This window comes from Coturnix japonica, chromosome 5 (assembly GCF_054131305.1).
Source record: "Coturnix japonica strain WE chromosome 5, WE-NBRP24, whole genome shotgun sequence".
NCBI lineage: Eukaryota > Metazoa > Chordata > Aves > Galliformes > Phasianidae > Coturnix > Coturnix japonica.
The window spans coordinates 4,322,010-4,451,402 of record NC_140667.1 but is presented as its reverse complement, the minus strand read 5'-3'; the positions used below and the strand labels follow the sequence as shown (position 1 = coordinate 4,451,402).

Genomic DNA, 129,393 nt, shown 5'->3' with positions numbered 1-129,393 from the left:
ACATGGATATTTTATACCTGTACTCAGCTAAATGAAGGATTCAATTGCCTAGGGAGAGTTCCTAACTTCACAGTGGCAAGGAAAAGGGAAAAAGCCAGCACAGTGCTGGAATTACAGCTTAAAATTCAGAGTTCACTAGCAGCTGCTTCAGAAATCATTTTGGAGGTCATTTCAATTCGGTAAGAAATTCCCAGGGAAGCTCTTTCTTTATTTAAGAACCTGCCAGTTCAGGACTTCATTAAAATCATAAATTAAATTCCAATACATCCCAATATTCTTCACCAACCCTGCTTTGAGCAGGTTGGACTTCCAGCTCAAATTATACCACGATTCTTCAGCAAATACACACAGCACACAGAGGCTTGCTGTTCAAATACAAAGAAATGAATGATTTCACAAATGTGATTATTGAAATAATAGTTAAATGTCACTCTGTGAAACGTCTTTTCCCACCATCCAAAACAGCAACGATTACATGCTAAATACTTACCATACCCAATTTGCCTAGCCTAGTTTCACACTGCAGGGCTACATTTTAAGCAACACTGGAGCTGCACTAAGTCTGGAAGCAACAAACTTAAGCATTTTTGATGAATTCCCAAAAATTTAAGCACAATTTACCTGTTGGGAACTCACGATGCAAGATACGTGTTCTTTTGGTTTGGGATGAATCACACATAGAATGCTACCGTCAAGCTTCTCATATGCAATTCCATATTAGTATTTATAGCCCCATGTGACACATCACAAGTAGTCTCTGATAAAAAGTATAAATGTACATTCCAATAATGTGCAATATAATTACCAGCAGCGTGGAAAGCACATGCATAAACCATACATTTATTGCATCATCCTGGAACTGTTAACAGCTATTTATGATGGTCATAAATATGTTTTCCACTTAGCTCTATACTTGGTTTGTTTTACTGTGTTGTTTTGTGATATGTAAGTAGTTACGCTGTTTTTATGGTCAAATAGAGGATACTGCGACAGGCTGTGAGCAAAGGAGAATGTCTCATGGCATCCTTGCACAGAGCTACAATAGAGTACATTGCCTGATCTCACCTGCACCAGTGATAAAGCGCCTTGGCATCCCATCCCTCAAACAGGTCTACATAACTTCTCTTGATGCAGCAGGAATAAAGTAAGGCTCTGAGTGATAACTGGATTTTCTTGATGAAATAATGAGATTTTCTTAATATTTCAAACTGTGTTTTGTTATACCCTATTAAAAAAACTTATTTTTGAAAGCTCAGTGCAGATCTAATTCAATTTTTATTAGATATGACATGCATTAGAATTATACTATCAAGACTGTATGAAAATATCATTAATATAGAATTAAAGGGAACTCAGTGCAAAACTTTACATCAACAGTGAAATTGTCACACTAATAGTATATTATAATTGCATAGTTTGAAATTCTTGTAGATTCCATATTATAGTGGCATAATTGCACTTTCTTCTAAACAAAGTAAACGCAGCCTGCAGGGGTTGTGTCAGCCTGCCACAGCATTACATTTATTTCTTGTATTAGCTGCATAGATGGTTAATACTTGCATAATTAACCACCTAAAATTTTCACATTCTGTTTACATTTTAGTGTTATTTTTCATGTTGTAAAGTCTATTATTAAGATTCTGGTCAAATCTAGGTTATGGCATATTTCATTCAGGAAGCTTGTCCTCAGACCTTCATTCAATTGCTGTGTGTATGTGTATTCAGAGGAACTCTTGCTTTATTACTCCCATTCATAATTATGAGTTAGCACATATTATTTCACTGTATTTCAGTTTTTGGAAGAAATACCTGTACAAATGTTCACATGTAAATCTCTGCAAAGTAATAATACAACATTCATCTCCACAGATGCTTTGTTCTTTCCTACCTCTCTGCTCTAACCTAATTTTCTAGTAGAAGGAAAATGGATCAATATTATTCTGTGAAGCTAAATCAGAGAAAAAGAATGACAGAGGACTGTGTCAGGGTACAGAGCTAAAAGAGAAGCTTTAAACTTTTACATTATGGCTGGATGATTGCTGCTTCTCTTTCAAGAAACATGAGTTCTTGCAATGGCCAATATGTCTAACAGCTATTCAAACTTGATTACCATTTCCTAGAAGGTTGGAAAAAGGATATGATTCTTTCATTACATCCAGCCTGGGTCACTCATTAAAGCACACCACACAAGATGGCATCCACACATGCACCTTTCAAATCCCTTTATTTAACCACAGCATGTTCTATGGAAAAGCCATTTATTAGAACTCTGCATGAGATAGGCAGATGTTGCCCCAAGCACTCTTGTATTTCAATAATAACCTCTAGGAAAAGCACTTAGCAGTGTAATTCACTAGGAAAACCAAATCTTCATTCTGACTTAGGCTGAGAAAAAAGTAATGTCCACCAATGGTACCTACCACAATATAAAATACTACCCATGAATGGCAATGGAACTGAATGCATAAACTATCTGTCATGGAGATTGAACAAGTTCAGACAGAACTTTGAAGGTGATAGATAACATATTGCTCAGTTCACCAACTGCGAGCTTCCTAAAGCTCTGCTTAAAGACTTCTCAATTTCTGTACAAGTTAAAAATGATACACCGCTATGAAATCAGGTATTCAGAAACATCTGAATCCATTTTCAACAGCATTTGTGTTGATACTGACTTTTCAGCATTAACTTCCCCAGAAAAATGAACAGGAGACAAAAAAGCAAGCATTTCTCTGGCAGCACTGACTCTATCTTTACAGGGTTGTGTTCTGAGATTCTCAGAGAGCAAATACCTCTAGATTTAAGGCAGTACTGGGCTGCCCTCTGCCATATAATAAATAATCTTTACAGAGAATTTTGTAAATAAAATTCTCTATGCTTGACATAGTCCAGGGAAGGTCCCTTTATCAAAATCTACCAAATAGAACTATACTGACTTTCATACTCCTCGCTGACATCCTTCCAACTGTTCAGCCTGCTGCAGAATCTTTAACAGCACTGAGCACAAGAGCCTCAGACCCATAGTTTTGCTTCTACAGATTATCCTCACATTCAATATCACATCATTTCTTCCCAAACTTGTGCAAACATTTACACCTATAGTTTAAGTAGACTTAGTGAAGCCCGATTGCAGAAACTTTGATGCAAGCAAATATCACATATCTTAGGTAATAAGGGTAGCTTTCATATAACATGAGTCAACTATTGCATTTATTTTATCTGTGCTCATACTTAGGGTAATTATAACACCTTCTAAACAAAACAACTCAATCCTACTATTAACACACTTAAATCCAATTAAAATAAATATATATTTTCCCAAGAAGAAGCAGAAAGAAAAACATGCTTATCTAAAGAATGCAATAAACTGAGGTCCATTATGTAGCTCTTTGAGCTGTTAGACTAATCGAAACTCTGATCTATGGTGACGAATGATACACTACAGCTCTTGCTAGAAGCAGACAGGCCCAAGGAAGAGGTTCTGATGCTGTCCACTTGCATGTTAGACCAGTACTATACTATGTCCACTGAAACAGCAGCCCCAGTTCCAAACAAAGCAACTGGCACAATTGTGCCATATATTAGACAAATGAATAATCACAAGCATCTTGTGTCCTGTAATAAGAGTATCTTTAATTTCTTTTTGCAAAGAAGGTCAGAAATCTCTGGAGAGTGATCTGAAAGCACAAGCATTTTGAAATCATATATTAAAAACCTTGATGTTTTTTGCCTTAACTTAGTCAGCTCTGTATAGAAATTTTGACTGAAATATTTGATTTTAAACAAAGTGATATCACTTGTATTTTCCACATGCCCTTGCAATACGTCTTTTCAGTCCAACTGGTATGTTACTGATGACATAGTATATGACTCACGTTCTTTATATTCTTTATGTATTCCTCCCCTAATCACTCTCCTTTTAGGGCACTCATGCTCCTCAGCCATGTACCAGCTCTACATCTTGCTATTCACAAAGCAGCAGGTGGCAAGGAATTAAACACTGCTGTGCAACTTCCTCAGCACAGCCATAGATCTCTGGTTAGCTGCACAAAGATCTCATTGTAACAACCAGTACTTTATCATTTGTTTTCCATGGTGGAATTCAGTGACACCCCTCTGCCTCATACGCACTTCCTGTCAGACACCATTCTGTCAGACTGCCCTTCTGCTGCTATCTGTCACACAGCAACAACATGTAAGGGTATCATGGGGAAGGTTCAGTCTCTACTGCCATACCACAAACAGCCACCTCCGACACTGTGGACCAATGTCTTAAAATAAAAGGCATTACTTCTAGAGTGGCCCTCATATTAGATGAATTTTATTATTAGCATCACTTACAAAGAATGAAGATTCAAAGAATCCAAGAAAATAGGTTTCAGATATTTTAAAACAATAATTATTTTAAATGAAGCTAATGCCTCTTTTTTTCTCTCCTTATTACCAGTGCCACAAAGTAGCTGGCTTTGAGCTAGCCCTGAAAATCTATAGTCCTCATCCAGAGCAGACTTCCTGAGGGCTTCAAAGTCTTGTCATTCACATTGTATGTGGTTTTAGTCATTACTTCACTCATGCTGAAATCTACATTAAGGGAAATGGGTACCTTACAGCTTGTTTCAAAGTCTCAGCCTTTTTCTTCTTGAAACAATAAATTGGGAAAGAAGAAAACCCCTTGTAGTGGAAGGTAAGGAAAATGTAGCCAGATGGGCCTTAAAGCAAACCAGCAGCAATGAGCTTAGAGAGAAAACTAATTTACTGAATATGATACCTAAATGCAAGATAACAATACAATACAACAGGCATTTCAGACTAATGAAGATGAGCTTTCTCTCCAGTTCTATGTGGAAGTCAGGCAAACTACACAAAGTCAGATGGAAAGCAGTGGCTGACTTCCTTGCTAAGTATTAGTCTATTTCGTTCTATGTTATTTTCCCAAAGGATTTTGGATTCTGACAGTCAGTGTATTTTCTTTCCAGGCTACATGAACCACTGTAGGTTTACTGTCATGCTTCGCTTTCAGTATATTATCCTTTCTTTAATTTTAATTTCATCTTCATTAGTTTTTAAGTCCTCTGATATCTAAAGATTTCTTCTCCCTTTTATACTTCATCAGCCTCAAACACCCAGGGTAAAAAAGCTCATCATTTCCAAATTCTTTGGGTAAAGGAGCCTTCGGCCTGAAGTTAATTAATAAAATCATTAGCCAACATTTTAGGAAGTTACAACTGTAAAAGGGATAAGAAACAAAGTAAGCCAATGATTAGAGTACTTTCTGCTGCAACTATCCTTTAATTCCACAACTTACTGACCTATTATAAGTCTATGGAACCATATTAAAGTTTCCATTTTGCTTTGAAGCATCGCAGATATGCCTATTAACCCCAAGAAAGTAGAATGTTTGGGGTTTTTTTTGAAAGAATGTTTTGTGATATCTCCAAAATTCTTCTTAATATGCCTACCGATCCTTTGGTAGGTAGAATTTGGTAGGTAGAATTTCATTACTAAGAATGATACAAAAAAAGATGAGAGGAACAGCTGTTCCTCTTTCTTTGTCATTTGTTAAGAAAAAGGTAGTATTTAAAGGTGTCACAATTGTAATTAAGTCCATCAGGATCCTCACTATCTGATTAGGACAGAGGAGATTCACATCATGCTTTATCTTTCAGTAGTTTCTGCTGGAGCAATTCAACTCTCACCTTCAGGTGTCCCCACATTTAGTATTTCTTGCTGCAGTTCAAACCCACAAGTAATTATTCTAACAGGAGTCCTTTATCTCTATTTTTAAAAGTACATTGGGTTTTTTTTTTTTAACTATCACCTTCTCTTCCACCATCACTTCCCTTCCACTCTTGTTCCTCTTTCTCACTTCTTCAGGTGTGTGTGCTTTTCTACCATATCAGTTTTCACTTTTAAACCATACCAAATCTCATTTTTCATCTTGTGCCCGCACACACTGTCAGCATGAATAAAATTGGTACTCCTTCAGTCAGTGTGGAAAGACCCTTTGTTTCATTTTCATATATTTAACCAAATAAATTCATTGGTTGCCCATAATGACTCTGCTTTAAGAAAGTAAAAGGCATCACAAGATAAACTAAGCACATGCTGTTACCTGTCATATGGCTGACAGGACGTTCTAAAGGCACAACTGGATGATCTTCAGCTTCTTCTACACCCATGTGCTGAAATGAGGCTGAAGACACTTCATTTTGGTGAAGGCAATAAAACCAAATAAGACAAAGTCTTCCAACTACAAACTGTCCCATTATTTTAAATGATGTCATATTTGTGATACCTTCCAATACATCTATAAAGTATGATTATAAGTAAAAATTGTATTTCATGGCTTCTTTGTGCCATACTGGATATTATCTTGACTATACTTGTTCCCAGGACTTGAGATCAAAAGTATATTCCTTCCATCTTTCTTTTTTTTTCCCCCTAACATCTTGTTGAGTGCTACAGACACACCTCTAATTAAATACAGAACAGAGGCAACAACAACAAAATAAGTGACAAGGGGAAATTCTCATTCATTCTATTTAAGTCTTTCTATCATTGTTGCTCTTTGGAGTCTTGTGTTTATTTTTGTTTACTGGAAAGAGAGCTCAGTGTTCCAAGCTTTAACACTGTTTCACTCAGGAGAAGGCCAGAATGAAGTTACAGTATCACAAAACCACTCACTAAATATTTACCCTGAAGTCATAACTGCCCTTCTTTCCAGAGAATACAATACCTCAGTAACTCTTCAAGAAGAAAAAGAAGCAGAGAACACTGTGGACAGTGGAGTTAAGTCACCTGGAGGCAGCTGCTATCAGCTAACAAATTCAGTCACATCGCCTCTGCAATTACTGGAGCATTCACTGCCACAAATTTGTTATTGCTCTCCTCATAGAGACTGGACAAACTGCATCCTGTCTGCAGCTGAAGTAAAGCTTCTCAGTCGTATATTGTTGAGAAGATAGATGTGAACATTAAGTATTATATCACAGCAGAACTACTCTGCTCAAAACATTCTGTAATACTTGTGAGAAGTTTGCATTCTAGGCCTTAACACAAGCATACGGACTCATATGTTTCACAGTCTAAAGACGTAGAATAAGTTCCCCAAACTAAATATCACATCCATGCAAACATACCCACACAGCAGTCCATGCAAATGAGCCAGGGTTCTCAAACCGGTCTTGCTGCAGGAGCATCTATCACTCTTGGCAATAGGTCCCTCTATTCCAGACTCCTGATTTTACAACCAGCAGCCCAAAGCATTCATTCCTCTGCCATGCTGATACATAAGCCCTGACCTAGCCTGCCAAACCTCACATAGCAGGTGTGATTTCAGCAGAAATCAAGATCTTTACAAGGCTTGGAAAGCCAAGTGGCTTACAGGCCTGTTTATGAGATTGCTCAATCTGTGCAATACAGAAGTTCAACAGGTCAATTGCAAATCTCATCCATTCCAATGAGGCAAATGTTGTGTGTGTATGGGCTGATGGATTTTAAAAAAATAAAAATAAAAAATAAGTATACAAACATTTCTGTTCCACCTGAATAACCACGCTTCTGTTCAGAAAGAAATCCCGAGTTGTCACTTAAATACAGCTAGGATTTTCCTTGTGAAATAATACACTAATGGGTTCTACTTGGCTTTATTTAACAACATATTTCACTATTGATTAGTCTTACCACTGTGCTGTTGCACAGATGTGATAAGCAGCTTCAATTACTCTTCCTGGATGAAATACATGGTGCTGGCTCAATTACATATCCTAGCACATCACAGAGATGTCTCTTTGCCGTAGGCAAGCAATTCCTCTTTCTACATTCACACATCCGTCTTCAGTGGTAGACAATAAATACCAGTGGGTTTTGATCAGCCTACAGAAACCTCAAGAAGCTTAAAATATGCAAAGACTGATACTCAGAATACTCATATTCCAAAGGCTAAGGGATAATTTGAAGTGAATTTGAATGGCTTGAAATTTAGCACTGCTTATAGTAAAGAGGGCCAAACATAAACAAGGTAGAGAGCTGAATGGGGTTCTAAAATGCCTCCCACGCTCTGAGAGCACTCAGCTCAAGCTCATAATTCCTTGAGAGATTTTTATTTCAGTATTTAATTTCCAAGTTATCAGTCAGGATCAGATTGAAGTGGCACCTACAAGAATGCTTTGAAGATCTGCTCAAGCACTTCACAGACACAGAAGTTGTGCTGGATCAGATCACCCATGACCACAAACATTAACTCTATTTGATTCCAGGGAATCATGCAATCATAGAAATACCAAGGTTGAAAAAGACTACTGAGATATTCAGTAATTCAGTGTGGAGAGTGTTTATGCAGAATGGCTTCGTGAGAAAGGACATGATGAAACTCCATTAGTTAAAATGTAAGAGAAGGTACGTGACTGGAGGCAGCAGCTGAGGAGAAATCAGGATGTGAAAGACAGGATATGTAGCTAAAGACAGAATATGTATCTAGAGGCAAGGACGGCCTGAGGGAAAAACAAGATGTGTAGCAATGTGTAGACATAGCTGTGAAGAAAAAGTAACTATAAGGCCAACCACAAAGGTCAGATGAAGTAATATGAAACCCACCAATCCTGAGCTTTACTTTTGCAATATGCATGAGCTTATTACTGATTGTATAAATGAGATGCTGTTACACCTAATAAACGAGACCTGTTGATCATGATAGCATGAGACTCGTCTCCCGCGGTTTCTTCCAACAATTCAGTACTGAGATATTCAGTAGTAATTCAGACTATTCACCTACCACCAGTATTGCTCACTAAACCACATCCCTCAGTGCCATATCTCCACCAGTGAGTCCCCAAGCCCCCAGGCAGCCTGTGCCAGTGCCTCACCACTCTGAGAAGTAATCATTCCTGATATCCAACCTGACCAGAATCACAGAATCACAGAATTATCAAGGTTGGAAAAGACCTAGAAGATCATCTAGTCCAACCATTACCAATACTTCCCCGCTAAATCGTATTCCTCAACACAACATCCAAACACTCCCTGGTGCAACATAAGGCCATTCCTCTTTACAACAGCACAAACCATATGTGAACATGCTAACTTAGACTTCAGGCTGCACTGAGACAACTGCAATATCTTTTTGTGGTTGTGGTCTTCGTGCAGAATCAAATTCTTTACAGAGTTAGGCCGTTCTCCAGATACTCAGTGGATGTTATTTCTTAAGACTCAAAGCAGCTGACCATTTCCTTCATGTCTGTCCTGGAGCAAATCCTCCTCCTCTACTTCAATTTCTTTCTAAGCACACATTTCTCTTCAGACCACTGAGATCTATCTAAAAGGCTATAATTTTGCCACTTCAGTCAGCCTCTATTTTTATCATACTTAAAAGAGATATTCTTAGGAGGTACTTCAGTACAACTGGCTTGGAAATGAATTTCCCATAGCTAATTAGACACTGACAATTTATAAGTCCTCCCTTAACTATTTCAATCCATTACAAAGGTATTTACTACAGCAGAAACAAGATATATATTTTCATTTATACTTTTTTCAAATGTGCAAATAGTTTTATTTAGCACTTTTAAACCCCACCCAAATAAATTCGATCCATTTACGGAACAAAAACGTTCTTATATTTTATGGCATATTTCATTTCATCTTTCCTTCAGTGCTTGAAGGGAACTCGTAAGCAAAAGCCCACAGCACTGGGTTAGAGCCCAATGATCTCTAAGGTCCCTTCCTTCTAACTAAGACTAAGCCACTCTACAATTGTATACAAACATCCATTCTGTTTTTACACTCACCTGTTGCTCTATGATGAGCAACAATGTGTACATCTCAGATTTGGTTTGTGAGCAGATGTAACATTAATTCCTATTTCTCCCCAACTCACAATATTTGCTAGAGCTGCTGGATACCCCAGAGTACAATACAGCCAGGCACAAGATTTACACCACTTTCAGCTATAAACAAAACTCCTGCTTAGTGCCCCCTGGCATCACTTCAGCCCCTCAATTTCACTTCTATTGACAGAAGCCAGTTCTGCAGTGCAGCTTCTTTAATATAACACTACATTTCAGAATCAGCTTTATAGCATTGCATTGGATATTTCTTACTATTCCTTTCAACTGCTTTGCATTACCATGCCGGCAAGCAAACACTCAGTGCTGACAGAGCCACTCTTTGCTATTTCCTGCTTTAGTTGTCCCTCTCTCACTACACAGAAGAGTAATAAGAGGATGAGTTTTATTTCCATCACAGGTGCTTTGAGTATTTCAGTTAGGAAAAAAAGACTGCTGTTTTTAACTACATTCCAGTTTTAATACACACTGCCTATTATGTTCCAACATATTGGTTAGAAGAGCCTAACTTCAGGATTTTACAAATAGAATCAATAATAAATAGTACCGCATAGATGATAAGTAGTCTACAATACATGCAGCATATAAATAATAGTGGTGAAAGTTCCTATATAACGCTAGATTCCCAGCTTAACAGCTACACTGAAGCAGAAACTGATAGAGAAATAATGAAATCTAATATAAACAGTAAGTCAAGGCAAAAGGAAATTAGAGGGTATAATCCTGTAGCAAATGCTAGGAAAATACATGAAGACTGCATGATTTCCACAATGAAAAGTAAGCAAAAGACCAACTCACAAGGTATTCTGGAAATAGGAAGATCAACAGGGCACATTAAATAAGTATAATCACAAGGAATTTGTTTTGGCACCAACTTGTACAGGGTTCTCCAGTATATCACCCAAGTGCTCTGCTTTAGTTCACATTGCATCTTTTAAATTGGCAGTGGTAGTAATCTTAAATATTTCTGTGAATAAGATAAGGTTATTTTACATTAGGAACATGTTTATGAGAATTTATCATTGGATTTCCAAGTTAAGTGACATTCATGCAGAGCCTAGTTGATGAGGCTCATTTATTTATTTCACTTATTCAGACCTGGAGCTAGCTTATGGCGCTGACAACTTCTAAACCAAAAAGCTTTTCAGTAACATCCCTACAGAATGACTGAGTATGTGTCCATCTCCATATAGATTCCATTCTCAGACCTTCCCCCAACACATGCACAAAGCAAGTGAAGTGAATTCTTTTGTTCTAGAAGTAAGAGCCCTGCTAAACTTCTAATGCAACCTTCAGAATCCACGTGCTCTCGGTGACACAGTGCAAATGGCCATCTATTGCCCACGTATATATTGGGGTTTATTAAAGAGCTCTAGAAATCAGTTTTATTCCACTTGACTGTTTAATACTTACCCACTTGCTTGCAATTTTCTCCTCTGCAGCATTATATTCCCCATTTCATGGCTGCAGGATCAACATCAGGTTCACACCATGCAACTTTTCACAGTTACTGGGGTATTACCAGCAGAAATCCCTGAGCATACCACCAACCTTCCCATGTGTCTGAGATACTTCTTCCCCTATTACTTCATAAGAATACCATTTTTAAAGGAACAAATTGAAATTCAAGCTACAAAATCTAAGAGCAAAAGAGTAATTCAGTTCATTAATCATGTCATCTTCAAGCACACATAGAGAGCTGAAGCCAGAGCACACAGACTCCTTGACACTCAGCCTGGTCACCAAGGGCAGCCATCAGCATCATAAAAATCAGCATTATTATTGTGATAAGAATTCAGCATCTGAGGTAGCTGCAAAAGGATTCCAAGCTTAGGATTTTTATGTAACTACAACATAAAACAGCATCAACTAATTCTTTTTCATTAAGATAATCCAGAAAAACATAATAAGCAACTTCTGCCTGAGACCATCAGAACAGCATGCAACAGGACACTGCTGAATACTGGTGGTGATTATCCCTGCTTTATGCAATTCTTGTTGCTTTCCTATCTTTCCTATTGCCCACCTCCCCTTCCCCATCTCCCTGATAAAGATTTGCAATAAACTGGTTGGACCAACATTTCAACTGTTGTTTCTTAATCTCATAATCTCATATTCGGTACCATATATCAAAGAACCTCCTCTCCCTCCTATAAATTGGAGCAAGACAATTGCGAAGCAAACAACACACTGATGTAAATGCCTCCGAGAACTCAGCACTGACAGAAACCTCCAAGAATAAAAGCAGTATTTCCACTATATATATTATGCACCTCACTGCAGAACTAATTTAAGAAAAGCTGCAATGAGAGCAGCCCCTACTCTTCTTCTACCCACATTCAGTACAGCCAATAAATGTACTATTTTTGCAGCATTACTGGTATGGATGGTGGTGGATAACGCCTCAATAACTAGCAGCTTGCCTTTCTTCCAGCTCCAAATAGATATGAAACCACAGAGTTAAGTCATTAAAAGAAGATTAACTTCCTTAACTTCCTCAGCCTAAAGAAGAGCAAAGTAGCAAATGCTCTGCTCTCATTTCCAGTGATAACAATTTCCAAAGCCTTTGATTTCAGTGTAAGTGTTTGACTAAGGTTGTAAATCGCAAACTCATCAGAATCGTTACTCCAGTTTCTAGCATACATTCATGTGTCTGTGAAATAAAAATAGTTCAAATAAAGAGAAATGCGTTGATTAAAACATATACGTATGTATATATATATTTCAGCAACTAGCAATATACCAACTCTGTTTGAGACTTTCTATATCAAAACTGATACACGATGTAAAATAAAAAAACATGGCTGACAGAATACTGAGCAGTGCATGAGTGGCAGTGAACTAAAGGTTCTCCAATACAAAGACTTCTCACAACATGAAACAGTATAACAAGAAAAGTAATCAGTGAAGGTGAAGAGTTCTTCAAGTAGATAAAGACTTACGTCAAGATGCACACATCTTTGTTAATGCCTGGAAATCTTTACTTAAATGCATGGATATGTCAACAGAATTGTATAGGATGACTATAGAAATGCCAAGATCCTTCAAAAACTCTGCAGATTTTCACTTCTGCATTGTGCAAAGGAATTTAGTCCTGCCCTCAATATGAAAAGAAGAAAAGCAGTTTACATCAAGAAAATCTACTTTATCTAGTTCTATTTCAAAGACCTCGAGACTAGATTCAATAATCAAAGTAAATTAGCAAACATAATTAAATCTAGTACCAACGTAGCCCTGGTCCTTCTCATGAAGGTTGTTATCTGCTGGAATGATTTTGGTTTCTTTCGTCCCACTCAGAATATTGAAAAGCATGGTACTACTATGTACTCCTTGTCAAATTTACCTCTCTGTGCTTAGGTTACAATTAAGATTTGGACCAGCCATACATTTGGTTCCATCCTTGGGAAAGCCCCAGACATTTCTAGTGCACCCCATTTTCTTTTTCCACCAACTTTCCAGGACATGACTCTAATACATCAAATGCCTTTACCATGTTTAACAACTTTAATGTTTAAGTTATGCAAAACAGCAGAGCTATGTGGAACAAAGCATCCCAAAAGTATAACACACAGAACAGCCTGCCATCCTTTCACTAGTTATTTGAACATGATTAGCATCCTTTTCAACCTACTTTAGTTTTTAAGATATCACAATCTCTGTACTGACAGGAGGGCCTTTGCATTTAGTTAATTAAAACAGTCTCAAAGGCAAGAAAACTAATGAATAACTCAAAATAGGCATTCATTAATCAAATGGTATGTCCTAAGCATGCTGGTATTAGCAGTCATGAGGGATAAGCCTGCTGAGAAAATCTTGCAAGTCAAAAATGCTGGAAGGCAATGTACAACAACCCCTAGGTATCATTATTTGGTTATGTGGGATACATGCCATGTTATTTTCTTCTTGTATGACTTTTCATAGCATTACTGCCTTTAAAACAACAGGGGAATAGACTGAAGCGTGCTACATACAACTAGCAAGCCAGCGGACTATCAACCAGCTGCATACTCAGTCTCAGTATAGATAGCATGATCAGTACAAATCATAGTTGAAGAAAGCTCTCGGTTTCAACTGATGATCTCAGAGCTGCTTAAAAATAAATAAATAAATCAAGATAATATATTTCAAATAGAATTTGAATGACAGAATGACACTGAAATGTCCAACTTCTCCTCAATGCAGTGTCTGCCTAACTCTGCTCACAGTAAATTTATCATATCCAAGTAACACTGTTGGAACCTTTTTCCTTTTTCCAGACTAAGCCATGTCCTTCTAGACATGATCTGGCAGCATAAGAACTATTTTTAGACCTAATTCATCCAAAGCATCAAACAAAACATATTTTAAGCCCTTATAAAAGCATAAGCAGACAGTTTGGCTCTGCTCATTGGAATGTGACTTATTTAATGAATTAAATAAGTCGGAAAGGAGGAAAATCTATTGTAGGAAACAAAAATACCCACTTTTTATCACTGTAAGTTATTAGGGAGACTTTTGTTTTTCTTCCCCAAAGGACCATGAAGAAGCTGCTGGCAGCTTTGTCATACAGCTTCTGCAGAAGGTCTCCACTGTCCTCACTCAATGCTATCAGCTCACAACATGCCACTCAGAGAACTAAGGCCAGCAATGCTGAAGAAAAAGGGGACAGAGAGGAAGGACCTCCTATTAAATTAATAAAATAACCCCATGCATCAGTCAAAGCTGGCTCTTTAACCAGATTCAAAAGCAGCTGGCACACATATGAAATTCCAGCACCGTGCATTCCTGAGTAGAACCCTACCAAATCATTAATCAGCATCTTAATTTTCTTTTTGGGCATCATTAAACTAAAGTTGCTAAAACCAGATTAAAAAGACTTACTGGGTATGTTGTCCCAAGCTGAAATTTATCCTTAATGTTCCCTCTCTGCCCTTCTGCTTACTGTCATTAAAATGACAATTTCAGAGATAAATGGACCTGCTTTGAAGTCCCTTACTACACGAGTAGAGAAATATCATTACATAAGTAGAGATTTATCATTACTGAGGAATTCAAGTATAGGATTAACCTTAAAGAACATATCCATTATTATGCAGTAATATTTTTAACAGTTCTGTGATGCCTTTACTGAAAAAAACTTCTGAGTCTCCTTATTGAAGCTAAAGAAATTATCAACAAATATGCTCAGCATCTGAATCTGCCAAAATAATTATTGCAATGGATCAGGCCTTAAAGTAATTAAGTCCCACAAAAATGCTTTAAGGATTAAAAAGCAAGAGTAATTATTCTTTACTATTCATTACTGCATGTGGCAAGCTCTGAAAAGGCCTAGCAATGCATTAACAGCATCTTCTACTGAGACCATCTATCACAGCTTAAAATAAATATTAAGAACTTTCAGGTGGATATGAGAAGTTTATATCATAGTAAGGTGAATTTTGTCCAACGTTGATGACACTCCTTCCTTCTTGTAGGTCAACTCCCTCAAGTGTCTGTATTCTAATTGCAAACTGGGCACAACAGCATGTAACACTGCAAACTTCCAGCCAACCTCTCAGGGTTTTATTTCAGTTGACCTATATAGAGTACTTTTTTCAAGTGAGTTAACTAGCACCTAATACCTTCCATAGGGATGTGAGTAAGGCAATTGAAAAAAACCACTATATTCCTTCTCCAAGCATGATTTGCTCTTCAGCTGTGGTTTCTGCATTTAAAATTCTTGGCTGATGTTTCACTGTCAGCTTTCTTTCAACGGAGCCTCTGATGCTGCCAAATGGGAGCTTGTTCTCAAAGGAGATGATCACACGGGATGCAGCTGGATGTGCAAGAGCTGTACGTAGCATATGGCATGACAGCTCCTTGGAACGAGAACTCACGGTGCTCTGGTAACGCTGGCACACAGCAGAGCTCCAACTTTGTCAAGCCACAGAATAAACTGAGTGTTTGACAGACATTAGTATGTGGCAGGGGCAACAGCTTCCCAATCAGTGCTGTCAAAGCTAAACTGAAGCTGAGCTCAGCTGCCAGAATAGAAAAACGTATTAGAAACCAGAGATGGATTAAATCATTCCTTGCTGAAAATAATACCCAAAATAACATAAATCAAATATAAGAGCTTTTAAGTACCTGTGTTGAGAAAGTAGAAATATTAGATAGTATAGTCTTCCAGCTGTTCTTGGGGGAAGAAACACTGTACAATAACCACCCCACCCCCAGCACTCAGAAGGAAATCCAAGCAATTTGCTAGCTACACACAAAGCTGCATTTATTTCAGCAACTGAAATAGCATCCACAGGCTTCCCAGCAACTTCCTTCATGGCACACAGGCATGCTTGATTTTGCAGAGAAGTCTGCATTTTATTTATAAGTTCCCCACTGATTAAAAATAACTCTTCAGATGTTCTAGCAAGCAGAACAAATAAGGGGCAGGGGAAGAAAACAGACCGAAAAGAACAGGTATGAAAGAAAACTAAGAGATGTGAAAAATCCAACCCTTTCTCAACCCTTGACCAGGACTTGTCCTTCAGTGTTCCTCAGCAAGCTTTGAGACAATGGTGCAAAAGAATAACCTGTTACAAGTGCTGAATACTGTAAAAGTACACATGACCAAGGGATTGCTACAGGGTTATAAAAGGTTGTGAGCATCTACAATAAATGCCTTCATTCTGCACCAGCAGGAGTCTGTGCCTTGCTTGCCGCAAACGGCAGGGTCAGCCTCAGGAGATAATTAAGGGAAGCTGAACCCATGAACTTCTTAAAGGAAGCAGGAATCAGGTCTGCTGAAAAGAAGCAGAATCCGGAGTCACTAAAAAGAAGCTGAACCCAAAAAAGCTGCTGCAAGGAAGGAGCAGGCTGCACAGCCACAATCACTTCTGCAGGATGGAGGTGAGAAACAGGGCATAATGGGAACTAGTATAACAAAGGAACAGGTGGTGCTTTGCAAAATAATGGAAACGATTTTGCAGAAACACCACGCTGAAGTGGAAAGCTTCGGCACAAAGTGACTTTCGCTGTCTCTCATAACATAGGAGGAGCAGATGGGGCTATAACCTGTGACACAGAAACATGGGACAAAGCAGGAGTGAGGCTGTGGGATGCAGCTACGCACTCTGACCAGTTGGAGCCCTGAAAATCAGCTTACTTTTTATACCCCAGACTTGTGAGCTCGAGGAAGGAACCAGACTTGCAACCCTGAGATCTGTATGATGTTTGGCAAGCGATCTGCAAAGAAGTGAATCTGGAGGGGGACTTTAATATGGTTCAGAGATTGCATTCCGTTCTCATCTGCCCTGTGATTTCTGTTTTTGAATTCAGGCTCAGCTCCCCCTATACTAGTAATCTGTTGAGTTTTGTTTTGAACAGTTACACTCTTTGTCCTTGTGACTGCAAGACGTCTGCACAACTGACACGTACTTGATACATGATGCAGATGGGCTTTTGGAGAGAATCTGCAATACAAAAGGTGCTGGTGTGGAAGGCTCTTATTTTCTATAGTAGGTAGTACAGTTTTTCTTACAAGAAAAGGAATCTTTCATTTATATATATATATATATAAATATATATATATGGTATATATTCTTTATATTAATAAGGCAATCAACCAAATTCTTGTTGTTTAAAATTATGTGGAACAAAGACGGTATGAACAAAAGACCTCACAAATGAGTAAACAAGCTCAGCAGCTACTTGCGCCAGACCAAAACACACAACAGGTGCCTGCCTAGTACATGTGACCAAGGGGTTGTTACTAGGGTATAAAAGGCTGTTACCATCTACAACGAATGTCTTAGTTCTGCATCACCAAAGGAATCAGTGCTTTGCTTGCCACACACACATCATACTTTCTTTACACTATGTTTGAACTGACAGTCAATTTAAAGGTAGCCTACTTCATTAGCTCACCAGGTATCAAGAAAACTTTTGCTACTGAATTTCTGACTAAACTGTCAACATTAAGAAAAATCAAGCAATCAAGAGCTACCCTTTTCACCAGACTATCATGAAGTATTTTGTAAATCAAGTAAAGATTCCGAAGAGCATTTCAACACCCATCTCCATTTCCTTCTGCACCCACAATGCAAAAAGGTCAATGAATCCTTAAGATTAAAAAACTTTGTCTGCCATATCCTCCACATAAGGATGCTCTGCTCTGCATTATCCTGATGCACAGTTCTCTTAAGTTCACTCTTGCTTCTGAACTAGGTAGCAAAACCATTCTCACAGAGAAGGGTAGCCCTCTCCCACCTAACGCTCACTTTCAAGATTGATCAAAATATTTATCTGCTTGCAAGCAATGTTGGTTGTTTTCTGAAATGACTCTGAATGACTTCAGGCATTCTACGTTAAGTCTATTAATCTTTCTAAACCACAAAGCCATTCCATATAAATTATATTAGAAAATGAGTAAATCAGCCAAGCCATTTTGTACACTTGATAGAAAACACTCGGCACTACATCACAGGAGCTCCTCCTAAAGGCACATCATTTACATATGAAAAGTTAAGGCTCAATTGCATGATCAGGTAACATTTTCAAGTAGAGTTTTAACTATTTCCCCCATAAGATTCTTAAAGAATAACATAGCTAGAAACAAACCTATAGAGGCCATCTATTCCAACTCATTGGCTCTGTGTACGTCGCAAATGATGGAAATCTATTTGCCATGCATATATAATACAGCCTGTTCAAATCTAAAGGTGTCATTACCAGACTTAATTGAACAGTAATTAAAGTCTTCCTTCAGCATTCATTTTCTTAAAATCTTTTCAAAGCTATATTTTGGACAACGATCTCTGCTCTAAAAGCATCTAAGTATTAGTATGCTCTGTATTCTCATCAAGTACCCATAGCTGGTGTATTTGATTGGGTACTAATTGAGGTTTCTCACTGTACAATTCATTTACCAGTAGCACCTAGATGTACCCAAGAGCATAAAACTACAGGTATACTCACAGCTAGAAACAAAAAGTTTTTCACCTCCTTTTGTAGGAAGCAAGAATCACTCACTCTAATTATATGACTTCAAGACTGAGTGAGCTGTAAGGAAGGGAATGATGAAATAAAACCTTTTCCATTGTGTACCAGTGATACAATATTCTCTTAACTCAGTTGTGGAAGAACTGCTCTACCAAACATGTTCAGATTTGGGCATTATTAAGTGCAGTAAAACTATTGTCACATTAATAGTCACTAAAACTATTCAGCTTAATTGCTGGTGACAACAAAAATACTGTTTACAGCGATTTAGAGTCTACTTAGCAATTCATAGTCCACTTCCCCCCTCTTGACTGTCATAGCATACTGTAGTAATCATAAAACCTAAAGCCAGGAGTTGGCTAATAACTTCTCCCAGTTAATTAATTTGCTGAATGGTTTTTGCATTCCACTGATTTCCTTTGTTCATCTGATTTACAGTATGGTCACTTTCTTTTTCTAGGACAGTAGCACTAATTTTGCCCCTTTTTTTTCTGAGCAGTATCTGTAAACAGAAAATCTCATTCAATACATCTTATAGTCAGTTCTGTCATACAAGATAAAATCCAGGAGCCAATGCTTAAAAAGAACTATACTAAAAAAACCAACCAAACAAAGAAACGTGCAGTAAATATTAAATGAATAATAAAATGAATATTAAATCAGTCCCAGCACTGACCCCTATGGGACACCACTTGTCACTAGTTTCCATCCAGACATGGAGCCATTGACCACCACACTCTGGACTCAATCCTGTAGCCAATTCCTTGTCTTTTAACAGTGTGCCCATCAAATCTATCTCCATCCAATTTGGAGAGAAGAATGTTGTGGGGTACTGCGTCAGAGGCCATACTTAGGTCCAGACAGATAACATCAGTGGCTCTTTCCTTGTCCATTGATGCAGTGACACCATCACAAAAGGCCACTGGGTCGGTCAAGCAGGATTTGCACTTGGTGAAGTCATGCTGGTTCTCCCATATCACCTCCCTGTTTTCCATGTGCCCCAACATAGCTTCCAGGAAGATCTCTTTCATATTGTTTCAGTTTTTCTGCTTTTGCTTACAAATTATTCCTCTTCAGAAAATGCATGCAATGCACAGCTTTCCTTGCTGCACTGAAATTTTAAATGATGAAATCTGGTACAATATATCTACATCTTCACAGTAATCAAGAGAACACCATAGCATTTGCTTGAAAAACCGCAGTGCAAATAGACTCCAGAAGGTAATCTATTACTTGTCATCATTCCCTCTGCAAAGGTAGAACAGCTGTCCTTTTACATATGTAAGTGGTATTTACATTCATCTGGTTCCTAAACAAAAATACGTTTTTGCTAGAATTGCAAATTGTAACCACATCACAGAAGGGCACATCCATTCCCAACTCTCCACCCCACCCCTCCCCCCAAAAAAAAGAGAAGCCAGTAACATCTCTTGCCTCCATGTAATATCAATCAGGAAACAGCATCAGCTTCTAAAGCAAAAGAAAGCAGAGACTGATTCTGTAGGTCCATGATTCTGTTGTTAGTAGAGTGGAAGAGCAGCAAAAGGTTAACACCATTGCTGAAGCACAACAGTCTATGCTGGAAAGAATATTTTCATACCACCTGCAATTCTCTTGCTTATTCAGCTTAGCAGTGGTGTCACAGAAGCTGTACAACTGCACTAGTACAGGAAGGAGAAAGGTCATAAGAAGCGTTACCCCCACAACTGAAAGGTGGCGATCCAAATGGCAAACGTGTCTTTTGGGAATCAGGGAAGAAGAATAGAGAGATTCAACCAGAACTATAAGGGGGCGAAAGAGGAAGATATATTTTTCAAGTTACTTGTGAATTTAAATTATAGGTTCTGACAGATGAAGGGAAGGACTACAGGTTACAGCTCTAGCTGTTTTCCCATTCTGAACCAGAACACTTGGAGATTTACATTAACACAATGCAAAGGTCAGCAGCTCATTAGCTGCTCATTAGCAACTGAAAGCTTTGAATCATTTGGGAACAAAAAGATTCCTGACTGAATACAGCCCAAAAGGACCCTGAAGTTGTGAAACGAATCTCTTGACAGAAGCACAGTTTCCAGTTTTATCCCATTCATTTCAGAACTGGACACAGGTACAGATTTCCTCCCAAGCCCACGGGCACTGTGGAAATGTCATTTTGCTGAACGTGGCACAGCCCACAGACAGCTGCATCACCACAGCAGAGAGGGCAAATAATTCAAAGCAGCTCCATTGCTAAAGGCAAGATTTACAAGCCTATAAAAAGCGGGGTGCATTTATATTCTGTATGCTTTTAAAACTAGCTCAGTCATTTACTACTATACAATTACTACCTCGTAGCATTTATGATGTTAAGAGTTTGATGAGTCCAATTTTAACTAAAAGAAAAAAGGATCCAAGAGGAATAACAAACACTTTCTTAGTGCAACACTTGAACAGACAAAGCAGTCAGTCCAACCGTACAGCTTATAAACATGCTAAGACTCCCCAGTCTTACCTGACAGTGCACAATAAACAACATTAGACTGTAGCTACATTATTACATATGCTGATTTCTTTATTATTATTCATGAAGTTCTTGAGAATTCAGCAAATTAAATGCACCACAAGAACCATAAACATTTTATGATCCACAAAAGTACATACCATATAACCAAAAAGGAATCAATTTGACTTCCAGCAGCTTGAAAGAGACTCATTGAAAGCTCACAATAAAGATGTTTTAAAATGTAAGCCTATGTAAGTTCAGGTGAAAACTATTTGAATCAAAGGAGAACATATTTCATAGCCTGGAAAATTCTCCATGCATTTGAAGACAAGTATTTCTACTACAAAACAAAATGTTTTCTGTCTGCATAAAGGCCCTTAAAACAGAAAACAAACAACCCAGGCAAATAAGTGAATATACCAGCATGCTTTAGCCATATTAACAACAGCTAATGGGTAACGTGCAAACCAAGCAAAATTGACCATCTTGGCACAATATTGTTTTTGGAAAGACTCATTGCATAAAGGTTAAAGATGCTTTAAAAAGGACTATGAGAATTAAATATGCCACTTACATCAAAATTTGATATTTAAATACTCATAAACACATTAACACAGTATTTCGCATTCTGTAGTAGAATATTTGTGAACAATTCCAATATCTGATGGCATTTCAAAGATAAATCCTATCACTATATGCACAGTATGCCATATCTTTTCTTGAAATTATTTGTGATAGAGAGATTAATATTTGACTTTGGTTGAATGGCAAGTTTGAGATCATACTCCAACTGCATATTAACCTGTATGAATTCAAATTACAGTACAGAGTTAAACTTCCAAATTTCCATTTGCTCTGTTCAGAAATAGCCACCTTCAAAGGAATAATAGAATGGCTTGGGTTGGATGGGACCTCAAGAATCATCAAGTTACAACCCCCTTGCTGATGTAGGCTGGTTTACTGCCACTGACAGGACATACAAAGCATTGTGCTTGAAGTATTAAACATTCAGTTTTACTTTGGACAACAATATATTCCCAGGAGAAGTGGAAGATATTTAATGCAGCAAAATTACACTATACTGTTTTGCCTCTTACAATTAGATCTGTGCAGGCCTACCAGTATAAAGGTTTAACTTCCTCTAGCTAGCAAAGATTTTTCTAGCTCTAGCAGCACTCCAAAACACACTACAGGAGCTGAAATAATTATAGCCCCATTACTCTTACTACTGTTGATGTCGACATTGAAATATTTCTCAATCCTTGTACTGGGAGGCTTCTCTTCCTATTAAAATGCCTTTCTAGCTTAGTGAGCCACTTTCTCCATTATTCTCTGGTTATTTCAGACTCTATTAAACCAGCATGATTACTTAGTAATAAAACTCAAGTCACGTGCAAGAAATTCACTGTAGAAGTGGATCTGAGAGTGTTGTTGTACAGTGGAAATAATACAAGTGTGGTATTGTATGGTTGAAATAATACAAGTATAACATACATTTGGAATAGTACAAATATAGTCAGAATAAACAGCCAGAGAATAACTAAGGAAAAGGACTCACCAACTCTGAGGCATTCAAGATAGGTGCTTACCGATGTCAAGGCTCACCACAAGAACTCCACAAAGGAGCAATCCTCAGAAAGAAACTCTACCTTAGTGGTGCTCAGCCCTAAAATGGGATCTAGGAGAGGTAGAGTCAAACTCCACCCCTTCTGGCAGCACAACTGAATTACCTTCACCTGTGCTCCCACAGCTGACTTGTCACTTGCCTCAGCTGGTTAATTAGAGGTTCAGGCTGTGATCAACAGTTTCCCTTACACTTCTGAATAATGGAATGCTATTAATAAATAATAGAAGATGTCAGAGGATGGACAGCAGCATATAAAAGAATATTATTTGATCCAAACCCGAGGAGCTGCCTGCCGGAACACCATCCTTGTGCTCCTTTTCATTTGGAGAGCATCATCGTATGAACCAAACAGAACACAATCCAGACCTATTTTTTGTGATTAAATGCACATTAACATTTTTATGCTTTGCTCCAATTCACAATTATTATTCGTAAAGCAACGCTACAGGAAACATTTGGTTTGCTATAAAACAGTTTAAAAGAAATAGCATGGCTCTTAGTTGTTCCCTCAGCATTTAAGCAGTAGTCCCCAAATAAGATTCACACTAACATCTATCACTAATTTCATGATAATTTCTATCTCCTGGATATAGGCTCAGCTAAATCATCGGTTAAAGCAGCTACCTGCACAGATACAAAACTCTCCCGAACTACAGCACTTTGCACGTTGGATTTTGGTCTCTATAGACGGGAAATAAAGACTTGGAAAAGAAATAGAAAAACTGTATATTGTTTCAACTCCCATTATGTTTCTTACAGGCACACTAAGAGAAGCTGAAAATGATGCAGATGGAAGTGCATTCAGACCTGCGAATTTATATCTGCTTCATACAATTGGAAACACATTCAGCAACATCGACAGCGCTCAAAATTGCTACACAACTACATCAAAACATCCAGTATGTAATCAAAAACCACACAAAAGTAAATCAGAACCTATGGCCTCTTTCCTTCTTACCCTTTGTGAAAAAGTACACTTCACTGCAAAACTCAACAACCAAATATTATCCATTTTTTCCATCAGGCTTATCCCGCAGCCGCTTGATTAACAGAACAGCTGAAGTCAGCAAGTCCCTCAAGACGACGCTGTTCTACAAACAGAACACTGCAGTGCTCTGCATAAGACAGTTCTGTGGTGGTTTTTAATAAGGAAGGCATATTTTTTGGAATAATAAGATTAAATAAAATGTTGGATTCAGTGGATTCTTTTGCATCAGTTGCACACAGCCATGCAACTGAAGAATGAGGGAAAAGCACATTGGTTTACCTTTCTTCAGCAGTTGCACTAACACCACAAGCAGTTACTGTATGAGTTGGACAATAACGTAGTATTTACAGATGCTGATTATCACCAAAGATTAATTATAAAGTATTTTCTAATATTAGAATACAAAGTGTTATTTTTTCTTGTATCCAATGAATTATTTTTCTTGACTGATTTGACACATAACACAAAATCACCTGAAAATTTTATCATCAGTTATTTCCAACTTTATTTTGTTGCTGAATGGAAAGATTTGTCTCTTCTCTTGGAAGGAGAATTAACGCTTGCTTCCTAAATCACTGATTTGCCTTCAGTTACCATCTTGCACCTTCTCAAATGACCCACTCTCAAACTGCAGGAGTTTCCAGCTTGTCCCATTAGCATGTAATAGTTTGAATACAGCTTCCTGTTGTGCTCAAGACTAAGGAACCAAGACTAAGGATCCCTTTTCTTGTCAGTGAATTACAGGCTTTGATTCAGACAGTATACAACAGGAGTAGGGAAAACCTCTCTGTGAATAAGTATAATCATCTATTTCTCTGCTATCAGAGATAGTAGATGATTATGCAATCCTGTATTGAGGCATTACAAAGACTCCAGTGAAGGAATATCATCCAGAAAAATGCAGTTGCAATCTTCTGTCACATACTTCTTCAACATCCCCATTCCTAATGAAGAAAATAAGAGCATCTAAGAATCATTTATAAACACTAACAGGATAATAGCTCAAGTGATGCACTAAAGCACAGAAAAAATGGCATCATCTTTTATGATTCAGAGATGCAAACTCTGCAACTGCAGTGTATCCCCACCCCTTGGCACTTCTTCCTCCAGCTATTTCCACTTCGCTAAATACTGTAATTCTCTTTAGTTTCTATTGCTTCAAACTAGGAACAAGTCTGGTCACTTCCATCCATCTAATATGATTTCAGTGGTAACGTGAACTTTCTCATAAGCTTTGTGGATAACCCAAGGATATGGCCTTTTCTTGCTGTGTATTTTCATCTTGACTCAAGGTATGTCTTTCTTAGTCACCTCAAGATCTGTCTAAGTCACCTCCTGACCAAGAGGAGATAAAAATCATTTCAAGTGACTTAAGAGTTTGTAGCTTATTTCTGATTATTCCAAAGTTTTCTTTTTTTGCCACTATTTAAAAAAAAAAAAAAGATCCTCAAACGGAGCATTGAAATTTGAGGTGTCAAAAAATGTAAGCCAAGATTTCTACTCTGCTTTGAATAGTATCACAGAATATGACCTTTACTGCTCATTATATCACTTTCTTCTACAAACTGTAACAAAATGCCTACTCAAGCAACTCCAGGGCAGGGAGAAACTACAGATCAAACATCCAGCAAAGGTCTGCAAAATAAGAGGTGCCTAATAAGGGAATCATGTTCCTGGCAAACATCCACTGGTTTCATCCTTCCCTTCCTATGATCAAAACTAATTAGTTCAATAGGCAAAACCATAACACATGCAAAGTTTCATTCTGAGATGCATATAATAAAGTAAAATGTATCAGAAAATATATCAAAACTTCTTCCAACACACAGCTTCCACTTACTGTGAATATACCACCAAAATACCTCAATCTTTTTCATGTAGATATTTCATCAGTGAGTCCTGACACTGCGACCTTTGAAGCAGGCTGCAGCATTGCTGCTACGTGCTATTAAACACCCACAGGAAAAGAAGAGAGGGTGAACTCTATGCTTGGTTGTAACTTGAGGGGAATGCAGGAGCATTGCTGCTTTCCAAACATGCCACAGGCAAACACTGCTTTCCAGGATAAGAACCTGAAGATACGTGTTGAAGCTGCAGACTGCAGAGTGCTCTTATCTTTGTAAACAAGCTAACACATTTCATTTAGGTGCCAAAATAAAATGCAGAGGTATCTTGACGATATCTTGAGCACCTTGCTTAGCTGGCATGAAAGAGTAGGACTTGCTGACCTCAAAACTGTCCAACTGATTTACATCTGAAAGAAAGCAGACAGAGGATTTTTTTGTTGTATTTACTTCTCATAGGCTTTTCTAGGATGATTCATGAACACAGACGTCTTCAAAAAGTATTTTTCTTACTGAAGTGATGCTCTATCTCAGGAAATATCTACTGTGATACTTGACTATAAGGAGAATTTCAGAAATAGGACATTCATCTTTAATTAACCTCATTAAAATTAAAAAACATTTTCATCGCTATTTTGGCTCTATATGCTGGCATTTTTATATTTAATAATAATAATAATAATAATAATAATAATAATAATAATAATAATAATTCCACATTCACCACAATGATTTATAGAAGAATTCATATCAATAAAATGACACCTTGTAAGATCTAGCCAAAGCTGAGGTGGGCAGATGCTGCCTAATGAGTCGCAGTTTCAATTCATCATTAAGCATTCTAGAAGAGTTTCAGTATTTCAATTCGTTTTATAGCAATGGGTACTTTCTTCGCTTATGCAACAGAGTTCATTTTTAATGTGTTTTAGTTAAATATATGGTTTAACTAACAAGATGTAAATACAAGTACTACAGAGCACACGCACCATGTCAGTACTGTAACTGATTTTACCGTCCCAGTACAGATGTAAGAATTTAGATATGCAGTTAGATACGTCTTTCTAGGGTTTTAGGATTTAAGCAAGGCAAAGTAGCACACACAACCAACATTCAGTTCAGCACTTTTCCTGTGTATTGAGGAAACAATAACTAACCCTAAAAACCCCGTTGTTCCTAGCTACCAAGTGACTTTATTACCCATGATAGTACTAACACATGTTCCTCACCAGAGCCTTTAGGAAAAATTTACACATGCTCCCTAGTAACAAAGGTAGCATATGCAAAGTCCTTCAGACACAATAATTATATATTTTTCTTTTCCTCCCTCCGTGCAGTAACAACCCATCCTTTTCTTATTCCTCCCCTTCCCCTGAAAACTCACTGTTGCAGCATTTGGGAGGCATCACAGTTTTTAAAGTATGAAGCTTTACCATTAGATGGATCTCCAGCTGATCAGGAGCCTGAGAAAAAAAGGAAAAGCTCACTGCCACAATAGTCTCAGCTTTGGTTAAAATATATAAATATATAGTCTTATTCCTTCAGCAAGATTTCAAAACACAAATCCATTAAGCAGCAGCCCCAGGTCTATTATGAACACCATCACCTCCCACTTGCAATCTCTGAGTTGGGAGAAGAGTGCACTTCAGGGTTTTCATCTGGATTTCACAGAATCACAGAATCACACAATTACCAAGGTTGGAAAAGACCTAGAAGATCATCTAGTCCAACCATTACCAATACTTCCCGGCTAAATCATATTCATCAACACAACATCCAGACGTTTCTTAAACACTCCCATGGTCGTTGACTCCACCACCTTCCTGGGCAGTGCATTCCAATGCCTTATTTAATGTTTTTTTATTTAACAGTGCCTTATTTGACAGTTAAATCATGCTGGCTGAGTTTTCGTACCTTTATAATGCGAGTGGTAAGTGAACATAAGTCATTCTAATAAAAAAAAAAGAAAATAGAAAAAAAAGAAAAAAACTTCTCTATTCACACTCAAACTGGCCTGTATGATATACAGGGAAGGAGCTGGTAATTATCTTGCCAAGGCCTAAACAAAGCAGCAGTCAAAAAAAAGCCACACATTAGCTGGTCAATGACTTCACAGAAACAGCTATTAATCAGTATTTCCTAACTATTTTGGCAAAAGCAAAAGACAAAGAAAACAAATCTTACCTTTCCACCACCACCAAAGTATCAACCAAGACCTTTTGCTGACATCAGTGGATTTAGCTATTGTGCTTGGCAACAGAATTCAGATATTTCTTATAAAATGTTCTACTTTGGTATTTGCAACTGTTAAACTAAGTTTATGTGGAGATTTACATCAAGTATAGCAAACATCTCTTACTTTTGAGAAGATGCTACTTTAAGTGTTTCAGAATAAACACATGATGATGAACCATCTAATTGAACAGCAATGTCATTCCTTCCATTCAGACCATTTGGAGTGAAGCAATCTACAAACTTGCTATGGGACAATAAAGTATGTCCTACTCTGCATGAAAATATACTCGTTATTCCTGGTTGTTATACCAACCAAATGTTTTGCTTGTTTGTTTGCTTTTTGTGGTATATTTTCTTACCTTTATTTGCAACACTGGATGAAGTTGAACAGATTAGATGTTATAAACATGCTCTCTCGCATATTGCAGTAGAGTACCTGCTAGCTGCAGATCCTTAGCTAGCAGCCTTGTTATTTAATGAAGGCTATAGTACCGTGCTCTTAAACTGTGGCAGTTTCAATTAGCTGAGTGGAGTGAGAGCCAGACAAGGAGCAAATATGTGAAAGATGTGCTGGGGCTATTAACCTGAACAGACTGTCTGAAAACACTTCTGCTCTACAGAGACCTTGAAGGCTGCAAGAAACTTTTTGATGTTCTCCATCATAGGTACATTGCTGCTTCACTGAACAGCTACAGCTATCTATTGTGATATTATCACACAGCTCCTTTCAAAGGTCTTTTTATGAAAAAGCATTAAATAATTTAAGCCTTCATGTCTGCCTTTCTGAGCATATTTTGAGACAGGTCTTCACTTAGGAATTGCCTTGCCCATAAACAGGAGGGGAGTCAACTGTTTGAAAGGGTGGGTGACAGCAGGACAAGGGGAAATGGTTTTAAGTTGAAGATGGGAAAATTTAGGCTGGACGTCAGAGGGAAATTCTTTACCTAGGGAGAGGTGAGGTGCTGGAACAGCCTACACAGAGAGACTATGGGTGCCACATCCTTGGAGGTGTTCAAGGCCAGATTGGATGAGGCCCTGGGCAGTCTGGTCTGGTATTCCATGTGGAGGTTGTTAGCCCTGCCTGTGAAGGTAGGGTTGGATCCTTGAGGTCCCTTCCAACTCAGGCCATTCTGTGACCTCTACATTATGTCCCTGCCAGGTGCTCTATCAGGGGCCACTGTTAAAATATTTGCTTGTTCTGACTCAAGTTGTCATTAAAGTCAGCTCAGGGTATTCCTCATGTTGGCTACAGCCTGCAACCTGTGCTTTTTACAAGAGCTGTACTTAAATAGAGGGCTAAAACATCCATGTAGTGCATGGAATACTGCCTTCCTCACAATGCTTTAATTCGCCGCAGTTACAGCTAATAAATACACTCTTGTTTTAAAATTATAACATAAGATGTTTGAAGTATCTACTTCCTTAATGGGAAACAAAAGTAAGAACACACTCTGCTTCCCTTTTTCAGAGAGCTCACGCAGTAGTTCTTGTAATCTCTCCTTGAACTGTCAGTTGAATTTCTTCAGCATTGCTGACAAAGAAAAAAGAAAATTCTAGTTCGAAACACATGGAAAGAAGTGAGAAGCCTATAATCACTCTTTTGTAGATATACTTCTGAGAATAGAATAGGCTACCCTGTATAAGAGCAGAAGAGACAAAACACCTTAATTCAGCCATTCTGCTAATAAGTAATACATGTGAAGAACAGGGAAGTCATATGTTTCTCATCTAGAAGAGGAGTGAGCTGTAACTAAGGCAATCAGGCTTTACTTAAAGCTATAAAAGTAGCTCTTTCTATAGAGAACCTTCAAGAGAAGCAGTAAGCCATTTAACTAGGATTGCTTTACACAGTTGTTGGCTCTCAGAGCTTTTACTTATAGTCCATAGCAGTAGGTATTATTATTATTTTAATTATTTCTTCAGCTGTTGGATTACACTGTGTCAGTTTCTTCTCTGTTCCTCAGAAGTTCTAAATTTAGGTGCAAATACCTCATAAATACAATTGTTTTTGATGCAAGCAAGACTCAAGGTATATGTTGCTTGCATAGCATGCTGACTGAAAAAGAAAACCAACACTTTTACTTCATTTTTCTGCTGCAGTAAACAACTGTGATCTGTACTGCAGTGAGCTTGCAGACAGAACCAGCAGATTTTTATTGAGAGTGACAGAGCCAACTGGAACTCCAGACACAGGCTGCATTGCCTCTCAAAATGATGCTTGCTAGCACAGAAACAGTACCACAGTAATGACTGTAGCAAAATACACTATTATTTGCTTGACCAAATATTTCTCACACTGTAAGACTTAAAGCTACCCAGCTTACCTGACATAACAACATAGACAAAACTTGTAGCATGATTTTTAAAGCATGCATTTGTGTTTACAATAAAGACATCCTCAGGGGATGCAGATGGCATAAAGAGAGTTCCTTAATCTTAGATGGATCTACATTAGTATTACAAATTGGCACCGATCAACTGTCTGCTAGCTATAGCAATGGTCTACTTCCTAGGTGATACTCTTAAATGAGGAATGCCATAAGCACTTTGTATCTTGGTTGTGGTAAATTGGCAACAGTTACTATGGTGGACTATTTTCCTCCACTTCAACCCATGCATGGCAGGTAATTATTTGTAGACACCTAAAGAGTTACATAAACTTGCTCAAATATACTGGAGTGAAATAAGCTAGTGATATGCCTAAGTTCAGTGTGGGGTCAGATTTCCCATCCCCAATCTCTGCATGGGTTTCACAGCTCTAAAACAGGAGAGGCCAAAGAGATGCAGCTTATATCACAACTTCCCTGCACTCAGCTAAGTACTGCTTCTCTTGTGGACAAACAGTCTCCCTCTTTAAGGAGCAATAAGATCTACATTAATTATCTCCACAATGATAGTGTAAGGATAAGGTAGGTTAATTATTATTATTATTTTTAAATTAAAGTATATTCCCACAAATCTGTCTCTTATTCATTCTGGTTAAAGCCTAAAAGCTCAGCTTAACCCAGGTAGAACCTAATGCATGGGAAAGGATAATACATGGGGCAGTTTTGAGTTTGCTTAGAGATACCAAGAAGAGCTTAGGTCTTGAGACATCATTGAAGGTACTAACGATATTAACACTGATACTTTCATAATTCATTATTTACCATAAGGATATATGCATTGATAGGCTAAGCTAGACCTGTGCTCTCTGAGGGAGAAAGGTCACTCACCACTATTGCATATACACCAGAAACACTTCAGTCAGTAGATATACAGGTATCTGTTACCAAGCTGGTACAAACAATAACATCTTCACTTGCAGAAAGCAAAGAAGATCTCAGACATATAACGGAGATTCACTAGCATCTATCAGAGGAAAAGTTACTGCTAAGTCAAAACCTTTACATTCTTGGGAACAAATTTCATCCTGCTGTAGGTCACAAAGGTTTGTTAAAATAAACTGTTTTCAAGATTTTCGTTTTTGTAGGGAAAAAAGTTTTGGCACAAACATGTTTTCTGTTGAAATAAATAGCAAAAACACCTTTAAATTCAGCAATGCCCGAATCTGAGCCAACAGAACTCATAAATATGTTTGCTGATAAACATACAGTTGCTTTAAAATAATCAGATATACTTGATGACACCATAACTTCAATGAATGGTGACATTTTTTCCTTACTTCTTTTCTTCCTTTCTCAACCATAAATAGAGTGATATCACCTTGAGTTGAAAAACCACCACTGCAGAGTTTCTGGAATATGATTTCTGATCAAGTGCTGCAACTACTGCTTCAATAACTAAGTCAGACAGAATCAATGCGTGATAAGGTCAGCTCTCAGTTCCATGACATTTTAAAAGCCAAGGCTAAGATCCACAAAAGAATTTACAGACCTAAAGTGACATTTTGGTAGTACTCCCAAGGGTCAAAACAAGACACGGTGAGCTTATATCTCTAAAGTACATGAAGGAAATGTTAATGGAGAAAAAGAAGCTCCTCAAAAGTACTTAGGATAGGATGTCAGGAATAGCAACATTGGCACAAAAAGATATCCCACTTACTACAAAGATACAATCTAAGTCTTCTCACCTCACAAACTAGCCTTGGGCCTGTTCTTACCTTTTTGTGCTGGTAGATGGTAGAAAACAGGTATGTTTGGGTGCTGAGCACATCCTCAACCTCAGCAATTTCCTTTGCTGGCATAGGCAGTGGTAGGACTTTGTTTCAAGATAGATACAAGCACAGGCACTTTACCAGCAAGTAATGAAGGTCTGGATTTCACTGTCTTGGGGGTTGCCATGATTACCTAAAACAAATCACTAATTATTGTGAACATTCCAGGAGGGATAGTAAAGTCAAATAGCAGCTAGATTACTGTAAGTATGGATTCAAAGATGTGTGATATTTTCTTATAGACCTATATGCTGAAATTCAGGGTTATACCTTCAGTATCCCACTCCTCATAACACTGCACTTCCATACTCACAATAACTACTTACATTCATCACCCTTTTCTTTTCCCGTCCTTCCTTCTTTCTTTGAAATAAATAACATGCTAAAATAACAAAATAAATGAAGAGTTCACAATTGTTCTCTTATTCATAGGCTGCAGACTCACAGTAAACTTCATACCAAAATTCATATACTTTGCAGCATAATACAGCAGAGAAATATACTTTCACTGAGTCAAGGCTTATGAATTCCTCATTCAAGAAGAGGTTTGCTCATGCTCAATTGCCTTGAACTGCTGCCTTTTTCCTTTTTTAAGAACATACTCTGCTTTTCAAAAGCAAGCAATGATTCTCGTTAATAAAAATGCCAGGCACATAATCCAGTGATCACTGAGGTCAGATAATGGAAGCTCTATTGATTTCTTTAGGATTTATATTTCCATTACTTCATTAAGAATGAATTTAGCAGGGAATCAACACTGTTTATACCATGACTTTTAAGATGGCAGATGAAACTCAGAGAAAAGAGATTCAGTTCTATAAGATTTGATGTCCATTTCTCTGCTAAGCAAAGGATTACTTGTTCTCTCTGTCCGCTTTGTATTACTCAAATAAGACAAAATGAATGAACTCCAACCACAGAGCATCTCTCTTTCTCTGGGGACTTTGCCAAAAACTGGACTGATGCTGAAGATATCATGCCAACTGATTTCTTTAATAAGCAAATTTGTCAGGAAAAAGAGAACTGGTATGCTTTAATTTATGGAATGTCTGTTTTATCCTATATTAGTAAATAAAGGTATCCTATCAAAACTCAGTTCTCGCCAAATCCATCAGAAATCATCTGCACTCGTCATAGGAATTATCTGACTTACCTGAAACTGGATGTTACCATTAAAATTAAATGATGGTATCATTAAAAGATTACCTACAATCATAGAATCATAGAATTACTCAGGTTGGAAAAGACCTCAAAAATCATCAGGTCCAACCGCAGCCTAACCATAGTAATCACCTGGCTGATTTAATTTAGATAGAGAAAAAACATTCTTTTTTACAGCTATGGACACAGGTGGCCAGAGACCTCTTATTTAATAATAAATAAGAATGGCTGTTATGAAATGCAAACAATAATTCTTACTAATTTTCACATGTGTGAAGTCTTGTCATTGAACAGAGTGAAACAAAACAACTATCAAAATGCTGCAGAGATTCTGGTAAGATCTCTACTCCTTTAAGAAAAATATTACAAATACTAAATTCTCTGTTGCTGTGCCACAGTGCTGCTGTCTTTGACCTGACATACACAGCTCAAAGAGAGAAGTGGTTTGATGAAGTGTCCATTGCTGGATGACAAAAGCAGTCGAATAACAAACCTGGGCTGGAAGGGACCTCAATAGTCATACAGTTACAAGCTCCTACTCCCCTGAAAAGAAGTGCAGCCTTTTTCTATTAATGAGACATGTAAACTTTTGTCTTATCTCTTATTACAATTAAGTTTTAAAGTTGAGAGGGGAAATAATCTGTTTTTGCCAAATCATCTCAGTTCAGGAGGTTCCGTTTTCTCTGATGTTGATATATAAACAAGAGGGAGAAGGGGGTGGGGAGGAAAGCAGTTCTTTGTATATTTTTACTTGTAGTGTGATAAGTAAATGCAGATTTGTCCCAGAGCATCCATTTTCTCTGCAGGAGCTGACTATTAGTCATACAGCTGGGAATAAATCTGTTTGATGCTTTAAAGACTGTTGGGAGACAGACAGCTATGATGCCACAGAACATTGTTTTGACATTGCTTTCATTTGCTAAAACTGAAAGATTTATTTGCCATGTCAACTTCCAGCATTTCTAACGACAGATAATTGATGTCAAACAGTGAGATTAGCTCCATTTAGAAGTTATTATAATGGAACAGGCCAATCTTTAACTGACCAAAGCATTTTATGGGTGAAAAACATTTAATTTTCTGATGAACTTTTAGGAAATGCGTCCAAAGAGAACAGCAAGAAATGATACTATGGCATAAAAACAGCAATCATAAATAAGAACTGAAAATGGAATTGAAGAGTAAAAGCTGATACTTTTCTTTGATAGTAGTGCTTTGATGAATAATTTGATCAGCTAAGGATCAACTATTAAGAATATCATGAGCTTTCTCCATGTGCTCCGTAACAGTCCTCCTTTTATAAGCAGCAACTTTACACACTGGCGTAACTGGTTCAAACCAAAAGCACTATATTAAATGCTGCTGAAATAGGATGAATTCCTAGAATACAAAGCCATGTACCAGTTGTTTTATCTCTAGACTGATGAAAGCAAAAACTGCACTGGAGGCATTCAGCCGTCAGTCTCAGGTTGAAATTCACTATGTGGATAGCCAGAAACAAGAAAGTAAGAACATGGTTGTCCAAACCATTATTTCCTCATTACAGCAAAATTCCAAGGTTTTTTATCCCATGAAGAATTGGGAGGAAAAGTCTGTTTTGTTTATTGATTTTAGAATTGTCAATAGAGAGATAGATACAAGTCTGGCTTGATCTGATGAGTGTACCTTTTATATTACAACACATTACTTTTATCTGAACATACATTTTAAATTTGCTATATGGGCTGATGCCTTCCTCAACAGCAATTTCAGCATCTTCATTATCTTATGATGCTTTCATCTGCCTGAAACTATCACAGGAAAAACAACCCCTCCCAAACAGACTATTCTCCTGCTTGGTGTGTGTTTTAAGATACACAGATGATAGGATTCATTGAGTTATTACTATGGGCCTATTTATCCTATTATCACCATATCTTGCTGTATGTTGTCCTGCTTTAAGGACTAAAACTGGCCTAAATTTAGGTTTTTAATTTGAAAAATTCACAATACAACAGCAGCTTTTATATGCTTAAAAATTAGGCTTTTTGTCTTCTTGCTGTCATTCCACCCACAAAAGAGTTAAAGCAAGATTAAAAGGAAGACTCGTACTTGTAAGTACTTGTTCTGGAATTATACACAATATCACTTACAGAGTTTGGCATTGATCTCACTGATCCCTCAGTGCACCCCAAAGATTCAAAACAAGTTCTTATCCTTGACAGTTGAACGAAGGCTGGTGGAGATGCCTGGAGCAGAGGGAGAAAAACTTAGTGTATACAAAGCCATCTCTATTTCCTCCTGGATTCTTGAACTCACATTCAGCTTTGCAATGACCACTCCAGCCACCTGCAATACCTAGCACGGAGATGTCAGCAGACTGAAAGTTGCACATGGCTCATTTGAGACTTCTACATACTCTTCTGAAGTGGTGCATTCACATTATTTCAGCTCCATAGTGCACTTCTGGAGCACCTCTGTTAGTTTCACTTACAAAGAATTCATCTGCTACACAGCCATCTTGAATCACACTCAGGAAGGAACTCAAGTGGAGAATGTACCACAAAATCCATGCACACCATCAGCAGAGCCTCTGATGGACGCAGAACAAAACAAGAGCCATTGTGCAGAATGCAGAGAAATCAAGCTGATTTTAAGAGCTAGGCACCAACTGTCTTGGTCCACAGCTTGTACTTTTCATATCTAATCAACAAAGCCCAAGGAGGGACCATTACTACTTATCTCAAGGGTTTCTGACCCTAGTTTTGGTGCTTTAACAGACTCAGTAAAGTTCTAGTGCTTTGGGCTATTCCATCGTCATTTAAGGAACATTCTTGAAAAAGAAAATGAAAATAGCCAAGAAATTAGCTCCAGAAATTAATTTTCACACTGTGGCTTACTGCACTCTTTAGAAATCCTTCACACTTAACTCTCAGCTCCTCCATTCTTATAAGAATCCAATACAAGGCCACAAAAGTCAGTCCAAGATGGGGAAAACCACTTGGACCTTCTTTACTTGAGACCTCTGGGATGTAAGCAAGAAATACATGGCACAAAATCCACAAGAGTCAAACTGTCCATCAGCAAACACTGACCACATCTCCCAAGAGTAGCAGCAGCAAGCACTGCTTCTTGAGGGAAGTATCTCTTGGCAGCTTACTCAGGAAACAGATGCTAATTTAGCAGTTGATTTCAGTGAACTCGACAACACTTCTGAATGGATCTGTCCACAAATTGTTTTACAGTTGTTTCAGTAACGCTCTCTTCATCGTGAACGTCAGCATTCATATCAGCCCAGGGCATGAAAACACTCAGGCACTAAGGAGAGAACATTGTAATGGAGGTAGTCAGTATCATTAAAAAAAAATACTTCAGAAAGAAAGCTTTGAGCCAAAAGGGTTCAGGCAACATCTCCTGGGGCACCTGCAGCCCTCCTGCCCTCACTCCTTCAGTGAGCAGGCCAAGCCATGCGAGTCCTTTGAAGATAACAGTTAGGATAGCAGCCAACCTGAACCATGACTCCAATTGTCAAGAATAAGCATCTGTGAGATACACCAATATTAGATTAGCTGCAAGTGCAAGACTGTGAAGAAGAAAAACACCCAAAACTAACCTCTCTGAGAAGGTTAAAGAACAGAATACAAAAAGGTAAAGATAACATATTAGGGTGCAATGTTCAAATCAATCTTTAATTAAAGGCTAATACTCAAAAAATGAGTTCTAAGACTATCATTCTCATGTGTGTAGAGATGAAAAGCTTCGTCCTGAGTGTACTCAAAACTTACATGAGAAGAAATAAAGCAGTGAAATTCATCTGAAAGTATTTAACTTACAGCATATTGAGTATATCCCAGGTCTCCCAGCAATGACCACACATGTATTCAAGACTAACAAGATGAGCTATTTTTTATCTTAACCTCCAATCACGTTTGCTCAGTGCTTTCTGCATTTGGACACATGATGTATAAAAGATGCTTACAGGAAGTCTAATGCATGAAGAAATCAGGGCAGAGAAAAATCTCTCAGACTGAGAGAGCTTTGTATGAGGAACAATAATCTGTGCCCCACATTGTCACCACTAACAATTAGGGTGTTAGAGAGGACATCATGTTTATGAATAAAAATGAGAAGCACTTAGCATGCAAAAGAATTTCCCTTTAGTCTGGAACCTTTTCAAAGATATATGACAGCTATTATTCAGATACCATTCTTACCTTCTAGCTTTTTAATCTCTAACAAGCAAACAGCAACCAGACAAACAGTAACACTGGACACTCTTGACAGAAGCACGGCAGAGGGCTGAGATAGGGGCCAGGTGCTGTAGGACTGAGCCATGTTTCCACTGCTATTTCATGAGAGGATCTGAACCAAGACTTACAGCCACCCCGAAGTCCCACAGCTGGGAGTGCTGGTATTCAGCTCATCGAGCAGCATCTTTCCTGTGACCCAGAGAAGTCATAGCAAGTGACTTCTTGCAATCCATGACTCCATGGAGAGCACTGTGGATACAAGTCCAGAGTAAGAGCAAATCACTCACCCATAGGGCTCCTACTCCTTTTTTTCCTTGCCTGCTTGGCTACGGTGCCACCAAAATAAAACAAACATATTTCACTTTGTGTTTCAATTCTGACTCATCTGAAAGCAAATGTCACAGATTTTCTTCTAGTAGAACAGCTCATGATGGAAACTCTTCTGAAAGCATTTATTACAATAGGACAAGAACAGGACAAGAACAGTCATCCTGATCTATTTTCTTCCCTGAAGGAAGAATATTATCCCTGCAACATTATTCTGGAGGAGGGTTCAAAAACACTGTAAAAAAACAGATCATTCATTTAAAACATGCATCTCTCTAATGTAATTTATATGGAAAACCTTTCTGTTTTCATGTCTGTTAAATGCCATAGGACACAGAAGAAAAGTAACATTTAAGATTACCGAGCACTTAATTTGCAAATTGATCTGCAAATTTACTGGGGGTGCATTCAGTGCTCTCATCCACATCACCAGTAGAGTTACTAAATAGGACTGGCCCTAATGCTGAGCCCTGGGGACACCTCTCACGACCAGTCACCAACTGGAATTAACTCCATCCACCACCACTCTCCGGGACTGGCCCTGCAGCCAATTCTTTTGGAAGGAATGTACAAAATATTGCCATGGAAACATCACACTAACAAGACTCAGATTTGATCCACAGTTCACAGAGAAGACAACATTTCTTTTTAATTGCTGCAGCCAGTTGAAAATAACAACTATGGTTTCTGAAGACACGCTCAAGAGCATTTAAATGAGATCCAGCACAAAGCAGTTGTTTCCCACTCAGTTATACTTCCCAGGGCATCCCTTTGCCTCCACAAGCAGCCCCAGCCTCATGAGTTACCAACACTTACTGGTACCTATGGCTGCCTAGGGCCAGCACCTCGACCCCAGAGAGGCTACAGCAACCATTCTCCTCAGTGTGGGATTAAAATAATAACAGTCTCCAGGACCAGCATGTACTGGAAGCCATGACAACCATTTCTGGAAATGCCACTGAATAAAGATAACCACCTGCAACAAGATATGTGAGTAACAATATATGCAGGTGACATCTCGGATGCTTACTGAGTCTTCATTATCTCCCTAATCCCAAATGCTGTAGGAGTGGTTTGGTTTGGGGTTTTTTTTGTTTGTTTGTTTGTTTTCTTAAGAGACATATTGGAGTTAGATTTATCCTATAGGTCTAGTAAATAATTGTGCTTTTCTGTATAGCTCTGCAAAGTTTGCCCTTACATTGCTAGCTGAGACAATGTTGAGTTTCTTGGCCACTTGGCTCATGTTCAGCTGAGAATCAACCACCACCACCAGATCCATTAACTCCAAATTTCTCCCTGCTAACATGCACTGCTGTGTCAGGTTAATGAGTCTCTTAACACAGAGACTATTCACAGTACAAAGGCAAGCAGGGTGAAAACCGACCTTCAAAAGCAGCATAGTCATCCTTTTTTGTTTCAGTTGTCCTTGTTCTCAAGCACAACCTATTCCACGATGCAAACTTTTCATTAGAAGTGGAGATTGTAATTGAATGTTCTTTAAGCTAAAATATATGAAAGGTAATAATGTAGAAACCAACAAAAGTAGCCAAAATACTAAGCCACTAAACCATGCTAATACCATACACCTCTCTCCTCTCTCTTGCCCAGTAACCAATTACCTCAAATGAAGACCTTATCTAACAACAGCAAGAATAGATCCTTATCTTTTAATGGTTTTGTACTGAATTTAAACGAGCAAGGACTTGGATGAAACCTCCTCTTTAAGCTCTACAGGTACTTTTTTGTAGTCAGAAAGTCATTTATGGGTAAACTAATGATGGGGAAAAACTAATTGTCACCCTGGAAAAGAACATCAACCTCTAAGTCATTTAGCCAGGGTTCTTGAAGGAACTTGTCTTGCATCTGTCCTTTACCACATGCACAAAGTAACAGAGAATTAAAGAAATACCTTTGCTTTTTCTTCCCCTCTTCCTTTTCACAGACCTTAATAGGACACAGCTTTTTCCCCATTAAAAAATAAAGTTTCTGAGACGCCTAGAGATTACTATTCAAAGCCATGATATCTGTTCACAGAGCTGCAATTCCAAAGTGCAGTTAGAAATCTGCGAAATACAGCACATTTGTGATCAAATAGCACCATCTAGTGGACTAAACGAATACAGCGCAGTAAGAGCCAATAAGTAAATCAGTGTCCATAATTCGGACCCTAAGCAGAGAGACCCACGTTGTTTGTAGCATGTGGAAGCAGCCCTTTACCACATGCACAAAGAAAAAGACAATTAAAGAAATACCTTTGATTATTTTTCTCCCCCTTCCTTTTCACAGACCTTGATAGGACACGTCTGAGACGTTCGTAACACCAACACAGAGCTGAAATGCCAAAGTGCAGTTATAGATCAGGGAAATACAGGACATTTGTGAGCAAATAGTACCACCTAGTGGACTAAATGAATATAGTGCAGTAAGAGCCAAACCACATTGACTTGTACCGTTTTTGTCCTACTTGTACCTTCCAAGACCGTTCTATTTCATGGGTACCAGGTTATTAGTTTTCACGGGCATGGAGCAGAAGATTATTTTCACTGCCAGTCTGGGGTCTTACCCAATAAGTAAATCAGTGCCCATAATTCGGACCCTAAGCAGAGACCCACATTGTTTGTAGCATGTGAAAACAACACCCGCCTGCTCAGAGCCACTAGATGACAGCAAAACACCAGGAAACGAAAAGGCCAATTACTTCAGCACGCTTATTCCAGCAAATTCCCAGTCTATCGGTGTAACGTCTATCAGAAATGAGCTGGAAATTAATTATTGCCCCTTTTGGCCTAGTAATATGAAGGAGTAGCACTGCACGGGGTTAAGGACTTGAGATCACAGCGCTGACTGCTCACAGCATCACATTTGGGTTTGGGGAGCCCCTCTGAGATGCTTCCCCCTCAGCTTCAGGTGGAAGCGCTGCTTTGCTTTATGCACCCGAGGAGCAATTGAGGAGGAAAGCAGTGCATGAGACCGAGCCTTATAAAAACGTTTTGTGCATACATTTATTGTAAACAGAAGATCTGAATGTAAATAGAATGTGTGAGGATGCCAACCAGCAGCCTGCACTTGAGGCCAAGAAAGCCGTCTGTATCCTGGGATGCATTAAAAGGATCGCGGTCAGCAGGCCGAGGAAAGTGATTATCCACCCGCTCTACCCAGCTGGAGCCGCATTTAGAACACTACGCCCAATATTCCACCCCCGACCATCCCCGCCCCCGGCAGCCCGGCCCGCTCGGCCCTGTGACGGGGCGGGGCCGCTGCCTCCCCCTCGGCAGAGCAAAGGCAGCAGCGCAGCAGGGCGGCCATGGGGCTGTGCCTGCCCTGCATGGGGGGAGCCGTCAAGGACGTGGTGGAGACGCCCGACCCGGTGAGTGCAGCCTTGGTTGGGCCGCTGGTCGCCCGCTTGCAATGCTTGCAATACAGTTCAGGCCGTACCCGGCGCTCCTCCCCCTCCCCAAGGCCGTTGGGGCGGCCGCTTCCACCCGGGAGGCCGAGCGGGGGGGGGTGAAGCAGGAGGAAAAAACCGGAGCAAGGACGGGGTTTTAATAACGTTTTAACGTCTTTTGCCGTTTTCTTTAGGAAATAAAAAGAAGACAGCTTGCAGAAGCTGCTGAGAAGAGGCAGATGGAGGTAACCGCGCCTGATGCGATGCTGTTGCTTCAGAATACATTTAGGTGACAGCTGTATGGGGAAAGTAGCTGAGGTTTATGCAGCAAACCCACCATGTATGGGTAAAAGCAATCCACCTTGTAGGCTTAAATCTCAGAGCTTGGTTTGGGGCTTTTAGTGGTTTTCTGTGTTTGAGAATGGCTGCTTTACATACACTTTCGAGAAGCACACACACACACAAAAACCCCAAACAGTGTCCTCATGATTGACTTATATTGGAAGGGACCTCAAAGACCAGCCAGTTCCCACCCCTGCCATGGGCTGGATGCCCCCAGCTCTGGCTGCCCAAGCTCCCATCCCAACCTGTCTTAGAACATCCAGGAATTGGGCATACACTGTTCTCTAGGCAACTATGCCATTGCTTTACTACCTGAAGAGAAGAATTTGCTCCTAATGTTTAACCTGAACCTCCCCCTTCTCTTCTAGTTCTTACATTGCTGAAATGGTTTCCTTGGAGGAAATTGCAGTGAAGCAACTTTGGTTGCAGATAGCTTTAGAGTTTTGTACTGGCTTTTAGGCTAAGGAAAATGCAAGAAAATGGAAGTATATGCAGTTACTTTCCATAAGAAGAAAAAGATAAACTTCTACCAGAGTCTTCCAGGACCAGGAGTGCTTTTTAAGCCCTGAACTCTGAGTAACAGAGATAAGACAGTTTGCCACCCAATTCAGTTACTCCATATAAGAGGCAAAGTATTTTGTCAGATGTTGTCTCTGCTTAAGATGTTCCTGCACATGTGAGATGCATGGCTCCTGCTGTAGTATCAGAACCTTGAACTGAACTGAAAATCAATCTGAAGAATATTTTCTTCGTCACTTTACAGCATTATCTGTGTTTCCCCTGTATCTGGTATTCCTGCCATCTAGTCTAGGGCTTTGCTAGGCCACCACTATGAGGATGCAGAGCAGACAATCAGCAACAGGTTTCTCATGCACTTGCTTCTGCAGGATACGGTGCTGCTGCCCTCAAGATCTCTGAAGGAGAACCTGTCACACAGGCTGTTCTTCCCCACATCATTGTATAAAAGCTGGATTTCTTAAAGCCAGGGCTTGCATTACTAGCATTGTTGTTTTGTTTTTTTCTATGCGCATTAAGTCCCCATCAATTTCTGCCATAGCAATATGGAGCATGCAGCTTTTTCTATCCAATTTCTGAGCATTAGAATAGAAACCATCATTATTTCTACTGTACATATCCTGTCTTTCATATAACAACTTGACAAGTGGAGGCGAGAGACAGGGGTGATGAAACAGAAGGACTTCTTTTACCTGCATGAGCTGCTTCTTCCTCGTTTGGAACTAGTTTGGTTATAGGAGCATTCACATATTGCTCGGTCATTTCATGCAAACCAGAGTTCATAAAATGCTGTTGCTGAGACTTGCAAATTGGCTTTTATTTAGACAGATAACTTGCTGACTTTATGCAAATGTGTTTTCCTCACAGGCTTCTTCTCGAGGTATTAAGAACATTTCTTCTGTAGAGCAAAAGAAAAAGAAGCAGGAAGAAATAGAAAAAAGAATGGCAGCTTCAGGTCCTGTAGGAGAAGGAGGCCTGAGAGTAAGTTTGAAAATGAAAAAGCGGGTATAGGCAACAAACATACAGAGTTTTTCTATCAAAAACCCAGACTTACCACATTGGTGTATATGAATTTTACTGCTGCTATTACTACAACTTTTGTGAAGTAAACTTTGAAGGCAAACTGGAAATTTAACAGAATTAGAAGCTCTCTGGGGGCAGCAGACACAACCAGTTCTTCAAACCCAGGCTTCATAAGCTGTTATCTCTTCCCCTTTCTGCTATATGTGAAGGGATTCACGTTAATAAAACTCCGGGCATGTAGTTTTGTGCCTACTCTGGGTAAGCACAGTGTCCATCACTTTAAGGATATAGCCCATATAATGCAAGGGAGTTTATTGTCTTTATTCAGCCTTGTGGTGTAGGTATTATTTTCCTTTTCATACAGACCTGTGGTTCACGTTGTTGTTTTTGTGTGCAGTGGCAGGTTGGATAAAGAAGTGTGACCTCTGGAGGTGAGATTGATTTTTACTGCCAAGAACTTGCCAGTTTCTGCAGCAGAGTGGAACTTAACTCATCACGTGGCTTTTTGCTGTTTGCATTCGAAGACTCAGCAGTACTTTGCCATTGTAGGAGGGCAGATGTGCAAACGTGTACTAAGAAAACGAACATCTCCAGCCTCTGAACAACTCGGTTTTGGCCAATTTTTGTTCTGTGTGCATGTTTTGCTTCCCTGGCAAGGGAGTGAGAAGGGTTTTCTCACATAGAAGTGACCTTTACCTGTAGTCGGTCTGTGTGTGTGTTACATGGTCAATTGGTACATGTATGCCTGCATATGTCCAACTTAAGCACAGTTCAGGTGCCCTTGTGTATGTATCTCCCTTGGATTTCCTAATTACTTTTGAACCGCGTAGGGATTTAGCACCTTTTTTTTCTAAAGAAATAAAAAAATAAATAGAGCAGATCCTTAGAAAAAAGCTTTTTTGTGACACTACCTAAAAAAAAATGAAATATCTTTATAATCCTTTTTTACGCTTATAGCAAGAAAGTTGTTTTATTGTGAGTCTGACAGTTTTTCCTCCTTGCTTTTGTGTATGTAAATTCCTTTAGAGTATGTATTTATATGAACACTGGAACGTAAACACTACATTTGAAATACTGTTGGTGACTTGTTTTGCTTTGAATGCAGAGGGAAGCACAGAAAGAACAAAGTTAAAGACCTGTTCTTGGATGGCTCATTTGCTGAGATTTCTGTGCTATCTGGGTCGGTTTGTTACAGTGCAATCACAATTGCCAAATGCTTGGAGCTCTGTTGCTTTTCTTTTGTATCTAGTGATGTCTGTAATCCCTCTTCCTAATGCAAAACTGCCTTTGATTATTTGGAGCTGCCTAAACTAAGGTATAACCAGATCTCCACATCAGTGACCTCAAGCCACTGCTTTGATAGATGAACAAAGCTTGTTGCAGCATGATCAACATGAAGAACCTAGCGCCTGCCTTCCATGGAGAGCATCATATCTGCCTCAGTACGTTACTGACCCCATTTTTGACCTAGTTGAGGCTGCAAAGGCTTCTTTTTTCCTTTCCTGAACTAAATAATGTTACTTCCCCAAATAGTGTCTCACACTGTCTTAGGAGCACAGTTGTGACTCGGTGAATTCCTGGCTTAGCCTTAGTCATTAAGTTGAGAAAAGAGATCTTTCAATATTAATACAGTAGCACCAGGGCTAAAAGCTTGTGTCCTTAGCAGCTGAATACCTTTAGCTTCCTCTGATTGTTGGCACTTGTTCACATAACTGTATCAAAAATAATAATAATAAAATGACTATGATGATAAAGTACGATGAAAATACATCAGAATGTAATCAAATACAAAATGTAGGTTTGAAATGGGAACTTCAATATCTATAGCAGTGGGCATCCTACAGAGATATTGAGGTGGCATTTAGCACTGAGCTTTGTCACGGGGGCTATTTCAAACCAGTACGTTCAAAACAAAAAAGCCATTTTCAAACAGGCTTCTGCACCATATTTAATTGTTTGGGTGACAACTATCTGAACTCAGCCTGGGGAATTATGTGGGTGAATAGAAACTGTTGTTGTTTTCATAAACTTTTTGGTAACATTAGTCCAGAATGAAAGTAGAACATACTACAGATCAGAAGCTCACAAGTGATAGTTACCTGAAAAACACCATTAAGCATTAACATTAAAAGCTACTTCTAGAAATAGGTACCTCCCTCTTTCTAATCACCTCATGGTTCACTATGTAAATATTAAATATAGAAGGAATTTTGTTCTCGTTTCCCCTAGTCCTAACTGTTTACTTCAGCTTAGATAATAAATTGCTGAAATCTATTCAGATTAGGTAGGTGGTTGACGCTGTTTGCTTTATAGCAGTCTAACTACCTCTTTTGTCTGCCTTCTCAAAGCAGGGCACTAGAAGAACTTGTGGCAGCCAAAGAGCAGTACTCCTACATTGGAATGAAAGGGCTGACTCCCAGAGACAGAACAATTGGTGCAGTCAGAGAGAGCGAAGCCATCTGCTACTGCATATTGTCAAAGTAAACCAATGATGCCAGGGAGAGAAGGTCTGGGGCAGGACTTACTGAGGTTTGGAATGACACAGAAGCTGTGTGTCCCCATGGGTAGGTAGCACCATTGTGAGCCCTTAGAACCAGATGTCTGTGGATTTAGCACAGAAATAATCTCTGGGACGCAGCTCATCAGACACACGCAGTGCCAGCAGTAGGACTGAGATAGAAGAACCTCTCCAGTACCATACATGTCTTTAGGATCTCACATATCTGCTTAACTTTACCGCAGGTTCCAAACATTCCTACAGTCTAAGAAGGAAAGCAATAAAAAAACACAGTTCTTTCTTCCCTGTCAGATACTGTACATCAGCAGGCAGCAATGCAGTAGGAAATGCAAGCCCCAAAGGAACCAAACCATCTGTAACAGATGCTTCTGTAACACCGTGGTATGACAAACAGCTCATCTCCCTGATCTAAAATGAACACATGCAATGAATTCAGCATCGGGCTTCATAAGAGGCCTGCTCTGCCTTCCCACACACATGTATTCACACCTCCACCAACAGCCCTTAAGCTGGATACCGTGGATTTAAAAGCAACAAACCAAGGTGGCAGTGCAAATGAATGTGCGATTGTTGCTAAAATAAGGAAAAAGACAAATGCTATCCCCATTCAACTATGTAGATTAACCTGCTTGGAAGCAGAACTGCAGGTAGTATGTGAGCATCGAGGTGACATGAGGTATCTCCGGTACTACCCAGTAACAGGTGTTATAATTAGCATTTCCAAAGTATTTCTGCATAGCATCCAGAATTGCAATGCTTATTTGATACTGTACAACAACAGCTTTTAAAAATCCATTTATGCTGATTAACCACCTTAAGCCTTAGCACTGTTTGTTCACAGCTAACAGGTGCTCCCACATTGCTCAGCCCTTGAGAAGAGGCTCTGCTGCAGCTCATAGCAACCTGGTTGTATGTGGCTATCAGTATCCTCAGCATTCACATTCAGCTCAGTTACACAGAGATCAAGCAAGCCAAAAACCACTGTGAAGCACCCATCCTCTCGGTTATCTTTCAGTGCTAGATCAAGATTGCATTTTTTCATTTGATTCCATCATCTGGTTCTTCTACCAAGCAAGTTTTTCATGGTTTCAACAGGCCATTCCTCAGTCAGAGGATGAGAGGAAGTCGCAGATCCTTCCTGTTGATCCTCTACTATTCAGTTCAGTCTCCTAAAAGTCTAGGCTAGCTACCATAACATCATACATTAGGAAAACAGAAACTGCAGTATTACTCATGACATCTAACCAGTGAAACATGTTTTCTTCCACAAACACTTCCCACAAGAATGCAGTTCTGTCCCCATCACTGTAGCAATCAAGGGCCAGACCTCTTAGAACAAGATTTGGGTATGGTGTTTTAGCTTTGTAAATTGAGTTTCAGGCTCCTAATTCCTCAGAGCAAACTGAGTCACAGTAAATTCCACATCTGCTACATTACCATAAGGTCTAATACAATAAGAAAAAGCCATTTCTATCTCCTGCTACACTTACCTTCTAAATGAGATATTCCCACACCTGTTGGCATAACTGGTTCATTTACTGCAGTTGGTTTTACTGCTGCTCCCACTTCAACTTAGCCTCTGCTCACCACATCCATCCCAGGTGCATCTAATGCAGCAAGCCTCAGTCAGGGCAGGTGGCAATGGGCAATGCTTTCAATAGTCCTGTAAGAGTTCCACGATCTCCCATTCTGCCACTGATTAAGTCCAAGTATTAAGAACTGTTCTAAGAGTTTGAGATTACAGAAGATTATTTTGATAGCTAAAGTCCAATGACATACATCAGTTCTTTGTTTTAATTATTATTTAAAATCCTGGTTTGGATTTACCAGGATTGTTTGCTGAAGCTCAATATTGATTGATTTGTTGAAGCTTAATATTGAAATAAATCTAAGTATACTTTTTTGTGTATAACTACAGGCATCTGCTCTTAATCTACCAACATGTAAATGTCTCCATACACTTCAAAGAAAACACAGTAATGTAAACTTAATCTCGGATGATGGAAACACAACAATTTATATATGAAGGAGTAACCATTCCAGAAATAAACATCTGACACTTTCTCATTCTTCTATCTTCATTTGCAAACAGATCTCTCTGCATATATTAAGAACATTTTACTGTTTTTCTCAGCTCTGCTTCCCTGGTTTCCTTTTTTAACTAATCTTGCTCTCCCATTCCTATAAGGCCTTTATAGAGGAATAACAACTGACACTTTAACAAGTGGCTTCCAGAACACCTCGATCCTTTTCTTTCCTGCAAAGAAAAGACATTTATTTTGCGACAAAATCCAGCTATTTTCTGTGCTATCTTGCGCCATTCTCTGTTCCATTTCTTATGAGCTCAGTGAGCAGTTTTACACAGTAAGCATCCAGTCAGCAGCAGCAGAGCACAGGAGTACAAATACCCAAAAAATGTGTACTTTTAAAATGTTTATTTCATTTGTAATGAAATGAGTTCTGCTCAAATTTATAAGTCGGTGAAATAATCCTATAAAATGATTTTTTGTAGGAAGTTATAAGGCACATAAATTACCGAATATAAACAAAGAGAAGCCAAAGTTACCAACTAAGCCCCAATACGCCTTTAGCTATTTTAGAGGTGTGGGAATGATTTACAAGGATGTGAATCACTCAACTGACGGGGTAATGAATATTTTATATTTGGCGTGACCAGCAGAATTACAAATAAGGGGAAGGAAAAGCACAGATCTTTTGTCCCCCCCCACCCCCCTTACCCGTGCACCCTGCTATGTTAGCCAGCACAATCGTATTGGAGAAGAATGGGCAACCTCTTGGCTTCCTCCTCATTCTATAGGGGGCAGTTTTGTCAGGAACAGGAAGGATCTACAGGCACATCTAGCACTAAGCATTGTCTTTAGCTTTAAAGAGTACAAGGGTAGTGGGTCTTCTTGGGCTTTTTTAAAGTAATCACTTTGGGAAGATGTTTGGCATGCAATGAGTCTTTGTACTCTGTTGGTTAAAAAAAGCAACAACCTTGCAACCCATAAAGTCAGTTCCCATCTCAAGAGGCACTACCAAATAATTCCCACCAATACTTCTTCCCACCTGCATAGATAGATTTTTCAACTAGCCTAACAGTCAAGGATTCAATGTCATAATATTTTCATACAAATATCTTGTATTACGTATTTTCTTCCTTTAACAGGATCCACTCCTTTATGTAACTCTACGTATACATTCATGTATTGAAGAATAATAATTTGGCTAAAAATATATACGTCTATTTCTTATAGGACTGTAGTAATGAACCTAGCAGGGGTATCTTGCTATAAAAGATACAGTACTAGAAATAAATAGTTCTACAATTCAGAGATCTTCAAAATGGGTTGCCATTTCCTGTCTGTCTTAAGTTTTCCGAAGTCCTTTAAAAACATGAACTAAATTTACTACACGTGTGAAAATAAATTTGGACCTACATATATAGAGTCCCAATCGCGCGAGAAGCTTATTCACTTAATCTCCTTCTTGGTTTTGTAATGGGCAGAAACAACAAGATAGTTGTCTGGATTCATGTCCCTGAGAGTTGGAGACTTGCTCTGGACTGGAGAGGTTTTCCCATCCACTCGTGAGATCTGCAGCATTCGGCATGGGTCATGCTTCAGTAAGTAGCCTGCAAAAGTCTCCCATCCTCCTCCAACACGGACCATCACGTGCTTGTTGTGCAGCATCTGAAATGACATAAGAAATGAATGCAAAAGTTTTTGAGGTGAGCCAGTGTGATTTTCCTACTGGAAAATCTGCTTTCTCTAAAGCGATAGGGCTTACGTTAGTTGTCTGCTTTACAATAAAAGGAAAATAAAGGAAATAGAAGAACATTTGTCACTTAAATTTCAGCTGTGAGAGTTTTGAAGAAACAGTAAGAAAGTGAAACAGTATCTTTAAAGGTTTCCCTGTTTGATATAAACATGTCTCCATGTTTTTCAAGTCATATGACACTGTGATCCTGTTCTTCATGCATTTAACAGGTATGGAACAGGGGTGTTGCTCAGATGTGTTGGTGAAGATAAAATTTTAAAGGTCTAAAAGCTGGCTTTTCTGATGCAAAGAATCATTCAGCCACAGCACAAGAAATTAAGCATCTACCTTGTTAAAACACTACCCTTGGACAACCTGCCCTTAACACGTTCCTGAGGATGGCATTTGCATTTATGGCTGTGATGGATGCGTGCATTGTTCTGCATGTCCACAGCTTGCTAGAGGGCTGTCTCTATTTACAGTTCTGAGATTTGTGCTGCTCATTAACCTTTTACAATGTAGCACAGTTCATATCGGTACGCACAGCATAAATGGACAAAGCAACAATAAATAAATAAAAACAGTAAATCTCCAATTAAACAAAAATACCCAACAGAAAGCAAAACAAAACATATGAACGCCCTACCTCAGCCCAAATGTATGCTTTTGACATAAATAAAACATTAACTTCAAGCCCTCATTTTCAATTTAAAACAGTGTGATGATCAGCCTACAGCAGTATGAGATTTGTGTCATGTCTTTAGTCATGAAAGAAACAGATGATTTTCACATTAAATTGCTAAGTGCTGTTCAAATGCTGACAAAGCCTCGAGACAACGGTTTACAGGATTTTACTTAGCAGCTACCTCCTCTTTGAATGCTTTACAAACAGTATTTGGAGAAATACACCCTCCCCTCCCCCAGTCTTTTGGAGTAAAAGCATTTTAAACACAACTTCAGTTCACTACATCTGATACTGCAGTGGGATTGAGTGAGGTGCTGCTGGATTTCAGCTCCCCCCTGTTATATGAGAGAGGGATTCACGTGCCAAAAGAAGTTCGAATCTGGACTTTTGATTAAGAGTTAGGAATGGAAATTTAGTAGAAGGTATATTTGGTTCAATTTCCCTTAAGGATTGCTGCACAGACAAATAAAACCTGCTGCTGGTATGTTCTTTCCTGACTCTCAGCTTAAAGTTACATCTTCTATCCACATCATCCAGTTTTCCCATTACATGAGAGCACTGAGAAAGAAAAGGATGCTTACCATAATGATGCATTTTTATTCCTTAGTTATCAATGTAAAATTCATGATGTTCATGAATTTTCTCCACTGCTCCGCAGCCAATTAAAACAGAGAAAATCCTTCCCATTAAGTCAAATCTAACCCATGTTTGTGGTTGCTGTGAGCTTTCATGATCTGCGTAATGTGTGAGGCAGGGCTGCCACTAAAGCTGTCCTCTATACAATCTGAAACACTGAAATCTTGGAGAGGAAAATATCTAAGAAAACATTATCACATAACAGCATCACAGAGGAAGAAAGCATGGATTGTTTTGCTATGCATTAAGACGATATCAAGAGACTATATCCAAGATATTCTATAGAAGTTGGGTAAAAAAAAGAAAGCTGTAATTACATAGGACATTGGTTCCAAAGTGAAATATTGTTTAAACTGTTCTGGTTATCTTATAAATGAGTTTAGAGAGCTTTGTGGCTTATTAAAGAAATACCAGGCTGTATGTAAAGATATTAAGCTTGTGTAAATTAGCATAGTTTTACAGAAATGAAAAGGAAAATCCATTCTGCTATACAGGCACTGAAAGTTTGGCCTGATGTTGTTATTCTTCGGATTAGATTACAGTTTTCTTTAAGAATATTTCAGAGAGAAGGGGGGTATTGGAGGAATTGCATGTGATGAACCCCAGCCAAATCCTGCAAAAGGCAATGGAAAGAATCCTGCTGGCTTTAATGGAACCAGGACTGGGTTCTGCAAGCCAAACCCAGCAACCTAAAGCAAATCATGGTCTGGAATCAGTCAGTGTGACTTTAGGCCAGCTTCAGAAATGATGTAGGCTACATACTGTGAGTATATGGACTGTAAGATCCAAAGGCATTTGGCAAAATAACACAACTCATCACACTTGTGGCCTCACAAAGAGAATTTAGCACTGCTGAGGTAAGAGGTTAATGAGATTGGCAAAGGTAAGAATTGGATGCATTTCTATTTACTGAATACGAGCCACTGAGATGCACTGTCATCTGTAGCTGTAACTCTCACATCTTGTATCTTAGCATTTAGGGGGGCTTTTTTCCCAGAGTTATTCAGAACTACACAATTAAATGGGCTTCTAAGTATATATTCACAATGACCAGAGGCATTGCAAGCCAGAAATAATAAGATACCAGTATTGGTAAGGTTTAGCCACACTGCTTTGTGAGAACCCAGCAAGCTAGAACATCTCATCACCACCACCTGGCAGGCTTTGAGCCCAATAGTAAGCCCCAGAGTCACACTGCACACCTTTACCACACACAAAGATTCCAGCATGTTCAGCTGCAAATACTGCTGATGCTGTTTAGGAAGTTTACTGCTACTTGTCTGTACCACTGATATTAGTGATCCTCTATCCCCTCTAGGCCAAAAAGTGACTTACTCATCATTAGTCACTATGGTTAATGACATGCAGGCCTGCAGACGATAGATTAGCATCCCTCAAAGGTAAAGTTCAGCAACCTCATATTTCCATGATCACAAATAGCATCAAACTGCCAGTGTGTCAATTTCCAGTATGTGCCTGTACAGTGAATACAGTCATAGGCCATTGCAACATCCATTTTGTATCAGATGCTGCTGCTACTGCTTACCTAGTGATGTGGACAAAAGGGGTCATGGGAGCGATTCCCAAGCAAATGTAGAAGGAAAAGAGCTCCCTGCAGCTTTTATTATTATTGGCTTTCATTAACTTTTTGTTATTGGACTCGTGTGTATGAATGCCAGGGTGAGTCTGACAGAACATAAGGCTGCTTTTAGATGCTCAAGACCTCACTTGGGTGCCTGAGTGCACAGCTAAGGAATCTGAGACCTCAACTCTGCCAATCTGAAGAAGTGCAAATTGTGGAGCCAATTCCAGGTATTAATTAATCATCCACATCAAAGTAACCTCAGGACATATCAACGTGCATTTAGGCAGACAAATTTATCTTACAACCCGCATTACCCTATGATCAGATTGTATAAGGAAATAAAGCTCAACTTGAAAGCCTCATTAATTCACATCTATGCTTTTTAACCAGATCAAATGCAAACATTTCTGATTCTGTAATAAATATTTCTGATGGAAAATATACCAGAATAGAGGTGTTCTTCAAAACTCCTAGATCTCCATTTTGGGGTAAAATGGCCTTTTATTGTTATATGGCTAGTGATATTTCTCACTGAGCAAGGAGCTCAGTTTTCACATAGAACCTAATAAAGCTCCCAGCCACTTCAGCAACACCACCACACTTCTCCGTGTTGAGTGACTGACATAAGGGGCCAGGGAACAAAAAAAGTATTGACTTAAATAGGTGATACAAAAATTGCATCAGTGTAGTTCCAGCTGGAATGATTTCCAGTGGCAGCCAATATACTGAATCCTGATAGACTTTCCAGGAGAAGCAGCCACAGAGGCTCGCACCAGGAGAGCTTTCGAAGGCTCCTACTGTAATTTCATTACAGTCAATACAGACCAAGCCTTATAGTAGATGTAGATCAGAAAAGGCTTCTGTCATCCACTGAGTTATTTTTACCAAGTCTGTTTCAGATTGAGCAGAGGAGTTTGTCTGAGCAAATAATAAAACACATGTAAATACTCAATAGGAAACTTAAAGATGTTGTATGAAACAGAATAGACAGATGAAAGTATCTGCATTCTTTTTCCAAAATTTGGCTGTATCATCACTCAGTCCAAACTAACCTGAGAGGACTACCAGCTTCTCTCTCTGAAGACAGGACTTCCATTAGGGAGGCCAGCTACAGGCCAGACAGTCATTGTAGGCTTATCCTTACTTTAGAGTTCACAGTCTATTAAACAGCTTTCTGCAAAACCAAGATGAGTAATAATTTCCATACATTCTCCCTGCCAAGCATTCATATACTAAAGTGTTAAAGACAGAAGAAGGAATGTTCGTGGTATAGTAGATTATGCATATAAGAACACCTACTTTTCACTATATACATGCCAGCATCCTTGACCTGGTGCCCAAGGATGTAATAACCACATATTAAAAAAGAACAAGGATTTAGTGCACAGTGACATATTTTGGTACCATTTTACCACAGTTAATTCTTAACTGCTGCAAGTAAACATAACAGTTTATTAATTAATAGCGATTTATTCTTCAGCAGTGAGATGAGCATTAATTACGTCCTCTGTCATAGACACTGTTGTACTTTTAAAGAAGACTTAAAGCCATTTATACTCAAGAAAAATGATTCACATTCCTATTTTCAAAATGATTCTTCCAGCTTCAGCCTCTGCCAGTTTGACCGAGGAAGTGCTAGAAGCCAGAGTCTAATCAATTCTTCTCAGTATTGCATATTAAAGGAGGCAATTACAAGTATTAAATTATTTAATCGCCTTGTTTATGTTTCCTCCTTTGCTCACAGAGTTTTCTGTGATAAATGAAGTTGGCTTGTTCCACCCCTACATGATAATGAAAGCAGAAAAGGGAAAGGTGTTGAAACCTGATGCCACAGCCAGAAGGTTCGCTAACAAAACTTAGAGCATAATGCTTACAATCTGCACAGTACTAAGTACCGATGTTAAAATGATCCATGCACGATATGCAAGTAAACTCCTGGCCTCCTAGCAGATTAACTACCACATGCAGCAAAAGGTCTCAAAGGAAACATAACAAAGTCGAATAAAACCAAGTAAAACCAGTTACGCAATGTTTTCATTAAGTGAATTATCCAGTTCCTACTGAAGGCAATGGGAATTTATACGGCTCTTCAAGATGTAATTCAGGCCATGCTGTTCTGAAATCTAAACCCAGCTCTTTGCTAAAATAAGCTCCTTTTACACCCGCTCCTTACAAAGCAGCCCTGTTCACCTCTCAGGCATCTGTATGACAAGATATGTAACATCAACTCTTTTACTTCACTAATACACAGTGGTGAGATTTCTCTTCCTTGAGAATCCAAAGTAGATTGCTTTCAGCTAACTCATCCTCAGTTTGACAAGCATTTCACTTCTATGGTGATTTATCTTTTTTTCTAGACTGAAGACTGATGTTATTGCCTCAACAGTTCATTTGGCAACTTTCTCCACTGCGAAAAACAAAGAAAACTACCTTCCTATCCATTAAAAAAAAACAAAACAAAACACCAAAATAATAATAAAAAAAATAAGCACAAGGAAAGCTGACCTGAAATAGGAACATCTTTACCTCTTAGGACTCCTTTTCATCCCCTGCCTCTCACACTAAGGAGAAACTAAGTGTTGCTCCTTTCTCACTGTTTATGTAGGAGTCAAATCCTTTCTACTAGTGGGGAGATACACGTGGAAAAGTTCAGTTGGCTTCTTATTTACAAGCTGACCTGTAATAAACTGGAGAGTTTATAAAGGCCTGGAATAAGGTAGGAAAACTAATTGAGTGCAGAGATACAGGGTGTTTAGGAAGGCAGGATTAATAGGATGTTATGTGACTAAAGCCTTATGCAACCTAAAAGAAATAGCAAAAATGGCTATGACATCCATTTGCAGCTGTCCCACAATGGCATGTTTGCACTGGTGCTGAAAGATTGAAACAGACTGATAAACAAATACAATTTTGTATGTATACTGATACAAGTAATGCGAGGATTTGGACATTTGGGATTGTCACTCTTGATTACATTTTATCTTGTCTTACTTTTAGTTTCTGTCTGACAGAACTCCATAGAATTTGGGAACAGCGTTCATTAGATACCATGTGCACATCAAACCTTAGCTGCTGTTCAAAGTAAGTAACCTGCGTAGGCCAGAGTTTTGTGCGTGAGAAATGACTCAGATGCAGAACTACGTAAACACACTTGTCTATTCATTAAGAGACAAGTGCATTTCTGACAAGTGGACAAGGAGGAATATCATGGATAATTATTTAAATACAGTAGTCATGCTTTGAAGGGCATTTGGAGGTGATGAAACTATAATTCCAAGGCACTGCAGCTGGTTGACTTTGGGGGCAATAAGAATAACATATTTTGTTTCTCCTCCAAATATTCACTTGGACAGCCACAAAGTAGGTCTATCTCCTGTCAACTGTAATGTGGGACACTGAAAAGAATCCTAATTGCTTATAGCCAATGCATCAACTCCAAAGAACTGTTTTATGCAGCACCCAGGAGAAGAGCTGATGTGGCAAATGTTAAACATGGAAAGAAGAAACTAAGCAGAGTCTATGAGCTCAGGTGAATAAAGTGTGAACTGGCAAATGCTGCCTCTGGATGGAGATAGAGAAAACCCAATGCTCTAAGATCAAATAATGGGGGAATTAAAAAGTCTTTCCAAAAAAAAACACCAAAAAACACTCAAAACCCTCACATTCCAAAAGCATAAACATGAAGCTGCATAAATAAATGAATGAATGATTAGAAACTAGAAATCATCTTTACTATTGCATCTGAATTAAAAAACAAGGAATCGGTGATCTAAGATTTCACCATGCAAATGTGTGTGGGTTTCATGTGAACACGCTTGTGTTATAGCGCTGCAGAAGTACATGAAAATGTTCTTTTAAGCCCTCAAGCACCATCTGTTTTCTAGCTATTCAAGACTCATTCCGTCCCTCCTAATTTCTGAATAACAACCTCCAAAAAGCAAAAAAAAAAAAAAAAAAATCAATTTCCTGCAACCTAATAACAAATCCACCTTCTTCTGCTCATACCTCCATGCCTGCCTTTGGAAATGGAGCGCATATGGTGATGCAAACACGTTACACATCTAGCAGATTGGTTAAAATTATCACATGCATTCCACTGCAGCAAGCTTTACATTACCCTCACTCTGCTTGTAATGTCTGAAGTTTCCAATTGCTCCTAACAGCTATGAATGTATACAAGATTGATGCAGAAGCTGAATGTTTGATTTGATTCCTTCCTTGGGCACCCTTATCCTCAGGATACCATTACAATAGGTAGAGCAATAACTTTCCTGTAGTTGCAATCTTTCTAATACTTGTCATGAAAGTGACTATAAGCTTCATATTTTTACCCCCAAACCCCTGCTTTTCTAGTGGACAAAACAGGTATAACTGTCAGAGGACCACTTTTAGCTCCATAGACAGCAAGCCAAGAGAATGCTTTCAGAAGCATTACGGCAGGAGGAGCATGCACTCAGTACTGAATAACAACCAAGTGGAAGGTGGCTCCCACATGCAGGGAGGAAACAGAAGGAAACATTTGTTTTAAGTCATTTACTTCACTTAGAGCATGAAAATTGGGCATGCTGTAAGAGATTGGAAACTCCTTCTACAGAAAACATATACACTCATAGGATGGCTTGGGTTGTAAGGGACCTCAAGGATCATAAAGTCCAATCCCCCCCTGCCTCCCCATTTAATCCTAGACCAGGCTGCCCAGGGCCCCATCCAACCTGGCCTTGACAGTCTCCAGGGACAGGGCATCCACAATCTCTCTGGGCAGCTTTTCCAGCACCTCATCCTCTCTCTGTGAAGAGCTTCCCCTTGATATCCAACCTAAATCTTCCCTCCTTCCATTTAAAACCATTTCCTCTTGTCCTGCAATTACTTATCCTTTCAAAGAGTTGGCTCCCTTCCTGTTTAAAGCTCCCTTTAGGTACTGGAAAGGCTGCAATGAGGTCACTCTGCAGCCTTCTCCAGGCTGAACAAGCCCAGCTCCCTCAGTCTACCTTCACAGGGGAGATGCTCCAGCCCTCTGATCATCTTTGTGGCCCTCCTCTGGACCACCTCCAGCAGCTCCTTGTCTTTCTTGTATTGGAGGCCACAGACCTGGGCACAGTACACCAGATGGAGACTCACAAATGCAGAGCAGAGAGAGACATTCACCTCCCTATCCCTGTTGGCCACCCCTCTTCTGATGGAACCCAGGATGCCATTTGCTTTCTAAGGTGCAAAAGCAAACTGCTGGCTCATGTTAAGTTTTTCATCCACCAGGGCACCCAGGTGGATCTATCTCTGCAGGGTTACTCTCCTTCCAGTCTGCATATATGCCTGGGCATATATACTCTAGCTCAAGTGCAAAACCTTGCACTCTGCTGCGTTGAACCACAGTCGATTCACCGAGGCCCAGCTTTCTAGTCTATTGAGATCCCTCTGTATGGTATCACTTCCTTCCACCGAGTCATTTTGAACTGGAATAAAGCTTTCAGTATCTGTAACTACATTTCACATGTCACGCAGAGATAGCAACAGAGCTCACAAACACAACTTGCTCAAAGCCAGAAGGCATAACCTGCTTTCTTACCTCAGACAATGAGAGTTGGATCTACGTTTCACATAGACCTCAATTTGCTAGAGAGAATTTTAAACCAACAGCATCTAGAGACAGTCCACACAGCTTCCCATAACTCTGGTCTCCTAATTTCCTCTATTTGCATGCCTGGATTTTCCTCCAGTTGAAACCATATGGTGTCAAGAAATAATATGCCCATCTTTCACCTCCTATTGAGATCAAGACACTGGCAGTCTCCTTAGGGGTTAAAATCATGATCCATAACTGTAAAATTGTATTTGAGGTTATTTAGTAACGCTGAAAATTAATTTCAATTGAGATAAAAGTATGGCAATGTTCTCAAGTTGACCATTCGTATTTCAGTTTAATGTGCTAAGCCTAAACTCATAACATTTTGGAAGAAAAATCCAAACCACAAACCCCAATGTTAAATTGAAATCCCATCAACTGGTGCTCTTAAACATCCCTTCTTGGTGACCTTCCTGAGCTTCTACAGACCTTGCATGCAAGTGGGTCAGGGAAAGCATGGATCAAGGATTCAGTACGACTTACGATTATTCAGGTTTGTATAGCTGACCTTCTCCATGACCTTGAGAAATTAAGGCCACAAACACATGGATTTCTCTCTCACTGCACATTCATTTACTCTGTCTAATCTGGTCATCTAAGATGTTAAGCAGAATCAGCTTTTAGTATGATTTCTAACACAAGGCCTAGCAGTTTTCACAGCAGGTAGCATAGCAGACCTGGTTTTGAGTAAACCCTGCAGCCTCCACCACAGGATACAGTAACACAATGTTAACAAAAAGGGTTTGTCTGTTTAGTTGTTTTTTTTTACACTTAAGTCTGATTTTACATCTTATATTCTTCCCTTTTCCAATGGAAGAGCTACTTTGCATAGCTGTGAACCCCATGCAATAAATATAACATTACTTTAAACAGAAAATATTGCAGTGTGGCATAGGAAAAAGCCACGCACAAGGTGAAGTCACTTGCATGATAGCATCTTACTCATCCACAATATTTAAAGCCTAGTCAGCAATAGAAAAGTACAGTCATATCAGCTGTCACACAAAGAAAAGGATGATGACTAAGCATGAGATTATGTTCATCTGCTCACTAGTGAGTCTCCCAAAGGCATCACTCTTACGCATTCCTGAGGAATAAATAAGAAATGAGATGCCTCCAGCCATCACGATGCAATTCAGTTTAGAACAGCAAGCACACGGCACACCCACGCGTTAGGTCTGCAGTTACATAGAAATTCACTAGGAGGCAGACAAACACCATCATCCTTTAACAGCGGGAGAGAAAGAACAGCAAAGGACGTTCAGGACAAGTGGAGATCTTACAAAAGGACAGTTAGAACCGTTCAATTTGCTTCTATAATGAAAACCACGGGAAACTAAAAGTTTCCCTACATCTTAAAGGATTAAAATAAACAGAATGTCATTTTATGTTAGTAAACTGTTATCTGCAAAGAACTTGAAAATATTAGATGCTGTAGTGTCTAATGCCAACACTGTAGTGTCTACTGCCAACAATATCTGCTGCTGCCTCTAGAGTGTATCACATCCAATCTGTACTCGATTGAGATGATGTTGCCTTTGATATTTACATAGGAAGTTACTATATCATTTCCTTGTAAAGCAGTGATAACATCCAATAAAGCAATACAAAATAATAGTTACGAAAAACCCACTCTATATCAAAAGAATGCCTCATTTCCCATTTCTCAATTCCTCATTTCTGGAAAGTCTAAGAATATAAACTCTCAAGTGGAAAAGTTGTATTATTTTATTATTTAAAATAAAAAAATCAATAATAGTTTTATTATTCAGATTATTTAACTGTTCACGGCGTTACCTTCAGGAATGGTAGAGTGCTGATGTGCCTAATGCAGCTCATAGGAGAAAATAATATACAGCAGCTATAATAAAGTTTAACTCCCTCAGATTTAAGTGAGAGAGGTCAAATTTATTGTAAGTTCTAAGACACTCTTACGTGACTTCTAGCAAGCATGTACCTTCCTGTTCTATGCTTCACGTCGCTAAGCTTTGGGTAACAATATTCTTTTCCCTTTTTTTCTGTGTACTTGACTGCAAGCTATTCAAAGATAGAACATCTAAATGTACAGAGATAAAACATCTCCATCAGAAAACAGAGTTTCTAATGGCTGCTGTAAACCAGTCAACAGAGAAGAACAAGAGTTGAAACCAAAAGCAGTTTTAAGATTAGTAGATAGTATATGCATTATTCCATTTAATGTAATGCTTTCAGGTTAAACTGGCCTGTGTCTGTTGTTGTTCAGCAACCTACATTTGCTCCAAAAGATGCAGCAGTTCTAGTGCAAAATTCCTAACTAAACTAAGCCCCTGCCTCAACACGACAGCTGCTCATAATAAATCTCCCTCCTCAAAACAACAAAACACATCTTGCAATTATGATGTTATTATGATACTCAATGAAAATGAGAAGTCTAAAACTGAGGAAGCCCCAGACACTGGCCTAGCTAGATCATGTGTCAACAAACAGAAACGATTCAAGAAAAGCTGTAATATGCCTACAACCCATTTATTCCTGTGCCAAAGAACTAATGTTCATTTGAAAAGCTTTTAAGAGCAATACAATATGTCACACAGAAATAAAGCCATTTGTCCTTGGTTGCTTAGCAATCCTAAAATAGAGATGTAAAGAAATTCATGGGGCCATTATTTGAACTAATTCAAAAGGTTACATATAATTTTCTAGTCCTATAATTAAATGCCCTTAACAATACGGTTAGCTAGGGAGAAACTATTCCTTTATACTCCACTTTATGAAAAAGACTCATTAAAATATAGCTACATTGAGGATGTTGCTTTCAAAACCTCTTCTTAATGGCAACAAGTATGAGTAAACACAACTGAGACACACTTATCATGTTTAAGAGTGGGTCGCTTTTCAATTATTTAAGCCATCCTCTGTCTCCGTCTTTCCTCTGCAGGATATTTTTTCCACAACTTTAGGGAAAGATGTTCTCTGCATTAGAAGCAAAACAAAACCTGAAAGCTTCCAAAGAATGGTACAAGTACAGAAATGCAGAAGGGTGCAAGCCTTCTTTCTATGAGTGCCACTAGCAATCCAGCATTCTAATAGGACAAGGAGAAGAAAAGAGTGATCTGAGTGATCTGTTTTTGCCACGGCCTTCTCTCACTCGTGGGCCAGAACATTCCTCATACAGATGCAATATCATTTTACCACCAGTGCAGCAGGGAAAACTGCATAGCATTTACACTGAAGTGTAAGACTGTGTCAGACTTGCAGAGCAGTTGGCACGCAGCTAAACTAACTCTTACCATAAAAGCAACTTGCTTCATCTGAGCGAAAATCCAAGGGGCATAATCCATCTCTAGAGATATATAAATAACATCCAATATATTGAGATAGACCCTCTGTTCTGACTGTCTTCCAAAAAGTTATGGATTCTGAAGAGAAAGATTAGTCTCTGATCATAGTATTGCATAGCAGGAGCTGTGATCCCATGTCTTTCTACTCACACACTCTCTCGTGGGAACATTAGCACCACCTCCTTCCTCTGATGAGTTGCAGGAGAGAACCACATGGCATTAAGCACCTTATATTGACTAATTATCATAAGGAACTTTACACACGGATAACTCTACTCCTCAGTACAGCTGCTTACACTGACCTACCACTGGAAGAGTCGTAACTGTAGATTTTATGGGCAAACTGTCACAAGAAAAAAATAATCTTTCAGTTATTAGCATTTATAACTGAAACAAATGGCTTACAATAATGTCATCTGTGAGTCAGTGATACTGAGATAACATTCCTGCAGTCATCACCGACTGATTTTATTGAGATAAGTTGCCAGGACTGTCCGAGACTCCTCAGAAAATGAAGGTACTGGTAGTTCAATTTACAGGTTGGCTACATACAGAGTACCTCACATTCCTTCTGCTTTATGATTTTAAGTTATGCTGGAAATCTCAGTCTCTGTGTTTTTAGATAAAATCCAACAGACAAAAAAAAACCACAGACGTCTAAAGATTTGCTTTCCTATTTTATAAACGACAAGTTGAGGGCAACACCAACATTATTAAACTAGTCACAGATGTGCCAAATCACAACGCAGACATGTGGAAACTGCTTCCTACCTCCATCCTCTGTTTTTTAAATCAATGGAGCTGTATGAACAACCAAGAGAATTACATTTGGAAAGTATCTAGAGGCAGATTATTTTATCAGATCTTGTTTGAATTTCAAATGGAGATTATTGTTTTAAATGATCTGTCCTGAAATAGGCTCGTTTATCTTTATGGGCTTAATTAAAACACATTCTAGTTGACACTGCAGTAAACTAGGGGAGAACTAGGGTAGTGAAATTATGAAAATGTTTATATTTAGGCTTAATTTCCTTTAAGTAGTACAAAGCATCCTTTCAAAGTTTTCCAAGTGATGTCATTGTGAGTCTTTGGGGTATGATGTTACAATGTTGGAATGAAATTGCATCTGTTCAAATCTATGGAATCAACATTGTAAGTAGAGGCCCAAAGTTATACTAACGTGTAAAAAAAACAAACAACCAAAAAACAGTGAAAACAGTCTTAATGGAATAAGCAACTTGGAATAAAATTCAGATATTACAGACTAGAAATAACTTATCTGAGATTGCAATCATCGGTCTTGAGTATAGACGTCAAGCCAAATTCAATCAAGTGCAGACTCCAGAACAACATCTAAATTCAAAACCACCTTACTTCAAGTGCTTATGGCTTGCATGGAAGTCTCTGGTCAAAGGCAATTTATTTGTACTGATGAGAGTAGCATGAGCACAAGTTAACATATGGCAACATGGCTCAATGACTGTTTGCTGTGGTCAGCTTTTCTTGCTCAAACTCCTTCATTTCTTTCTAGGACCAGATTAGCACTCACAGTAATGTTGATTCCAAAGCATTTGAACTGAAAATGGGTTTACAGTGCTGTAGAAAAATGAAGGAACTGTGTTTCAACTTACAAAAGGTACCGACTTCAAACACTGAAGTTGAGTACTTCATTTCACATACAACTGCTTTGTCAATTATTACATCCACCCTTGGATCTGCTTAAACCAGCACTCCATCCACAACCTCATGCTATCACTCCAGCAATACTGAACCTAACTGCATGTGCAGAGTACGATGATTTCAGTTCATAGGGACTTTAATAGAACTTTCTAATATTCCAGTCTGTACAATTTTTAATTAATCAGATTGTGTTTCTTAGGCATTCCCACTGAAATTGACTGTTTAGCATGATGTTAAAGCTGAAATCAGTCTCATCTAGTTTGATATATAACATCATTTCTTTAAATGGTTTTGACACAAGACGATATAGTTTACATGGATATGAAATGGGCAAGGGTTGGTAAATCTGGGTGGTAAAAGAAAAAATACCGTTGTTCGTCTTCTCTTCTTGCCTGCTTTGACAGCACATCTGAAATTAGCTTTGTAACTAACCCTCACTTTTCCATGGGAAGAAGCCAGGAAAAACTATGGTAATACTATCACTTTGGTCCTGCAGAATTCCAAGTTTATCTTTGGAACGCATGCTAGAACGGTTTACTGTACTGTATTTTTTGTTGTGCTCATGAGTGACTGACCAGGTGCCAAGCCCTGACATCCATGTAAGTGCTGACAATGCGATCGAGAAAAAAAGCTACTTCCCTGGTACAGAAGATAAAGAACTAAGGGGGTCAAGGGAAGAAGTCTACAGATTAACAGCACGCTTTTCATGCAGTGCAATAATCTTTGGAATATTTAGTAAGTTTAGTGCTCTGATAACTGTCTTGACAAAGGACTAAATTACCTACATTTAGTTTTAATAATCAAGCCTAGTTTTGATAGATGCCAGCTGTAACCTGATGGGATGGAGATTTAGTCCCACAGAAATCCCCTGCTGCATATATTCTAGCATGTTGGATCTCTTCACACTCATCAGTTTTATATCTTTCCGCAAATACCAGAAGATCTTTTTAGGTTCTGGCAACCTCTTGGAATAGGAAAATGTCCTAGTTGCCAAAAAGGTACTGATGACTGTAACAGAGTAGCCTGGAGTTTCTAACCTTTTTCTTTTAATATATAAACTTGATTCTGATTTGGAATCAGCTCTCCTAACAGAGGTATTTTTCTCTGTACTAATTTCCCTCTAGCTAGACTGTATTTAACTCCATCATCTTACCATACATGGTTTCAGTTACTCAAGAAACACAAATATATTATTTTTTAAATCTCACTTACTCCTGCTTTACTACAGGAGACAGAATAAACAAGCATAGAGGAAAAGAAACAGCTCCTTTTTTAAACTATGGTTTCTACACTAAAAACACTTCTTCCTATCAAATAAAACAACTACCTCTAGACAGCCACTTATTCCTCACATGTTGATACTTCCTTTGAATAAGAGTTTTTGCCTTCTGTCAGCATAATAACTTAAATATATTTGTATGATTGCATGTGGACTATTTATTTACTTTGGGTGCTCAGGTGATGCTGTAGTGCAGCCTTAAAAGCCACAGAAACATTCTTTGTTGAAGCGCTTTCTCAAAGAGTATATCTCATTGGTACATTTGAGCTTGGGGATAAAGAGCACTTCTTATATTCCAGGCTATATTCACAGAACAAGCCAGTATAGAAAGATATGGAATGAAGGCACCACCCTTGACAGTTCTTGACCTCTTGAAAACATACTGCAATTCTATGAATGCAACTTGTTAAACATTAAAAGTAAATCAGTGCCTCCTTTCAAATGTGTTAGTAAAAGCCAAAGTCTTCATGTCCAGATTCTTAAATACTTTGCAAATGCATGACAAGTTAGATTCAATCACCAAGACCACAAACTCTGGAATATGGTGCATGCACGTAGCATTAAATTCACTTTGTTCACAGTGTCAGCTCTGCATTTCCTAAAGCAAAGATTTCATACTACCAACACCCCTACACAGAATATAAAGCTTCGAGCTTGAAGGTAACTCATCTGGCTTAACCCTCAGGCCACACCAGAGAAAAGAAAGAGTTGCAGAAGCAATATTCAAACCCGGTCAGTATGTTAAAGACCTCTTGCAATGCTTTTCACTAAAAGAAGGCTTAGACTTAGCACAGTTAAGTTCATTCCTGTCCTGTTCCACACAGTCAGTTGCTCCCAACATCCTGGCAGTTAATTCACAAGCTTTCCAGTAACCTGGAGGTTTTCTGAAGCCCTGAAATCCAACTTCATTCCAGGAATAAAATCTCTTCATGCCACTGCTTTCAAGGCAACTAGGGCTAGATAAAGGCTGAATAATTAAATCACGGCATCTGATCAAAAACAAACAAAAACCAACTTAACACCAGAGCCCACTTCTCTGTTATATTCCTTCACTGTAAAGTGTGTTTTGGAGTTAGGCCAGTGAGACCGTATCTCTAAGCATGTCAGCAATGCTACACCTGAATCTCTAATAGAATAACACAAAAATATCAATATATGCTCAAGTGCTCATTGACTCCTTCAGAAAGAAGTCTTGCTCTCAGACTTGTCTTACAAAGGACTTCAAAGAATATTCTGCAGATATTATAATTGATTTAAAGGAAAAAACCTTACCAAAATGGACTACAGAGAAAAAAGGAGACTAGAGAACAATGTACAGTTTCAATACAAAAATACCATTATATGACCCTTTGGCTTACTTATTTATATACCTTGAGAGGTGGGGAGCAGGGAGAGGGAGAAGGAAACAGAAACAAGGTTCTTTGTACCCTTCTGAAAAGCCAAATGACACCTCCTCCCTCTTGCCCATCAGCAAATCACAGGGAAGCAGTTAAGTAACACGATACAAGCTATTAGTACAGCATTGTTATTTCTGAAAAGCCAGCTTCACTAAAACACCAGACCATCATCTCACTTGAATCTGGTGACTTTGGTTAGATGAATTCTGAATGATGCTGTAGTTTTAGACATGGCACACACCAGAACCTTGATAATTAAATATGTTTTTCACTAAGAGAGCCTTTCAGGCCAGCCAGGGTGCTTCTTATGTTCTTTGTAATAGACCTTTTTTTTCACGTACACAGAGAAGAAATCATAATAGTAGCTATGCCTTGATGCTATAGAGGTATAGGAGGGTACAGCTAACCAGTTTACTTTCAGGTATTGAATTAAATTCCCACGTACTGTTCTTATCTGCCTTCCCTATCGTTTTTGCACATTTGAACAAGGAACAGATCAGAAAAGTCTGATAGAAGAGAGAAAAGTCAACAAGATTGTTACCAGGATGAAAGAGAAATATCCGTGAAATAGATCTCAACTGACTTTAATTAAAAGCAATGCACTATCTTTAAGTGGTCTATTAGCATACTACATGTAAAATAAAACTAGTGGAAGGGCAGCTTTCAGGCCTCAGTGCTGCACCAGAACCATGTGCACAATGCCTCAAAGCATTGCTGCTATAGTGGAAAGCTTCCACGTCAGGGATAAGGGACAGAGTTCAGATGTGTAGAGATCAAGGATGTGGCTTGAGATCATCTCTTTAATACTTTTAATACCAACCAACCTACTGACACAAATAACTTTGCATCTAGACGTGAAGATAAACCTGTTTCTGACAGCAGAAGGAATTTAGTTTGGAGCACTGAGCAATCTACTGCTATAAGCTCTCAAGCTAAGTGCCTAGTGCTGCACCTAGAATGGAAAACTGCTCAAGCACAGAGACAAAGTGGGTAGAGAGAAGCCCTGCAAAAGTGGATTTGAGAGTGTTGTTGTACAGCCGAAATAATACAAGTATGGTATTGTATTGTTGAAATAATACAAGTATAAGGTACAGTTGGAATAGTACAAATATAGTCAGAATAAATAGCCAGAGGGTAACTATGGAAAAGAGCTAACCAACCCATAGGCCTTCAAGATAGGTGCTCATCAATGTTGAGGCTCGCCAGAACAACTCCACACAAAGGAGAGATGCTACCTTAGTGGTGGTCAGCCCTTAAATGGGATCCGGGAGAGGTGGAGCTCTACCCCTTCAGCATACAGCTGAATTACCTTCACCTGTGCTCCCACAGCTGACTTGTCACTTGCCTCAGTTGGTTAATCAGAGGTTCAGGCTGTGATCTGCCATTTCCCTTACAGCTGTTCAACACCAGGCTCAGCATGACAACAGCATGCACTAGCAGCCAAGAGGGAAAACTGCATTTTGGGGTGTATTTTCTGTCTGATTGAAAACAAGGCACAACAGTACACCTCAAAGCAGCCTGAATCAAATATTACTGATACACTCATACAGCTTTAAGAATAACCAGTATCTGGTCTTCAGCTTTAATATGTTGTTTCTGTTAGGGATTTTTTTTTTTCTTCCTTTTTTTTTTGTTTGAATACCCTTCAGATAAATAGTTGAATATGAGTTCTCCACTATTTATTACTCTTTGCCAAAGAAAGCAAAGGTTTGTTGCATTTACTATTCCATTATAACACCAGATTCTTCTTTGATTGCTCTTAATTTCAAAAATTAATGCAAAAAATTAATAGAGCAGAGGACTTGCTCCCAAATTTCCACTGAAATATGCACAATTAAAAACAAAAAACATGTTATTAGTTACAGAGCTTCACGCATTTGCCTTTTTTCAATGAAAACACATGGCAAAACTTATTCTCACATAAATATATGACTCAGTAAAGGACTTCAATACTACAAGAAAGTAATGAAAAAACGCTGATGGACCTATGAAAAAAAATAAAACAGAGTTGAAAAGGAGAAATAATGGCACTGAGTGTGTATTGTAGTAAAATTCCATAACCCATTTCAACTCAAAATTCTACATTTGAAGAAGTGAGACATTTTAGAAGCTTTATCCCCTGGATTTTGTGGACTATGACTGACTTCAGTGTCTGTCTTTTTTAAGCCATCGATTACCCTGTAGCATCCATTATAATTAACAAACTTTTGATACCATTAAAAGGGCAAAAATTAACAATGAAACATTAGAAAGTCTATAAAAGACCAAGACTATTAAAAATAACTTCTGTGAACATTTGTTCACTGATGTAAAAAACACAGGAGTGGATTTGGACACAAAAATGCTATTTCAATGCCAAGAAAAAAACAACTCAGAAGAACTTGTGCTCAAATGTTGAGAATGGTCAAGCATTTGCAATTTCAATTGATTTCAACGTGAGCCATGCAAATATGATTTTGATCCCACGTTTGCCATTTGGTGCAGATATCTTGACTATTTCACAGTCTTTTGTATCAAGATTAGCAAATAATTCAAGAATATACTGATCACAGATAAATATCTCATTTTTATCTATTCTGCACCAGAAAACATTTTGACTTATTTGAAACCACGTGGTATCAAGTACTTTTTTTTTTAGCATTCGAACATAACATATGAAGGTGTAATCTTTGTAAATAGCATCCAATTAAAGAAACGAACAATCACCTCCAATAAAATTGAATTAAAAAATCCCCACAAAATTAAAAAAATATTGAAAGGGACAATTAATTTTCCAAACATTTTATATAAGAAGTGGATAATATAAAAAGCCATTTAATCCTCTAAGTTGATTAGTGATTCATTCAATCAATAAGAGGCGTTTTATGTTCTTCATTTCTAAAGATCCCTGAAGGTATCAAACCTAGATGGGGTGAATCCAGCTCTCAGACTCTAAAATTAACATTCATTATGAAGTGAACAAACAAAAGCAAACAAAACTTTGCTTTCTCAGTCTCTCTAGTGGGCAACTCAACTTCTGCTCGAGGGGGGGGTGGAACTAACATTCTGTAGATATAAATCCTTACTGGAAATTCCCACATAATATACACATTCCTTATGAACTTCACCCTAAAGCTAAAAAATACTGCAGTATATAATGAATGCACTTTTACACCCAAATGCTGAAAGTTCAATGAAAATTTCTAATGAACAATACAGAAACTTTGGTTTACTGATGCAACTTAAGCCTCATTTATTTTCATTTCTCTAAATGGTAGCATAAGTTATGCTTACAGCATAAAAATACGATGTATGCAACAGATACTTTAATGATTCAGAGGGTTTTCTTTTTTTGTTGTTGTTGTTTATTTTTAATTAGCATACTAGTTATCTGAAGCTACAGTAGCTACAGGGCTATATTATTTAATTCAGCCCATAAATCTCTGTAGCATATTCCCAAGCGAAATAGATGTGCTTGTTTTGACTGGGTTCACATTACAGTCATATAAAATCCTTTCACCTCACCAAGCAAAGAAAAATAAATAAGAAAGTAGAAACGTTGCTACTAACATCCTTAAAAAGTGACACTACAAATAAATGCACATTGGTGATGAGCAGTGCCCCCCAGGGGTTTGTCTGAGGATCAACACTCAACATCTTCATCCCACGTATACAGTGGGATCAAGTGCACCCTCTGCAAGGTGGTGCACTTGACACAACAGAAGGGAGAGATGCTATTCGTAGAGACATGGACAGGCTTGAAAAGTGAGCCCTCAAGAAACTGATGAGGTTCACTAGGCCAAGTACAAGGTGTTGCACTTGGATCAGGGGGAAACTCAGATATATGTATAGACTGGAAGAAAAAACTCTTTGGGAGTTTTCAGGTCTCCAACTTGGGGTTCTGAAGGACAAAAAGCTGGACATAACCCAGCAGCATTTTCTTGCAGCCCAAAATGACAATAGTATCCTGGTCCGCATCAACAGAGGGGTAGCAGCAGGGGGAGAGGTGACACTGTCTCCCTTCTACTCTGTCCCTGTGAGGCCTCATCTGGAGTACTGTGTCCCAGCCTGAGGTCCTCATCATAGGAAGGATGTGAAGCTGTTGAAGCAGGTCTAGAGGAGGGCCACAAAATGGTTGAAGGGTTAGTACACCCTATTATAAAGAAAGGCTGGGGCAGTTGGACCTGTTCAGTCTAGAGAAGAGAGAACTTCAGGGAAACATAGTTGCAGCTGTTCAGTACTACAATGGAGCTTAAAATCAGGACAAAGATCAACATTTTACATCATCTGATAGTGACAGAACAAGAGAGAACTGTTTTAAACTAAGAACAGAAATTCAATTGGATATTAGGTTGAAATTTTTTTACTCAGAGGGTGATGAGACACTGGCACAGAGTGCACAGAGATGCTGTGGATGCCCTATCCCCGAAGGCATTCAAGTACAGGTTGGACAGAACGTTAGCTGACTTGATTTGGTGGGGAACAATCAGCTCCCAGCACCGGTTTGGAAGTGGCCTTTAAGATCCTTTCCAACTCAAGCTGTTCTATGATTCTATGACCCCCAGGCAGTCTAGTTACTAGGTTTGAACTGTGAACATTTACTGCTGCCCCATGTCAGTAAAAATGTATTAACATCTCTTAAACTTAAAATGGACTCTTACAAAAAGGTTAATTAGTGAAGCAGAAGCACAAGAAGAAACTCACTGAAGGAAATACTTTCCCTTATTAATGCTTTCGATATAAACTTATGGGTCTGAATCTATTGCTCTTACACTGCAGAATGGAAGAGCATTTATAAAGGAACTTATAGTCTGAGAACTCCTGGTTGAATTAGCAGTCACAGCCTATGCTCTCAGATACACAGATGGTGATCCAGTACATCTCATAAAAAAAGCCAGTTGAGTCAGCAGAACAAAACTTGTTCACAACTCCACAAATAGAAAAATAGAACAAATTGCATGAATCCTCTCTTAGTTCTGTGCTCTCAGCATTCTAAGGAAGAAAAGAACATTGAAACAATGAGTTCTGAGAATTTTCCTCTATCATTTCTTACATAATCAGATTGGTAATTACTTCTTATTTTACATGACTTCTTTTTTAGTTATTTTTATAATATTAGCATTTTTGATACCTAATTCTTAAGTAGTATCATTAGAAAGAGAAAGGAGAAAAAAGCAAAAACTGATTATGAATTCATTGAGATGGCTAAGGAAGGATGAAGTATGCCAAACTGTACATGAGGGTAAACCATTTGGATAGGAACTGGCCCGTGGTTAAAAGAAAACGAACTAAAGAATGAAAACATCACCACCTATCCACTGCTAAAACTGAGGATCAAAGCCCAAAGAGCAGATCAGTAACCAACACCGTCCTTCAATAGCCCTGATGAAATCCCAACTTGCCCATGGTTTTGACATTCTGGATATCAGTAAAAGTTATTTGATATGGATAACACTCTAGAAAAAGATAAACTAGTGAGAATATTCTAAGTGAAATGGCCTCAGAGAAGCAGCAAAACTGTTAGAATCTCTGAAAAAAAAAGGAGGACAATAAGGTTCATGTAAATGGTGATGAAAAAACCCCAAATCTTCAAAAACTCACCAAGCAAAAACAATACAAATTCCATATTCAGACTGAAAAAGCAGAAAAAGAAGGAATTTTGAGAAACGTATGATCAATCTGCTTTCCATTTTTTCATATTTCCTGTATTTAGATGCTACACTGTCCCTACCTGGATAGTTTGGAGTGAAGTGTGCTTACATATTTATAGATGAGTACATTTTTCTGACCAGAAATGGAAAATGGGGCAGAACACTGCCAGACTGTATGTAGCCATCAGTGGTGAGATATTCATACATGTTGATAGTGAATCTCAAAGGAGAGGTTTTTTGCAGGTGCAGAGCAAGTAATGGATTTACTGGGATTTAGAGGGAACTGTTACCAAACAAATGTTTTCTTGTTATTATAAGAAAGTGATGTTAATTGAAATTAATGATTAGAAGAACAAAGTCAAAAAGTTGAATAGCAATCAGAGGTCAGGAAAAATGACAGACTTTACAGTCAGGACCCATTATGTCATTTGATCTGACTCCAGCTGCACAAAAAATAATAGTTTTTCACTGTACAGAACTCACTGATTTGAATTTTATTATGGGTGTGAATCTGTTGGGTATATTTTCATGTCAGTGACTAAGATGCTTGTGGAAAGCATATATCCTTATGCTTATATCATGTATTAAACACAAGATAGCTTGAAATAAATATATCAGCCACTAAAATTTACCATTTGTAAAACTATTTTTTCTAAAGGCTCAATTCACATTTCTTACCATAAAATTCTTTATTCATCTAAAATATCTCTTTTTGCTGCATTCAAGAAATAACCAGTTTTAACTCCACATGTCCCTTTTCCAAGATATATCACACAAAAGTTTGTTATTTAAGATTTCATATTTCATTTTTGAAAAGCATTTTTGCTTGAAGTTGACTGTACTACTTGCAAGCGATGACATTCATCAGTGGGACTGATCTACAGAAGCTGGAAAGAACTTCCCCCCCCACCCTCAGTTCAACTGGTTTATAATGGGTACCGTCATGCTCTACATGGCTCATATAACATAAGAGGAACTGTCTCTGCAGCACCAGAATAGGGTGCCAAATATCAACAAAATTAGCAGTCAGCTATGCATCTCTAACATGCTTTCTCATAAGGAAACATCAAAAGGATTCCAAAGAAATGCTAATAAATCTATTCATGCACACAATAAAAATATATAGAAGAATAAAAACTTACTGTGATCAAGTATTCTGAAGCAAGATTCAAGCTAACAAAAACCCAAGACAAATGATTTCTAAAACCTACAAAAAATAAACTTGTTCCCACTGAAGTTCTTGTCAAGTTTCCATTGATATCAATGCTGTAGAAATGATCTCTAATACTGTAGATTCGTGTCTAATGTATATTGTTATTTTTTGGCACGATCCTACTTGGAATGGAATGGAGTAATATGAAAAGGGTGTTTTGTTTGCAAACTTGGAAAGACATCTGAGTTGGATTAGATTGCACAATAAAGAAGCCAGTGAAAGGGAATTTGACACTCACCATTTTGGCAGAACAATTCAGTTTACCAAAACTGAAAGATTAAAAATACTTTGATATTGTTATTTTAAATTAAAACTGAAAGGAAGAAAATAAGCGTTAAATCTCTCCCAGTTTGCCAGGAAGTTTGGTTAATGAAATTACCTTCTTTCAAGTCATTTAAAGCTAGTATCCTAAAATATTGCAGAATTAAAAAGAAATATTGCTGGCTATGAAACAGAAAAGTTATTAATCCTTTATCCCAGCATGTTGCAATCTCAGACTCTTTCTCACAAATCCTGTATTTCTTATTCATTCTCAGCTATGAATTAAATGGGATTTTTCAGTTCCTATTCAGCATACTATAACATGTTCTCAACTTCACATACATGGGGCAAGCTAAATCCTTATCTAAATTTGACTTCAGTGTAAATTAAGTGTAAGTTAACGACTCTGATGTTTGAACTGGGAACAGATGGGAAGGAGTCCTTCCGACTTTTGTTCTCACAGGTGCTAAATCCTCACTTTATGAGGTCATTTTCACACCTCTTGCAAAATAAGGTTAACAGTTCTCGATAGCAAGATGTATCATTTTATCAAGTTGTTATACAACACAGCACATGTGGACAGTGAAATGGAAAATGTCAGGGAGCATAATACAAATCATGTTCTTTCCACAATATCATAAAAATCAGAGGATTGGAATATATTCATATTGTTGGCATAAAAATACATGTAGCATACACAAAGAGGATACAAATTGAGTTGAGAAAGCTTTTTTTCTTTTTGCTAAATTCAGCCAGATAATGCAAGGAGATATTTACATTAAAGATTGACTTTGTGGTACAGGAGCTAGTATAATTCATATCGAATATTAAATACAACACTTAGTTTGGAAATGTGTTAATTGATTGACATTAATGTTTTGCTCCCCCTACTGAAAAAGACACCTTAGTCACAACTTGACAACACAATGACCATTGTACCTTTAACCTCATTCCTGACTCACCAAATAGTATAAGTCAATGTAATATGGGAGAAAGGCCAACACAGCTGATGTTCTTTCAAACAAAGCTAGAAGTCAATCTCCATTTGTGACCATTTGCTCCTCGGTTGCCACTGATCAAAGACAGAACAAATTCCATGACCTGTAATTGGAAGGATCTACCAGATGCTAATAAATCCACAAGTCAGTTAACCTAACATAGTTTCTTTATTCTCCTACGGTATCAGAGAAATGAGTCAGCACTGGCTAAGAAGAAAAACATATCCAAGGAGGGAGTTAACAGATAAAAATAAAACTTTTACCCTAATAAAGAGAATCTTCTCTCCAACTCTGTACCTTCCTTGTGAAAGGCGCTCTACACAGAATTTAGTGGGGCATTTACAAGGTGGATCTTCAGAAATGTGTTTAACCTGGAAAATCAAAAAACAAAGGAGGTGAAAGTAAGTAAAATGTTGGAGGAGAAAACATTCAAGAGAACATTTATTATAACACAACAACATTAATTTAAGTCTTCGATGCTGGTATTTTTTTTTATTTAAACTACCTTTTCAATCTCAACATTTTTAATACTTCAACAGTTTTAATAGTTTTCTTTATTTTTGAAAAATATTATTTTGCATATCAGCTCCATGAAGGGAAAATGGCAAATTCTTCTCTCAAGCCAAATCTCTATTGAATTTCTTGAGAACTTTGCATGAGTTATGAATAAAAACTGAGGATTTGATCCTCTTGCACAGGTATGAAAGACCATAACAGTACTATTAAAATGTGAATTGGATGATGAAAAGGGATTCATAAGTTAAAAAGGGCTGCTCACGCTTAGCCTTAGGATCACTATAGGAAGCATAGTAAACTAACAGGCACATTAGATTGCCTAGGTGCATCCTCCAGGAGCTGCACCAAATTTAACCAGACTCAAGGAGCAGACATTCACTTGACTTGAAATGTAAGGCATGTGAAATCAATTTTAAAAAAAAACACATTAGCATTATATGAACACATGTGCTCAACTCCTTAAAAACCAGATCTATTAAATAGATGGAGAATGTTGATGTTTTAAACTATTTCCTGTAATCCCAGATTGCAGTTCTTCCAATGACAAAAAGGATTTTACAGCTGTGAAGAAGTAAAAGAGACAAGTATCATACAGTTAAACAAAATTTGCTACATTTAACTGAAATGTATGAAACCTCTTGAATGTGAGTTCAGCAACCTTCTGTAAATACACACTCAGTATTTCACAGTGAATCAGTTGACCTGTCAAAGAACCACTATAGCTAACAAAAAATGAAGCATGTGATGTATTCTACTTTCTAAATAGATATAATAAATACAGAAGAATCTTGGCTTACTGATAAAAGGTCCTACCTAATACTCCCACGTGGCACTTGCACTTTAGAAAAGGTGGACAGAGAGAATTATTATGCAGTTACATATCCTCACCAAGGTGTACCAGTATTGCTAACTACCTTTTGATAATTCCCACTGTAGAGCATTAATGCAATCACAAATAATTAAAGGAGCCCCAAGAGTGCTCCGATTTATCTGTGCCAGATGTGACTCCATGCTTTTCTACTTCTTGTCAACTGCCCTAGCTTGACTTCAGCCTCTCATGAATTGCTAACTCTTAGGTTGTGAGGGACTTTGTAGGACACTATATTTTATTGTGAAAAATATTTCATTTTCAAATTACACTTAGCAATTGGACTCTACATGTATTTGACACAATAATTGTTTAAATGAGTTGTCCACAATTTGAAGACCAATTATTCTAGTGTTTCTAATGAACAAATGGTGAGTGTTACTAAACCAACTATTTAGACAGTAAGCTACAAAAGGTATCACATGAGTAAAGCCAATGACCATAAATCCAGTGTAAGTTGCTGAGGGTGCAAAAAGTACATTCCTGCACCTCTTGGAATGTGGCAGCAAGGCCCCTAAACACAATCCTAGTCCATTTCACAGTAGCTCTCTGAACGCTGACAGTTGATCAAGGATTTCTGACATAATATCCTACAGTAGTTATCACCTCTAGAGACACAATGGATATTCCAAACTGAAAGTGGATAGTGTGAAATATGCCTTCGTAATTATATCTATCAGTGTTCATCTGAACAAGTAAAAAGACAAAACAGACAAAGACAAGTTCAAGGTTGTTTTGAACTGTGTAAGCAAAAACAAAAAGCTGTACTAGACACTGGGAATAAAAGCTAACAGATTTATGTTGGTGTAAAGCAGAGGATAATGAGACCTTCACTGCTGATCCTGCCATTGAGGCTTCCATTACCTTACTATCCCAGAGGACACAAAAGTATTATTGACTGGAATTTGGAAATCAAATAAGGAAGCAGAGCAAAGAATTATATCCTATTTTACTTTGTGTCTGGACTATATGAAAGCACTGCTGCTATTTTATGGTGTGAGTGTCTGGGGCAGTGAGGGTCAGGAATCTAGCTGGAGGAATTTCATTATGTTTCTATCCCTACTGCTTTCTAAATTAAAGGAGGTGGTTGGAGACAACCTTCATACTTTTTCTGTTACTGCAAGATACAGGCACCCCCAGTCTTCTGCACATAATTGTTGTTTCTCAATTCTGTTGAAACATAAGCAAGTGCTTTTGAAAAGTTGAGGAAGAAATACAAAATGTAAAACCAATCTAAATGTAATTATGTGCATGAAATAGGACAAAGTATTTCAATAAAATGAACGAACATTATACCCCATCTGCTTTTCCTAACAAAAAAAAAAGCAGCACATGGATTTTTCAAGAAGTGCTTTGTAACTCCCAGGTGGCACATCTACCTTGTAACATAGCCGTTACTATAGTAACTGCTTCTTTTTATAGAATATATTTGTACAATTCAAGTTTAACCTTTTCGTGGTCTCAAAATGTGTCCTTTTCATGCGACTGCAGTAGTTTCAAATAAACCTCTCTGAAGCTTGCAACTGAGATGTGAATGCTACTGCATAATGCATTGAGTTTAATGAAATTCAAGGCAAGATTCTTTCTAACAGTGAAGAAAAAAAAAGCTCTTTGTTTTTTTAACCATCTGAGGAACAGGCAGAAGAGCAGCACAGAAGTTATCTCAGCCCAGCTTAAGTGTTAACCAACAGTACGAGGCTTTGGGACCAACTCTCATAGTCCTGACTCAGTCCTTTCTCAGACAAAACACCAAGTGGGAGTTGATGAATAAGCAGTCAACAGAAAAAGACAACAGAGTAATAAGAAGGGAGCTTGGCCTTTAACTCCAAGCTAGGCTAAAAAGCAGATCTTCTACACAATGCTACATTTTTTTCCCAAGCCTCAGGCATAAATAACCATGGTCAAAAGCAAATCAATGCTACCAGTGTGTAGATCTCTAAAATACAGTGCGATCTTAAACTGAAGCCTCTGTATATTTTGCATTTAAGTGCATACAAGAGCACATCAAAAGGGAACAGATCAGCTGAGAAGCTTTCCCCCACAACTTACAGCATCATCCAACAGCTTCCCTGTGCTCTTCTTCCCAGGAGATTTTGTTGGTGATGGTGAGGGAGATGGAAGGGGGGCTGAAAGCGTTTCCTCTTGTTCGATCTCTTTTTCCAGCTTTATTAATCCAGGAGGCTCCACCCCAAACCTTTTGGAAACATGCAAACAAATTAACAAAGTAATTCATATCCTGAATTGAGGCAGAGAATTTCAATTGTTTATATCATTTAACTGTGCAATAATAGATTGCTATGTACATCAGTAAACAAGCACAAGATATATCAACCTCTGAAGCTATAATTACAGATTAATGCAATTACATGAAATGGTAGCTGTTACTAAAATTTAAAGTAAATATAGTTTGATTATATACATCTGTATATAATATTACAAATACATTACAAATATAGTAATTTTACTAACTTATGGAGTACAATAGGCCTGAAAGTGCTGTAATCTATAAGACTTGAAGTTCTGCACATTAGCATCTTGCATTTCCCATTGTTTTTTTTCCAATAGGTTTTATCTTTTTTGCCTTTTTGTATGTGTTTTTAACACAATTCTGACTGGAAAAGAATTAAGAACAGTTCAGGACTTGTGTATTGCACTGGATTTACAGACCAATAAATTGACACAGAGCCAGTACTTCTCACAACCGACTGGAGCTTTTTCTTAACCTATTTTCACAGCCAAACTTCAGACCTTTGCTTACAGTGGCAAAATACTCGTAGCTCCAACAAAAACAAACACATGCAACTTTGGCATGGAGAATCTCAAGCACAGCTCTTGGAGACTGAGATTCTTTAAAACAAAATCTGCTTTTGAAAGCTTTATGGCGAATGATTAAGTCAACATCTCAGAGCAAGCAGCAGAGCTTAGACAGATGTCCAGAGTCCAAAAGCCCATCATTTTCCTAAACACTGATAATTCCCCTTTGCTTTTTTCTTTGCCAGCATTGAACCCAAAACCAAAATAACTGAAAGTTTGCTTTTTTTCTAGAGAAGGGCTTTGTCTTGGAGAAGCCATAATGTCATTTAGACTTCTCATAAAAACTGTATAAATGAAATCATATTTTCTTCCATAGTAGGCCAGATGCAGAAGTATGCTGACTTATCTAGGTAAAGATCTGGACACTACAATATTGACCAATAATAAGCACATTATTGAAACTTAATTTAAGTACCACAGTAACATAAAAGCATAGAAGGAAAAGGTATAAACGCACAGTCTTATTTTCATGATAAGTTTAAATTTAGTCACACTGCTGCCTAGTAAATTAATATAAAAAAAATTAAGAACCAAATCTGTGCTTACATTGGCTTGTAACTGCAGTGCAGTCTGCCTAACAAAAAGTCTGCCAACACTGAAGCAAGTACTTACATGCAATTCATTTACTTCCTGTCTGTCTGCAGATGCCGACAGGCTGTAAATCATTAAATTCCCACTGGGCTCCAGGCCTACACCTGCATGCAGCCTTACTCATCAAATAAAACTCCTCCACTCTCCCAAGCAATATTGCTTCGTTACTTCTGCTGCTTTTAATAATCTCTAATTTTCATCATTGTGACAGGATTTTAAATTTCCCTGTGCTTACGGTGCTCCAGATTTCTTCAACTGCAAGATGAATGACAAATAAACAGTTCCCCCTCCCCCCCACCAACATGCAACCAACCTAGATGGATATTAAATGGATCAACCTGCTAGACAGCCAGAATTGCAAAAACATCTTTGCTAAGAGGAGACCGTCATGCAGTAGAGGTGCAAATTCTGCTCTGGAAGGCATGCTGAGCATTTCCTTTTCTACTTGTTTCTAGCTTGCTTTCTCATAACTACAAATGAAGCAGCATCAGGCTGTAATGTGATCTCTAACAGACGTCTTAGAGCACCACTTCCCCTCTCTTATTTTACTAAGGAAAAACTGAATACAATACCAGAAATCTCTAAATTGCTCAAAAGTAATTGCAAGAGACCTGTGGTAGTTGTTTAGCTCCCTGAAGAGCTACATAACTTCGTTCTTCCTGTAGTGTGTATAGTCAGAATTTCTCTTGCTGCAGTTCTTGAATGCTGCCTTTGTCCAGTCTCTGGTGGAACTTCAGGCCCACCTGCAATGCTGCTGCTCAGACAGGCTGTCCCTAACCTGTACAGGCATTCTACCTCACGTACACTTTATTTTAGTTTCAATAAGTTTCTTTGTCAGCCTGTTTTTTTTCCTTCTGTTTTTTTTCTCTCCACTTGTCAAGATACCTTTGGGGAACTCCACAACAGACTTGTCCCCCAGTATCCTATCCACCTATGAACATGCTGAGGCATTTTCTGTCACAATATCTAGACTATAAATGAAAACAGTAAGTGATATAAATCCCCGATAAAATGCCACTGATAGCCAGCAGGGCCTTACAATGCCACTCTCTGAACTAAGCTGATTCCAGCTTATATAATCTCTTTGTCTCACAGGACACAATGCAGGGTGATACTAAAAGTATTATTAACACATAGATAAATTAGCACCTGTATCCACAGAGCACCTGTTGAACAAGTTCATGTTGAGCAGGACTAAATTCTACTATGTCTTGCAATGACCCCCCATCCCTTTCCCCGCTGTCTCAGACCCAAACCCATTTTCGAAAAGATCAATGAACTGGACCAATTTATGTGAACTATAGACTTTGAAGAAAAACATTAATCATGCCAGTAGAGCACACTAAGAACTGGCTCCTAATGAGGTACATGTTTTCTACTTCCAGAACAGAAAAAGAAGAGAAAATCCAAAGTTGCTCTTTTTTTCCCACTCTTCTAATCTTCCAGAAAAATATTGAGGCACTTTTTCAAAGACCTCAGTGGCGATTCCCTGGGCTGGATGGGATTCTAGGCAGCCTGGTCTAACACCAGATCTGGAGGTCAGTGGCCCTGACTGTGGGTAGGGGGTTGGAGGCTGGGGTCCCTTCCAACCCAACACATTCTATGATCATACTCAATCGACTCTTCGAAAGAGCAGAACCCAGAAGGCTGTTAAACATAATTTGCTTTATAAAACAAACATGAAAGGACCTCCCCTCCATTTAAAGCAGCACAACAGCAATGTCAGTTGAATATGTTCTTTCCTATACTTCGAGGAAGAAACTATTTTCCTTTCCCACAACAGTTATAGTTCACCACAGCTCAAGCAAAATTGAGATCAAATATTTACTTTTCTGTTTTACTAACCTGATATTTCCCTCCAGCAGTTTTTGCGCCCCTGGTAAGCTTAAGAGATTATAAATATTTTACATTTGTTTTCAAAGAAAAAATATTAGAACAGGGACAAGTATATGGACATACGTTATCTGACCTCAAAGCTACAAATAAGAAGTGAATACAGTAAGAAAATATATATAATATTGTTAATATATTTTATATTGAATACATACAAAATATATAAAGACTTCGGGATAGATAAGTTTAATAAATACAAACATTGTATGGTTCAGGAATTATTTTTCACAGCTGAAGAAGGTTGTACGTGAGAAATAGAAGCTTGAGACAACAGAAATCTGATGGGAAATGCTGAAAACCTAGTTCCTTTGTATATCTGTTCAGAATTCAGCTCTCATTTCAGAATGAGATCAACCTAACTTCCTTCAACAGAATCCAGCACCACATAAGAACTGACATTCATTCAGAACTCAAGCTGGATACTATCAAATAAGCAGCCATTTCTGATCTACATCACTGAAACTACGTCTTTCAGAGCTAAGCAATCTATCTCCAGGCTGGGAATCTTGGGAGTGTAACATTTCATCAGGTAAAGCTGAATATGTCAAAATTGACTTTTATCAAACACAAAGAGAACAGTAGGCTCTTGTTCATGACAGTTTAAGTTTACATTATGTTGGGCATCACATTTTTGAAAGAATGGAAAACCCCGTTGAACTGGAAATTTGTTCTTATTCTTACCAATACTTTTGATGCACAAATTCCCACTAACAATGCATTTCTGAAGTTTGACCAGCAGATAAATTTAGTTGAGTAGCTTCCCAAGTGAACGTTCATATAATACCTACGTGAGAACGCTAGTCCATATAGAAGGAAGGAAGTGGGCCCCACCTTCACACTGACTGTAAACACAAGGAATTTTACAGAAACTAACAAAATCTAAAAAGAAACACAACAATTCACTTCAACAGGCACAGGTTCATTTAACCTTAATGTACGTTTAAAAGTGAGCAGCAGTACAACTGTTCAGATATTTCATAGCAAGTCCTAGATGTTGCACTAGCACATCAGCAAAAATTGGAAAAAATAAAAAACAATCACATTCTCATCCCCATCACTTTGCTAGTCTATCAAAAGCCAGAGGCATTTTAACAGCAAAAGTTAATTCTAAAACATAGTGAGGATCCTGCCTGATTGAGGACATCTGACATAGATGAAACACAGACCATTTTTTCAATTCTTGCCTTGATTCTGCTGGTGAGAATCAGAGCTGTGTTTATTGAAATAAATGAGATCAGAGTCAGTGTTGCTTTCATAGGTCAGCTTTAGGACATCTGAAGACTGATTTATTATCAGCAAAGCTAATTAAATCACAATTGTTTATAGAGAACATGACCATTAGAAGAACAAACAGATCAAAGCTTTATTTGGAAAATAATTTTCAACTCCTTCCTCTCCTAGTATAAGGACAAACAACAAATACCTTCCCTAAGGTGAAGACAGACATTTCATTATCCTTGTTACCAACTGCCCAAAAGATATTCTTGAGTGATATCAAGACAAGCATTCTTCTTGAATCTAATGTGCATAAAATTTAGAGATGTGATGATTTAGGTCATATCTCTGTAAGCACTGCTGTCAAGAATGTAAATGTTTCTACATTCTTTAAATACTTCCACCTACCTTGCTGCAATCCGTCCAAGTTCCAGCAAACAAAGGCACACTTCTCTTGGTTGCTTGTGAAGAACTGGAAAAGCAAAAAAGAAGACAGAAAACAGTTATAAATAAAAGCTTCTTTAAAGACTTTATAATGAACACAACTGAACCATCCACATCTATAACACATGACACATATAAAAGTTGCTTTTCTCAGCCTAGCATTGGAATTGGAGTGAAAAAATATAGGATCAAGGAATGATTCTCCGAGTACAGGCAATTTAGGAAGTTCCTATTTAATTATGCTTTGACTACTCTGAAAAATACCTCTGATAATAAATAAGCACAAAATATTTGGCAACCTGCAATCAGTTTAACAACATGTAAGATAGATTAATAATTAGATGGTGCTCCCCCCCAGTCCCCCACCCTTTAAAAATTAAGAAAATTTATATCTTTTAGGTCACTGTTTTTCTTAGCCTACTTATTTCAGAATTAGGACCAAAAATCATTAATGACATATATCACCATAAATATGATCATCAATTTCCTATTCATCTCTTGTTACAGCAAATACAAAATGAGGGTACTTGAGGAATTCAGCTCATCATAAGGAAACCCGATCACACAAAAAACTTGCTTTTATAGATAAAAGTTTTTAAAGCCTGGACTTTCACATCACATGTTTTAAAGCTGCTATAACTCAGCATAAACTTCGTATTCTGAAATATCATAGATAAACAGAATTTTCTTGGACTATCATCTTAATAAAATTCAGATAGTCGGTCCTTTGCAGAACAGTCTACTAAAATATATAAGCAAAAAAAACCAACCAACAACATATGAAGTAAGGCCTTTGACTGTATATTATCAGCTTCTCCAGAACCCAGAAAGAGAGACTAAGTATGGAATAATAAAAATAATATAAAATAGAGGAGTATATTATCATAATCTCTTTGGAAATACCTACTGCAGAATAACCCTTGTATTGTAATAACTCAAAGACTTACACATTACACACATAGTGGAAAAAATAAGTCTAGCGACTAAATGGGTTTTTTTTCACTGAGTAGAGGCTGAAGCATCTACTGTGTGAACATTTTGGTTTTCTAATAATGCACCTAACTAAAATGAAAGAAGAGAAAACTGAAAAAGATAGCCCTATGTTTTGTTAAAAACTGTGGAAGTCATTATTTTGTCCTATACTGTATGTATGAAAAGCAAATAGAATCCAGAGTTAAGTATCTCTAAACAGCCACTGCCTACACACACAGACTTCTGCAACTTGAATTTCTCACTCCGCTGACTTGAATAAATCTGTGTTAAGTTACGTGAATTGAAGGCTCACCCTTAAGTCTTTCACTAGTGTAGCAATTAAAGGTGTAGGCATTCTTTCCCTCTAGTTTCACTCAAATATATTTCCTGAACTAAAACTAAAGAGCATGAAAACTAGAATGGCATTATACTAGGAAAACTTATTTTTCATGCTTCAGTCGTCTGTGAGGAAGAATATAAAAGACACAGACTTGGACATACAGCTACTCTCAATATTTTCCCTTGAATCTTCCCTAATAATCAGTACTTTTTGGAGTGCCATATTCATGACTCTAGAAACATATACTTTTGCTCTAAAAGAGTGCCAAAACAGATAGAATGACCCCAAAATTAAACTTGATTTGAAGAAGCAAGGCATCCCTGAAATTGCCACTACAGTAAACCAGTTTTGGAATAGCCAAGGGGAGTTCAACACTTCTGAACTGCAGTTCACATATATATGCATCTGAATAGCTTTTGGAAGGGAGGAAGAAAAGAGAGCCTTGAGTGATATTGCTTCCAAAAGGATTCGTGGACTGAAATGGAAGAAGATTTGAAAAAGAAAGGAAACGTTTTTACATTGATATTCCAAGCTCTCCCACTCAATCAAAATCCAAAGTTCCTCCCAAGTTCCTAAGCAAATCAATGTAGTCTAGACACAGTTCATGCATTTCACATTGAAAAAAAAAAACCCAACGAAGTGAAACAGTGAAATCATTGTTAGAGGATGGAAATCTGTGCAGGCAATAATCAAGCATAAAAACAAACATCTGACCATGTGGTAAGAACAGGGTGACAGTGCTTCTAACAAGGAAACGTTAGCATTCCTGAGGACTATACCAGCATATGAATTTGGGTACTTGAGAGAAAAACAAACATTACTTTGTATACTGCAACACCCACTGGAAATAATTTAGATTCTCCAAACAAATTTTTTGCTATTTTCCAAAAGCCCAGCCAGACAAAAGGCTACCATCTTCCTAGTGAACGTTCAGGAGAATAGAGTGCAAGTCACAGGGACACAACACTGCATTTCTATACCTATCTGGGTTCCAACAAGCAAGCAGATAAGACCTCAGCCTACAGGAGCAAAAAGAACTTCTAAGCATCCGGATTCCCAAGTACTTAACTTGAGTATCAATACTTTGTGTCCAGAGCCATTCCACAGTACTTGGAATTATATCTGTATGAGTCCTCATAACTAAGTCTTAAACTGTAGTACTGTTCACCGATAACCGTACACATATGTAATTGTGCACTTATAAATTAACTAATACCATGAGGACAAGTCAATTCATTCTGAAGCAGTAGGTATAACCTAGTGGTGGAAGCAGTTCCCATTTTCTTTACTGCTTCAATCTGCATCTATACTGTCTCAGCTTTTTAACAAGACCAGCTATTCAATTCCAGATATACTGTGTGGCAAACAACCCTTTGCAAAGCAACACTTCTTTTATTGAGATTGTAGCAATTCATAGGCAGTTAGACATGGTAAGCATTGAAAGCCAAAAAATGGCTTTTAGAAATCATCTTCATCTGTGCATAAGCACATAAACAAATTGCTACACATCATCTTAAGTTTATAGCATGTTTTATTTCCACGATGGTGCTCACTGTAAAGCGAGCAAGAAAAAGGAAGATCTCTCTAACATTGCTATGAGCTAAGTATTATCATTTCCATCCTATATATAGAATTAAAGTACAGGCTTTAGATACAAAAAGCATGTCAGTCTGGGTGCTACTTAAAGATACGTACGGCCGTATCTCCATGGTACTCTTGCATTTCCTAATGAAACACTTGTATGAAAGCAAAGTCATTGTAATGGGATCACTAGTTGCAAAGTCTGATACAGATCCTCCTGCTGCATACAGGAGCCACGTCAGTCATTTCTCCAGTGCCATTTATTAACAACATCATGATGCTATCCTTCAGCATCTTGTGTCATTCTTCAAATACCTCTCAATTTTAGTAATAAAAGAGAAGAAAATAACATATCACTACGAAACCGCTCCACTTCATGAACTCCACCATATCAATATATGGTTATACCAAGATCTATCTTAAAGATAAAACCACTCTCCTAGGGAAAAAAAAAAAACAGGGAAAAGCTGATAGGCATAAGAGATAAAAAAAAGAAAGTCCAATTAATGCAGTAAAGCCAGCCTCAATAATAACTAAAATACTTCACTTTCCATTACCATATCTTTTTATGCCGTTCTCTGTATTTTTATTTTCATCTGCTATATACGAAGAAAATATTTCTGGAGAATCACCTGCCAGTCCTCACCTATCAAACATGGAGGTAATTCATCTGATTAGATGACCGTAAGCAAATAGCCATTGTGAACAGAAAGCATGCAGATCTACTGCAAAAAAAGAAAAGGAAAAAGAATGAAAACAGCTGCCCTGCCAGAGAATTTCACCATTTGCTTGAAGAAAGTAAATGTGGAGGTTTCAAAATAACGTATACATGTCCAACATATTTTATGTGGATCCTTTGCCAGTTACAGGCTCTTTTGCTTTCCACTTAATTGGTTTCAAATACTTATCTGTTGTTCTCATTGCATGTGTCTTTTCCAGCTACTTCCAGAAACTTTTTTCAGCAATACTTTCTTTTCAGCTCAAAGCAAGTTTTTTACCCCTGCTTCTCTATGGCTCTGTCTTCTTTCTTCACGCTGCCTCCATCTTGCTGCTACCCATTTATCTTCTTACAGGCTCTTCCCTTGTTCTCTTTCCTTCTGCTTCATTGTTTCCCTGCCTCTTGCTCCTTGCATTTCTGCATCTTGCACTGCTCCAGGAAAAGTCCAGAGAGCAGAGAAACAGTGGTTGTCACACCCAGGGCTATGCAGAAACAAGACATCACTGCTGAGCACATTCTGAAAACTCTTAGTTTAAGTAAGAAATTAGATGTGATATTTATAATATATATCACATGTAATATACATATATAATATATATTTATTAAAATTAAAAAACTGAATAAAAGATGAGTATGATTCCTGCTTCTGATGTGAAGAGATGGATGTTTAATATTTATGATGATATACTTTCAATTACCATAATTCATACGTGTCTAGGGAGGGCTTTTCAGAAGGTAGATCCTTCCCATTGTCTTTCACTTTCTTACTTTCTTCCTCAAAGATCCTTCAGCAGTCTTGCTCTTTTTTCCCTGTGGTCTTACTTTACTCTTTGACAACCTTTATCTTTTCAGTTGATCTCAAACATATCTTCTCTACTGCATCAAAAGCAGTTATGACATACTTAAGGCAGAGCATTCTCCCCACTCTCCATTTCAGCACTATCAGCTACAGAACCCTCAAAACAAAGTTTCAAACAGTAACTCTATGGATAGTACAGACTTCGTCCCTAGAGATCATCTAAACACTAATAATTTACTTGAATTAGAATGTTAATCCAATGGTAATAACATCCAAGATGCTTCTATAGTCCTCAAAACACGACATCAAAAGATTGTATAAGTTGTTTAGTGAAATGCTGTGGAAGGTGGGACAAAGCCTTATTTTGATGCAACTATGTAAAATTTAATAGCGTGTAACTGAAAGAACAGTCAACACAAAAATTTGAGTAAAAATTTACAAAAATAAATAAATAAATAAATAAAGCAAGCCATTTGCCACTAGAAATAATGACTTCAATCAATCCACATTTAATTGTTTTGTATAGTTTTGTTGTTTCTATTTTTAAAGCCAAAAAAGTAATATTAGACTGGAGTTCAGAAGTGCTTATGTTTAAGTTCACTATTTCCTTTAAAGTATGCACTTTTATTCGAGGAACTCGTCAGTTGAACTGTAATCAAGAAATTGCATCAAAAAAAGCTCACATCACGCATTGTGTGCACACACAGTATCAAAACACGAGTGCAAAACGTTACTACAATATCCAACAACTTCCAGAATGAATGACACACTAGCATGCTGGCAACAATCAGTGGCAAACCCTTTTCTTGCTGAGTAGACACTTGATCATAGAAGAGATGCAGCACATTCACTGGTTCCAAGTCCTACAATCATCCAACAACACCGTTACCAAAGATGAGTTCGTAACTTCAGCTTTAAGTTCAGTTAACTGAGGCAATCATAGAAAATCTTACCATTCTCACTGTTTTCTTCAGCAATTATGCTCTTCAGGTTTGAGTGCCACAATTACAAATATCTTCATCAAGAATGCTTTCATAAATTGTATTATCATAGCTGTATGGATCTACTGCCCTAAAACCTACGAAGGTGGAATTTACCAAATAGACACATTATGTGGAAACAGGAGAGTTACAGAGGGTACTACATTTCTTAGGCAGAAAGGAGTTTCATGTCCTAGTTTTGGGATAAATATACCTCTGGTATAACTGAGAATCCCATTCAAAGACTGCATCTCGAGATTTGACAAGATGCTAGTAGTTTTACTTCAGATAATAATTTTTCATACTAACAAAGCTACTTTCCTCTTTAAATATGCTAACTATAAAAATACTGATTATAAAAAACCCTCTTGAAATTGGTCAGTGGATGCAGGAAGGAGTAAGAGTCTCCCCCCTACCTTGCAATATTCAATATATCTCTACATACAGCATCGTTAAACACATTAAAGATGTAAACGCTTTTTGTGGCTTATCCATCAGGCAAACTATCCACCCTTTCTTTGTGGAGGCATTGACTCTTCAGATTTTTCTTCCACATCTCTCCACAAAGTGCAAAGTGTAAAACACATATAGATTGCTGATTCAGCTCTAATTTTATTACTGTGCTTCCAATATGCTGGGTTTCTTTTAAACTATGTTAAAGCATCATAACTGCCAGCAAAAGATAGTACACCATATTACTGACTCATGACATAGCAAGAAAAACAGTAATATTATAAGAGCAGGTTACATTTTAGATCTAGCATTTTAACCTGTGCTTAAGCTTAATGAAATTATTAAGTAAGTCTACAAACAACAGACAAGAACACAGGGACACAAGCAAGTCTACTCACCTTACTGCCTGGATTAGCCCTAGAATGTAGCCATTTACAGGAAGACAGACTCAAGGAACACTCAAAATTCCTATTGACAGCTATTACCTGCAAGCTTTTACCAGTTACAGGCTGCATAGTGTTTGTTTCACAATCTTCCACTCCATATGAAGGAAAACCTTCATATGACTTCAATGCAAGTGCTTAAATTGTGGATGCATCCATGTGTTGTTACTCTCACTTGATGTCAAAGACATCAGATCTCACCAGGATGAGAGCAATTCTGGGCAATTAGAAGTAATCAACATTTTCTTAGCTAATACACATAAATTTTTACTAATTTCTGAATGGACTTGGAATCTCTAAAAAAAATTTTGTAATGTCAAAATCTATTATTCAAGTGTTTCAGTGCAATCAATATTCAACTTTATTCTAAAACTGTAAGAGTGGGAATTTGCTGAGTAAAGGCCAAGAAAAGTTTTGTGTGATACAATGACATGAAAATATCACTACAGGCAGATAAACGAAGTATTTACATCCCATAAGGCTGGTAAAATAGAGTAAAAAAGGAGAATGAAAACCAAATCAAGTACAAACCATTAATACAGGTTAGAAAAAGTTTCTCAAAACTATCTGCATTATCACATCAGTTTTAAGCATCACTACTGTTTATTAGCCATAGAGGACAGAAAAAGTTGATCTTTGTAACCACAGTTTCAGAATTCTCAATCCTAAAAAGAATAGCAGACATTATGAGGCAGTGTGAACTCCTTCATGCCATTTGCATATGTTCCAACACCATGAGCTGAACCTTTTATATTACATACCTATACTGAATTTTTATCACCCGTGCAGGACAAAAGTGATTTGTGGGAGAAAGCAGAACATAAAGTCTTTCAATTAGTAACTGTTGCAATTCATCTCTATTTCTATTGCAGTAATGAAAATATTACTCAATCCAAATTAACTTTTCCACATCTAACCTCCAACAGAGGGAAAACACCAACTTCTATTTTTGTCTTGTTTGGAAACAGCATGGTCACTATCACCCTGTCAATTTAAGAAAAATAGGTCAAGCCATTATCAAGTTCTAATTCCATTTACAGCACCGTAAATTGTTTCAACGTGTACTTTCCATGTACAGTAACACAGAGCAGCAAAAGAACTTGTCACTGAGAAAAATCATTCAGTAATCAAGCCAACCTATTAGATCCACATCTGGTCTGTGCACTGTGTATTTGGACACATTGCTCTCCCCTTTTCTGAAAGCTCAAGTAATCTTTAGCACTAGCTTTCCAGGTGTATTTGCTCTGAGTATGTGTAAAATTAACTTATGCAGGGAACTGCATTATTTAATGAATAAGCTATGCTGATTTAATCTCCAAATAACATCTGATTTCCTATCAATGCACAAGAAACTCACTGTAAATATACTCTCAATTATGCCATTAGCCTGATATTAGAATCATGTAAAGCCACTGATTCTGCCACATAAATACCAAGCCTAAATTTGTCTAGGTGTTAAATTAACTGGAGGTGGTTTTACAGATGTTAAGCCACTGGAAGTCTGTGTTTCCTTTCTTCTTGAGTTTGTAACACTAGGTAGCATTTAACATCTGCATCAGTGTGAAACTTTTTAAGTATGACTGCTTGTTTGCCATGTGATTTACCATGGGCAAGAAAAATTTCATCTTGGGGATTTAATTAACAACACAGAGACAACACATAATATGCTCAATTATTTTGTCTTTTTTTCCATACCAATTTCTTCTCTCACACACATTTTCTCTGCATAATATATAAGTTAAAAAAAAACACTCAAGCACTTGCATGATAAAAGAACAGACAAAGGGAGAAGTTTCAGAAACAGTTGTGCTAGAAGACAGAGACTATAAAAGAAAGATAGTGGATCAATTGCAACATAGATAAGTAACTTGGTTGTGTGGTCAAAGGCCTTTCGAGAAACAAAACAATCCTCTTGATAAAGCAAAACATGTTCATTTAACTTCTGCAGAAACTGAGGTTTTTTAATCATTACAACTACTTCACAATTTGGTCTGAGTTCAGATAATAAACACTCATTCGATTCCGTTCATTTCATAATGCACTTGAAACTAAATCTTGAAGAAAGAGTTCTAAACTTCCTAAACAATCATTCCTAAGAATGATTTCCTAAACAGTTCAATTCTTCTGATGGAGCTCCCTGAAGCACTAGTGCTAGCTAACTTCTGTCCTGAGCTGCATGCCATCAGAATCAGCTGGGAAGAAGGTCAGCATGGGACACAGAACAAAACACTATTTTCTTGCCTCCTGAGCAACGCACCAAGAATCTGCTCTAACAGCTAAAAATCTGTAACAAGAACTGAGGATACACATGTATCCTACTCTCCTAGAACAGGAAAGGACTTATGTATCACTGAACAAAGGAATAACATTCCCTGATTGGAAAAGTGGGTGTGTATGCAAGAAAACATGGAAAGATTTGTGGTTTACTTAAGGTCCGCTTAAAACTGAATTAAATGCATCTTGATTTGATGGATACTTCATTTGGTAAGATTTGGAGTCAGAATGTATCAGAAAAGCCATTCTCTCTTTTAAAGTAAAATACAAGCAATGAGCGCTTTACTAACTACTATATAAATACATACATACCCAAACCCTCCGATTCAAACAGGCAGGTATCATCCACCCCTACATCTCTGCACCAGGACAAGAAATTTGCTGTGTTGTCTCGTGCAAAAAAAGACCCTGAAGGTGCATTGGCTTTGCAAGGAATCCTCCGTACTGGCAAGGTCTGAAAAAAAACAGAAGAATTTTATTAGATAACAGGTATTGATTTCATAATACTTAATTAATATGCTACCAACACATTTCCTTGTACTTTTAAAGAATTCTAAGTAAATGGGAAGTGAACTCCATAACACAAAGCTGTCAAATGCAGAGATATTTCAAAAATGTTTTGACTGGACATGTGATCCACAGTTTAGAAATGAATTGCTAATAGCAATCCTATTATATTTTTTCTTAACAAATATTAGCAACAAGAATGTTGGTATTTAATGTTTGGACCAGTTCACTGAATTAAAAACAAAAAAAAAAAAACACAACAAAACAAGAGCATAATGTTATAAAGAAAGATTTGAATAATTTTCTCAGTGTTCCTAAAACTAAGGCAAACTTGATCCAGCTTGAGATCTCCCACATTAGAAGAGCTTTTACAATCTTCCTCTAGCTTGATAATGGTATAAAATTTTCAGTCTCAAGGACAAAAGACCATAAAATATGAAAGAAATGGTACCAACTCCCAACTCTATACACAGCCCCATTTATACAACACCAAAACGTAGTCTAATTGCTACAAGATCAAGGTCTAGTACAGTCTCTCACTGCACCAGTTATCTTGATAGCTCAGATACCTGAGGAGTTACTATTACCATAACATAATTCTTGAGCAAGAGTAATCATCACAGCAAACTCATTACTTGCTTTGGTACCTTTACTGAGACATACACCAGGAATTCAGCATCTAGTTCTCATATAAGACTTATCCAAAAAACAGTCATCTCTCATTTCAGAACGACTGACATATTATCACTGTGGAACTTCAGACATTTTAAATCATAGAGGAATTCAGCTCCATGCTGATTTTCACATGCTGCTTTTCCATTATGACTGATTTATGAAAAATCTCTGTTTTGGGGTCAGTAGTTAATTACAATTGAGTGAAGAAAGTAGGAAACTGAAGATGTGTGTCTGTTAGTTCCTGGATCTACATGCAAATTTTGGTGTTAAAAAGTTCCAGAATAATTCCTGGAAATACAGGAAAAGAAGAGGAGCACAGGAGTAGGCTTCCCTTTATAAGATCTGCTGCTATTTTACCCATAACAGTACTTATAGACTTAGTCCTTAGAAAGAATAGAGAAACTGTGTTAGAGATACACCAGCAGCATAATTGCAGGATACATACACACCACTGATCTGTTAAAACTGATCAGTTTTATGTGATAGTTTAAAAAAAACAACATAATATCCAACAAGGAAACTCTTTTAATACAACAAAACTCTTAATACAACACCTACATTCGGACCACTGAGTCTGTGTTGTGATATGCAAACACTGAACTGTCTGAGTAAACAGGTCAGTGTACAGATATCAGACTATACCCGTTGCATCCATGTGCTGTGGAATTTTTGAATGGCTACATCCAATTTAAAACTTGCATCCTGGATAACCGCATAAGAGATTAAAAGCACTGGGACAGGAATAAAATGATAGAAGCTATTTCCAGTGTTCCTGGCACCTGCAGACTTGTGTATTAGGTACTTCAAGAGAGCATGGAAAGAAGATGAAGCCACATAGAGTTTTCCTTTCAAAAGGTACCTGCGTTGTCAAATATTGATGCTTCCCAGCTCAACCCCTCAGTTTCCATTGCTGGATTTTCCACAATGCATTGAGAGTTACTTGATGCTCTTCTTTGTAGAAAACTAGCTAGTCTTCTCCAAGGCAAAAACTGCTCATGAAGTCCAGGAACAGCTCAGACAGATGCTACGGGTGAAATCATAGCAGGTTTCTTTCCTTCCACTCAATTCCCTGTTTTCTGTTTCTTTATTTACTTTATCCTACCACATCTCCCCAGAAACAATCCTTATTCTTTCTGGTCATGTTACAGGTGCTCTAGAAGTCTGTGGTAAAACCTTCATATTAATTCAGGAAACCTGAACTAGGAGGAAGGGCAAAAAACACAAAAGCAAGCAACTATTAAGCTAAGGGGCTGGTGGGTGCCAGCTAGCAATCAAAGGAGATTTCCTCCCACTGTAGGCACAGGCAACCTGCCTTACTCAGACCAGAGCATACGGGGTCAGAAAGCAGTGCTGGCCTGGGACTGCTCTCTGGGGATGCCCTCAGTAGCACAAGAACAGCAAGGGCCAAGGAGACGGCCAAGATGATGCTGCTGTTCTTACTGGGGGCTGAAAGGGAAAGCTTTGTAATGCCTGTCAGGAAGGCATCCCCTGGGTCACTGTTTCTCTCCGTCATTAACAACGTGGGAAGAAATTTGGTTCTAAATAATATACAACTGCAGATATAGGTTGGTCACAATGACTGCATACTAAACGCATTTCTATAATAGCTCTTCAGAATAGATGGCTTATGCATCAGTCATCTACGCACTTATAGTCAGTAAATAAACTATGTAAAACTTAATTTACATAAATAAGACATCTATACTTTAGCAAGACAGACCTTTAAGCCCATCAACAAACCTAACATCGCTGTGAAGTTTAGACATCCATGGACCTAAAAACAGTTCCTATACAATTAAAAGAATTCAAAGCCTTTTAAATATAATGTTTTTACAGTTAAAGCTACAGACAGCCAGTAAGAAGAGAATCTAGACACACATTTATCATACTTAACAAAACCACGATATTCTCTACTTTCAGAGTAACAGACAGTCTTCTAGTAAACTCAAAAGTGGAAAACACTCAAAAGTAAAAACAAGACACGCACTGGCTGCAGAAGGGGAAAACCTTACATCATCGAAGAAAAAAAACAAACATCACCTTGTAGTCATTATATGGAACAATAATAACAAAGACCAATATCCCCAGCACCGCATAGCCTCACTAACATACAGCATTCTGTATGCCATCCCATTTCCAACAATGCTAGAAGCGGAAGAGAACAGCAAAACATCCCTTCTATTCAGCAAGGGCACGACCAAGTTGGTCACAGAAATCACAGGGAAATACTGGTATTTTCTTATCACCTAATAAATCTCCCTACCACCTTTTAAGTACAAGCCTAGTTGTTTTTTTCTTTTTAATAATTCCAAAACTATCACCATAATTTTTCAACTCATGAAAGCTCTTATTTAAGAAAGCTTTCATACATGACTATTCTTTACTGATTTGTACAAATGGCCTGAATATCTTGCAAGTGCTTTCTAACAGATCATTCTGAAGTAATTATATTTCCATATGGCACAACTGACTTTTGTTGACATAGTATAGTATAACCACAGTTGCTTTGAAACAGCAGTGGCTGCAATTGCTCCGATCAAATATCATGAAAACAGTTCCCCAGCTACCCTCCTTCTACAGTCTTGTCTTGTTGATGTGCATGCATGTGGTTTAATGCAGGATGTGAAAGTGTGAGTGAAACATATGACGCAATCCTGGAAAAATGCTGTCAGGTTCTCTACTAAACCCAAAAGGGACTCTTTTACACCAATGCACTGAAATTACACAGAAAAAGGTATTTTTCAATCGTATTTCCAAAAAAAAACAACAAAAAAACAAAAAAAAACAAGGAAAAGCACATCTTTAAAAGCAGATTTGAGTAACATTTTTAAAATTCCTAACCATATCCCAACCTCTCTGAATAAGGGATTGCACCTCTCTGAATAAGGGATTGCACAGCTTTTCTGAACTGCCTCTCTCACTTGGGTTTTCACAAGGAACAAGATTAGCAGTTTTGTTATGGAAGAGGTCTAGATAGCCACTCATAGGAAAAAATAACTTTTATCACCTAATGACCAACAGTAAGCAAAACAAGTTTGGAGACTGTTGAGAGTGCAGTATCTGAATGTATCAGCGTGTAGGGGGTACCAATTTACTATTATTACACAAGTATTAGTTAACAGTGAAAATTAAATACATAAGTGAGATATAACATGTATCTGTCGCATAACTTCCTATAAATTTGCCTTTAACTTCAACAGTAGCTACTGACATACTCTTCTACTTCTTAAATTCTGCTGCCATTTTCACCTGTTAGTCTTATAGAAGTCCTCCTCCCCATGTATTTGCTCTTAGACTATGAAATACAAAAACAGAAGTCCAGCCATTACCTTCTCTGTGAATTATTTTTGTACTTGTCCTTTATTAATTTGTTCAATGTAAATCAACCAAAGCTCACTGCTAGACAAACTTAATATTTCCTGGAACAGGCTGCCCAGTGAGGTTGTGGATGCCCCGTCCTTGGAGGTGTTCAAGACCAGGTTGGACGGGGCCCTGGGCAACCTGATCTAGTAAATGTGTATGTTTGGTGGCCCTGCTAGGCAGGGGGGTTGGAACTACATGATCCTTGAGGTCCCTTCCAACCCGGGTAATTCTGTGATTCTGTGATTCTGTATTTGAATGACTGCTGTTCACTTCATAGCAGAGTGAGGATATGCCTACCCAAACACATTAACTCAATTGCTGTAGAATCATAGAAACCTCAGAGTTGGAAGGAACCTTTAAAAGTCCCTCCTGTTATTCTTAATTCTTCAGAAACTCAAACTTGAAAGACATCAGACTCCATTTATAATTCACGGAAGAGGTATCCCATTTTCTAACTCTAGCAAAGGAATTTTACCTTACACTGCACTGCAGATTTAGTGAAAAGCAATGAAGCACAGGCAAGCATGAACAATGAATAAATTAAACTAATTCCTGCAACAAAAAACAATTACTCATTGATAAGGTGGACCTCAAGTGCCCCTTTTCCCCCTCCCTACTCTATTTACTAAGGCATAGAACTTACTCAGTTAAAACAATGTACTAAATAAACAAAATGGATACAGATAATTCTGACTATGAAAATACATACTTGGAGTTAGAAAATACAACCTCTCCCATCAAAAAAACCCAAAACTTAAAGAAAAAAAAGAATACAATCCCCTCCAGTTCTTCTGAAGATACAATAAAAATTAATGCAGGGAAATTTAAAACAGAAACTCAACATAGAAATTTTGAAGTGATCAATAGAAATTGTGAAATCTTTTTCAAAGTGGAAACAGAAATAGCTTCCAGACATATGAAATGTGATGCTGCATTTGCAACAAAGGCAGCACCTCTAAGCAGCTAATGTCATAATTGGTTAAACATCAAGTGTCTTTCCGTGATAGGTAGCCTTTGCATCATCATCCTAAGTGCTGCAGTAAGATGCCGTTTTAATGGAGTAGCAGGTTGAATTCCCAGTTCAAGATCACATGGTAACCAGATTTTTACCCTATGCAATCACTGCAGAGATCATCGAAAGCCAAAAACGACTCATTATCATCTTCCTAGATTTTAATGAAGTAATAGAGATATCTCTGGAAGGCCCAACAGATTTATGGCATGAAAACAGAAATAGATCACACAATTGTGGTTTCATATAAAGTTAAAGAGTACAGTGTTAAAATACAGACTTAAGGGTGCAGTCTTAGCCATGGTATCAGTTGAATATATTCTCTCATTCCTTCCAAGCAGCACTAGTTATAACTACTTGTAATGATATTATGTGATGAAATGTACAGCGATAGTAGTGGGGTGGCACAACCCTAGGCTATACCAAATAAGACCAAGACTAAACACAGCAGCTGTGTATACAAAAACAAAAGAAGAAAAACTGCTTACCTTCAAAACACCTCCAGCAGGCAGGAATCTACAACAAAACATCCTTGCCTGCACTGCCAGACATTAAACAAGTTGTGGGAAGTGGCAGATCCTGGCTCCAGCCCTCCTGGTCATTCAGCTGCATCTTAGCTCCCCTGGTTTGGCTTTGCCTTCCCACCAGTTGATCAATCAAGCCATAATTTACCACTTCTGCTACACTACTTAAGACAGAAGAGTGTACGGGTAGAGTAAGCTTAATTTAATAATAATATGCATTTAAAAGCTAAGACTTTGTTTACAACTTTCTTCCAAGGGTTCTGTTCAGGACAGAGCTTACTGGTCATTCAGCAGCAGATAAAAACCGTGGTTATCAGCTCAAGAAGATGGGGGTGTACAGTGGAAATAATACCAATATAGTGTTGCATGGTTGAAATAATACAAGTATATTCTACAGATAGAATAATACAAATACAATTGGAAATAGATAGCCAGAGGATATCTAAGGAAAAGGACTCACCAACTCCGAAGCCTTCAGCCAAGAAAGGGTGCTCACTGGTGCCAAGGCTCACCAAAGAACCCCACAAAGGAACCATCTCCAAAAAGAGATGCTACCTTAGTGGTGGTCAGCCCTTAAATGGGATCTGGAGGAGGTGGAGTCAAGCTCCACCCCTTACAGGAGCACAGCTTATTTATCTTCACTTGTGCTCCCACAGCTGACCCAACTCTTGTCTCAGCTGGTTAATCAGAGGTTCAGGCTGTGATCAACCATTTCCCTTACATTGGGTTTAATAAATAATTGTGAAAAACTACTCTAACTTAAAATCATCCTCAACTGCACACCTTTAATTTTAGTTATATAATTTGAATCTAGTGACAAAGTCACATTTCTTGATCATCTTTCAAATACATTTTAGAAGTAGTTCACAAACTGCAAGAATCTATTGAAAACATTGCTTGCATTAATCTATGTTTCAAAAATTCCAGTGTGCCACGGGTGCTTTTAAATGCCACAAAATAAATTCTGAAGAGAAAGATTACTAACTAAATAAACAAAAAGTTCATTAGAATTCTGTAAATAAAAAGGAGAATAATTAAGACATATCATGGCAAAGCCTTACAACTAGGAGTTCGTTCTCATTCAGTAAGTCTTCTGAGTAGTATCCTTACACCTTTGGTTTTCAGAATTTATGTTTAGATTGGGATTTTTTAAATTCCCCAGCCAACCTGGCCTTAAACACCTCCAGAAATGGAGAATCCATAATGTCTCTGGGTAACCTGAGACCCCCTCACTTTCTCAGTAAAATATTTCTGCTGACATCTAATCTAACTCTCCTTTCCTTAGTTTAAAACCATTCCCCTTGTCTTATTACCAACTACGTATGCAAAAAGTTTATTTCCCTCATGTTTATCAACTCCCTTTAAATAAATACTGGAAGGCCACAGCCAGGCTCCCTGTCTTCATAGGAAAGGTGTTCCAGCCCTTGGATCATCTTTGTGGCACTCCTCTGAACTCACTACAAAAGCTTCACATCTTCCCTGCATTGGGGTGCCTAGTCTTGGATGCAGTACTCCAGATGAAGCCTTGCAAGGTGGAATGATACAAAGATGGTAACGGATATTCAAATGGTTATTTACAAGGAAAGACTCACCGGTACGGATGCCTTCACTGGGAAATGCTGAACAGGGTGCAGTCTCCAAGAAATGCCGCCTTAGTGGTGGTCAGCCCTTAAATGAGGTCTAGAGGAGGTGGAGTCAAGCTCCACTCCTTTCAGGAGCACAGCTAAATTACTCTCACCTGTGCTCCCACAGCTGACCCAACACTTGCCTCAGCTGATTAATCAGAGGTTCAGGCTGTGATTACCAATTTCCCATACACGCCTCAAAAGGGCAGAATAGAGGGGGACAATCACCTCCCACAACCAACTGGTCACCTCTCTTCTGATGGAACCTAAAATACCACTGGCCTTAGGTGCCACAAGCGCACACTGCTGGCTCACGTTAAGTTTGCACTTTGATTTGTTGAACCTCATTGCTTTCTCAAAGGCCCACCTTTCAAGTTTATCAAGGTTCCTCTGGATGGCATCCCTTCCTTCTTCTTTATCAATCACAACACTCAGCTTGGTGTCATCAGCAAACTTGCTGAGGATGCACTCAATCGCATCATCTATGTCACTGATAAAGATGTTAAAGAGTACTGGACTCAAAACAGACCCCCTGGGGGACACTGCTCATTACCAGTCTCCACCAGGACATAGATCCATTGACAACAACCCTCTGGCTGTGACCTTCCAATCAACTCCTTATCCACTAAATAGTCCACCCTTCAAATCCATATCTCTCCAATGCAGAGATAAGGATGTGGTTGGAGATTATGTCAGAGACCTTGCAGAAATCCAGGTAGATGACATCAGCTGCCTTCCCCTTTGTCCACCAACGCTGTTACTCCATTGCAGAAGGTCACCAGATTGGTCTGGCAGGACCTTCCCTTGGTGAAGTCATGCTGGCTGTCTCAGATCACCTGTTTGTTCCTCACATACTTTAACATGCCTTTCAGGAAGATCAATATTCTTGAAAGGGAGAAGATTCTTTCAAACATGAGAAATATCATATTTTGGCGAAACCAACTTATTTTAGTCTCAGAAACTTCAAAACCAATTTTTCCTCTTAATCACTCCAGAAGAATCCAAGCTAAGGCAACGACTGTGCTTACGCAATTTCAGTATGAATAAAACAAGTCTATCAAAATAAGGTATAGGCCCCAACATTTCATATCAGAAGATGTTTCCATGCATTCACAAGGAACATTCAAGCAACCAACACATTCCTTTGATCTGCAGAATTATAGAGGATAAATTTAAATTGGCAGCCTGAATAACAAACATAGGCAGTCATTCAAATTCATAGATGTAATTGTTATAATTCTGAGTATACTGCCATGGTACAGTCATGGACATTAGTCTTCTTTTTCTTACAGCGCTTCTCCCGATGATCAATCTCACACTTTACTATCTTTTGAAGCGCGAGGTGGGGATGGAGCCTGTGGATGGTTCCCAGCCCTTTCTAATGATTAGTTCCAAATGGTGCTTTAGCTAACACGAGCCAAGTATCAAGGAAGACTGTGATAAAGATCTACACTGTCTAAAGGAAGACAGATATTTTTTTTTTCCCCTCAGATGCTTTATGCGTTCATTTCTCCTATTTCCAGATGTGTAACAAAGATGTAACTTTTACATAGATGCTGAAAACATTCAGAAAGAACTTCACACGTATTCACGGCAGGTAAGTCTGACTCTCCAAAGTCCTTGTATCTTTGCCTTTTTGATAAAGACTGATGTTCTACAAGTTCTCCAATTAGAAACCACAAGGAAACTGATAGAGCCCGGGGAATTCTACACCAGCATAAAATTTAAAAGCATCCATGATTTGAAAAACATGTTGGAATGTTAATCTGCACAGCCAGATTTCCAAGCCAGACTTAAGTCAGTCTCTAAAAAGCTTTACTTTATCCTTAAAGCAGTTGAGGCCAATTTACCTACACAAGCCTCAGTGGGAATATGTTTGTTTAAATGAATGAATTAGATGTAATTATGATACTTATACATTGGTTTATACCCTTAAAAATGACTAATGTTTTCTCCTCCTGCATTGCAGTTGTCATGTGTGGCAGTATATTTGCTATTGTAATTTTAGAAATTTTGGCTCATTTTTAAAGTTAAAGACTCACGGTTGGTAAAAGGATCAAACTATGCAGCTCTCATTCATTGCTTCCTTCAAGGTACTAAGTTTGACCTAATGCAGAGTTAAGCTAAAGCTAGTTGATCTAATTTAGATTTTTCTCAGCAATGAAAAAATATATGCTAATGTGCACTCAACTTTCCAATTTACATTTCTGTTCCAGACAATTCTATAATATAATTTCTAAATAGAAATAATCATAACTACTTATTGGAAAAATGTATCTATCTGCAACATGCTGGCTGGAACAATGGTAAAATCCTTTTCAGACAAAAATCAAGTTCCAACTGATGTTTTCAGAAGAATCTGTTTGTGTATTTCATTTCAAGATTGTATTAGTAAGGTATCTCTATTAGTTAGATAAAAAACAACAAAACCTTGAGATGATTCCTGTTTAAGTGATGCTGTTAGTAATTAAAGTTCAGTTCTCTTTTTAATTGAATTAGCATATTTTCCAAAGCAGGAGCTAATGGGCTATTAGCTGTTTATAGACACATTGCTTTTTCATGACATTTACCTTGAGACGCAAACTTTTAATATTTCTACAAGATAAAGAAGGAGTGGAGGGAGAGATATGCAAGAGAATCCTAACTAACTCAGATTTACTTTAAAGAGCAAGGTCACTTCCCATGGAAATTAAATGACCACTTCTGCTACAATAAAATGATGGAAGAGACCACGCTTTCCAAGTGATATGTAACATCAGTAGGAATGATGATCTTCAAGAAGCGTCATGTTTCTGTGCTTTTCCCAGTACTGTGTAGCACTGCCCTCAACATTCTGCATAAAGCATCAAGTTACTAAACTCTTATCATTTAGAAGGTGCCAAGGAGACAGCCACAGAACATCCTCAACTAGTTCAAAAATCTCCCATTATCTCTTTAGAATCCTATACTATCATGCAAGTCTCCTGTAGGCAGAAACACATAAGTGGTAAGAGTGTCTTGCTGAGGCATATAGGGTTTTGTTCACATAACCATTTGCAGGCCAGTCTTACAGTATCTGCAAAAAACCTGGTAGCAATCCAGTTGTGTGTGTGAGCAGGAACTCAGCAAGCTATTGACATGTCTGAGAAAGGTACAAGGAATTCGCTAGCAAATGGCTTTCCAGTCTTGTGGAAATAATTCCTTCCAGATGGATTAGGACTTGCATATCTTTTCACAAGATTGCTCTTCTCCCCCTGCATCCACACTAGGGTGTCACTATAAAGATTGATATGCAAAAAGGTAGTGCTGTGCTATATTTTTTTTTATCCTCCTGAGAAACTGAGGGCCATATCTCTACTGTGCGTGATTAGAAATTGGCTCAGCAGGCTTTAGCTGCAAAACAAATAGCTTCTCCAGAAAGCACAAGAGTGCAGACAAGCAAATTGCTGCCACAGACCACAGAAATTCTGTTCATAGCCTAACCATATTTTGGCTTGAGAGTCAGATTTGCAGCTCACAGAGATCACCTGAACACAACCATGGGCAGACCAGACCTGCTTAGGCAACGCAGTGTTTTGCTCTGCCATGTAGCATGCACATAGATGGATAAGGGGTAGCTGAGTTTTCCTCTGGACAGACAGGCTTAAGGCACCAAGCTTACAAAATACTATTTTTGATGGAAATCCATATACAGCACACAGATAACTGGCCATCCAGGGTCTAAGAGTAGCATGAGACAAACGATTCAAAGAAAGACTTCTAAAAAAAGAGAGATAGAAGAGACCACCCAAAGATAAAACTTAGTGATAGTATTTTCTAATTGAACTAGAATTACACAACTTTACTCATGGAAAACTTATTCCCTTTCCTAATTTAAAGAATATTGATGCAATCCTGCTGTACCTACAGACATTCCCATTGCGAGTGCACATACCTGATTCTGTTTTTAAGTCTGTTCACTCTTTTAAGGACACCTTGTTGCAGTAAGTTCAGAAAACAATACCATATTTCAGAACGATCTAAGAAAAGGCAACTATAAATTTTCTGATTTTCATTGCAGACCATCTCAATCATTCAACGAGGGGATGTTTTTATTAAGGCAGAACCTTTTCTTCTTGAGGAGAAATAAACATATATATTTGTTTTGTTTTTCTATGCATTTAAACTGATTAAATGTGCACCCAGTTTTTGACAATTCCAGTAGAGAAACTCAAATAGATTAAATATTCATTTTTTAACCTGTAACAACTAGCTCAATATTTATTATCACTTTGTCAAAAACTATTCAAAAATACAGTGGTCCTTTCCTTTAGCTGGAACTTAAGCCAATAGTCCTTGAACTACACCCTGCATGATCTGTCCCATCCACTAGCCAAGACATTCGGCTCAAGGAATTATAAAATACATTCCTAGTTCTCTACTTAGTTTGATATTTGACCAATTTAGGTGGAAAATATACTGACAAAACAAATTATACATGTGGCAAAAGTCCTACAAACAAAAGTAACGTAACCTTCTAACAATTGTATGTCTCTCTCCTGTCCTTGACTTAAACAACCTTTTTAGATTACTTATAGATGGGGGTTGCAGTGACATATTGATTTGTCATTTAACTTACATGATTCATCGACATGAAAATAAATTAGAATCAAATCTTCTAAACTGAAGATTTGGTAATCTCACCAATGCATTCCTCAGAGACACAAAGGTATTTGTTGTATCGCATCAACCTCCAGAATTCTGATTATTTTTCCATTCACATAATCACCTTCATTCAAAGGAACAATTGAAAAAGAGAACAAGAATAAGCACATCTTTAGTTCCTGTAAACAGTTAGAGCAATACTAGTATGGGACTGTTGGTATGGGAAATGAGCTAAATCCTAAAGTGTTAGTCCACATTCTCCTCCATAGGAATACTACATTTACTCATTTACTACATTGTTCATGGTCTTATGTAAAGCAGACGTAAAGCCCATTCAACTAAAAGAATCATGTGAATAAACTGCTGTAGTTTTAGGTACATGTGTGCATGAGAACAAAATTTAGTGTTTTATACACAACAGCTTTTTTTCCCCCACATACATTCAGTTCAATCTCATTAAACCAGGATAATCATAGCTTCCATTGGAAGAATATGGTTACATCCATATGTGAATTAAGTATTCAAAGACTCAAACATTTTAACCTGTTTTTCCTCTGTAGGTCTACTTCTTTCATAGAGGAAAATCAAATCTAGAACAAGGTTTCTGGAAAATAAGGCCGAATTTTAGATTTAGATTCATTATTCATAAGTATTTTTAGGAGAGATTTAAGCTGAAATGTACCTGATTAACCTCTGAGAACTCAGAGAAAAGGAATGATTCAACTTCAAAGTCTTCTCATTCACTTGCCATGAAAACATCATCTCACGCAGAGTATTCATAAATATATATAAATATATGACTTCAAGGCTGGTGGGCAGACTGTTATACATTGCCTATTAAAACGGTGATAACTATTAACACAATTTCTCCGTGTTTATTTTAAAGTCGTAATTAACGGGCTTACTAAAATAAGCCTAAGCAAATGGGGGCTCTGTGCATACTGCACATGCCTTGATGCTTTAAATTTGTTTGTACAGCTGTGAGATTCTCAAATTAACTATCTGTCAGGAAAAGTGAAATACTGCCAGGACAGCTTGGAGATGAAATCCAAGCCTATGGGAGAAAATTACAAAATGGCATCCTGTGACATGAATCACTTTTATGGAATAACTCCTGCTGTAATAAGTCTGTAGTTTCTAGACAGCAGATCATTAGCAGCAGCCCAGGTAGTTTCAGGAACTTACTACAAATGTTCAGCATTTATTAAAATGAATATCAGTCATCTCCTTGCCGTTTCAGACATGTACATGAATTGGTTTACTTATGACAGTAAAAGCTCCAAATATTTCTCTAAACACATATGGAATAGTCACATTAGTCTAATGCTGCGCTCCCTAATTAACATTTCTATTTTCATTCAAAATTCAAAGTTTCACCTGCCTAAAGCAAGAGATCAAAAACAACGCCAACATTGTCCAAACCCTCAGGTTTTGAAGCATGCTAGACTAGAAGACTGTCTTTTGGAGACCGCAAACAAATCTAGCACTCAACATCCTTTGTAATCAACTACTGTTAAGTTTTTCATGTTTAGAAACTGAAATGCTTTAAATCATGTACTATTGTATGATTAACTAATCTAACGCCACAGGTTAGATATGTAGTCTCACGACAGATGTATTTAGGGTATCTGTTCTGACACCCAACAGTATTTATAATGGCATTAAGCTTAGGTGGGCAATGAGAATATAAGGCGTAAATGGCATCAGAAGCTGCCAAACTAAAGTGCGTATTATTCCTCTGGGTAACAGATAGGAAGTACTCTCTGATCTGAGTGATATTTTTAGCTGTAAAGATTCGGTCCTAAAGAGGGGAGATTATGTTTCTGTATATAGAGCTATAAGTACAATTTATTTTAATTTATTTGAAGTTTGAACCTTGTGAAAAGATAGATACCTTGTTGCACAGCCAGCAAGGCATTCATCCCCATGAAGTTATAAGCCACTGAAACACCCTACTGGGTGACCAAGGAACTAACTAGCATAGACCAACCATAAGTGGGTATCCAGGGAAGACTAAGACAACAGCATGCATAACATTTCTCAGCACATACTCAGGCATTAATCACTTTACACAAGGGGACAGCAGATAGGGTTTCAGTGCATTCATTACCTTGTTTAGTGCTTTCCTGAATCCAGGTTAACTTTAAGACTGCATATCTGCTTCATATAGAACCCCCTATTTTTTGTTTGGCTCCTTAACTTAAATTAGATATCACAGTTCCATATAGAGAACATCTGCCACACCACCATGATTTTGAAGGTTCCATCACATGCACTGCTGATTCTTCCTGCACTAAGAATCCTAACCTGTTTAGTCATTCTACATAAAAGGCTACTCTACTGATCTTCATTGTCTTCCTCTGACTCTACTTTTTGCACTGTGCATCTCTTAATTGGCTTTCCAGTTTCTTAAAGCTATATTCCCAAAGTCATATTACCAGCAGCTTCCTTACTCTTTTGATATTATCTCAAGCATCCAAAGGCATCTCCACACCACACAAACAGGAAGAGTTTATATCAATACCAGCACGTTCCTTCCAGATTTAGTAGACCTGAATTTTGGGAGACACAGCCTTTTTCATTTATGCTTTCTTAATTTATTTCTAAGGCAGAAAGACAGATGCTGACCTAGGGGGTTCCCTAAAGACACAGAATTCAGTTCTCTCTCATGAGAGAGGAAGTCATCAAGTTTCATTAAGAAAGAAATGCAAGACTGACAACGAATAAAAACTTATTGCCAAGAAGTTCAATCAGAGGCAATAGGATTTAACCTCTGGCTTCTGTAAAGTACTGCAATATAGACTTCAGAAATAATTGCAAACAACTAACAAGTCAGTGTATGCACTATTAGTTTTCACTTGACTTCTTACATGTATTGCCATCACTGCTGAACTAACCAGACAGCTTCAAAGACCTGAAAAAGCAAATTCATGAACAGCAGCATATATCAAACTGGAATGGAATATATATGTATATAATCAAAATAGAATGGAATATATCATCTTCCTCTAAGACAAAACTAAACCCAATTATATGGAGCTTTGCCAACTAGGAAGTAGCCCATATATAAGGAAAGCAGACAAAATCTCTAGATTGGTGAGGGATTTAATAGGAAGATTCCCCCCCACCCCCCTAGTATATATATCCTCAGCCTTATCCTGTCTCCTCAATCAGTTGCACCTCAGTGCTGCCTGCAAATTGATTCTTCTGGCAGCCACTCATTTACTATTAGTCTGCATCGATCTAAAAATCTCAAATAAATAAATAAAATCTATGGATAAAAATCTCTGTATGTATTTTGGCAGAGACTGGTACCTACAGAACTCCCACCTACCAGTGAAGTCTTTTGCTGCAAAGCACCTTGTTGAAAGACTAATATTTCTGTTTTCCTGTTCAGGGTAATGTCAAATGGCTCCAAAGTTCCACATATATTATTAACAGAGTGCATAATAATAATAATAATTCCGAGGAGGATTTTGGAATTCTTACTATGCTAAATTTCATACAGTATAATCTCCTTATATATTTCCTTGGCACCACAAGTCAGATTTTCCAATTTGCAGACGATCCATATTGCTTGAGATTGCTACACAGGGATTTACAGTCTGAAAGGATAAATAGTTCCCTAATAGCCTACAATGACACAAATGCTATTAAAAATTCAAAGAAATGGCAGAGAAATAAGTATGAAATAATATATTTTGGTAAAACTGCAGCAGAGTAGAATGTTTTCCCATTTAATTGCACTGCCTGTTTTAACAGCTTGACAAACAACAACAACCAAAAAATGCCAACACATTTTAGTGATTCCAATATATAGGATTACAAAAGTTCAATTGGCTCCTAATGCAACTTCAGTTCAAAAAAAGCAGGGGGGGAGGGATCAGCTATCTGAAGTATGGTCAGACGTATGATCAGACAAGGAAGTTAATGTAAGAACAAAGATCTGGTTCTTTCCAGAAGCAGAACAACTCCGAAACTTATGGGTAATCACTGAAGCTTTTAGTAGCTTTTATTAATAACACTACCTTTCTACAAATAAGTACAAATAATCACTACCAAGCGATACCTTTTTCTGCCTAGTTAGTTCCTAAGTTCAACCCAACATAACACGTATTTTTTTCCTCAGCTTGGAAGTTACCAAGACACTAACGGGCCACCTCTTAGGTGAAGACAGCCTGGACCACATTATAGGGAGGAATTCAGAAGTCAGCCAGTACTTCCACTAGCTAAATTTGGTTACCAGTTCAAATACAGAATATGAGTTCCATCTGTCTTTTCCTCCATTATAGAAGTAGCATTGCCTCTCTCTTTGATTTACTTCTTGTCTTTTTTCCTCCCAGTTATCTATCCCATCCTTTCTCTTTCTGGCAGTAAAATAAGCAGAAGACAGAAAGACAAAAAAAAAACAGTGCTCCCCTAAACAAACACAAAAGCCTGCAGTAAGTTAAAAATGAAGCCTGCTTTAGAACAAACAATTTCTCCTGCAACAACTATGAGAAAAACAACTTAAAGAAGCTGCACTTGACAATGCTGTCAGTTCTCAGAACTGCTGATACAATTTATGCTGTGTCCTGATTTCTGCTATAGACATGTTGTGAGAACATCAAGAACAGATGGTGCATTTTTTTTGTTTGTTTCCTGCTCTTAGGTTTGTTGTTTTTTTTTTTCCCCTATTTTTAACATATTGAGTATCTACCTTTTATTAACCTTCCTTGAAAAGGAAGATTAACCTGAATTCAACCAGATCAACCAGAGAAATAAAAACAGGTTCAGAGCAACTGAATTGATGTAATTGTCAATAACCTCACCTAACCTGTCCCAAAGAGATGCTCGCTGCACTCTTTAATTTCTCCCAGTAAGACTGACCTATGGCTGCGATCAAGTGAGAGCTTAATGCTCTTGATCTTTGCTAAGCTCTTCCATATCTTCTGAAGGTTTACGTTTTCCACAATATGTCTGCAACTCCGAATCCCTTCCAGTACACCACAGGAACTTTAAACTCTGGACACCTAACTGCAGAATTGTGTTACTGGACTCTTTGGAGCTGTTTGAAGAGGAAATGGCACCTCCCACTGCTCCTTAATATTCCTCCTTGCAAATACATACAAGGACTGTATTTTCCCTATTAGCTACCATATCACACTGATAGATCTTGTTTGATATCTTGTGTTCCACAGGTAACAAGTTGTTTTTGAGTATCTTCCTTGTATTATTACTTCATAATTATTGAAGAAACACTCATTTCTCCCAGTTTTACATTATCTTTTTCTCTACATGAAGAATTACCGCCCTGTTCATTGAAAGAGGCACCATAAATGAAAACTTTTAATTGCAAAATATGACATGCTAGAATAGTTAACAACACTTACTTTGCCAGGTTTGTTTGCCTCAAAGCTGTTTTCTTTAAATTTCTCCTGCAGGGTCTCAGCTAACCGACAAAGCAAGGCACCATTATCCAATCTCTCCATAAAGGTTTCTGCTGTTATTTCTCTACCTGAACAGCAAGCAGAAAGTTAGCATGGCAAACAGTGTGCAGCGGTATAGATGGCACTTGTTTTAAGAAAAAACAAACAAACAAACAGACTAACAAACAAAAAACACTAACAAACAAATGGGCACATTCTAAATGCACTGAAATCAAAAGAAATTTGGACAACAACTCAAAGCATACTTGAATTGAACAACTAGCATTTCTAATCTCACTACTACATCTCCAGTACACATACAGCGAATTTTAAGATAACATGCTTTCCTTGGGAAGGCTTGTGCTACTTGAAAAATAATTCTAGCCTTTAAGAACTCCTATCTCTCTTTTTTAGGAAATTCCAGTGCTTTCAGCAAACACACAGTGTAGTAGGCAGGTGATTTATACTACCATACGTGGGTAGTGATAGCATAAATATTGCTAACACTTTCAATGCAGTTTATTTTGTAGCAAACCATACAATGAAGGAAAGGGAAGTGTTCAGTCAAAGACCTGGTTCTGCAGGAGGGTGACTGCAGTACGAAACGTTTCATGCTATGTTTCATCGCTCCACCCCAGCTTGAGCAGAGCAGGTAGCCAATGGTATCACCACAATCCCAGCAGTCCCATGATATTCAAACTATGTGAGAAAGGCCAGATGAGAGGGGAATCTTTTGCCACCACAAACTGATATCTCAGAATCACGCCATCATTTCCAAATCATCGTATTTATAATTCTTTAAAGCTTTTCACAATAATACTGAAAAACTTGCTTTCACTTTGGACTCAACTGTAGCAAGCCACTGGATTGTTCAGCGTTCTTCTACCATTAAAGCATCAAGAACTCAATAATGCTCTTACTATTAAAATATATATATTTAATGTTACTTGCAGACATCATTTGGGAAATGGAGTGCACCAAGCAATTCCTTTTACATAAGCTGTTACACAGCATTCAGAAGCAAATATTATTAGTAAGAGTAGCTCCTCATTCCAATCTCATCTACTCCTGCTAATCAAAGCTGACTTCTTATAACAACAGGTAGAAACCTGCTTAATGCTGGTTCATTTTCTTCGCCACAAATCTATGACCAACAACCATCCTCCCAACTAAACCACTTTTATATATATTTAAGTTAGTATAGGGAAATGTGACTTCCATGAGGCATCTGTTTAGATCTGGTTCACAGCACTTCTGCCTAAGAAAAAAACTAGGAAAATCACAAAAAAAAGGTTAAATGAATTAAATCTTTTCTATGCCTTTTAATAGAGAAGAGAGGGGCAAACAGTCAAAAATAAAAATGAAAGAGATAATTAAAGATTTCTATTATACTCCTGCAATATATTATGAGTATACTGTCACCTAGTAATCAGTATCACTTACAACACAAAATAGTGTAGCACTGTAGAGTCATATATCTAAAAAAGCTAACAAAAATTATTTGTGTAGGCTTTTACCTAAAAATTGTTAGATACTTCACCATTCTTTAGGCAAAATAAACTGCCAGTCATTTCAGTTTGGACAGTTACAAACCAAAGATTAAGATCCATGTGGCAAATCAGTTTCATATACAACCTTTCCTTTCTTTCCCCCTCCCTTTAATTCTCTCTGCCACACAACCCACTCTATGATTCCCCTATACCTAAATTACTTCTCCAGGCAGAAGAGCAGTAGCAGCTCTACAGACACTCAACACAATGGTAGTTTATATGCAACTGTCATTACTTTAGCTGTACCTCCAATTCAGCTGAAGTCAGGTCTGAAACTGACAGCCCACAGATTAGAATCATTCTGGCATATTTTTTCCCTAGTTTGCTTTTATAGCAAAGGTTTAGAAGCCATTAGAAATCTAAAACTGGAAAACTACTGAGTCATAGGAAAAGCTTTATTTTTGTTTAATAATAAGACTTTTCAATAAGCTCATTTTTTACTAAACTATGCTTCGGACATTTTCAAACCATAGAAGGTTTTATTTTGTTTTAAGATGCACTTTTGCACAAGGGAAACAAAACTCATGTCACAGACATCCACTCTGTCCTATGTCTTATAGATTTATAGGTTTATTATTCTACCAGTCAAAAAAAAAAAAAAAAAAAAAGCCTATTTAAAACTATCTTCTCATTTAATACACATGGAAAGAAATCTTCTATCTTCTGCTGAGATTTAACAATACATTCACACTATTTTTAATACTGAACTGCATTAGCAGTTTGGTCACTGCATATTGTATGCTAAGCTAAGAGTATTGTAGTTCTGTTCCCTTTTACAAAAGCTGAAAGAATTAGTTTTGAATTGAACATCTGTATCCAATGAAAAATATATTAGGTGTCAGCTTTCAATTCACTGTATTTTATGGCTCCAAGAGGTGGCATTTCTTTGCTAAAACAGACACTGACATATTTAACAGTTGAAATGTATTGATTCAAATGAGAGCAGTGTTCATAGCCTGAGGGAAAAACAGGCTCTGTGTATTTGTAAGGAAAAAACATTAAGCTCCATTAAAAATGGATAACTCCCCCTATAATTACAAGAAAGCAGTCACAATGTTTTTATAGAATGGTAATAACATTAAATACAATAAAAAAAAAAAACAACACACAGGAGTATGAAGGCCTTCTCAAAACTTGCAAATATTACTTACCCCTTCTTATGTTGCACAGGCCAAATGCCCCTTAAAAAAGACAAACCCTTTTACCAGAAGGGTAAGAAGCCCATACCTAGCTTGTGCATCCAAGTGGTTGAGAATGTGGGCCTCCAGACAACCAGAACCTTTAGTAAAGTGGAGAGGGACTCAAACCTTAAAGCTAGTACCCAAGTCTAGTTGTTCCTCTACTATACCAGTTTGTTCTTTTGCACTAACTTCAGTAACTATAATGCAGAAACAGCCTCAAAACTAGCTGATGAACTACTTTATGGAAGCATATAATTGTTTGATTTGGAAGGAAGCTTTAAAGGTCATCTAGAACAACTCTCCTGAGATGAACAGGGACACCCACAACACAATCAGGTGCTCAGAACCCAGTCCAGTCTGACCTTGCATGTCTCCAGGGCTTCCATCCCCTCACTGGGCAAACTTGTTCCAGTGCTTCACTACCCTTACTGTAATATATATATATAAATAAATATATGTAAATATATATATAAATAAATATTTATTTACATATATATTTACATAAGTGCATGTGTGTGTGTGTGTATATATATATATATAAAAGTATCAAATCTAAATTTCCACTCTTTTAGTTTGAAACCAAAAGATTAAATGTTTCAATGGTAACACCAAACTAATAGTTTAAAACCAGAAATCTTTTACTCAGATGAATCTCTGGAATATATCAGTGGAAGGATGAGCTTCTACAGTACTGAGCCAGCAATGGAAGTATTCCTTTTGACCATCAACTCCTTTGGCATTTAAACCCAAGGTAACAAAACACAAATACAAATAGGGGAGAAAAGAGGCAACAATTTTATGTAAATTAAAAAAGTGGATCTTTTTGGACAAAAAGGTTGCTGTGTATCATTGAAAAGCAAAGATCAAGAGGAGTAACGTTGATAGAATTGACATTATTATTTAAATGGAATGTACAAACAATCTCAAATACATGCTGATACTAAAGAAAATTATCAAGCCTCTCAGCTGAAAAAGAAGCAGCTCTAGAAATACTCATGGGTACTTATTTACCTGTATTTTCCACTGGCTTTAGCTGAACACATTGCTGTTGAAAATAAAAGGATGGTTACAAGATCTTCTTAGAGAGATGCCTGAGCTGAAGCAGGTTTTGCCTTAATGAGGAGTTTAAGAAACACGGTTTTTCTGCCTGAGACGTTCCACCTTTCTTCCTCCAAATTTTACACCTCTTTCAACATCATTTTCCAAGCCAACCTGTAACTGAATGCCTCTTAAATTCTCTCCTTTTCTCCAAGTCTACTCCACTTTTGCATCTGAACAAGCAATTTGCATACGCCTCATGCAATGTGCAACTTTTACTTGTCCTCATCCTCAACATTTTGCAGCCTCCAGCCCCTTACCAATGAGTTTCTGAATTTCTGCTATGAAGAGGTCACAGCATTTATATCATGGAGCCCAGTTATGTTGCCATAGTCAACGAACGTATTACAGATCTACTCTATGTGGTCCTAGGTGCTAAACAAAGCTGGATGAAATAAGTTTTGGTATTGTGATCATCTGAATCTGGTAAGTGCGCTCAAGAACAAGAAAAAAGATAAAATGAGACAGTATCAGAAGACACAGAAGATGGCAAATGTTATTTGCTGTCAAACAGCCATTTTGCCTCTGCTAGAATATTAGTATGGCCAAACATTTCTAATCCTTACACGAAATTTGCTCAAGATAGAACATGTACCTGGAAGAGGATCCTACTATAAATACATACATTATCGAACCAGTTTAGAAAGCATTAGCAGCAAAAGTGTTGCTGAGTGCTTCATTGGTTCCATACACAGTAAAAAGAAGATTTAGGAGATGACCTTGATTTGCAAGACAATTGATGGAAATATCTCCTTAACTTTTTCACAATAGTGTTCTCTCAGCCAGCAGGGAGAAGCGAGGCTGAGAGCTGCAACATTCACTGCTTCACTCCTCTTGCCTGCTGCAATGCTGAGATGCCTCACTATGAAAATATGATGCTCTGCAGCATAATACGAGCCACTTCCCTCTGCAACATCTGCAGCATTCCTTAATGCAAAGTACGTTTTCTCTATGGAGAGGAGGAAAAAATAAAATAAAAAAGAACAGAAGAGGGGAAAAAGCACAGAATCATAGAATTGCTCAGGTTGGAAAAAGCCTGAAATATCATTGAGTCCAACTGCAACCTAACCATGCTACCCTAACTCTAACAATCCTCTGCTAAATCATGTCCTTGAGCATCGCATGCAACTGTTTGGATATCCTCTTTGGATAACGTGAAATAAGAGTTCAAGCAGGTATTTACAACAAGGTAACAGCATGCTATAAATTCATACCAATTTTATCCCACAGCCACATGCTTGTGTGTCCCTCCTCCCGTGAAAGTTAACCCCAATTATAAAGTAATTAAACCAAATTTGAACTCTGAGTGAATATAGAAAGTATGTTAATACATCCGTTCAGTTACACTTCATTTATTTTGACTGAATTTTAACTTAATTCATTTGAATAACAATGTATACACAGGAATTTGAAGCACTTTAACAAATCACTGTAACTTCAGCTCTTCACAACAAGCTGAGAAAATAAGAACTTGCATGTGAGAAGGTGTTGGGGAATGCATTATGCAAATGAGCTGTGCATGTTGCTTAATTAAAAGAAGGCTGTGCCCATTTACTTACACAGTGAAGAGTTTGGTGTCCATATGAAAAATCAGATCTTTAATTACAGTTGGCATTTCGGAACCTCCTGCTGGTCGCTACTTTCTTACTAAAAAAGTGACCTCATTCCTAAACTCGTCACTGGAAGAACTCTGTTAGGAGCTGCAAACAAGCTTCTGTTTGTTTTAGTGGGCCTCACTAGAACTTCACTGTTTAAAAGTCTTTAAGCAATATATTCAGTCGTTAACAAAATGGTCTGCTTCTGATTCAAAAAGCAGCCTTTTGGATTGCCTCCTTGTGGCAATTATCGCAAAAAGGCAGGGTTTCTGGATTTTCACCTGGCTTTGCTTGGACAATACTTTGAATTTGTTAATTTAAGGTGTCAGTTTCACAACTATAAGTTCAGAACTATTCCAATAATAATATTTGTACTGCCTATCTGAAGATACTGTAGTGTAAGGGCATTCTACTTACACACTGTTTTTCTATGTTCATCATAGCTTAATATTACTTTGCTTTATCTTCAGCAAAAGAAATATAATATTTTAGAACATGAGAAGAAAAGGCACCCTATCATTGTATGATATCAACGACTAAATTCAACTGCAACTATAGCCAAGATAAAACACTGCCTACTTTCTGACCAAAGCAGATTTCCATAAGAAAAATAATCCCAATTTTAAAAATGCTCTTCCAACTTTGCCTCCAAAAACATCAACTGAATGTCACCTTGTCTAAAACAGTTTCTCCTCATTGATTAAAAAGAACACCTGCTGATGCGTTTCTCTTCAGATGAGGAGTTTACAAGTTTTATATCACTTAAATCACATATTTCTTGGTAGAATTGCCATCAGCAATTGGTTTCTGCTTCATGCATCAGGAGATACAACCGCAACCAGAAAATCTCCAGGTCCCAGCTGCAACTTCTGGGTCAGATCCCTCAACACACAAGGTTCTGCAAGTCTTCACATGCATTGCATTGAACAACAATTATCCACAACTAGACTGCTTGGTCAGTGAAAAACTATCTAATGGGTTCATTTATTCAAGGAATTTAATGCACTCAGAGTCTGTGGAACGTCTCCCAATCAAAAATAGGATGTAACTGATGGCAGGAAGTAGCAACATCCAGCTTAATTATACTAGCACATAAAACCCATATGAAAGTCAATTTAAATGGCAATTTGGGGAAAAATAAATGTGAGGACAGTACATGTTCAATTACATTACTTCCAGAACTGTCTAGAATAACTATTCATGAGTATTTCTAACTCATTAGAAGTTGTTCTAGGTGGGATTAGCTGGTTAATCCTAACTATTTTTGAAGCACAACATAGCCTGAAGATTTTCATTCTGGTAGAATTCTCATACTGTCCAGCAATTCTATTTCTCATATCTTACCCAGTAAGTTTGTGAGCCACAGGGCCAAATCCTCTTTCATCGGCAATAAGTTGGCCTCATGTCTGCTGGCAAGCCACTGACTGTATTGGTGCATATCAGAGAGGCCAGGCCCACGTGCTTTTGGGCTCAGAGCAGTGCACATTGCTTATCCACTGGTTGTACCTGTTTTAGTACTTCTTGAAAAAGAAAAAAAGAAACAAACACGTAAATCAACACAGCAAATAAAATTTACAGATCCACTTTTTAACATGGCTATAGACAATAGCTTTAACTATGACTGTGAGAAATCATACATCAGACAAAGAAATGTGGGTGTAATACATGAACGCAGCATCTACGACTGAGGTTTTATTAATGGTTCAATTTAAGTGATTAAATCACGTAGATCAATTTCCATTTCATTTCTACTCACCCAGCTACATGTTATCAACCCATAACCAAGTATTGCACAAAGAACGTTTAAAATCCAAAAGAAAACAAGGATTTCACAGAAAACCAGCCAACTCAGAACAGTGCCTGATCCAATATCCATTCAAAATAAATTGAAAGTTTCAGCCATCTTTGGATCAGGCCCAAGAAAAACATGTGAACAACTAAGTTACGCTACTGCACAGACTTGCTAACAAATAGCAAATGTAGTTACCAAGTAGAATCCCTGTAATCTGCACCTTTAGAATAATTAAAGCAAAATTCAAGATGTATATGAAGAATAACATACTTTCTTCAGAAAGCAGCACAACAGCTCAGGCTGATTACCCACCACATTTCCTACTTCCATCTTTTATACAAATATCCTCTGCTTCGGTGGCAATGTGTGGAAACATAGGTTTCAGGTAAGGCAATACGTCATGTGTTAAATATTAGTTAAGTGTTCGACTCCTGGTGCAGCCAGAGACGTTAGGCCCACTGGACCTATATTCGCATTCCTGAAGGGATAATTCTCCCCTCTGTGGCACAAGTGTGCTAAAGAAAGAGGTTATGTTTTACTGAAAAGAAAATCAGACCTGAACTCTATTGCTTATAGCAGTCAGCTGGGTTACTTTATTGTACTTAACCACAGTTAGTATGGATCAGTTGGAAAAATAGGTGAAGTGGGGCAGGTGACTTCAGCTTACAAATCACTGCAAACACTGTTTCTTTCTTTCAGTTAGGTAAGAGTCGTTAAGAAAGACAAGACAGACAGACAGACAGAAAGACAGACAGACAGACAGACAGACAGACAGACAGAAAGACAGACAGAAAGACAGACAGAAAGACAGACAGAAAGACAGACAGAAAGACAGACAGAAAGACAGACAGAAGCCATTTGTTATACTATTCCACTGAAACCTGGAACTAAAAGTGTAAATAAGTAAATCCTTTGCCAAAAAGAAAAATGCACACTGAATACAAAAAGCAATTGCAATAAAACTGTTCTGCAAACTACATTTCCAAATACATGAAAAAGCCAGTTGGGATATGCAATGTTTACCTTAAAATTGTACAGCATTTTCTAAACCACAGCATGGCTAAATAAACTCATTTTTCCTCAAAAATATCTACTTATATCATGTTGAGAGCACCAAACTCCTTACCCCAAATCCTGAAATGGCAGTTGCCTTTGGAGTAGGTAAACACAGCTTTCACTGTGAATATCTCGCTCACTGAAATCAGTTTTTCTAAGTCAATAAAATCAGTAGATATCCTCAAGTATCAAAGTTCCTTTGGAAGCATTTGAATTTTAGATCTTCACTCTGGATAATCAGAAACACAATCAAAATAGATAACTAATTGCACCTTATCATCAATGATTACACAGGAACAAAACAGGTAAAAATTACACGCTTGCTTTACAGAAAAATGAGAATAAAAATCCTTATGGTAACTTTTTTGCGTGTGATTTCTGGAGCAGGATTGTCTTAAAAAGAAATATCTAGAAAATGGACCTCTTCACTGAAAGCATTTTCAAGTTTCTTACAGGCTTTGAGGAGAGGGTTGGAGTAGATGATCCCTGGAGATTCCTTCCAGCCTGAATTATTGTGCTATTTTACATTTCAGGGATGCACACAAACATTTCACCATGAGACCCTAAGGGTTTGTCTGCTTCCACAGCAGGTTCTCACAAGGTGCACATCCTGAGCTGGGGTCTGTTAACAGGTATTCCTGGGAGACAACATTCTGTTCAGGAAAGGTACAGCAGCCTCTCTGTCTCTAACAGCTTATATGTGGAATTTAGAGTTAATGTATAACCACCAACATGATAACATGCTGACAGCCAGTTACTATATAGGCTGTTGCCAGCAGCAAGGCAGGAGTAATCCTATGGTCTGAAAACTGCCTTTTTTTTGCCGTTGTTTGTTTCAAGGCTTCCGGAAGAGGTACAGGGAAACAATCTGCGTTTCCCTTGTCAGTCTGTGAAACAAGCACTGCAGTAAGTCTACACTTCAAACCAATCTCTGTGATCAGAGAATTGAGGGATTTGAGACATTACTTCAGTTTGGCTCTAAAATGAATAGCTATCTTTAAATATGCATCATAATGACCTACATCTTGTTTCACCAAACAGCAGCCAGGCCATATGAAGTTCAAGAAATCTCTGAGTCTCACTGCAGAAAGAAAAGTGGGAGGAACAAGAGCTCCAACTGATGACTGAAGGGTGCAGGGGTGCTGGAGTTCAGCAGTTCCTTGGCTAGTAAGAGCTGAAATCCTGGCTGGGACACTGATTCCCAGAGTAGGAAAGGAAGGAAAGAAGGGAAAGACAAATAAAATGAGGTGAGAAAAACAGCTGTAAATTGAGAATGACTGTCAGCTCTGCTCTGGGATTGGAATAGCAGTCTGCTTGAAACAGTAGTCCTGAATTAACAATAATTACTGAAATAGTGTAGGCTACTTTGTGGAGCTGGCATACAAAGCAAGGACAGAAGAATGAGAAAGTTAATATTGATTATGACTCTTCACTAAGAACCCCAATGAATCACAGGTGAACTAACACACAGTCCAACTTGATCTCTTTGCAAGCTTATTTCTGACACCATGTTGTCTTCTTTCTCCTTTATCCCCCTACTTCCCTGAGAATGAGCCTTCAGCCTTTAAGAAACGAAGCATAACTTGCTTCCTGTCAAAAATTCCATTGGAGATAGCATGTTAGCGATCAGATTACATAAGCACTTCAGAAACTGTCAGACTCCTAAATATCCTTTATGCAAACACTGGCTGATAGTGAACTCCTAAGTGTGGCTTAAGCCACCACAATATTTCAGTGAAGTACCTACTCATCAGCTTGGGGAAGGAATAAAAGCTCTGCAGAGATCTTACAGTAGCCTTCAAGGGGGCTTACAAGAAAGATGGGGGAGAGTAACAAGAGGACAAGGAGCTGTGGTTTTAAACTAACCCCTGTTCCTAGAGGTGTTCAAGACCAGGCTGGATGGGGCTTTGGGCAGCCTGACCACTAGCAAGGTGCTCCTGCTCATAGCAAAGGGGTTGCAACTGCACAAACCTCAAGGTCCCTTCCAACCCAAACTAGTTTATTTGTCTACACCATCATCTCACCTCCTTCCATCATCTTAGTATGTTTACTTCTTGGTGACCTGCAGAGAATTTTACTGATAATTCAGCACTGAGCAATTTGGTAAGAGAAAACAACTATCCTGCCACGGAGAGAGACAGTAGTGTTCAAGGGTACACCGACACAGCTAAGGAGGCAACCCTCATTGGCTCCAACAACCATTTCATCCTTTCCTCTTGGCAGACACGAGGTATGAACAAAGCAGCCAGAAAAATACTGTTTTTCCTAAACTCGCTACTTTCTAATAGTACTGTCAACTTATTACATATGTAGCTCTTTAAAATTAGCCAACACAAACAACAAATATCTCATTTTATAGAAAGCTACGCTCTTCTAGAAGCTGCTGTACTGACATAAGGTATGTATAAGTAGCTTTAAAGCTTCCCTCTATATGTTTTTCTCCTCAACAAGCTATTTATTTTCCCTGCTATTCTGAAGACAGACCAGGAGAGGTCTTTAGCTACTCCTCATTGTTTTGTTACAGGTTATATCTTACTCCTCCCCCCACCCCACCCCCACACTTCTGTCAATAAGAGGAAGACATCTCAAATTCTCAGACTTATTGTCTAGCTGAAGAATTCCATGTGGGATAGTTTACAGTACACACAAAGACTTGTAACAGATTCAATACACTCAAAGATTATATTTCTCTCTGCTTACTTCTATCAAACAGAGAAGTTCTTATTTTGTTTTACAGTGGCACATTTAGTTTTGTGTTTATTGTAGCTCACTGCTTGTATTTTGCCAGCAATGTAACTTACACTGTCTGCTGTTATTGATGATCAGGTCAAAGCAATGACAATCAAACAAGTAATCTTCTGTTATTCCACTGGCTTTTGGAGGGGCTAACTGGAACAACAAAAGGATTCAACAATGACACACTCTGTACTTAAAACACAGGAATCAAAGATCGCTTCATCTGTAAAGTAAGGCTGGCTGTACAATTAAGTGCTCACAGTTGCATGCATTTGGATTCAATTGCATTTCCTATTCCAACAGCCTTCCCTTCCTTGTAAGATTTTGGTAACACTATACTTCTACAAAGCCAGAGCACTATTATAGAACTGTAGGGCTGGAAGGGACCTCTAGAGATCATCGAGTCCTGAAAAGCAGGATCCCTACAGCAGGCTGCACAGATAGGAGCCCAGGCAGGTCTTGAATATGTCCAGGGAAGGAGAATCCACATTAACATGATGGAAACATTAATTTTACTCTATATAATACAAGTTTGTACTTGTATTTGTATGAACGCATAAATATATGCACACACACACAAAACACACGTGCTCCATCCTGTGAATTAACCAGGCAATTCAGCAACATTTTACTCCAAACCATCAATCCAGCATATTCATATAGTGGCTCATACTGAGTACTTGCTGACCATGCAGTGCTCTATTACACAAGTGTCACTGTTGCTTCAACCTTGCACCTAATCATGATATCTGCCCTCAAATCTAAATAAACAAATGGAGGGTCGAACCATTCCTTTTAACTTGCATCATCATACAGTAATTCCAGCTCAGGGACAAAGTCTTGCTAAGTTATTTTCTCTTTATGATTTGTTTTAAGAATTAGCATAGAATTTAAATAACTCGTGAAACAAGCTTTTTTCTTCCAATTTAGAAGATGACACAACTGTTCATGAAATGGAAAAATTGCAAAGCAAACACAGTACTGTGTTTATAAATCAATCAAATCATCTCTGATGCCAATGTCCTGTATGACATTCCCTTGACACCATACCAGCATGAAAGACACATTGGCTGTGTAGCAGAGACCTGCTTTGGCCCACGTGGGTGCTGCTGCTTATCAGCAAGGTAACTGACTGGCTCCTATCAGTTGGCTACCAAAGCAGAGATATCTAGGGCTGAAAAATCTGCACGTATGCCAATTCAGTGTCCTACTTGCTCCACAAAGCTTAAACAGAAGATGGTAGAGCTCTGCCTTGGAGCTTGGGTTCAGAGACTAATTCAAAAATCTGCACTTAAGCTTCAAGCTTGTGAAATGAGGTTTTCCCTAATATGACAGGGGGGACTGTGTTAGATACCCAGTTGTGGAATTAAAAATAAGCAGACAACTGTGCAATAGCTTTATTGGCACTGGTAGAAAGAGCAGACAGCAACTTAGACAAGAGCAGCAATAGTTTTCTCTGAAGCAACTGTAACTTGAACACTAGACTGCACATTGGCTTTGACAGAGGGGTATCGGCTATAACTGCAGACAATCTCCTGCTGTCTTAGAGAGAAGGTAATGCTATTGGAAAGCAGCCATGCTGGAAAGAGAGGAGACAGAGGATCAAAAGCCAGAACAGAGCTCATGAGTATCTGGCAAGGCTTTCTGCTGGATCTCCCTGCTAGCTCTAATCACCTCAAGCAGATGGAAAAGAACAGAAATTTGAAACTTTACTGAAGTTTAAGTGGACTGCGTGAAGCATTCGCTTACTGTAAGCTGGGTGCAAAAAGAGCTTAAAATAAGACCTAATGTTCAAAAATAAATCTGTAGCAACAAAGCACACATCTGTGCGACGAGAAATGAGGCTGTCCACAAAGTGGGACTCGCACTTGCAGTAGGCACTTTCACATATGCAAGTGCTACTTCTATACACTTAGTGAGTCTAAGCATCAACAGATTTACTGTTGAAAACTGATTCTAGTTTTCATACCTTGTTGTTGACATATTATTTTAGATTTGGAGAGAATAAGTAAAGTTTGCAGACTGAAAACTGCTCTTGGTTTTCTCCATACCCTCAATTACATACATATGCATGGACAGACACACAAAGAGGCAAAAATAACGTACAGGAATGTCTTCCTTTGAGAGCCACGTATATAACTAACAACTTCTGTAATCAATTTTTGTAATGTCAGAACACTTCCCAGTGGCAAGATCTGCCAGACAGTGGAATAACTTCCCTAGGTGGAATCATGAAAGCTCATTTACTTGAGGTACATAAAGAGACTAAAAGCAGCAGCAGGAAGACAACCAGAAACTTGCTACTCACTGGTAGATTTCACTCAACCAATCTTAATCACCTGTAACTCTCAGTTTACTACAAACCAAAAGTCACCTTCCTTTCAGGTTCCATATAGGTAAAAGCAAACTCAATCACTCTTAAAGCTATGATTCTGCCTCTGCATCACAAAGCTTCTATTGGAAAGCTATTGAACAACAGATCATTCTTGTCTGCATTAACTTAAATATGTATATTTATAATCTTACTTTCTTACCACCATAAACAAGAAGATAAAACATAAGCTCACAGATGCAGCAAGTGTATTTCTGAAGGGAAGTTCAATTTTTCTAGTTATTTTATTATCCTTATAAACTAGACCACAACCAATTTAGCCCAAGGTTCCTGGAGCTTTCCCAGCACAACTTGGAGCACACTGTACATGTTGGGAGGGGCACTGGAGGGGAACCACCATCTGAAACTCATTAATCAATTAGAATTTTTAAGGGTTTACATCAAAATGTGATCTACGCTGATAAAGTAAACTTTAATCACAAGAAGCCTTTGTCCTTTACGTTATGAATATGCTTGCTACAGCATGTGCAGTGCTCAGAGCAGAGGATACAGAACCTGGCAAAAACAGCATGCTGATACTTTAAACCTGTAAGGCCCTTGGTCTGAGGCCAGACCAGAATGAAGTTAACCACACAAAAATCTGAGCTAATCATTGAAAGCCTGGATATTTCTAGGACTGTGCCTAGTAGGAATAACTCTATTGCCTTGCTAACGTCTTCTCTTCCAAAAGGAAAGCAATGAGTCTTTCTCGCATAGACCAAAACAAAGCCTTAGAAATACTCTATATGTATTCTAAGCCATTAAAAGTTAGTAGAAAAGAAGTTTCTATTTCCACAAACTGGAGAGGGAAATATACACACACCTGTCACATCACATCTGACAAGGAGGAGAAACATGTCTCTTGCTGCAAGCACACTAGGCAGGCAGTGTTACAAGTTGACTAGTTGACATCAGCTTTGTGTTGAATTACATTTCTGTTCTGAAATCAGCAAGAAGTCTTAATAAAGAGATTTCAAGCAGAGCCAAGAAGGTACTTCAGATTTTAAGTGAAATAAGATCGTGGGCCAAAAGGAAAATGAAGTGATTAAATGTAGTAGCCTGAAGTTAGTATGGACTGCAAGTGTGGGGCCATAACTGACCCTTCTCACTTCTCCTTTCTCTGGGTTCAGGGTGGCTGTGGTTCCACCAGGTACCACAGTATAATGCTGATCAGATACTCTCTTGAACTACACAACGTGAATTTAGGAAGGTCATCTAATTTCTTTTTAAAACACAAAGTACATCACAAAACCACCATAAAACCATGATGTTTTGCACTGCACCTACTTTGCAGCAAAGAAACCATTTGAAACTTAAAATACACGGAAACTGAAGAGGACTTGGTCAGTTTTAATTTCAAAGTACTGCCAGAATAGTGCTAGAGCTGCAGTAAGGTCCCTACCAAGCAGCCCTGCTGGTGCTCTGTAGGGCAAAGCTGATGCACACCTCTACAACAGCGAGCCGAGAAAAGGGAGACGCAAAGAAGGGAAGATGCTGAGACAGATGTTTAGAAATAAACTCTACCCTAAACCAAAGCCAGCCCTTCCCGAAAGCTAAATCCGGAGCCTGGGGAAGTAAGCGAGCACCTGGGCGGCCGCTGATGCCGTGCGAGCCGCCCCCGCCCCACACTTGCCTTTCCCACGCGCGCCGCGATCTCTCCGGCCTCGTCCTCCTGCCCCTGCCTTACCCAGGGCTCCGCCGACCGGCCCCGCAGCCGTGCCGGGAGGAACAGGAGAGGTGCCCGGGTGATTGCCCCGCTCCGCCCCGCGCTCACCCTCCGCCGAGCCCGGCTGCGCTATCCTCGGGGCCTCTCCCCGATACGCCAGAGCTAATAGCTTTGCCATAAGTGCCGCCAGCGCGGCTCCCGGCTCTGCCCCTCGGGGGCAGGACCAAGAGCGGTCGTCGCGGCCCCTCCATGGGATGCCCGGGGGCGGCCCACCAGCGAGTTCCAGCCCAGCCGGCTGTCCTCGGCCAAGCCCCCTCCGCCGACCCTCCCGCACCCCACGCACGCTCTCACGCCGCTTTCAACCTCTGGACGCACAGAGAGGACACCCCTCCCCACCCCCCCAACACAAAAAAAAAGAAAAAAAGAAAAAAGAGATTAAAAAAAAAAAGGGGAGAGAAAGAACGAAGGAAAGCAAGCAAAACCCGCTGCCCTAATTCGCGGGAACGGAAACAAAAGCAGCAGCACCGTGCTGCTAAACGCAACTCACCTTCCCGCTGCCGGCCCCTTTTTCTTTCAACTTGAAGGCAGCCGGCGGAACGCCCTCAATTTAAAGGAGCCTGGGCCGAGGGCTCCTCCGTGGGGTCGGCAACAAGCCCCGACGAGGGGCGCAGGGCCCCCCCTCTGCCTGCCCGCACTCACTCAACTCAGAGCCGCTACTCCTCCGACCCGAGCAGTCCGGCAGCAGCAGCCGCTCCTCATGCTTCTGGCCGCTCCGCTCGGTGCTCTCTTTGGAAAAGACTTTTTCCCTTCAGCCTCTTCCCCCTCACAACCCCATTTCCTATATTTCAGCAGCCCGCGTAGACTGAACGGAAGTTCAGCGTTTGCTTTTCTTTTTTTTGTTTTTTTTTCAGGACTGCAAACGCAGTTGACACTGATTTACCCTTGAAATGCTGTGATATTGGGTTACAGTTCTTGGCAGCAAGTTAGTGCTTAGGTCCATTTCTCTTTCATTATTGCTGCTCTCTTTCCAAGACTGGAGAAGAGAAAGGAAAAAAACTTATCTAAGCTAGAAGTCCCATTTTCTTTAATTGAAATAGTTGTTGCTGGGACTTTGGGGTGCTTAAGGACATCTGTCTGATCATCACTTCTTGAGCCTTCATTTTTCCCCCTCACTATAGGAATACAGTTTCAACTTCACATCTTGGGATGTGCTTCATTCCACGTGTCTCCACAACCACTTCATGCCACCTTGCAGTCTACTTTCAATAAATTCCATGTGCTACTCCAGAATTAATCATTCTTATGTTACTTTTAGAAGTGATGGATAGAGATTTTACTTGCTCTTGGATGGCTGGGCTTCCTTTGCCAAGCTGAACCCCAGCTAACTCCTAGAACACCTCAGTTCAGTCATTATTTCCTTCTCACTCTATTTCATTTTCATGACATTTCAGCATTACGCTCAATGTCGGAGATTACCTTCCCCAAACGTTGTTTATTCATTTATTCCCTAGGCAGGGAAGCCCCTTGTGGGAATTCAGTAGTGGGAAACAGATGCTCGGTCTTGTGCTTATCTCAAAGCATGGATGTAGATTAGCTTGTTGAGTTACCTAATGACATCATGCTATCACTTGCCATCAGATTGCTCCAGCTGAACAGCACACTTATTTTCGCTTGCAATCTATATTCAATTAATTAAATTCTTCTAGCCAAAGCACATTATACATAATTATACTGAAAGAGTTGTCTTAACCTGATTGCTGAAAAGCCCATCGAGCTGACCCCTATTTTTTATATACATCCATTCCTTCCTACTCTGATCTGCTGGGAAAACTGGATTTCCACACTTAATGCTGGGTTATTTCTCAGTAATTACACCATAAGGAAATTCCTGCTGAGCTGCAGTTGTTCATTCCTGGCCAACCAGAATGCCCGCATCTTTTGCTATTTATTTTATTCTTATGCTCACATTGTGCTGTTCTGATGGACTATTAATTGCAGAGATGAGTGCTGCTTAAGTGAGAGCCTTTCATTTCATATAAAGCTTCAGCTTATCACAGCTATCTGAGTATCAGCACCTAGTCTTGTGCTGTGTGTTGACATTTGGATGGCCCTGAGCAGGATGGTTTGCTTCAGTCAGTCCAAATTCTTCATCAAGAAAATACATAAAAATGGAGAAGAAAGCCCTCACATTTACCAAAATATCTTGGGGAAGATGAGGAAAACATGGTACAAAAGTCGAGCAGATCCCTGTCTTCACTTAATTATCTTTCAGAGGTTTTATCCAACCTCAAGACCAACTCTATTATGCCATAATCTGGATACCTTTTATTCTGCAGCTTTATACAAAGCATGGAAAACATTTCATTAAGAAGCAATTACTTCTCCAGTAGAAGATTTAAGTTTCAGACATTCTCTTGAAGTTACAAGGTTCCTCCCAAGCAATTCTACAAAGGATGTGAGCTGAGGCATTTCCAGACCTTGTGCACTAAATCTTGAACATGCATTTGCCTGTGTAGCAATGAAAACAGCTGAAAGGGCAGCTCTAAGACTCCAAAGCCAGAGTTGGTTGTCAACTCCCTGATCTGTTAGCTTGTACTGAAGACTCTAATATTAGCTGATAGTAAAAGAGCATACACCCACAGATGCACAGTTTGAATCATTTTCTACTTCTTAGATCAAATCTTATGCAAGCAAGACTGAGTGCAATGCAGTGCCAAATACACATGTGAAATGTACATTATATAAATGTTACTGGTGCTTCAGTAGTGACACCGCAGTTATGAGGACACTGAGATTCACACTTTAAGCAGGACTACAACATTGCTGTTTTACACCTTAATATTAGAAGCTGGTCTTCAAAATTTCACCCAACACCCCACAACACAAATACATACATTTTCTATATGAAAATCACATCAACTGCACACTTGCTAACTTTAGGGTTTTTTTTCCTTTAGAGGAAATAAACCTCCCTTGTGAAAGGCTAACATATTCTTCACTGTTTTTCTAGATGAAAAGCTTCCACTCCTGCCACATTCAGCTTTCAGTATGCACACATTCTGATAACATTTCTGACATGGCATCTTCTTAACAGACATGAGGCTGACTGAGAGTAGAAACCAACATATAAAATGTTTCTAAGTTGCTGAGAAGCAGCAAATCCTATCCCAAGTCTGACAAACTTTCTGTTTTCAGACAACAAATCAGGGTTCCAAAACACTAAAAGTTCTGCTTTAATTCAGTTGTGCATCTTTACAAATGGATGTCTTAGTTTCAGCTGGGATGGAATTGTTACCTTTAGAGTGACTGGTTGGATGCTATGTCTCTGTAGGGGAACAACAATGTTGATAACATACCAGTGTTTATATTTGCTACTAAACAGTGCTGTACAAAGACAAGGTCATTTGCAGCAAAGGGCCCAAGGAGGTGGGAGGGAACAGGATTAGGACAGCTGACTTAAGCTAGCCAAAGGAGGGATGTACCCTACCATATGACATCAAATGGAAGGAGCTTTGAAGGGGATTGGAATTGATCTCTCTTCTACTGGTCAGGGGACTAGCTCAGTATCTACTGGGTGGTGTTGAACAGTTGCTTATGCTTGTTATCTACATTCATATATATATGAATGAATATATATCTATGTGAATATATATACACACACAGTTGTATCATAGAATTGCTCAGGTTGGAAAAGACCTTCAAGATCAAGTCCAACCACAACCTAACCATACTATCCTAACTCTAACAATCCACCACTAAATCATGTTCCCGTATACCACACCCAAACAGTCTTTATACACATCCAGAGATGGAGACTCAACCACCTCCCTGGGGAGCCTATTTCAGTGCTTATTAGCATTCTTGTAAAATTTTTCTTGATATCCAACCTCAACTTCCCCTGGTACAACTTGAGGCCATTTCCCCTTGTTCTGTAAATTGCCACCAGCAAGATAAGACCAAGTCCAAGTCCTTTCAGATGTTTGAAGAGAACAGTAAGGTTTCCCCTCAGCCTCCTCTTCCCCATACTAAACAGCCAGTGTTCTATCAATTGCTCCCCATACAGAGAGTGCTCCCAAAATTTGCATTTTGCATAGTCATTATCTAAATAATTTCAAGGAAAAAGTCCATGCTGCTCAGTACCCAGAATGCTACTGGCTGCAAATAAACACCAACCTCTGTTCCTGTTCCATACATATTAAGAACCAGAATTTTCTATTTGGTTTCTACATGCGATGGATGTCATTACAGTAAGGTTGGAGAGAAGATACAGAATGTACCTACTAAGAACACAAGAGCAGCAATGAGTAAAAGAGGATCTGCCAACAGCTATCAAAGTAGCTTTTTCTTTTAGCATCAGAATCATCCTGGAATTATTTTGTCAGCTTCACTCACAGTAGATACTTCAGAATACACAAACTAATCTTCATGTGAATCAACCGATAGACACTGTGTTTGGAAAGCATTTTAGCAACACAAAGCAAACAGGCCAGATGCACAAGAGAAAGCTTTTTGTTCATAATGAATTTTCCAAAACAGAAGATCATTATTTAAGAATTCAAAACATTTTTACAACAGAAAAGTGTGTCCTAATGTACTAATTACATTTGACAACCTACTCCTTCTTGGTTGGACAAAATCCTGCCTTCCCTTGTTTTTTTCTCTGCCTTTCAGGACCTGTTTTCTCCTGACACAAACAATGATTTCCTCTTAAAATCATTAATATTCTTCTCTCCAACATTCCTTCCCAGTAACTTACCCCTTATGTTTATCATGTGAGCATGTGAAATTATTTTAGTCAGTGGAGCAACATCTATAGTCTAATTCAAGATTTTGTTTCTTAATGAAAATCTCATAAAGCAGCTGTCTAGAGCCACCCTTCAAGTTTGGTTCATCTTTTTTCACTCTGCTCTGTTTGTGAAGTCAAAAGCAACAGACATCCCACCCCGCTTGAAGCCGTGTATGATCATAAAACGCATAACTCTAGTAACACTATCCTGTGAATTGAAACAAAGTAGCCAGCAAATTTAGTAGGTCATACCTGTTTTAAAATGGGTGGGAGATTTGGCTTCTTTGGTCAGCCAAGAAAACTAATGTGTTGTACAAACCTCAAATTATTTCGTATTTCAGTTTTCTGATCTGTAATATAAGCATACAGATAAAAGTAGCCTATCATCATCAAACAGCAGGAATTACATAAAGATGGGTCTGATCTTGCAATTTAATTTACAGAAGAGGCCTGCACATATTCTTAGTTCTCCATCTCTCTTTATCCTGCAAAAAGTATTTCAATATTTCTGATAAAATGCTCTTAGAGAAAGAAGTTAGGAGGTTTGGGAATAATCTTGGCTCTGATACTTGCTATCATAAGAAAACAAGGAATGCCTGTAACCTTAGATAAACTATTGGACTTCTACATGCTTTAAATTTATAAGATCAGTGTTTTATGTGTGCTTATACATATATATAAATAAGTATATATCAACATATAAGATAAAATACTTTTCATGGCAGTTTTAAGAGATTCTTAAACATTTTGATGTCATAGATTGAGAATTCAAAAGAAATGAAAATATTGCTTGTTTAAAGGTATTACCTCTTTCACAAGCTTTCTTCTTGCTGTGAAGTAGTTGCTCAATTCCAGAGTCGGTTTTGTGCCATTCTTCTTGCAAGGACATGTTGTGGAATGACAATTTCCTTCAGAGAATCCTCACAGCATTGCTATCTGAAATGTTGTAAGGACATACCTAATACAAAAAAAAGACAAACACTTACACTTTCTGTATGTTTGTTTCAGACAACAATATACTTATGCATTTCTGGAAATAAGATGTTTAGGAGGTTACTATTTTGCACAGGTGTTACTTTTGCACCTGCAAACCACAGATAATCCTTTTCTAGTTTATCTTCCTCTCCATTAGAAATGGCCCTTTATTCCTTGATGTTAGCCATACCAATGTGAAAACAAGCTTGATTCGTTCAACAGTATTCTTGTTCAACCAAGAAAGCAAAGCAACATTGCC

The 129,393-nt window shown here is 38.2% G+C and overlaps 2 protein-coding genes and 1 long non-coding RNA gene across 17 annotated transcripts; 2 read left to right on the top strand and 1 right to left on the bottom strand.

The window, feature by feature from the left end:
• Window positions 1–16,477: 16,477 nt before the first annotated feature.
• LOC107314307 (uncharacterized) lies at window positions 16,478–24,109 on the top strand. Its single transcript, XR_001555327.3, has 3 exons — window positions 16,478–16,706; window positions 23,666–23,805; window positions 23,931–24,109. It is a non-coding gene; the product is annotated as an uncharacterized LOC107314307 (long non-coding RNA).
• A 17,007-nt stretch (window positions 24,110–41,116) lies between these two features.
• On the top strand, window positions 41,117–44,866 carry SVIP (small VCP interacting protein). The gene is made up of 4 exons (XM_015863425.3): window positions 41,117–41,210; window positions 41,423–41,473; window positions 42,954–43,067; window positions 43,507–44,866. The coding sequence occupies exons 1-4, from the start codon at window positions 41,148–41,150 to the stop codon at window positions 43,519–43,521; spliced, it is 243 nt and encodes an 80-aa protein (XP_015718911.1). The 5' UTR covers window positions 41,117–41,147; the 3' UTR covers window positions 43,522–44,866.
• A 3,181-nt stretch (window positions 44,867–48,047) lies between these two features.
• GAS2 (growth arrest specific 2) lies at window positions 48,048–124,237 on the bottom strand. Of its 15 annotated transcripts, none has more exons than XM_015863416.3 (9): window positions 123,921–124,237; window positions 116,671–116,829; window positions 115,097–115,272; window positions 108,293–108,417; window positions 90,904–91,045; window positions 81,996–82,059; window positions 77,124–77,268; window positions 73,954–74,061; window positions 48,048–49,319 (listed from the first exon to the last, which is right to left on the bottom strand). In XM_015863416.3, exons 3-9 carry the CDS (start codon window positions 115,236–115,238, stop codon window positions 49,101–49,103), a joined length of 945 nt encoding a protein of 314 aa, XP_015718902.1. In that variant the 5' UTR covers window positions 115,239–115,272; window positions 116,671–116,829; window positions 123,921–124,237; the 3' UTR covers window positions 48,048–49,100. The 15 variants fall into 15 exon arrangements, with proteins under 15 accessions (XP_015718902.1, XP_085406005.1, XP_085405998.1 ...); XM_085549879.1 differs by having other exon boundaries at window positions 115,097–115,269; XM_085549872.1 differs by lacking the exon at window positions 123,921–124,237 and adding an exon at window positions 123,341–123,579.
• Window positions 124,238–129,393: the final 5,156 nt, after the last annotated feature.

Coding starts and splice junctions, on each gene's coding strand:
- SVIP (XM_015863425.3), top strand. CDS start 41,148: ATGGGGCTGTGCCTGCCCTGCATGGGGGGAGCCGTCAAGGACGTGGTG. Junction 41,211..41,422: donor TGGTGGAGACGCCCGACCCG/GTGAGTGCAGCC, acceptor CGTTTTCTTTAG/GAAATAAAAAGAAGACAGCT. Junction 41,474..42,953: donor CTGAGAAGAGGCAGATGGAG/GTAACCGCGCCT, acceptor TTTTCCTCACAG/GCTTCTTCTCGAGGTATTAA.
- GAS2 (XM_015863416.3), bottom strand. CDS start 115,238: ATGTGCACTGCTCTGAGCCCAAAAGCACGTGGGCCTGGCCTCTCTGAT. Junction 91,046..108,292: donor AGGCAAACAAACCTGGCAAA/GTAAGTGTTGTT, acceptor GTTTTTTTTCAG/ACCTTGCCAGTACGGAGGAT. Junction 74,062..77,123: donor GGAAGCTGTTGGATGATGCT/GTAAGTTGTGGG, acceptor TTGATTTTCCAG/GTTAAACACATTTCTGAAGA.